The sequence below is a fragment of the Pelecanus crispus genome, chromosome 3 (assembly GCF_030463565.1).
Source record: "Pelecanus crispus isolate bPelCri1 chromosome 3, bPelCri1.pri, whole genome shotgun sequence".
NCBI lineage: Eukaryota > Metazoa > Chordata > Aves > Pelecaniformes > Pelecanidae > Pelecanus > Pelecanus crispus.
This window is the reverse complement of record NC_134645.1, coordinates 114782136-114899636: the sequence shown is the minus strand read 5'-3', so window position 1 is coordinate 114899636 and position 117501 is coordinate 114782136. Positions and strand designations below refer to the sequence as shown.

Sequence of the window (117501 nt, the reverse complement as noted above, 5' to 3'; positions counted from 1 at the left end):
AGAACTGTTTTACAAAAAATTGGTTTTAATACTTAAAGTTGTTTTGACATTTCAGGCGTACAGTAGTTAGTTGATGACGCTTTCAGTATAAATTGGCAAAATTACCTTGAGCTCTAGCGCACAAGTAATCAAACATGCAAATACTATCATAACCAGTTTCTGTATGCTTGATAATTGATGGCCCTTTATCCAAAGAAGTATATGAATTTGATGAAAAGCCTTTGCTTCAAATTAGAATTTTAGATCCAAAATTCACACCATATTTGTGGGTAACATAATGAAAGAAAGAAATCCTTCTGACTGACTGAATTATGGAAGTGTGTCAAGGGAATAATACAGTGATTATATCTATTCCAGACCATTTATTGTGATGATGGTCCCTGCCAGAGTACTACTGTTAAAGGGCTACATTTTAATTGCTTATATTCTGTATTTTCTTAATTTTTGTAAGTAAACACAAACTGTTCATCCACATAGGGTTTTTTTAGCTTTAAAACTGACACAAAATACTACTGGAGAAAAATAATGCAGCTTGTTGATTAATAACCTACAAAAGAATGAGAAAAATTTTGTTGTAGTATTTTGAACCTTAAATTTTTGTTCAAACATCTGGCACTAGTGGGGTGAATATTCTTAGTACCAGAAGTGCAATGATAGCCCTCAGCTTTAGGGATACTACCATGCAAAAATAGTCACAATGCTTCTGGCTTACTCTCTAAACAACCACATCCTACATCAGGTCAGAGTTGTTTCCTTGCTGTGATAGTTCTGTGTCTGGCCTTTGGCTCCTTGCCTAAAACTCCAGGAGGATGACGTACCTTTTCCCTATACATAGGTTAGCACTAATTAACCTACACAGTTAGAAAGGGGGAACTAAATATTAAATGAGAGTGGATGAGTCTGTTTAGATGAGTAGGGGGATGTTCATTGTTTCAGTGACAGCTGTATTATCTTTACAAGAAAATAATCTGATTTCTAAATCCTTACTTTGATTATCCATGTAGACCTCCCCTCACATGGGGTTGCGGTGGTTGTATGCCTCTTTGAAATGGCATTATGGTTTTTTCTGTTGTTTATAAGCAAGGGCACACTAGTTTCTTTATGTTTGATTATCCTTATTAGATACAGAATCAGGAAAGACATTTTTCTACTTTCTGTTCTTGAAGGGACGCTTAACATAAAATAACAAATAGAACTGAACATTTCTGGGTGGGTGAGTAGAATTAAGGTTGATTCTTTCAGCATTTGTTGCTGTTGAACTTGATTTCATCTTGTTGGTGCAGTCTACATATCTACCTAAACAAGCACTTTTGGATGCTAATACAACATTTAATGTGCCATTTTTCCCATTAAAGTTCTGGTAGTCTTGTTTTCTTGTTCTGGGATGCATGCCCATATGTGCAATGGAGGCTTATTAATTCTTCATTAGGAGATATGAAAACAGTTCTAAGCACTCCCGGAAAATAAGTAGGTTTAAGATAGCAAAGGCTGATACTTCTGTGTGAGTGAATTCACAGGTACAGTTTTGTTCAGAACTTTTGTATGTGGGGAAGTTAAAACAGCTAAGAAAATAGGTACATGCTTTAGTTGGGCACAAATGGCAAGATATGGGTTTCAAAATTGGATGCAACTGGTGTCTGCATGCAATACAATTTTTTCTTTGTGATCTGAACCCCTTAAATAATTGCAACACAAGAAAATTACGACAATTAATTAGTTCTGCACAGAATTTATTTTTAAGTGTAGTGTCCTAGAATTTGCCCTTTAAATGTCGTTGCTGAATATAAAAGTACTTTGAACCAAAATCTGCTCTTCATGCAAATGAATTATCTTGGGGACTACAGAAAGAGGTTTTTTGTTTCAATGGCAGCACGCTGATTTTAGTCAAACTGGGGTTTGCTGTTGTTGCTTTCCCTCTGCTTTACTAGTTTTCTGCCTTGCTATCGCACTGGATCCTTTTTATCCATTCAGTCAGAAAGTCAAGAGCAGGCAGCCCCTATGTTTTAGATAATTTTTAGGTTTTACACAAATCACTTTATAATACTGAATTTGAAAGGATGGTGGTGATTTACTGTTGTTTTTGCTGAGAAAAATAGTAGAAAGTAAATTTCCTAGAATGTCTTGGGCATGAAGGAAACATGGTTTTAAGTATTCTTTCACTTAATAACTGATGTATATCCAAAAGGTAAAAGTGTTTTCTGTATTGCAGATCAGCACACTATGAAAAGTAAATACAACATATCATTCATAATTTTATGGTGCTTTGCAGGTATTTGCCTATTGTGAACAATTCATTCAGGCACTTAATGAGTTAACGTTAGTTAGTAAGCGTAGTCACCCTGATAGTAACTATTTGCTTGCTTAACCTTTTTTTAACCTTTATGATTCTGTATTAATGAGAGATATATATTATATATTTAAATAATACTTTCAGTGGTGCCTACTACTGTTGTAATCGGGAAGGCTTTGTTAGCTTTACAGTTACAGATATGCCCTTATTCAGGAAACTTATTCTTCCATGGCCATTCATTAAGTTGACATGTAGACAAGATTTCAGTAATGGGTGACATTTTAAAATATATTACCATGTAAAAATATTTGTATGCATTTCAATATGCTCTTGATAACAAATCATACTTTAGTGAGAAGACTTTACGAAGAGATCTTTGTATATTCCCTGCTCGATGCTGACTTGTGGTATGAGTTGTACCAGTATAGTATATTATTTATTTGAATTTTACACTTAAATAACTTGTTCTGTTTCCCCTATGGGAATAAGTAATATGAATATAAATGCTATGCTTGTATGACAGGATGCACACGAGGTAGTTGTGCCTCTATTGATGGCATTGATTTGGTTAGGGTAAAATGTCCTCTGATGCAGAGGAGACCTTTATGAGATCCTCACCTCCTGTCAAATTCAGATCAAAAGTAATTTTAACAGAGTCTGGATTTTTCTCTCAGAAGTTTTGCAAACAAATTGTTGACAATTTGTTTAAATACATGGTCAAATGTGTCCTCACATTTGCCTGCAAATGTGTCACTGTTGCTTACATGTAAACTTTCACATGCTCAACTTTATAAGTTGGCCTTGAATGATAAAGAAATTTAAAAGCACAAGTTACAATTATTTAGGCTTTCCTTTCCCTTATCATTAAGTCTTTCACTTTGTAATTCTTACTGAATTCTGAAATCAGGTTTGAGAATTTTTCCCTTTCAATGAAAATTTGGAAATATTGCCATTTATGTTGAAAAGTGATCAGTGTTAGAAAAATAGATGGAAATAAATTTAAGGATTTTAATGATGCAGACTCTACATATGAATAATATACATTGGTTCTGTGCTGATTCATCACAGCATTTCATTACATGATTAGCCTTTATGTATTTATTTAGGTCCAGTAATACTCAGAAGAGCACTTCAGAGTCTAATTTTTAAATTTCCTGTTAAAAAATCAATTGGCTGTCAGTACTTAAAGTTAAACAAGTATTTAAACACTATGCTGAACAAGTATCTAAGCAGATACTCCAGTGAGTTGAGCGTATGCTCGTTAGATTACCAGATCTGTCTGGATTTAAGCTAGTTGGCACTGTTGGTCTTGATCCTCTTCACAGTCATGGTGGAAAAGCTGGCTGTGAAGAAGTCTCTGGTAAGAACATGTCCTGACAGTGGCCGGGAGGGTTTGCCACAGAGTTCTTGGGGGGAGCTAACCCTACATGCAGAGCTTGACAGAGGGTCTACTTGCTTGTGACCCAGGCTGCAGCTGCTCTATGTTAGATCTACCTGGATTTTTGATGTGTTGGCTGTCTTAACCTAGACATTTTGCAAACACCATGAAATCCAGGCATCCACAAAGTCACCCTGCAAGGCTGCAACTGCAAATATTGCAGCAGTCGCTTATATGGTCACAACTACGTGAAAAAAAAAAAAATTAATTTCTCAAAATCTTGGTTTGAGATGAGCTCTTTGTATGTTTTTATAAAACCTAACCATCGACTGTAACAATTTTTATCCCATTAAATATTTAAAATAAATTTTGCTCACTGTAGGTATACAAATGTGCAAAAGCAAATTTTGCCACTTCATCTCTGTGCATTAGCTGTGTGTCTAGTGACTTAGGCCTGGGTTTGGTTTCAGGTGTTTTTAGATTGTCTAAATCCATGTGCATATCCATATAAACATCGTGTAAACTTTACTAATTGACAAACTGTAGTTACATGTAGTGTGCATAAATATACTTAAAATAGGCCATATCAATATTTACATGAGACTAGTGTTGAGCCCTCCGGTTGTACACACTACCTGTGCTGAAGGCTGTTGGGCTCCCTTCTCAGAGTACTAAGCTTTCTGCTTCCTAAAGTGAAAATAGAATCTGTTGGTTACACTTTAAGTGGAAAGTTAAAGGGCTTCTTTCACTCTGTTGCAAAACCAACCCTTACAGGATATTCTGCTGCAGGCTATGAATACAAAATTTGACTTCAGATATATGACTGAAATCTGAGTTAGGGCCACTTTTGGAGGAAGGTTTTAATAGTGATTCAGTCTAGCACCTTATTCCAAATGAACCTCTTGGCAAGAGACCTCTGCACAATCTCCTTCCTTCCTTTCGTTCTTTGAAGGAGGAATACCCCAAGCTGGAATTCCCATTTAGATTTCACCACAATATGTCATATAGACAGATAGCTGTGGTCCATGCTCTAGTCGGATCAGGCTTCCAAACTGTGACGATGTAATCTGAAATAAAACAATAGAGAAACAGGGTGCCTAGAGACCGATAATCACAATAGCGCAACACTACGTATTAAAGGTGCAACAATCTTTCGTCACAATAAGTTAAGGAGTATTTGCCTACGCATATTTTGCCTTTCTATGTGTTTATCAGTTCTCTTTACATAACTTTTCTTTGTACCTTCTTTTGTCCAGTGGTGTTGACTATTTCTATGAAGAATCTTCTGATGTGTCTTTACTGTGACAAAGGTGTCAAAATGATACAATAGTAATTAGGTAGTTATTCTTAAATCCCAGACCTCGGATGTGTTCTAGATCAGTTAGAAGAGAACATTCAAAATGTATTGAATGAAAAATAGTGTAAGATGGGTAAATATAGCATTATTCAAAGATGTTGTAATAAGTTATTCAATTTAAGAATTTAAAATATGGAATTTTGTTCTTTCCTGCCTTGGCTACTCATTCAAGGGAATAGTTTTACCTCAATGCAGAAGTTGTTATGCCTCCAACTACCCATATGTTAAGGTGAGAAAACACTCCTAGAAGTGGATAGCTACAGTATTCCTAAATTTGCCTTTCCTGGTTCAGATTATAATGCATTGTCAGTGAATTTCATTTTTATTATTCCAAAATATATATTTTTTAAAAAGTGTTATTTTTCAACAGATCCATAAACTAAGTGTTGGTGTATGGTAAAATTAAAATACCACTGTTAGTTACACTGTGATTGTGATATTTTAATAATTACTTATTTCTAATTTGTCTCAGCAGTGCTGCAGAAGCAGCATGCTGTTATGTTTTAAAGGTGTTTTTAACTTGCCTATAAATGTTTTTTTCTAATTTGTGTCTTTAAATCTGATTAAACTGTAGTTTAAAAAAAGTGAACTTGTTTTTCTAAATTCTTTGGTGTCTGTCATTAATGAGTGCTAAAGAACAAAGTTATTTTCATGTATTTTCTCCTTTTAGATTACTAAACAGTGTCCTGCTTAAAAATTGCTTTTATTTCATTTGTTTTCTAGAGCTTATATACAAATACATGCATATAATTATTTTCCAGTAGAGCTGGCAAATAGTTTCAAGCCTCTTGTTACTTGAGAAAGGTACTTATGCAATTTTAAACCCTCCATCTCAAAGCATCTTGCTACCTCATGTGCACTACTTCTGAACATGACGACTCCAGTATTTTTAGCTTGAGAAATGGAAACCTTATAACTAACAAATCAAAATCAATGTTTTGAACAAGCTGCTGCTTTAATTGATGATTCCAAAGAAGCGGGACTAAACGTGTACCATACATGTGCATTTTCTTCCTTTTTGAAACTTGACTGCTAGGACTCCGCTATGATAGTTTCTGTTGGCTGGTGACAGTATGTTAAAGCAGGCTGAGACTCCTTCACCTAAAGGTTCTCTACCATGTGCCTTTAGATTGTTACAGAAAAGAAGGGACATTATGTGTCACTACTAAACAAGGGCTGTTTCCATCACTTCCTGTCTCCTGCTGAATCGTCTTCTCTCTTCTCTTGATCTGGTATTAATTCTGCTTCAGTACAAACCCTGTAAAGCCAATGTAACTTTGTGAAGACATCTTTACAAAGATCTGTTTCTGCAAGTGGTCCCACCCTAGAGGAATACTGGAATGTGTGTGTTGGCCCCTTGAAAGGCCCTACTGTAGTAAAGATATTTTTAAGCTTTGTGTGTTCAGAATTCTCTTTTAGCAAGCTGTATCGTGGGAGATGAAAATACTTGCCATTTCAACACAAAGGACTACAGATGCAATTTTAGAAGCTCTGGTGATTTTTGTCATTTCAACCAGAAGTTAGAGACTGCCATGGAAATTGCCTTCTCAAATACGCATTCACGATGGAATCGGTCAGGAGTATGAAAAGTATATTCACAAACTAAACATTTATTACTGCCTTTAGTGAAAAACTCATTTGAACCAATTAAGATAAAACACAGCTTTCTGCTACTACTTCAGGATGCTAAGACTTGTGGGTGAATCTGATTATTCTTACGATGGAAATTTTTAATCCTGCTCTTTTAAGGTACTGAACAGAAAGTGTCCTGATTAAGAACATCCTGGAGCCAGCAGATATTTTCCTGTGCCTATAATTAACTTAATTCCATCTGAGTAACTTCCTGATAACATGCAGGACGTTTTGGTATAGAATACAGAGGTAGTTTTAGGAGAAGATGTCTTCAGCCTACTTACTAGATTAGAGATGGAGACCTGTACCCTCAGCAAGGTTTGCCAGTACATCTTAACAGATCTTCCTAGGATGGTCATCTATAGTAGCAAAAGAGTTAATTCTCTGTGGGGGTTACTCATTATCTTTCCAAACTAAATAAATGATGACAGTAAAAGGACTCTCCACACTCTTATTGTAGTTATTCTGCTGTCATAAGAAAAACATTTAAATACACATCAAGCATGAGGTAAAACCCAAAACACTCCTGTATTCCACATGCTTAATGTTTTCCCAGTGATTTCCTGATGGGATACCTAAATTACTTGATTGATAATAAATAACTTCTTTCATGGGGGAGAATTCCATGCCAGCTTTCCTTTTGTTTGAAGTATGTTGGTCTTTGTGCCAAATCCTCCTGGTTTGTCCTCCATTGCCTGCTTTACTGTTTGGGTTGTTGTACAATGAGTAAACATGGCTGCCGCCTTCTCTACCCCGTAACAGCCTCTTCCCATATTAATGCTTTTGTTGGGTGGCAAAAATATGCATGTTACGAGGTCATGATTTTGATCAATTTAAGTTGAGGAAATTGGAGGAAGGAAAGAAAACAGTTTTAAGTATTACAGTAATTATAATCAGAATAATAAGCTTCTTAATTATTAAAGCACAGCAATAATTGTTAATTTATATTTGTATTGGGTAGAGGTTGAAATCTGAAATAGTGGGGCAATTCTGTGCCTGAGAGAAGCTTGGTTACTGTGACAGTTAAACTTTTCAGTTGTTTAAAAATGGAAAGATTAAAAATCATACATTTATTATGAGGGAGGCTAAACAAAAAGGTTAATAATTACTTGAAAAATGCACATAATGTTCTTTTTTGGGGGGGGGGGGGGTAAGTCTTGCTAAATTTTATCCATGATTTTAGAGTATTGAATACCAACTAATCCTGGAAACAACTTGCAGACACTTGAAGGACAAGAAGGTGATTGGAAATAGTCAGCGTGCATTCACCAAGTGGAAGTCACATTTGACCAACTTGATAAACTTCTACTGTGAAAGAACTGTCTTGGTAGACGAGGGGAGAGCAGTGACTACTGGCTGCCTGGACTTCAGTAAGGCTTTTGACACTGCCACCTGTAAGATCCTCATAGAGAACCTGTTGACGTGTGGGCTGGATGAGCAGACAGTGGGGTGGATTGAAAACAGGCTGAAAGGCCAGGAGCAGAGCGTGGTGATCAGTGGCATGAAGTTGAGTTGGAGGCCAGTAACTAGCACCGTACCTCAGGGGCTGATAGTGGGTGCGATCCTCTTTAGCGTCTTTTGCCGATGATCTGGATGATGGGGCAAGTTTGCTGATGGCACTAAGCTGGGAGGAGTGGCTGATATGCCAGAGGGCCATGAGGTTACCCAGAGGGACCTCAGTGGGCTGGAGGAATAGGCTGACAGGAACCTCATGAAGTTCAGTAAGGAGAAATGCAAAGTCCTGCAACTGGGGAGGGGTAACACCACACACCAGTACGTGCTGGTGGCCACCCAGCCGGAAAGCAGCTTTGCAGAGAAGGATGTGGGGGTCCTGGTGGTCACCAAGTTGAACATGAGCTGGCAACATGCCCTTGATGCAAAGAGGGGACATGCAGAGATCCCTTCCAACCTCATGCATTCTGTGATTCTGTGAAATCCTATAGGAGATGGAAAAGCTGGAAAGAGAAAATTGCTTGGAAGAATTTTTTTTTTTTTATAGGATTATATGCTGTACTGCAGCAGCTTACAAACGTCAACATTTATTACTTTTTTAAAAAGCATAATAAGAATCAAGTATTCTTACACTTTACAGATTCTGGAAAATTTCTACTCTGAGTTAAGTGTCACTTAAACTATATTAATGATATGACAAAAGTTTTTGGGGATGACTGTTAAGAGATTATTTATATGCCTTGCCAACCAGAAAAAAAAAAAAAAGTAGTATTTGATGAGAAGTGGAATACTTTGTGTGAAATCCTAGCTCTACTAGATTCCAGTTTTGACCCTTCGGTAGGACCATGTTTCATTGAATACGTTAATTAATCACTGGTGGGAAAAATCTCATTACTGTGTAAGGGTAGGGTGCAAGCAGAAGGGCACAAGACACTGTCTTGCCTTTCCCTGAGATCAGATGGCACAAGGATGTCAGGAGTTGGACTGATTAGTACGAAAAGGGGAAGAAAGTGAAGAAGCATACAGAAAGCTGTGCCTTCCCTGCCTCCATGCTCCCACTGCGTGTACAGTTCCCTCATACACAGGAGCGAAGGAGCTACTCTCTCTGCCTGATAAATTTGCAGCTGTGGGGTGAGAACACAGCTAACACCGGATGGGTGGAAAGCTATGATACTGGAATAAGGATTTGGGTGATGAGGACATTGTGAAGTGAGAGATTAATATACATTTTGGTATAAACTCTGAAACTAATATTTTGAAAACATTTGAAAATCCATAAATCTCAGGAGGCTAACATAAGCAGTGTCCTATCAGACTGCAGTTTCTCTTATGTTCATAAGAATATATGGATGTTGGAACCATCAGGACCACTCATCCTTGAGTAGTGGCCCGTATGCATATGTTCAAGTAGCACAGAGCGAGCACTTTTCAGCTCAGCAGTAACTGCAGGGATTCATTCATCTTCCATCTGTTCACATTGCATTTCTGTTGCGTAAATAAGAATGTGCTTTATGCCTTAATTTCTCCTAGTCTTTCAGCTGAATCAGTGTTTTGGTGCAAGATCTAAGTGGATTTAGCTTTTGATTTTCATAGCTTGCTCTTCTGCCTTGTATTAAGAATTTTTGTGCATGTAAGGGAGTTTGTTATCTGTCTGTGAAGAATTTCTTAAGGTAATAGGAGAAATCATGCTTAAAAAGGTGAGCAAAAGCACTTGTACCACACATTCTGGTTTTATAAGTATTTGGGATATACAGGAAGCTCTGTCAGATGTTTAAGATAACAGTGATGGCTCTTCAGAGAGATGGAAGATCTCAGTGTTGTAAAGATTTTAAATCAATGCTTTGGCCCCTGGGAATCAGTAACCTTAGAAATAAGTAGGAATATGGGGCCTGTACTCCTTTTCCTTTCTGCTTTGTTGCTGTTTGCCATCCTTTGATGCAGCCTGGCTTTAAGGTAAGTTCCGTGATCTCTCGGGAAGATGTTATTGCTGTAGTCATTAGAGATCATCTCTCATCCAGTTGTCCAAATGAATTAAATAAAGAAGCATCCGTTATCGCAGCTTTGGACTGTGCTGAAGATGGAAGTGACCTTTTAAGAGCCACCGGATGCATTTTGCCATCGCGGAACGTACGGACTGAAGAATTGCCGTCGGCGTGGTGGCCAGCGCTTCGGAGATGGCCTAGGAAGCCCACAGAAGCCCACAGCCACGCGTGCCGCCTGTGCCACGGGGGGGGGCTGGGAGAAGCTGGCGGGCATCAAGGCTTGTGGTGAGGTGAGGCGTTTTTTGGTTTTTCTTCCATGTTTACCAGCGGCAGTCCTCGCCGTCGTGTTGAGAACTTTCGTTGCCTTACCTATCAGACGGCAATCGTTAACAGCAGCTTGCTTTCTTTCCCCCACCCCCGCTTCTCTTTCAGAAAGCAGTCCGGGGCTGGAGGCCGAGGCGGTCGCTGTGCTGCGGCGGTGCCTCCTCTGGGGCCGCCCGGAGCGCGGAGCTGGGCTCCGGCCCGGTCCCTCCGCGCCTGTTACCGCCGGGCCGGGGAGCGCGGGGCCTCGCTGCCCTCGGGGCTCCCGGGCAGGGCGCTTGTGGACCCCGTTATTCCTGGGGCTCCCGCAGGGCCGCCCGCAGCCGCCGCTGCCGCCGCCTCCGGGCCGCGCCGCGGGCGGGCGGTGCCGCCCCCCCCCCCCCCCCCCACGTGACCGTCCCGCGGCGGGGGGCGGGCAGAGGGAGGTAAGATGGCCGCCGCTGGCGGGGGCCGGTGAGGAGCGCTCGGGGCCGCCGCCTCCCGTCAGTCTCCGGCTGGGCGCGGGGAGCCGCCCGCAGGGGCCGAGTCCCTCCGGCTGTGGGGTGAGTGGCGAGAGGAAGGGGGAGAGCGGGGCCGGGCGCGGAAGGGCGCGGGGAGGGGGCGCTCCCGGCTGCCAGACAAAGGGCGCGGCGGGGCCCCCCCCCTCGCCGCCGCGCCCGGCGCCGCCTCGCAGCGGCGGGGCCGCAGGGGACCGGCTGGGGAGGGGGACTGACGGCCGCGGGGTGCGGCGTGGGCCCGGCCCCTCCCGCCCCGCAGGGCCCGGAGCGGCGGCGGCGGCGCCTGGGCCGCTCCGCCCCGGGCAGCCCCTGGGGCTGCGGCAGCGCTGTGTGCGGCGGGCGGCCGCGGGCCCTCACCGGAGACAAACCGGCCCCGGGGTGCCGCGGGCACGGGCGGGTGTCGCCGCCAGCTCCGCCCCCGCCTCTTGCACCGTTTTTCTCTCCTTTTGTTGACTCGGGAGGATAGATGGGAGCCCGGGCTGTCACCTGATTTCCGAGGTAGGGTCACAGAGTGGTTGAGGTTGGGGGCACTCCCCCTCCGCAGGGCGCCTGGCCCACCCCCCCGGTTGCCCCGGGCCGTCTCCAGCCGGCTTTTGTGTCCCTGCGAGGGTGCGGGCTCCACCGTGTCCCAGGGCAACCAGAGCCAGCCAGGGTGCCAGGGCGCGCCCCCCCCCCTCCGGTAACGGAGCGACCCCCGGTGCTCAGGCGGCGCCTCCCGTGTTCCAGCCGCGCCCGTCGCCGCCGGCCCTGTGGCTGGGCACCGCTGGGGAAGCTGAGTAGCAAAATCTCCTAAGGGTAGGGCTTTGCCGCTTCCCATGTATGCTTCAGATTGGTTGGGAAAAGCGATTTGCCGTCTGTAACTTTTGACAAAGGATTGATGGGGGGAATAACGCAGTAATATGTCTTTAACTGGGAAAATGTTTGAATCATGGGATTAATTTTGACACCCCCCCCCCCCCAGTCAAATAGTAAAGAAATGGAAAGATAAAAAGGACGGTTTTTATCAGATCAGGATGTGTAAGAAAACCCATGTATTTGTCTATTGGATAGGCATTTATTCTTTGTTCTGCAACGGTGGTTATTTAAAGTTACTAGGTTATTAAGAAATTCAGATCTGCTTGAAATCCTGTGCGACCACAGCTCATCAAACAAGGCCATATTAATTTAAAAATATTTTTAACAGAAAGATCTCAATCCTACAACCGACTTTTTCCTTAGGTGAAAGTACTGTAAAAGTTAGATTTTTGTCATAGAACTTGTGTCTCTGACAAACAAACCCTTAAATTTATGATACAGAGAAATGTGTTGGCTTTAATGTTACAGACTTTCTTGCTGCACTTGTGTGTGTTTTATATGGGTCTTGACAGAATGGATTTATATTGATTATACAGTGTTTTGTAGGACTAAGCATTTTGTATTTTGTACAGGAATTGAATTGTCTCTTAGAATTCAGATGTTCTTAGCAATACCTTATTGTTCATTGACCATATTTAAATTCTGTCTTAAAGGTAGAGTAGTTTCTCTGATAAGGTTTAAATCCCATTATCAGATACTTCACAAACCCTTTCTTTTAACTGATCTTTTTAACCAGGATAGAACTTAGACATATCTGATAGTTGCTATCAGATGATAATGGTGACTTCTTGTTTACATACGTATTTGCATCTTTCCAGTCTTTTGGATGTAATCCCCAGTCTCGATTGTTTTATTTAAAAAAATTCATCACTACAATATTTGGAAATGGCCATTGCCTTGAGTGCCTAAGGTGGAAAAGAATGACTTGCATATCTCCAGTTTCCTGTGTTTCTTACTGTGTACTGTAATAATGGTTATAACCATAGGGACCTCCTTTTGTGCAAACTTTTTTTAGTTCTGTTGGTTATGGGCTTCAAAATAAGAAGGTCTGCATCTCTAGTTATCTTTTTGTGTCTTTTAATATCTTGTAATTCCACTATTTGTTCTTTGATTTCAAGTAAAAATAAGGTAATCTATTTAAAATATTTCTCATCTGGATAACATCTCATGTGGCTAAGAGAAGTAGAGTAAATGTTCCCAGATAAATAAGGAAAAGCTGAAAATCAACATAAGGTCATTAGTCATACTGGAACTTCAGGCGTTGGAGAAGAGGTGTGGGTGTAGATTACTTGTGGAAACTTAGATTTGTTATTTCTTTCCGCCTCTGAATACCAGAAATTAATATTTTTAGAGACTCATTTTTGAAAATTTGTTCTTTAAACAGAATCCTGGTTGACTCAGTCCGTATAGAAAGAATAGTTAAAAATATTTACCGCTTCATGTGATGCCTGACTTGTGATCTCTTAATGTTTATGAAGTATGTCTATTTAGCAAGTGATTACAGTAAGGTGTCATAAAGGATGGGTAATGCTTGTATTAGCAAGATTCTCTGCGGCATGAGTAAAGGTGATGTTCCAACATGTTTTTCATTTTTTTATGCCATCATAAGGTATAAAAATGCGTGAGAATATGAAACTGATTTACGTTAGTCTTTTGTAATAAATTTTATATGTACAATGTATTCCACGTTTCTTTGAATTCTTATTTGGAAAGATGGCATTTCCCGTTCCTAAGGACGAAATACTGCATGTTTCCATATCAGATTTGTAGATGCCCAGGTTTCAGCAGCACTGTAATTATTTCCTTTTACAGTTAAACGGAAAGAACTGTGACAGTCTTGCATGTTGGGAAGGTAGCTTTTGTATCTGGAAGTGGAAAGAAATGTTAAAAAGAAGGCAACAATTTTTTTCATTGTACGATGAAAAGTATGAATTTTATGTAAGTCACTACGATCTTTACCTATTGAAAACAAAACAAAAAGAAAGTCTTCTCAATAATGCTAGTGTTTGTTGACCAATTTTGATATTTATTCATAAATGATCACAGCTCACACAATAAAAATATGGGGGAGAGCTATGAAAAAGGTTGTGATATTTGGAAAATTTAGTATGTAATGATATTTTTTTATGTAGTTAGAAACTAATACAAGGTTCTGAGACTACATTAGATATCTGCAGATTTAAGTTATCAGGACCTCTGCAGTCAGTATTGGTGCAGTTGAAAGAAACTAAACTTTTGTAAATCAGCAAATTTTTGCAGTCTTTCCAAAACAGTGATAACGTCTGCTTCAGCTCAGGATGCGAGAGCCTTACAAAAACAGGTTAATCCTTGTGCAAACATTACCTTCACCTGAGCGTTTGTGCTCTTAATATATTTTTTTATAGTTCTTGGTGTGTTGTTAGTTTTATAAAATACCAGGATTTGCTGCCTGAGGGCATTGTGAGATTTCCAAGCTTGGAAGTTTGGATTGTCAATGAAGAGCTAGTTTGTGGGCTGGGAATTGGCTTGCTTTGGTGGGAAAAAAAAGTAACAGCATTAATTCTTATTGGAAAGGGGATCAATTTCCACATGGTCTCCTGGTTTTAATTGAAAGTTTTGTTACAGGTTACGGAAATACTTTTGCTGTGTCAAAGAACAAAGTAAATGCTGTTAATTGAGCAATTAAGGACCGTATGTGTGTTGGATGCTCTTGAATGGTACTGGTTTTCCACTAGATTTATGAAATTTGGCAGGGATTAAGTTCTCATCCTTTATTTTGGTAAAGGATAAGCTGTTGAGGTTTTTTTTTTGTTCCAGGGTTGTTTGTTTTGAAAAGTGTATGAATATGTATTTCAGGAGTTTTTTCCATTGGAGGGGCTGGAATAGAGTTCCTTATCTAGCCAGAGGCTGTACCTCAGAATCTTGGTTCAAAGCATTTATGATAATTTAAAAGAAATCTTAAGCAGTGGAAGAAATCACACCTTAGTGTCCAGCACCCATATGGACTTTGAATACAGTGCTTAATTTTTGTAACATAATAATATAAATCTTATTTAACGAAAAGGTGGACTGTGTCTGTGCTCAATTTATATTGACTTACTTTCATGAGTGAAAATATGGACAAACTTCAGCCTAATTTCAGGCACGTTTACTGTTCTTGGGGGGAAAAAAAGAATAAAATAAAGCTTCCAAAAATCTTAACACTAACCTTTTTTATGAATGTTTGTTGGCAGGGTGGTGGTTTTGTTTTGGTTTGTTTGTTTGTTTTTTCTGCTTTATTTTGCTGGGTTTATTTAAGAATGAGAAGAATACTAATGCCTAGATTAACCTGGTGAATTCAGGCTGCATTTTAAATGGAAATTTCTGTTACTGACTTCCTAAACAGTGCTTTCCTACAGCCTTCCAGTGATGTTAATCTTTTGGATGCTCTAAGAAGCTTGCCTGAAAAGGGGCAAATGAAGGCATGAGGATATAAAATTCATAATTATAATACTTGATTTTGTTGTTCTTGTTTTTTATAAAATAGTCTGTTATTAATTCTAAGCAGGGGATATTGCATGACAGTAAAGTATAGGTGACAAAGAATATTAATATACTTGGCGATGGTTCACCCCTACAAAGCTTTTGTCATTTTAAAAAAGTAATATGAACGTGGAGTTTGTAAATGCAGCTCTAGATGTGTTCTTTAGCATCAGGTATTTTGCTGTTAGTCAAAGGTCTAAGTTGCCTCTAAGGATTCAGATCCACATTAAGGCAGAAGCTGCGCTGTCTCGATAACTGGAGTTCAAGTAATGATTTCTGAAGCAGGATACTTATCTACAGTGCAGCAGTGCTGCCTTTGCCTTTTTGAAATATGACAGTAGGGAGCATCAAGGGAAGAATCTTACTTTGAGGAGGAAGCAATGCTGAATACTTTTTTCCTTTTCACACTAGCTAAGAATTAATTGGTGAAATTTTGATAGCAACTGTAGAGTATAATTCACTTGGTGTGACATTGTAGTCATGTTTTGCTGATGACTTTTAATATAATTTTCAATTTAGTATCTAGTATGGAAAATAGCATGGGGATTTAAGGTACAGCCACAGGAGAGAAGCCGGGAAATCAGAAAATGTCTGTGGTAGCAGTGGAGCTAGTGGCAAGTCACGTTACATGGACTTCTGTTGAAATACATAAAAAATGATGGGAGGAATTCAGGTGCCTGCATGTGGATATCTAATGTCATTTTAGGTTCCCCAGAATATCTGAGACATCTGCACAGGGCTGTAAGGTACTGGAGCAGGCCGTAAGGGAGGCGGGCAGTTCTGGACTGGCAGCTGGATGCCAGGCAAGACGCTGACTTTTCTGGTATTTGTGTGTGTGGAATGGCAGTAGGAGCCTGTGTGTGGGCACTGACTCACTATAATCGCTGTTTCTTTTCATCATTTCATTTTTGGTGTGGTTTAGGTTTTTTTAAGTTTGCAACCTCTCAATTAGCTCTTTCTCCTACTGAAAAAAATAAAGACAATTATATGACACCACTGTTGTACTGCTCACCCCCCTTTGTATGATGGTACTTCAACTGTATGGTAAACATGACAGACCTTTTCTGTTCTTAGTTTATTTATAACTTTCTTGTGGGAGAGACTGGGTATTTGTGCAGTGCCTAGTAAAACTGTTGCTGGGCTTTGTATGTAAAATCTAGACTTTTTTTTTTAACTGATTTTAGATTTTGGTTTTAAATAATGTCTGAATGATATGATTTAATTTGTGTATTTTTACATGGTATGTGGACATTTGGAGTATGGAGAGTTCAGATGCCTAAATCCTCTTTGGAATTTGTCCCTTTAAATTGCAACCAAGATTTTAAGCCTGAATTTAACAGTGGGAGTCACAGTTCCTCCTTTCCTCTCTTCTCCCTCTCATGTTCTTAGGCTTGCATACCTAAAATGTATGTAGTTTATAGTTTCTTTTGTCACTAGACATGTACCCAGAGCTGCTGTCATCTTAACTGAACTGGGTGTGTTGGCTTCTTTGCTGGCATTTTTATGAACAAGGCATTTATATACGTGGGTCATCTGATGGCTGTGGTGCTGTAGGTGAGCTCGGGTCGTGTCTAACGTGTCCTGATAACAGTGTGTTTGTCTATATATAGTTACTTGCTAAAGGAGAAAGGGTGGTGTGATATTGTTACGGTCTATGTAAGCAATTTAAAGCGGAGCTAGATTGTTTGATTTAAATCTCTAAATCTAAACTAACTTGTAAGTGCGAAGTGTCATGAAGTTCCTGCTGGCTTCCTCTCATCTCTTGGCTAATGTTCCACTTCAGTTGGGAGTAGAGAAAAATTCACTGGCTGCTTTTATGTGAGAATAAAAGTTAGAACATTTGCCTGAGAAAGCTACTGGTCTTTGGCTTCTGCCTGGTAGAGCATAGCCTAACCAGTAAGCTTTAGCTAACACTAAACTGGAGTTTTTTTTCCTCTACTATCATGCAAGAAAAAGCCAGAGAGCAATCATGTCATCCGCTGGTGAGGAGAAAGGTGGTGGGGGTTGCGTGGAGTCTTGTGTTTAGCCCTGCGACTTGTTCTGCATCCAGTGAAACTTAATTTAGGTGCAATGAATAATTCAGCTTCTGGAGCTGTATGCGTATAAATTTGGCACAGTAATAGTACTGGTTCTCTGAACTTACTGGCCCACAGCTTTTTAGGAAGTCTTGAACGGTTCTTAGTAGTCTGCCTTAACCAAGAAAAACTGTCTTACGTATTAGAGGTTAAAACGCATAATCAGTCAACAGAAGCTATGTTAAGTTTGACTAGCAAGTTAACAACATGCCGTCACATGCAGGCATGTCAGGATACAGTTGGTGATAACTGATTTAATAAATGGTGTTTCTCAGGTTCTGTGTGGCTGCAATTTAGATATTATTGCTGTATTTTGTAATACTGAATAGTCTCAATGTTCTGCTTATGTACATAAAAGATAAGGTTTATATTGTAAATAACTAGCATACATAAAGTACGTAACATATGCAAGTATTCCTATAACGTTATATATGCAGAAAAATTTATGCAAATGAAAGACTACTATGCATGCCATTCAAAACACATATTTAGACAATACCTAAAAATTAGAATTATTTATGCAATTTTCTAAGAACTAGAAAGATTAAGCGATTGACTTTTCATGGAAATGTAGTGCATTTCAATGCATGTGTCTCAACAGCATTTTGTTGAGAAGGATGGTAGGTATTCATACCCAACCAATAACTTATTGGCATGTACAGTTCATGCTTTGTAATGTCAGAGTTAACTCTCATAGCCTTTACTTATAGTTTGCTTTTTTTTTCCCCTTCTTGAAACACAGATAAGCTTTGTTATAGAAGCATTTTAAATACTGTGCGAAGATGGCAAGTCTGATGAGTCAGAGTCTGTTGACCTACGTAGAAGAAGGAAATGTTCCTGCTCTGAAAGCACTTCTTGAGAAATGCAGGGATGTAGATGAGAGAAATGAGGTAAGATGATTTTTTTGAAGGGTCAGTTTCATATTGCAGTTTATTGGTTATGGAATGAATAATTAGTGAGATCATGCTGGTTATTTAATATACAAATTTCAATTTTATTTTTAAGTGATTGCTTACTGTTGCACAGACTGAACACACAGTATTCAGTCTGTGCCAGCACCTCAGCTTCTTTCATTGTATTTGTTTTCTGAGCGTTCTTCTGAGCTGGAAAATGCAGCTTCATCCTTACTTTGTGAATGGAGATTATACCTGTATTTCTGCGGCTAGGAATTGTTTCTTAGTTCACAGATCCAGCTGCATGTGCACTCTTGCCCTGTCCATTTTGGGGTGAAACCTGGGATGATGATAACTCTTCCCCCACAGCCTGGTTTCCAGGCAAGAGAAACTTTGTTATATGATCCAAATAGGAGCATAAATTGCAATTTAATCTGAGCAGATGCTCATCTGGATGAAGACATATGTATCCAAAAGGTAAGTCAGTCTAGATGTAATGAGGAGGATTAAATGACTTTACCAGGATTGCAGGAAGTCTTGATACACAGTAGGGAGTTTAAATGTGGATTATTCAGAATCCTGGGATAGTGTGATAATTGTTAGCTTCTGCTTTGTCATCTGATTTAGTCTGATTTGAACATACCACCACAAGCGATTTAAGCAAATGTGCTGCGGTTTCATTATACTGCACTAAAGATTCCTGAGAGTTTCTTGGGAGGTTTGATTCATGCAAATGTCTGTTGCTAGTGACTGTTTACATTGTTTTGCACGATGTTTAAGATTCAGGTTATCTTGATGCACTATTAAGTCTTCTGTGTATTTTACAAATAAGTTTAGATGATTTGACTAATTTATTTCATCTCTGTAGTAGATTTTCTGGTTTGTAAGTGTCTGGACTTTTATTTCATCTCTATGTACAGCTTGTATCATCAATTTTTATTTTAGTTCTGATTTCCTAAACTGTGTTGTAGAATTGGAACCTTGTTGACTTATGTGGCATATTCAGAGAATCGGATTCGTAGAAAAATTTGGGATAGAAGGGGCCTCTAGAGGTCATTAGATTCAATCTCCTCCTAATTGTAGGACTAACTTTATTATTACATTAAGTTGCTCGGGGCATTAAGCAAAATTTGAAAGTCCTCAAAAGGGTGGAGAACTTGCAGCTTCTCTGGGCAATGCTCCAGTGCTTAACCAGTCTTTGTTTAAAAACATTTTTCTTATGTTGTATTGGAATATCCTTTGCTGCATCTTGTGACTACTGCTTCTTCTCTTGTTATTGTGTGTCTCTGAGAAGAATCTGCCTCTCTCTTCTAATATTTCTCTTCTGTCTAGGTAGTGTAAGACTGATGTTGATGCACCCTTACTCTCTGTTTTCCAGACTGAGCAAATCCAGCTCTCAGCTTCTGCTTGCATGTCTTATGCTCCAGTCTCATAACCGTCTGAGTGACCCCATTGCTGGACTCTGCAGTTTGTTGATCTTTCTGTGGCTGGGAGTCTCTCTCGGGAGCCCAAAATGGGGCATTATGTTCTGAATTCAGCCTCACCAGTGTTGCGTAGAGAGCTAGCTGTGCTCTCATTAATGCAGCCCAGTATTTGATTTGCTGTCGTTGCTGTAGGGGTGCACTGCTGACTTGTGTCCCTCTTGCCCGTCGGGACCCCATGCCCGTTTCTGCAGCACGGCCCCCCAGGCAGGCCGTCCCTTGCCAGTAGTGTTGCATGGGCTCAGTCTGTTCCAGTCTCTGCGTTTGCCTTTGTTGAACTGCAGGGGGGTTGTCAGCCCATTTCTCCAGCCTGTTGAATTTCCTCTGAACAGCATCCCCACCTTCTGGCATATTGGCTGCTCTCCATAGCTTGGGGCAGTCCATAAACTTGCTGAGAGCACTTTCTGTTTCATGGTTCTGGGTGTTGATAAAGATGCTACAATGTTAGCCCCAAATCAGACTCTCCCAACTGGGCACCAGTTACTGTGAACAGTTGACCACTACCCATTGAGTCTAACGGTCCAGGCAGTTACTTTACTCACATTGTAGTGTATGGGAGACTGGCTTTCCAATGATATCTTCTTTTTCTCTTTTTTTTTTTTTTTTTTCTTTCCCTTTTTAAGTAAGTCTTGGAAAATGCATGTTCTGTGGCATTATTTTTTTAAGCCTGCATAAGATGGAAAGAATATTTTTGGAAAGAAGTGGAATGGCATATATTACTCAAAGCTAAAAAGCATCATGCAAATGTGAGAACAATGTACAGAATCTGGTTTCAGTTAAGACAGTTTTCTTTCATTGTTGGTGCATTCATTTTGTGCTGTGTATGCATATACGCTGAGGTATTTGAGATGGGAGAATTTTTAAGTTTCAGAGCATACACATGAACCTCACCACCTGGCATGCTGTGTATCTGAAAAGAGGAATAGTCTGTTCCCTCTGCTTGTAATTCCTCTCAACAACATGGCTGAAATCAGACAGATAGTCTGTGTTGACTTTATCACAGTGTCACTGCCTTCACCTTCTTTTCTAAATTTTTCTTTTCTTGATGGGACTAAGTGCGCTCCTGGGTTTCAGTAACTGCCTTTTTTTCAGAGATCATTTCCCTGATACCTCATTTGTTCAGTCTTCTGATACATTGCATTGGAGAAAGTAATTTCTGGAGACATGTATGGTTTGCATCAGTTTTAAACCCATGAGGGTCGGGGGGTGCTGTTCATGTGTATCGATGACGGGAGTTTTGTGGAAGTGCTTGCTCTTAATTGGAATTCAGTGGCACTGAGTGCAATTCTGTTTCCAGTTTTGGACATGCCAAGTCGTTCTTTCTTCTTGGGTAAAAACAAAATACCAAAACAGGAATGCCAGTGGAGTACGTCTAAAAAAGATTGCTGGCAAGCCAAGGTTTGCTAGTGCCAGGACCTCCCAGGCTGCAGTGACTTGTCCAATGGTAAGATCACCCACACTGTTACCAACGCTTTATATCCTGAGTGTGATCAGTTGCCAGAAAAACTGGGATGTTCCAGTCAGTTTGCATGTGGATGGTTTTGTTGGATTAACATCAGCCGTTTCAGCTAAGCGGAGCAAAGTCTCAGTCTCTCTGCCTTTTCCCTGCATGTCCTTTCCCCTGTGCGCATTCTCCTCTCTCATACCAGATACATTGATTACTTAACAGCTGATGGTAGATGCTTGCCTTGTGTGACGCACTTTGATCCCAACAGCCTCCAGTTTCCTTTGATGTGCCTTTCTTTCTGCACTTCTGCTCTTGATACTGAAGTACCTTCTGCATCTTCAATTCTGAATCTTCTGTTCTCTCACAGACTGTGAGAGCATGCTAATCTGTAAGGTAACAACCACTGAATGATTTCCCTAAAAAGATACAGGTGTGCCCCTTTGTAATTTGGATATTCCAATACGTAGACTTAGCTGTGGTGTACACATATGCAGTACTTGATGTGCTTGTGAGAAATATGAACATTTAGTAGTTGTGGAGTGTCTAGACTCTTGGGCAACTTTTGAGAATTAATCTGGATGTCACAGGTGTAGTAATTATCTTTTGTTTCTGTGTTGGTGAAATCTTCATGATTTGCTAAAACATTGCACCTATATTTGAGAATCTCCGAGCAAAAAGGGAAGGATATTTTCAGTACCCTTATAGAAAAGTTTTACATCTGTGAATGAATTCCTTGTTTTGCTTTGCTTGCGTGCTCAACTTTTGCTTTATCTATTAAACTGTCTTTATCTCAACCCATGAGTTTTCTCACTTTCACTCTTCTGATTCTCTCCCCCTTCCCACCAGGGGGGAGTGAGTGAGCGGCTGTGTGGGGCTCAGTTTTCGGCTGGGGTTAAACCACGACAGAATACCAGAGCCAGTCTACAACTGTATGAGACCTCTTATAGGAGGGGATTGTTTTCCCATCCACAACCTCCTCTTGCCCAGAGATACTTTTGTTCAATTTGTGTTATCCTTTTGTGTTATCTGGCTGTGGAAGATGATCACAGGGATAACAATAGTAACTGTTCAGAAGGAGGTAAGAAGAATGCTCATGCTAAAATAGGGGGTTTTGTATGTATTGCTAAAGTACTGCTTGGAAGGGACCTCTGGAGATCATCTAGTCCTGTGTCCAGAGGTGGGTTGGTTGGAGCCAGCTAGAATTGGCTGTGTCTGGTACAGGGCAGTCCCAGCCTCTCTTCACAGAGACCCCATGCAGCTCCCCCGACACCAAAACCTGGACACCCACACTCAGTACAGTGAGGTGTCTGTCTGCCCATTTCTCCAGCCTGTCAAAGTCCCTCTGGATGGCAGCACACCATCTGGTGCATCAGCCGCTCCTCCCAACTTTGTACTGGCTGCGAAGGTGCCGAGAGTGCACTCTGGACCATTGCCCAGGTCCTTAACGAAGGGGTTAAACAGGACCCAGTATTGACCCCTGCACTAGTGACTGGCCTCCAGCTGGATGGTATGCCGCTATCACAACCCTCTGAGCCCAGCAGTTCAGCCCCTTTCAGTCCACCACTTATCTAGTCCATACTTCTTTAGTTTGTCTCTGTGGATGTTGTGGGAGACAGTGTCTAAATCCTTGCTAGAGATGGGATAAACAGCGTCTTGGCTCTTCATCCACCGAGCCAATGATGTCATCACAGAAGGCAGTCACATAGGCCGGGCATGATTTCCCAGATCACTTGGCACGTGTATTCCCAAAATAATTAACTTGTATATAAACAACTCATCTTAAAGAGCAAAAGTTATGACTGTTCTCTCCTCAGAGAGGACTGTTCTTTTCTAGAAAGTAGTATTTTCCTCCTTCTTGATTTTTTTGAGCTTTTTAATTTTTTTTTTTAAATGACCAGACCTAAATACTACTTGCTTGTTGATGCAAAATACACTTTAGGATCTAAAAGCAAAGGTATCATTCTGAATGTATACAACATATAGTTATAATAGCACAAACTTACAAGAAAGCATAATTTCTCCCTGTGAAAAATTGTACTGTTAGATATTACATTATATCCTCTCACGAGTAATAATGTTGGTTATCCATAATGTCATGGGGAAGGTTGTACGAAGACTAGTTAGGGAATAGCTGATGGACCAGAAAGCTTTTTTGAAAGAATTGGTGCATTTCTGTGATTTTTTTTTTTTTTTTTTTGTTGGTACATAAAGAGCAGAAAGAACTCATCAAATTTCTTTATTAATCTTACTGTTAACTGTTTTACTAATGAAGATTAGTGGTCTTACTGTATTCTGATTCTGCATTGATTTCTGTTCTTTTCAGGGAAATTGCTGGTGTGTTACTTCTAACGTAGTTTTTGCATTATTTAGAGACTAGATAATTTGAGTTTTCTATATGATACAGAGAAAAGACAGAAGAGGGGTCAGGAAAAATTCTCTTTGTTTGTTAAGCTTGTTGAAATTAACAAATTTACCATCAAATTTAGTAAGTTTTACTTTTCATCATGCAGAGCAGTTGTGTCTCAGAAGTTTGCTGACACAGAAATAGGCTGATGGAAGGGTGATAGATTTGTAACTGACTTTTAAAACATCCTTGAAGGCAAATAAACCAGCTCTTACTATCTTTCATCTTCCCTGAGATGAGGCTATCTGTTGAAAACCTGTGTTGCACAGGACAGGAATGATGCCTGTATTTGGTATGCTGTCAGAGAAAAGTGTGGTATATAACTTGACTATTTTTTTGAACAGCGAGGAATCTTACTGTTACTCTGAATCAGCTTGCATGTTTTAATGGCCACTGTGGTTCCGAGGCTAAATTGATTTATTTATTCATTTCTAAACAATGTGACTGAGTTATTTCAAGATGTAAAGATGTAACAGGCTGGGTTAGAGATGTCTTCAGTAGTCAAATAATTCAGAAAGATAGATATTTAACACTGTAACTTTTTTTGGTAGCTATTTTTAATGCCTGAAATGCTTGGTTTTTTGGTTTGGTTTGGGTTTTTTTTAATCTCCTGTGGGACAGGGTTTAATATCATGTTCTCAATTTTTATTGCAAGTTTACTGCATGGTTTGAAAACCAGTCCTTCTCACTGGCAATTAAAAACTGGAAGCAACTTAATGTTCCTCTGTAGTTTTTGGCCTCTTATTGTTGCCGTATGTATGTCATTTGCATCACTTCCCAATGCATCACTTTTCCTGTCATTTTGATTTCAGAACGGCCAGACTCCACTCATGTTGGCTGCTGAGCAAGGCAATTTAGAAATTGTCCAGGAGCTTCTCAAGAAGGGAGCTAATTGCAACTTGGAAGATGCGGTAAGTATTAGTACTTTATATGATGGTACCTAACAGTAGAGGAAGAAGAAATTTCAAGAGGCAGGCAAAGAAAAGGAATTTAGGTTCGTGTTGGGGGGAAGGAGGGGGGGGGGGAGGGGAAGGTGGAAAATGATGACATATAAGAGAAATTTTATGCAAAATTGCTTGGCGCTCTATTCTTCTGATTTGATTCCTCATAAAGAATAGGGATATTTAAGGTGTTTGAGGGACTCTGCTGAATGCTGCTGCGGTTTCTTCTGGGAAATTAGTACTAGGGAGCTATAATAATAGGATTGGCAGTAGTTGACATAAAAAGATAGGCAGAATAGAGAAAAATGGCATCAAAGATGAGGTCCAAGTGATTTTGCTCATCTCAGTGATGTTGTGGTATGTTGGGATGGTTTTTTCCCCCCCTCTTGGTTTTGGTGTTTTTCAGTAAATACTGAGGGAGAATCTAGGTTAAAGGATTATTTCAGGTGAAAGCCAGAACAGTGGCAGAGAAGGGTTTCAAATTTATGAATTGTCTTCCCGCCTTTGCAGAAGAGGTTGACTCTAGATGAAAGATGCCCAGAAAGGGTGAGTAGGATAGAGATGGTGGTAAAAAGTTCTGAAAGGTCTGTATATTCCAATGAAGAGCAATAAACAGGAAAAGGACGTTGCTTGTGTTTTTTTTTCTTCTGCACTTAGTTTAATTGTAGCAGTGTAGACATTCAGGAAAGGTCTGGTATGAAACCTGTCATTTGAAAAAAAACCAGTCTCTATTTTTGGAGACATTTTATTACATTTGCTGTAGTGTTACAGTTCCTATACTTACAGGAAGAGCAGTTACCATATAAGCTGTTGCTATATTTATATGTGTATAGCACATAAAACGGTAGTCCACACCTGGACATGGTTTGAGCAGTGGATGGAAGAGACGTATAATGCAAGAGGAAATGTATCTTCTGAAGTGGTCATAAAGCTAAGAAGCTGTGGTCCAAATTCGCCTGCATATTAGCCCCTTGGGTGCCATCACCCACTGTATCTGGAGACAGACCACCACCATTTTCTGTTGTCTTGGTTGCCGTCTTATCCCCACCCAGCAGTTCTCAATATCTTGACCTTGTTCTCTAATCCTTTGTAGGTGTTGCTTCCTCCATAAAATTTTTAAGAAATTAACCTGCAGTGAATTGAGGATGGAGAGTGATGGGTATTGGGTAGGAGAGGAGATAACTGGAGGGGAGATTTGGAGTAGTTGTTGGTCTGTATTTTCATGTGTATAACTGGCAGGTAGTCTATGAGTTTATTACTTTTTTTGTTTTAAGGACAGCTTTTTTTAAGGGGTTGTGGATTTCCTATTGTGGGTTAAACACTTGAAAAACAATGTAATTGTACTGAAATATTGAATATAACTTAAAAATGTTTTTTCCTTTTTTTAGGATAACTGGACAGCTCTTATTTCCGCAGCTAAAGAAGGACATGCAGCTATTGTAGAGGAGCTACTCAATTATAATGTCAGTTTGGAGCATCGGGATTTGGTATGTGTTGTCCTAATGTAAAAATAAAATAATTTTTAGTAAGAAGAACAATTTTGGGAGTTGGAGATTTTCAGTTCTGTAAAGCAAATTGAAGGTCTTTTATTCTTAAATTATGTACTCAGTGCTGTTAAAAAGGAAAAATATATATTTAAATACTGGTTTTACAGCTGTAAAATAGTTGCTTTAGTGTTAGTAAAGGCAACTTGTTTTCTAGGGCTGTTTTTTTCCTCTTAATTTGCTTTGGAAAAAAGCTAAACTGAAGAACAGTTTGGGTTTTGGGTGTGTTTTGTGTGGGTGGGTTTTTTTGGGGGGGAGGGGTTGGTTTGTTGGGGTTTTTTTGGTGGTGGCGGCTTTTTTTAAAGTATTGTGGTACAATAAATGTTATCTTTTCCCAGAAGATACCTGTCCATATTTACTTTTTCTCTGGACAATCATGATTATTCATATAGCAGTCCTTGTTCTCAATATCCTGGAATTTGTTTTCATTCATCTTGCCAAATTTTTTGTATGGGAAAGTGGGCACTGTAGTCCAGTCCACCTAAAGAATTACGGAAGCTGCTTACATGACTAGGAGGTTAGATGCCTCTGAGGAGCTATAGCCTTGTCTCCATTGATGGGATTGGGAATTAGGTACCTGCAAGGACTAATTTTGTTCTGCTTAAGGTACAGTATGGAAAACTACTACGGGGAGAGTTCAGGTGCTTCCTTTGATTGAAGTTCTGCTCTGTCTGAAGGCTGAGGCATCTTGCCATGTCCTGCTAATCTATTTTTTTCATAAGCGTAACGTTAAGCACATCCACATGGCCAGTGGTTGATTTCTAGGCCTGTGTCCATCTGAGAGGGATCTTCTACCGCCCCAGAAGTGTATTATAAAGAAATAAATAAATATTGTGTTTACAGTTATCAGAGGCATACTGTTATTTTAAAATTAATTTTGGTTACCTGACCTGTCAAATGCCTTTAGGGAGTCAAACCTTGTTGTCTCCTGCTTTACAAACTTAAATGAACACACCAATGCAGTTTGAAATTAGTTGCTCTTATTACTCCCTTAAGAGGACATGATTTGCTTCTTTTTCATGAAGCAGCAAATCATTACATAGTTACTTTATGAAGTAAAGCTGTCTGTTACACAAATCAAAAGTAAACCCTCCATGTGAGTTGATTTGGATTCTAGACTTTTGTTTTAAGATAGTGCTTTCTTTTTGGATTGTTTATCCAGTCATCAGATTTGTATGCACTTCAAGTCTGAATTGAGTATTTACAGCAAATTCAGGAACATTTAGGGCACAGTATTCTTCCAAGTTTTGCATATAGCAGGCAATTAGTACTTCTATGCATGTGCTTATTATTTATCCTACGTAAGTAGGATTACAAGGTTGTGTAGTCAATCCTTACTATGTTTTGGACTTGCAAAACAGTCTTAGGACAAATACAAAATGAAATAAAAGTCACTAATTAGGTTTCTAAAGAGTGTTTTTCAGTTTTTACATTTCTTTGAATTGTGCTTGCCAGGGAGGATGGACTGCCCTGATGTGGGCATCATATAAGGGCCGTACCGAAGTAGCTAAACTGCTGCTTGAGAAAGGAGCAAATCCAAACATCACAGGAATGGTAAGTTTTAGTCTTAAACACCCCCTCTCCCAGTGCTTCAAGTCCTGAATTGTACACTCATATTGATTAAACATTTTGCATTTTTTGCAACATAACATTAATCACTATATTTATAAGGGGTTTGCTTTAATAATCTGTATGACAGCCGCTGTTTTTTTAATGAATTTTAATTTTTTTTAATTATAGCAAATGAATGTATAGGTCTTAGTAAGATTCAAATTAGCAGGAGAGGAAATAATAGAGAAGATAAGTAGTGTATCTAATGCTACTTGTATGACAATTGTCATTTTTCTGCGTCTGTAGAAGTTAATGGAGTAACTAATATGTGCAATTTAAAAACAATAATTTGTTTTAATTGTTTCATAATAGTTGCCAAATGGGCTAGGTTATACAAATATGTACCATACATGTGAGAGAGAATTGAAGAACTAAGATTTTGAGATTTATTTCATTTTATAAGCATTTTCTATACAAGTATAGGCATGTTGAAATTTGAATGAACAATTTGTTTATACTGTCAGCTCTCTGGTGTTTGAGGCAACAGTGAATGACCAAGGAAGAACACTGGTGACTTACCTTTCTGATTGTCGATTTCATCTGCTTTGCACAGGCAGCTTCTGCATGCGTGACATGACTGATCTGCAGGCCTGATTGACCAGGGGTATTGCATAGCTGTCTGTTGCTTCTCTCTTACATTACAAATGTTTATATTAAGATGAGGATGGATGTGAATTTTTAAACCTTGTATAAGGAGTTACAAAACAAAATTGATTCAAAACAATAGACATCTTCCTAGATATCACCTAGACAATGTACTAGGCAACAGTTACTGATATGTAGTTAGGCTTACTTCTGTCTGTTCCTTCTTCTGTGGGTTTGTTTGTTGTTACTGTGATCAATATTGCTTATGAAAAATAATTAAGACTATGATTTTATTTCCTCTTTTTAATTCTAAGCAATACAGTGTTTATCCAATTATTTGGGCAGCAGGACGGGGCCACTCAGATATAGTACATCTCTTACTGCAACATGGTGCTAAAGTGAACTGCTCTGACAAAGTAAGTTATATAATATTTAATTTCTTTAACGCTCGATACATGTTTTGTAAAAGTAAGTTTTATTAACAAAATACAAATCTGTGAGTTTTTGATTGGAAAAACACCCGCTGTTGTATTTTGCCCATGAGATTAGCATTAGTGTGCTAGAGTAAGTCATTAGACTTGCAAGAGGTTTTTCCGTAGTATGCTGAAGATCGTTGTGAACATTTATTTCAGTGGAGTGTATTTCTGTTTTCTAAGCTATTAGAAACTTTGCTATCCTAGGTTGCATAGAAAAACAATTCTTATAGCTATCATTTACAAAGAAGTTGTTAAAATGGATATTCAAATGCTTGTGTTAATTCACAAGACCAAATTATATCTTTGTGAAAAATAAAGCAATAAAGTATAGGATGAATACTAGATTGTAGGGGTTACGAAATACAGAGAGCAATATGATAAAATGTTAAAAATGTTTTTGCAGTATGGAACCACCCCACTGGTTTGGGCAGCGAGGAAAGGTCATTTGGAGTGTGTGAAATACTTGCTGCAGATGGGAGCCGATGTTGATCAAGAAGGAGCTGTAAGTAACTGTTCATTTTCTGGTGATAAGGTGTGGGTACATACATCTGTGTGTCCTGTTTTATTTTGTAATACAAATACCAAGAAATACATGAAACAAGATGAAATGTTGATGTTGGAGTGTACTACTTTCCAGCTATTTGCAAACTACATGTGAGGATTATTTAAACTTCTTTGTGCCTTTTAATAAAAATATTATGTAACTAGGGAGTCGTGTTGAGAATTGACATGCTGTTATGTGCAGTGTAAATTCTAATGAACATAAATGAATTTAGGTTATTGTTCTCTGAAGGTTAACACTATCAAAATTCATTCTGTACCCAAGCCTGATATGTCAGACAACTTACTCCTCAGTGCTATTTGAAAAGTGAATCAAACGCAAAGCATCTTTTGAAAATAATAATGGCTGTTGTGTCCTTTCAGAAGTTGGAAATTTTTTAGTTTTCAGCTGCATATTGTTTTGAAATAAAACAGATTTTAATTTTTTGTTGTACAAGACACTTAAAAAGCTTGTCAAAATAAAAAAAAAAAATAGTAAAAGTGGGAAATTAGGACAACTTTTGGTATTCGTATGATTATTTCTGAAGTTCTTCAAAAAAACCTCTTTGTGAGTGGTACTGGCAGACCTGGGTGCTCTGATAATACTATGTTCCATATGACAAGAAAATTATTTTACCATGCATGTGACATTCAGGAGTTAGAATAAACTGATCTGAGTTTCACTCTTTGCATTTGAAGTGTTCTCTACTATAGTACTTAGTTTACTTCTTTTTCTTTAAAAAAGCATAGCAAGTGCACTTTAAAACATAAAACTGAAGTAACATTTGGATGCTTAAGAAAGTAATGTCAGTCAGTGTTCTTTTGTTAATTAAACTGATATAATGGTGATTTCTGTATCCACTGTACAATAAAATCTGTTGTTTTTTGTTTAAAGAATTCTATGACTGCACTTATTGTGGCAGTGAAGGGTGGCTATACTGATTCAGTAAAAGAAATACTGAAAAGGAACCCAAATGTAAACTTAACAGATAAAGATGGAAATACAGCGTTGATGATTGCATCAAAGGAGGGACATACTGAAATTGTGCAGGATCTTCTTGATGCTGGAACTTATGTGAACATTCCCGATAGAGTGAGTAAATTGTCATCATAATTGTGGGGTTTTTATATATATAATGATAATAATAATATATAGTTAAATGCCAGTGTATGCAAATTTGTGGGTACATGATTTTTCTGGCTTTCTGATTTTTCTGCCACCTAGGGGTATTTTTATGTATTGCTGTTTTGCAAGTATGTTGTGGCAAATATTGCTGTGTGAAGCTAAAGGATAAACTACAGAAACTACTCTTTTTCTTTGAGGTTTTTGAACTGTGAGTTTCCATAGGGCATGGAAATGATTTATGGTTGTCTATTTATCGTATCTGTAACATAAGACTAATACTGAACTAACTTGCAGGTTTGGGGTGAGGTTTTTGTGTATTAATACATGTGGTAGTGCTGTTAAAATTGTAAAACAATGGATATTGTAAAAGAGAATATGTATTTAATTCATTGTCTACCTTTATCTTTTCCAATGAAACTTTTTACTAGGAAACTTGCGTATATTAGAGGAATACCTCAGCTCTGTGGTTAAGACACGTAAATGTAACTGTTGAAAGGTGCACTGTGTACCTGAGCTGCGCTGCGTTGCTCAGCAGAGGCGTGCAGTATGGGCAGTGACCAGAGTGTGAATCTGCTTGCTAGCCACTCAGGGATTTTTTTGGTTGCTTATATAGGTGCCTTGGACTGTCTGTAGTGCCCTCTTGATAGCCAGGTTTTTCTGAAGTGTCAGAGGGAGGCCAAGCACTGCACCCTTGGGGCTGTAGGTGGTTAGATACCTAAATTTCGGTGCCTGTGTCAAGATCAGTGCTTTAGTTCAGAGCAGTAATACAATTTTGAGGTTGAATTCCCAGCCCCTAAATTGAATTGCTTGGGGTTGCAGAGAAGAGAGGAAAATCTCCTAATATTTGCCTCATAATTTTAGAAGGATTTTTGGATGCATTTTCCTATATTTCAAGTGTCAGCTTAGTGCATTTCTTAGATGGTTACGTACTAAGCTGCAGCATTGCATGTGACAACAAATTTGATCTCAGGTGCGTGTCAAAGCAAAACTTTAAATATTTAAGAAAATACATTGCAATCTCCCTTCCCACCTCTTCCGTCACAAAATTCTACAACTGCCTGCATTTCCTGTGCTTTTAGGAAGGATAAATTACAGCTTTCAGTACAGCTGACTGTATTCCAAAAATACATCAAACAATGAGTAGTCTTAGTGTCAGATGTTAGAGTAGGTTTTGATACGGAAAATTTCTTGGTTTGCAGCCAGGTGCGTAATGACTGTGATTGATAGGGGATCTGCTGCTACTGAACTTTCTAACTGAATTCCATACCTGTGATTCAGCTGTACTTTTATTTATCCTGTTTCATCATAAAAGAAGTATTGGGTAATTTCAGGATTTCATTTTCTGAAATTCTGACATATCCTTAAGTGTGTTCAAATCAGAAGCCTGAAGCAGAATTGTAACTTTGGTTTACATATATACAGCTCTGTTTACCACAGCAAAATATGTTTTTCTTCTGACCGTTTTGAGATAAAATCAGCCTTTTGCTTCTTTTCTTTGTAACAGCATAGTGTATGTAAACAGGATAGCAGTCAAATCTGCACCAAAAAAAAAAGGATAAAATTCTTTAAAATTCTTGAAGATCTTTTGTCAGCTGTGAAACATCTAAAGGAGACAGCCAATATTCTTGTTTGATTGTAAAGAGGTTATTACTGTGAGTGGTTGGCCTTCCTATGAATGTAGGGAACAGCTGGATTTTTTTGTACTCACTATTAATTTGTGCTGTTATTTTTTAGGATAATGCGTTAAGCTGGACCTATTTTGGGGGTGTTTGTTTTGCCATAAATACACAGTATTTCATCTTTTTGCAGAAAAATATAAAAATGGAGTCCAGAATTTTTTCTTCTATATACCACTTTTTTGGAGAGATAGAACTTTTTTTGTATTTTTCTTTAAAATGAGTGCAGATCTGTTAACGTAAATAGGCATAATGTGTATTTTGAGGCTATAATTTATTCTGTGTTGCATTTCTTTTTGATAAATAGTATTAATTCATCTTCGATATTCTCTCACAATTTTTTTTAGAGTGGAGATACAGTGCTGATTGGGGCTGTTAGAGGAGGTCATGTTGAAATTGTGAGGGCCCTCCTCCATAAATACGCTGATATAGATATCAGAGGTCAGGTAAGTACAACAGTGTAAATGTTAGAGTAGTTCTTAAATAGGATGTGAATTTGAATACCAAACAATTATACCGTGTTTCTACAAACAGGGCTTTAAAAACTTGTTCAGTCTATTCTGTAGGAAACTCAGATTCCCATCAAACCTTAAAAATACATCGTGTTGCTGTGCAGTTTTTAAGATCTAAGACAATACATAATTGTAATTACTTGTGTTAAGCAGCATTTTTTCAGTTAATTTGTATAATGGTTGAAAGCAAAAGATGTAAATTGAACTTACTTTGTCTGCACTGCTGAACAGATTTGAAATAATGAAATACTTTAAAACCCCCTTAATACTATTATTTTAATACTTAATAGTTTAAATTTAATATCAATACACTAAAATATGATACACCTTAGATTATATCTGTTGTCAGTGCAGTTTTGTCACTACGCTTGGTTGGTTCTTGTCTCCTTCACTAACTACCTTTCTCCTGTTAAGCAGTGTTGTCAGTGATTTCCATGTTTTCTACCTACCCCTTCTTCCTTTTTCTGTACTTTGATTAAGGTATTGTTTTTGTTCTTCTACCAAAGGCTCTCTTACTCTGCACGGTACTTGTTTTTATTGTTACATTCAACTTGCTTTCTTTTGCTTGAAGCTATTCAAATCACTCTGCTCGCAGGCACATATGGTCTGCCAAGTTTGAATACAAAACTAACTAGTCACTGAGAGCTGCAAAGATTCAGTGCCTGTTATTGACACAGAGCCTCTTTGAGATGCCAAGAAGCTTTTAGTTTGGAGAAAAAGTAGTGTTTGGATCTTTTCCTCTAACGTGCCATTGGAAACCTGGAATTGTGTGTCTCAGCTTCTTGCTGACATGGGTCTGGAAATCTGGAGCTTTTCAACATCTTGATACGACCAAGGCAATACAGAAGCAGTAAGAGGACCCAGCCTCCTCCGGGGCAGGGAAGCGTGTGACTTGTGGCAATGTGAGAGTGCCTGTATAGCCATGTGCAGCGGTTAATCTAGGGAATTACATTTGTGGCCTTGTTGACGCAGCAGGAGTACCATCAGAGGAAGACTCTGGCTGCGCGCTTCAGATCTTCACATTAGGACCAGCAGTATCGAAATCGGTGACGAGCACTAGTGTTTAGCAACTCCCCTGCTGTTAGGCATGGCAGAACCTGTCTGCCAGCCAGACCTGTTCTGGCGAGATTTGCTGCCTGCCGAAATCTGTGATGTGCCAGAAAGATTGCTGAGTCTTGCCCAGCCTTCCAGCGTTTGTGTTCCTTGCTGCTCATTCATTCATAAGGACACTAGTCAGAGGAGACCTTGAGCAGAAAAAATGTGACTATAAGGCTCTGGGAGCGAGTGTTGGGGCAGTGGGGAGGCTCAGGTGGTGTTCTCCTCAGCCCGTTCTGGTAAGGGCATAGGACCCAGCTGGGAGCACCTGGCAAACCAGTACCTGGCTGTGCAGCTGACGTTGCTAGCGAGGAGTCAGCTTCCTCAGGCTGGTGTCTTGTTGGAGGTGGAGGACATGAAACCCAGGTGACCAGAGAGGAGAGAAATCTTAGTGACCAGGCTTGTTAAACTGTCAAGAAAGGCTTTGCACTCAGTTTGCTGTGAAGCACACAGGTGGGAGAGGAAGAGCTGCAAATGAAAGAAGGAAGCAAGGGAGAAGGCTGCAAGGGGGACTTTGACATTCCTGCTTAGAAGCAGGTATGCGTTCAGAGGCTTTTCTTAAATGTCTCTACACAAGCGTGCATCAAACGGAAAGAGGTGTGGTGCAGTCACTAGGCTACAAAAAGATTGCAGGCATGGAGACTTCCTGGGATAGCACGCATTGCTGGGAAAGAAAAAAAAGATGACGCAAGCAGATTTGCAACTATGAACCATTCCCCCTGGTTCAGTGATACAATGTATGGCTGATCTGCATTCTGGTACTTTGTGTTGACTTTCATGCCCATCTGCTTTTACAGCTTTCCAGCTTGCATGACCTGTTTTTAGGCCAGCCAACCAGTTCAGCAGTTTTATTAGGCTATACTGTAAAATTGAGAACAAAATGGACATTTTCTTAAAAGGTCTGGAAGTGGTTAGCACTTCTGGTTCTGATAGGAAGGAAATCTTTTTAAAAAGAAAAAACATGCTTCAGAGAAACATGACTTACATAATAGGGGTAAAAAAGACAACACTCTGGAAAGAGTTGTTTTATTTCATTAGAAAACTTGTATATTTGAGTTACAACTGAATACCCATATATAATTTTGGAAACTGTTTCAAGACAGGTTGAATCTGCTTGGATTGTTAAAGCTCTTAATATATTTTGCACAGATTTTTAAAATAGGTTTGTGTTCTCTAGCCAGATTTCCATTCCCCCCCAAAGTTCTACTGGTGTACCAATTAGATTTGGTGGCATTTCCATTTGCCCTGAGCTGTGCTAAGATTTTCTGTATTATGTGCTATTTTAAACATAGTGGTTATACTTCATATACAGTTTTTGAAATTAATCCAACTGAATGAAAGTACTGTTAACATTTAATACTCTCTTTTTTCAGGATAATAAAACTGCTTTATATTGGGCAGTTGAGAAAGGAAATGCTACAATGGTGAGGGATATCTTGCAATGCAACCCTGATACTGAAACATGTACAAAGGTAACGATTAGAATTTTTAATATAATTGCTTTGTTTGGCATCTGTTCTTTTCTCAACTCCTATGTGACGTTAGGATCGTAATACCAAATTCAGATTTTGTGAAGTGTTGGTACCTTGCATGCTGTTACAAAAAAAAAAAAAATCTTCTAAATATGGAATTTATTTTCAACAATGGTAGTGTCCCCTTTGTTGATAAACATCATTTACTACTAAAACTCAATAGCAGGGAAAGTGTGGATACTTTACCTCAGCATCGTTGACATGACAAGCAATAAGGAGTAGAGAGCAAGTGCTACTGGAAACAGAGGAAGGAGATTTCTGATACTGTTAAACATCAAAGTTCAGACCGCTGTTTATTGCTTGTGCAGGAATAGAAAAAATCGAGGAAGTAGTATGTACAGCAATGAACTACTTCCATGAGTCTTTTTTCAAATATCTTGTATTATGTCTGAATCTCGTCTTTCTCTGTTTGACACTGTTATTAACAGAAGTGTATTTTGTTCTGTGATTCTGATCAATCTAGAATACAGGGTCCGTGATACTTTTTCAGTAACACATGTGCTGAAGTGTTGTTACTTGTACAGTAACATATTTAATTGAAAAAATTCCTTAAAAATTTGGGATTTAACTTGTTACGCCATCACTAGTTTTTGCTTGGTTTTGAGTATACAGAGAAGATTTTTATTAGGCCTACTTTTCCCTTTTAGGATGGAGAAACACCGCTTATAAAGGCAACCAAGATGAGAAATATTGAAATAGTAGAGCTTCTTCTGGATAAAGGAGCTAAGGTCTCTGCTGTAGACAAGGTAAAGAATATTTGTTTGTTTACTTTAGTATATTTAATCATTTTAGTTTTGCAGCAGAATTTTGTAGTGAGCTGTCAAGGCTAATACAGGAAGAGAACTTCCCATATACTTAATAATTAAATAGACCATAATACTTAAATGCTTATTCTCCCGTATGCTTAATAATGAAATAGATCAGAATACTTAAATACAAATTAATTCCCACCATTAATAGATTGATTTTTTGTTTGTATTAGGTTACTTTTAGTAATATGAAAAGAAAAAATTCCAGGTCAGGAATAAAAATTTCACAGATAAGAATACTAATTCTTAATACACTTGAAAAAGAGCATAGAGAATGGTTGTTATTTGTCACTGAAGTTTGGTTTTGATTAATAGACATTGAACTAAACACTGCCAAGGACAAATACAATGGTTTGTTGCTGTCCTCTTATGCATTACCTATTTTGACTGTAAACCTTTTAAATACAGCAACATTTATTTGATACTTTTTAACCTCTTAGGATTATGGTTAGGGCAAATAAGTAATAATATTGATTTGATGTAATAAGGCAACTTTTGCCAGAAAGCTTTTTGGAGAAGTCTGAGTAGACATTGAAATAATTCAAACAAGCAGTATCTCTTGTTCCAAAGAAGTCTCTGAATTTGCTAGTAGATACTTGTTTCTAAATAAGAGTTTCTAAACAGCGACTACAGTTTTCATGAACCTTAAGATATTGTTATAAAAGTTTAAGAAAGAAGATAGTGCCTTGGATTTAGCATTATAAGAACTGCCTTCTCACATGTCTTTTCTGAAACCTTTGTAATGCTTTTTGAGGGGAAAAAATGCTTGCTGTAAGGCGTTAATGTTGTTGAGAATACTTTAAGATGTATTTCAAGTAAATAACGCATCTGAAACTATGTGGAACATATGGTCTGTTCATAATCTTAGGAATTTGTGTTAGATATTACTAGTTTTTCACTTAATTGCAGAAAGGAGATACTCCACTTCATATTGCCATTCGTGGAAGAAGCCGTAAACTTGCTGAATTACTCTTAAGAAATCCAAAAGATGGTAGATTGCTTTATAGACCCAACAAAACAGGAGAAACGCCTTACAATATTGACTGTAGCCACCAGAAGAGTATTTTAACACAGATATTTGGAGCCAGTAAGTATAAGTATTTAATTTTATTTTTTTTAATCACTTATATATTGAGAATCCAGTTTATTCAATTCTGTATTGAAAAGTGGTAACCATTTACTTCTTTTCATGTTGCAACTAAGGGGAGAGCTATAAAAAAATCAGTTGGCAAAAAAAATTCTTGATTCCAAGAGCGTAACAAAGGTCAAATGTACCTTTTTGGTTTTGACTTTTGACATTGGATACTGTGCGACTTCTGTTGATAGTTTTGTTTTTACTTAGATCTTGCTTGTGTAGGAATTATTTTCTTTGACTTGCTGTGATTTGGGATTTTGTTTGAGTCTTTTGTGGTAAGATCTAATGGTTTTGATAATAATATAACGTTTATGTGGATATTTAAAATTCTTTTGAACAAGAATGTACCAATAATACCAGCTATTATGTGGGAGGAGTGTATATGCAAATATAGGCAAACCTGTCGTGATTTTATGGATTAAAATTGTCATATTAAAGAGGTGTCTTAAAGCAAAGTTTTGTTACATAGTATTTGTATTACAGGACACTTGTCTCCCACGGAATCTGATGGTGACATGCTGGGTTACGATCTGTACAGCAGTGCTTTGGCTGATATTCTGAGTGAACCAACCATGCAGCCACCTATCTGTGTAGGCTTATATGCACAGTGGGGAAGTGGAAAATCTTTCCTGCTCAAGAAACTGGAAGGTAAAAGTTCATTTAGCCTTTTCTGTAGGTTCAAATCTATCTGTGAAAAGCATCATATGGGAGTTACTAGTTTTCGCGACAGCCATTGGTCCATGTAATGTTGTATCCAGTCTCCGTTTCTGTAATGAAAGGATTTAAATTTTAGTCTGGTCAGTTCATCCATAGGTTGCTTTGTTCACTTATACAATCTCAAGACAGTCTTTAAGTGTTGCTGTCTATTGTCCTGTGGGTTTCCTGCAGCAGTGAATCTACTCTTTAGGTACTGTTGAAAGTATGGCTGCTGAAATATGCCTTGCTGGGGGTGTTTGCGTGTCAAATCAGGTTCAGACCTCTTTTGCTGCAGTATTTCTTTATTGTGTCTCCTATGTGTCATCTTATGGGGTTTTCTTAAGTTTAAAAACAAGTACCAGGCTATTAATATTTTTTCTCTGTAGCATATTTTCTCTGCATCTAGTTTTCTTCCCCTTCCCCTTATTTACTTTGAGCTTTTTGAACTTTCTGAAATGACAGAGGAAGGCAAATGCAGTATTATGAAGAGAGTCAATATTTTTCACAGTGGAAATAGGCATCTTATTTACAGTGTTAGCTTTTTCTAACAAAGGATGTTTTTCTGAGATGTTTCAGTATAATTCAAAATACTTTTACCAGTCTTGATTTTTCTTACTTTCTGCGATTTCTATGTTTTTAAAAGCTTCTATATTAGTGAAAATGGGGTCTGTGCATTCACTTTGTTCACCTCATGTCCCATGTCATAAACAAAAAGTGGTGTGCATTTTTGACTGTAATGTTTATTGTTGATGAGCTCTTACATTTTTAAAATGCTTTTACAGTATTTTCTTCCTGTTCCTCACTCATCTTTTTATTTTGGATTGTGTATTTAATGTTTCTTATTCAATAGCTCCTAAATGAGTTTCTTCAGGAATTCCTGTTTCATTAAATACGAATCGACAAACAGAAATAAATACTGAAGTCTTGACGTTGTACTGTTATATCTGACTATTTGAGGAACATGGTCCAGATTTCAATGATGGAGATTTTGGGGTTTGAGGGTTTTTTGGCAGATACGGTGGATTTATTTTTCTTGGTTTCATAAAAAATATGTTTTAAACTTTTGAAGGAGGATAGAAAATGGCATGGCTTTTAATACGCCTTTAAAAGTAGAAAATCTGCAGCAAACAATGCAAGTATTATGTATTTAAATGGTTTTATTCATTGCATGGATGAAAACTTACGGGTCTGCACTAACGTTTGAAGAAGAATTCAAGCATCATTGTCTTTTTTTGGATCAATAATAGGGAAAAGTTACACAGTCTAGTGAAAAAGTGTTTCTTTTCAAAGATGATCATTATAATACCTTTTTTGCTTTTTGTTCTAGAATGATTTAACATGTTAACTGGTCTTTTTCTTTGTTTAGATGAAATGAAGACTTTCGCAGGACAGCAGATTGAACCTCTGTTTCAGTTCTCCTGGCTTATTGTATTCCTCACACTTTTGCTGTGCGGAGGTTTGGGTTTGTTGCTTGCTTTCACAGTGGATGCAAAGCTTGGAATAGCAGTGTCACTCAGCCTATTAGCAGTTCTCTACATTTTCTTTAGTAAGTCTTATTTTATATGATGTTTGTGAAGGTTTTTGTCTATTTTTGGAATTCAGAATTGTTTTGCAGACATGCTTTGTGATTCAGAAAAAGTGCTAACTAAATGTTTTTGTAGAAAATAGGACCCCTTTGGACCCTTTCCTTGCATTTTGCATGTAATTTGTGAGAGGGCATTCTTAAAGAAGAATTTTGTATATTAGCTTCATTGTGTTACTCTTACCATTCTCATTTTTAGCCATAACTGTTAGAAATCCATTCAACTCCTTTTATGTAACTCCATGCCTTATCTGTTCAAACTTCATGGTTCTTTCAGTTGTGAGCGCTGACTAAAATATAGCCATAACATCTTTTATGATTTTTAATATTTCAGCTGTAATTTACTTTGGTGGCCGAAGAGAAGGTGAGAGCTGGAACTGGGCCTGGGTGTTAAGTGCAAGGCTGGCGAGACATATTGGATATTTAGAGTTGCTTCTCAAACTCATGTTTGTGAACCCGCCAGAATTACCAGAGCAAACCACTAAAGCTTTACCTGTCAGGTTAGTTATTTCATTTATTTACTCTTGAATGAATAATTCAGGTTAACTCTGATACTTTTCAAACTATGTGCGTTAATGTGCATGTTTATCTTCCTATGAAAAGCTGTTGAGATTCCTGTTGGAAAAACAGTAGCCCTAGAAGATCATGTAGCTAAATTTTTCAGTGTGAGGAAGATAGTAACGTTTTCAACAAAAACTCTGGTTCAAAGTTGGTGAAAGTTACTGCTTTTTACCATTTAGGGTTTTGACTATCATACTAATCAAAATTTGCAACAGACAAAGTAAGAATTTGGTTTTCTGGTATAGCTTACGGTGTATTACATTTAATGCTTGTTTCACTGATTACTTCTGTTAAGGTCTTTTTTTTTTTGTTTTTTTTCTTCTTCTTCCCCCCTGTAAGTAGAGTATCAGACTGCTCAAAGCTTCCAGTTTACCTGAAAGCAAGAAAATTTATGCCATGTGATTTATAGTTTTGTTTACTTGTGTTGTTTAGAGACTTAGAATCATACAATCGTTTAGGTTGGAAAAGACCTTTAAGATCATCCAGTCCAACCATTAACCTAACATTACCAAGTCCAAGAATTGTATTTTAGCCTCATGGTGCTTTTATGTGATCTTGTTCTTCTGTATTTTTTTTTAATCCTCCATAAATATTTGAAAATAGCTCAGAATGCATTTTCAAAAATACTTGTCAATACTATGTTTTGGCATCATAAAGATATTTTTATGGTTTTACTGCCATCTGAGGTGCCGTTAGTGATGTGATCATTTTTTTCCTCTTTAAGAAATCCAATTTTAGAATAGGAATTGGGGCACCTGATAACAGGTGAAGGAACAGAGAAATAAATACTTAAAGTCCCTGTACAGTTTAAAAAAAAATAAGTATTTAAGTATTTTACATTTTGTGCCACTTGAAAAAACTTTTAGCTGCAGAGGTGTAGGAAGATTTTTGTTTTGGTTGCCAGAAAATATTTAAAGCTTTCTAAAGTAGACAAAATACATGTTTTTTCTCTTTCAGATTTTTGTTTACGGACTACAATAGACTATCCAGTGTAGGTGGAGAAACTTCATTGGCTGAGATGATTGCTACCCTCTCTGATGCATGTGAAAGGGAATTTGGTTTCTTAGCAACAAGGCTATTTCGAGTTTTCAAGACAGAAGATACACAAGGTTTTTATTACTTGAACGACATTTCTGATTATTCCATTTCAATGCACTGTTATCAGAGGTTCTGTTTTTTGCATCATAAGCTCTTTTTAGAAAGCGTTGTAGCCATGCAGAAATTCATACAGAAGGGGAAACTCTTTGTGGTGTTTTGGAGAGAAAAACGCCCTGCTTTGTTTGCTCATCTTGATTTTATTAATATCATAAAGGAGTATCTTCTGTGAAGTATAGTTTTCAGAAGTGTCAATGGAAATGTACATATATATATTACATCCTTTTAGATGCAGCATGGTATTTTTCCATAGCAAGTCATTGTGTTTGAGTCAGATAAAGGGGAAAGTATACTTTTGAAAGTATACTATTGCTAAGAGAAGTTTCTGTTTAGTTTATTAGATTTTAATTCAGACCTTTTATGAGTGACCACTAATTATTCTTGGAAATAATAAAGATATAGAACATGTTGGTCCAAAGCTGTAAATTGCTGTGATCAGTGCTGGTAAGATGGGATGAAATATTGCTACTTGATCCAAACGGAGCAAACTTTTTTCTTCTGTCCCATCTGTAGATTTCTGACAAAAATACACAGTACGGAGTGATATTATGAAGAAAGGGAGTCCTTGAGGGTAACTTTCAATTCATAGAGGACTGACTTCTGCTTTGAGTTCAGTTTCAGTCAGTTCCTTCTCATTTCATTTTGGCCTTGACCACAAATTGAGGAACCTGTTAGATGCTGTCTCCTCTCACAAAGCGAAATGTTTAGATTCTCCTGTCTTGCAGAGGGTAGAAGAAAACATGCGATGTGCGGAACACAACTTACTCTTCATTGTTCTTTCTCAAATTCACTGAACGTTCTTTATGAAAGTGATACATGGAGTTTTTCACCCTTATTTCCATGTTAGACATTCTGCGGTTCTTCTCCTTAACCTCAGTGAAACAGCTTTCATGATACTGTAGCTTCTCCTGAAATTGACTTGAGAGTGGCAGTGTAGTGCTGGCTTCTTGTGGTTATTTGCAGTCATCATCAAGGGAAAACCCTTTCATTTGTAATCTTACATTTCTCTTGTATTCCTTGGCTGTTGCCTTCCTGTGCCCTTCCTAATTATCTAATTGATTTTTTTTTTAATCTATTTGGTGATCTTGCACATCTTCTCCTTGTCAGACGTTTGTAGGTCTAGGGTCATAGGTTTCTTGTCTCTAGATGTTCACTGAAATTCCATATGGGTTTCTTTTTAGTCTCCTGTATCTTTAATTTTTGTTATGTCTGTAAACTCACAGACAAGCCTGTTCAATTGCTGTTTCATTGTTGATGATTCCTAAGTCTCTAATCCAGTTCTGTCTTTTTCTAGCTAGAGGAAGCTTGCCTCCTACTTCAAAATGTCTAGAACTGAATGTAATTATAACTGAGCTGTTACTCTTCTCTTCTTGCCCCTCACTCCTGTCATTATTCGTTTCTGTTGCTTTGTCCTGCATCACAATCCTATCTGTCACATATGTCAGTAATGTGAAAGGCCTTTCCAGCTCATACCCCAGTCTAGAATATCATACATGGGCCATGTCTAAACCTTGGATATTCTTTCCACGTAGCGTATTTAAAATTGGATTTTTTCCATTCCAGTTCAAATACTGATTTTTAGCTGCCATCATTTTGCATGAGATTATTACTATGTTCTGTTCTTTGTTATCAACAAATGTGTACAGAAGATGTGAATCTTCTAGATGTGTATGCCACTAGATGTGTACAGATCCTAAAGGCAGAGGCTGCTACTTTGGGAAAAAGCTGTTTCTTTGATCACTCCTTTAGCTGTGCTAACCTCCAACTGCAATATTTCTTTGTCTCTTCCTTACCAATCCAATTGAAGTCAGGAGGTCTATATTCTCTTCTGAGGCCCTTGTGATCTGTACAAACCTTACATACTGCAGTCCTCCCTTGTTTGTGTATGTTTTAGCATGCAAGAAAGGATAGTCTCATGTTGTAGCTTGCAATTTTAATTTAGTTCTCCAGTGGCACCATTACTATTAGATTATGTAAGTATCATGTTCCTGTTTAAAACTGACTAGTTAGCATAGGGTTTTCCTAGGATTTACTTGCATAAACACACTTTACTGAGAGATGTCACAAAAGGGATGATACCACTGGTATGAAATCTATTTAATAAAGATCATTTCAATCCAGCGTGGATTTCTTGAAACAATGGAAATAAACTGAAGGTTAAAGGAATATCCCCTCTTCATAATTTCCAAGAATTTTAGCAAATTTAGACTATTTTCTTTCATGTTTGTGACTGAATGGTAACACTGCAGTAACCTTTTGTGCAACTTAGTGTTTTATGAGAAGTATGCAAGTTAATAGATTTTGTGCTCACTTGTAATTACATTTTACATTCATTTTAACAGCAAATAACTTGTTTCCTAGGTAAAAAGAAATGGAAGAAAACTTGCTGCCTCCCATCCTTTGTGATTTTCCTGTTCATATTGTCTTGCGTTGTTTCTGCGATTGCCCTGCTGGCAATTTTTAATGTAGAACCAGGCAACATGACAGTGAATGTTATTCTTATATCAGTTACCTGTGTTGTTGGTTTGGCCTTTATCTTGAATTGTCGCACATGGTGGCAAGTCATGGATTCAGTTTTGAATTCTCAAAGAAAACGTCTTCACAATGCTGCCTCCAAGCTGCACAAGTTGAAAAGCGAGGGGTTCATGAAGGTAAGCATTTATATGAATTGGCCATTAAAAGAATTGAAACAAAACCCCAAACCTGTAGCCTTCTTAAGATGGGGTGCCATTTATTTGATCAGGCCAAGTCTCGCAACATTAGAATGAGCCTTCATGAGTTTTTTACTGAAGGGAACGCTTCTGTTCTACTAGTAATTATGCTTAGTGTAGGAGATCTGTCTGCTCAACCAGGAATGTTAAATTTGGATTAAGTTTTCAGTTTCTAATTTTATTTTTGCTGGGAGGAAGGTATTAGGAAAACAACTGGTCTAAATGATCAGTGTTTGGTAAAAGCTTACTTTAGAACATAAGATTAGAAAGAATAACTTTTTAAATTTTCTAAAGGTGGAAAACCAAGCCTAACTTTGGCTGTCTGCAAGAGCTCTTTACTAAGAAAGAAATGATAGCACTGAAAGAACTTTCCAAAACAGTTCACGTATGCCATGAAAAAAAATACAGAAAATACTATTGTTTTGCTGGGTTGTGTCTAAACTGATAAAAAATGTACCCATCAGGCTGTCATCAAATATCCTATATGCTCCTATTTGAAAATAAACTTTAGCATCATGATGGTTACCTCCGTAGATTACAGCTAATACATTGTATAACAATATGTTGTGCAAATATTTTTGTAGCACAGAAGACCATGTCTGTGTCTTGCTACTGTGTTTCTTGACAATTGTTTTCTGAGCGGTATTTATCTGGCATAACTTCAGCCATTTAGGAGTTAGGTTCACCCTTTGCATTCAAAGGAGAGAAGTGGGTATTTCCAGAGAGTTATTCATACGACTTACATCATCTTAGTGTGCACATTCAAGGTTAATCTAGTGCTGAATAGATCAGATTTTAATGTCTACCTGTTAGTTGCTGAAATTAGGACAGGTGAATTCCACCTTTGTTTCTATATTAAGGGTAGTTGTAAAATGCATAACTCAATGTTGAAAAACTTAAAAAAATCTTCATATTGCATATCCTGAATAGGAATGACAGCATTAGAGTAATAGCATAATTTGCTTGGCTGGAAGGCAGATAGAAAATTTTAGTGTACATTTTATGCAAAGCAATTCTTGAGGATTAGCTGAAGCTACAAATACTCTTGTTTACTCATGAAATACTGATTTACAGTGCATAAATATTACTTTCTTCTTAAATAACATTGTAATGGAATTTAAATAAGGATAGTTTGTTACATTAAAGTGAAATATGCAGTTCTGCTGTACATTTTTGTGCAAATAGGAAATTAAATTTTGGAAGTGACATTTTAGGACTTTCACTTTAGGTATTTATAAGTGCTCCTTGTCCCAAAAATACTTCAATAAGATTACAAAAATAAACAATCTCCAAAAGGAATTATATGCATTTTTGTGAATTTTACATATTAGAGATGTCTCTTCCTTCTTTGCTTTTCATTTTTATAGGTTTTGAAGTGTGAAGTGGAACTGATGGCCAAAATGGCAAAAACCATTGACAGCTTCACTCAGAACCAGACAAGGCTTGTTGTAATTATTGATGGACTGGATGCTTGTGAACAGGACAAAGTTTTACAGATGCTTGATACTGTGAGTTGGATCATTTTATAAAGATGATTTCTGGATCAGCTGGATGATCTGCTCCATAGATGAGCTCAGATACATACAGTTATTGTGTATTTTCTATAGAAAGAAGGCTTGTATACAGAGTCTGTGTATTGTAGTCTTTTAACATTTGTGTACATTGGCATAACTGTAATACTACGAGTGATGGGTTTTAAAAGTTGAAAATTAAATCCCAGTAGGACTGTGCATGTTGATACTTGTGAAAAGTTTTTAAATAATCAGATGTAAATTACTGAAAATCAATATGCTGTTGAAACAAACTTAAAATGCTTGGAGAGTTTTTCTACTTACTTTTGAAGTACTTTAGATGAAAAATACTTAAATGCTAAATAATTGGGGGGGCTACGACATTACTGCATGATACCTTCTTGGTGATGACTTCCACTGTAACTACTACTGCTAATTTGTCAAGTATGCTTATTTCTAATTGTGGGTAAGTTCCTAACATTAGCTATCCCATGTTGAAGAAACTGACATTTCTATACATCTCTTGTCCTCTCAAATTTATAACTTGTACAGAATGAATATAGAATGTTGAGTCAGACGTTCAAAAGATCCACAGTAACTATTATTCATTAATTATTATTAACAAGGTGTACTGTCTACTTTTTTACAGGTGCGAGTCTTGTTTTCAAAAGGCCCATTTATTGCTATTTTTGCAAGTGACCCACACATTATTATAAAGGCTATTAATCAGAATCTCAACAGTGTTCTACGTGATTCAAACATAAATGGACATGATTACATGAGAAACATAGTCCATTTGCCTGTTTTTCTGAATAGCCGAGGGCTTAGTAATGCAAAAAAACTGATGGTAGCTTCGACAACCAATGGGGATATTCCTTATACAGATAATGCAGGTAAGGTTATGCAGATGGATGATGTGAAAGTTACAAAACCAATGTTCCAAAAATCTGTTTTTTGGAACAAACTATTTAAATAATTGGCAGATCATTAGTGTTATTTTATAGATCAGTCAAATGTACATGAATGGAGAAAATGCCTGCCTTCTGTTTTCCCTTCCATAGGACTGCATGAAGAGGTTGACAGGAGAGTTTCTCAGAACAGTCTTGGAGACATGACCAAGCTTGGTAGCAAAACTGCTCTCAATAGGCGGGTGAGAAAGATTTTTAGACTAAATGGAGATACTGGTAAAACCTTTTTTCTTTTCTTTTTTTTTTTCCACATTTTTAATGATGTCAGCTTGGAAGACTTATATCAAACCATTCTTAATGAAATTAATATAAATGATCCATGTAGGAAAAGTACATTCTTAAATCAGTAGACTGATGCTCTATCAAAAAGGAAGAAGTTTGCTTGCTCTTGTGGTTTAACCTGGCAGGCAGCTAAACGCCACAGCCATTCGCTACCCCCCACCAGTGGGATGGGGGAGAGAATTGGGGGGAAAAAAAAGTAAGATTCGTGGGTTGAGATAAAGACAGTTTAATAGGACAGAAAATAATAATAATAATGACGATGATGATAAAAGAATATACAAAATAAATTTTGCACGATGCAGTTGCTCAGCACCTGCCAACTGATGCCCAGCTGGTTCCTGAGCAGCCACCCCCTGGCCAATTCCCCACAGCTTATATACTGAGCATGACATCATATGGTTTAGAATATCCCTTTTGCCAGCTTGGGTCAGCTGTCCTGGCTGTGCACCCTCCCAGCTTCTTGTGCACCTGGCAGAGCACGAGAAGCTGAAAAGTCCTTGACTAGTGTAAGCACTGCTCAGCAACAACTAAAACATCAGTGTGTTATCACCATTATTCTCATACTAAATCCAAACCACAGCAATGTGCCAGCTACTAGGAAGAAAATTAACTCTATCCTAGCTGAAACCAGGATAATGCTCACCAAAGTGTTCTTTTCCACAAATACTTAAATTCAGCTCTCTGTGAATGCTGAGATAATACAGCATACTGGTAGTAGCTATGGTCTATGTATGTATGTATAATTCAGATTTTTGTGTGCAAGCCTGGTATCGCTTGATCACAGGATGTTGCAATAAGGGTCAGTAATTGAGCAAATCAAGGAATTTAGAGTATTATAGTACTAGACTTTCACTGCAACATGTCCACCACACTTTCTTTCCTGCTTTCTGGCAATGCTGAAATTAGTAACCTTTTTACAAAATATGTCACTGTGTCACTATTTTGCCCTCTAAGAATTGGCATGGAAGTAAAATGTGTAACTCTTAGCAGTTCTTGGCTTATATGGGTATCACGCTCAACTGTTACATAGGTAAATCAGAATTAAATTCCAGTAAATATTTTTATGGTATTTCATGTCTCACAGACACATATTCACAAAGGTTCTAACTTTATAATCAAGTAAAACTGAAGTATTTCAAATACATAAAAGTTTTTGATACTAGTAAGTATTCCTTGCTGTTTTGTATCATTATCAGGATACTTACCGAAGACGCCAGATGCAACGTACCATTACCCGCCAAATGTCTTTTGATTTGACCAAGCTGCTGGTTACAGAGGATTGGTTCAGCGATATCAGTCCTCAGACCATGAGAAGATTGCTAAATATTGTTTCAGTGACAGGTAAGTGTGGCATGTTTCTGTACAGTAAACAGTATTGTGTTTTGGTTGCTGGTAGTTACACTCAGACTTTTTAGTGTGTAAACTAAATTTAACAAGTCAGTCCATGTGTTGATTGTGAAAATCCTTCTGAAGCAAACTCTTATAGAGTGCAAGCAAAGATTATAGACTATTCTATGTAGAATTAAAAAAAAAATAAATAATACTTGTTTGTTGTTTCATTGACTTCAGTTGGGAGGCAAATGATTCTAGTCTACATCTTTAGGAAGCTTTATATTTTTTAATTTTGAAGTGGGATAATAAAATACATTTTTTGATTTCGTAATACTCTAATGTGAACAAAGCTCGTAGTGCTGGTATCTTAAAAGGTAAACTGCGAGGCAAAACCAGGTATGTATCCTTTACATTTTGCCATGGATATTTGGAGTCCTTTTTCCCTAAATGTTTGTCTGGGCCTGATAAAAGCATTTTATGACCTGTTTTCCTTCAACAAAACACAATCAATACATTGGTATCTTTGAGGTTTATAAACTGGAAACAACTGGAAAAGGACTTATTGAAGTCTAATAAAATCATGTTTCATGTCGTAAGTGAATGGGGAATGATTATTTACTGTCCTTTCTATTACAGACCCTAAAAGGCACTGAGTAGCCTTACCGCTAACTGGTTCAGAACAAACAAACAGAGTTACTTTTCACATTGTATATAGTCAAGTGCATAACTCTGCAACAGTATCATATGGATGCGAGAAGCTTACATGGATTCAGAAACAATTAAATAGCTGAAAAGTAAAACTCATCAAGCGCTAACAGAAAGCAAGCAATGAACCACAAATCACCAGGGGCTGGAATAACAAAAGAGAATATTATTTTTCCTCAGATTCTGAAGCTTTTACATAAGCATTTGCTGTTGTACAGTATGAGGCTTCTGGGCAGCTTGGACCTTTACTCAGAATTGGCTTGCTCTTTAACCAGAAAAAAATATCCCGGCAAAAGCTTGAGCTTAGTTTCAGTATCCTTAACTCATTTTTGCATTGATGTGAAAGCCAATACCAGCTTTTTCAAAAGGATCAAATTTAATGTTTTCTCTCTTTCAGGCTTTGTATTCTGAATGTTTATGATTAGGATGTAGACCCTTGTAGAAAACTGCTGTTATTCACCAGGTGCCAGTGAAACACTTTTTTTACTATGAGGGTGACTAAGCACTGGCACAGGTTGCCCAGGGAGGTCACGGAGTCTCCATCCTTGGAGATATTCAGAAGCTGTCAGGAACATGGTCCTGGGCAGCTGGCTCTAGGGAGCCCTGCTTGAGCAGAGGGGTTGGACCAGATGACCTGCGGAGGTCCCTCCCAACCTCAACCATTCCGTGATTCTGTGAAACAAATAATATTAACAGTTTCTAGGACTAACTGGAAAATGTAAGGGATTCACAGATACATCAAATGTATTGTCTTTAATACTTAAAAATATTTTAGTACTATTTAGCATGCATATTTAGTATATTAGGTTAGGTTCATTAGATAAGAGAGGATGCAAACAGAAAGGTTAATTCAGGAGAACTTCTTGCCGCTCGTAAGCGAGGTTATTGGTTCATAAAGTAATGAGAGCGTAATGATTGAAGAGACAGTAAAGAGTTATTCTTCTACCTATGGCTGAGTTTAGGAAAGGGCAAATAGTGCTTTTAAAATTTGAAATAGCTAGTTGAAAAAAGTTACATTTACTATACATATATTTCTGCTTTTGTTTTGTTTCTTTTCTTTATATCTAATCTTGCATACAATTATAACTTTCTTGCTAACTCATTAGGTATCAGTGGTGTCTTTAAGAAGTGGTGCACCTTTGAGCTCTTTCCTAATAAATTTGTCCTAGTTGCAGCTTCCTACACTACACGTTAAGGAGAGTCTTGGAAGATGACATTAATCCTATTCTCTACAGCTCCTGTGCTGTAGAACTCTTCCCCTGAATAAAACGGATTGCTTGTTTTTATGCTACTTAAACTTTTTTAATCTAAGTTTGTGGGTTTACGATAAAGGATCTCACTAAATGACGAGTAGTACTACGCAGTACGAATGGAGAACGAAGTGATTACTGTGTTTTGAAAGAAAAGAGTTCTGCTCTTGTTTTCTAGCTATTTCAATATTAATCTAATTATCACAAGCTCTGCATTATGTTAATGAAAGCAGAATCTCTAAAACTTCTGATTTCAGTAAGCCTAATAAAATTGGATTGGTAGGAAGGCTACAGTACAATTCTGCCAGTAATACTAGCAGTAAAAGATTATGTTAAATGACCTTTGTCATTTCTAGAAATATGATCTGTGTCTTTCTACGATAACACTTAATGCTTCAGTAGAAAATTCTCTTAGTTTTCAAATGAGAGCTGACTCATTTGAGAGGGAGAATTTTAGGAATAAAACTTTCACAGGTACAGAAATATTGCAGTTGCCTGCAGGCATATGGAGGATGGGTTCAACAGATTCAGCATTAAGTTCCGCATCAGGTGATTGTAGCCACATTGCCCACACTGGGTGCAGTTCAGAAATCACCCTGTCTGTGTCGCACAGCATATAGCTGGAGCGAAGAAACCTGGTGCGGCCATCTTGGGTCTCGCTTAGGGTGTTTGCTTTACCAATAGATGCACAGAGTAGTAATACAGACCAAAACTGGACTGATTTCTGCTGATCCATTTGGTTGCAGAACCCTGCTACAGCAATATCAATGCTGTATCCACTGCCCAACTTCACATTGTATTTGGGAGAACTTATTTCCAGCGTGTCACAAAGTAGGTGGAACTGGTTCAGGTCTGGTACAGTGCCGAGGTGATGATCTCAGTAGAAGTATGATACAAGGACACAGTTGTGTGTCTCTGAGCTGAGGTTCAGCTCTGTCAAACCAACCTGGGTAACACAGAGGGGTTGGCTGTCTCTCCAGTTCCATTTCCAGTGCTTGCATAGTTTGGATTGTCCTAATTTACCTTCTCTCAGGTTATGAAGAATTAAATGTAAATGCTGTTCTAAATAAAGTAAAATAAACCATGGCTTATTTTCTATTCCATTAATTTAGTGCTAGTATAATTAATAGAAGAGTGTTACTATGTAATTTTCCCCATTTTCCCCTGCTTTTTCCCTTTTTTAGTGATCATTCATATGTGACAACAGACCTAAAATTCCGAGCTAATCTTTTAAATAAATGAACAGTCTCTTAGCATGGTTATTACAGTTTGTAGCATGAAGTGTCTGGTTTTGGCAAATTATAGCAGAGATGTGAAAGTATAACAAAATCACAAACTGTTTGTTGTAAAAACAAGCAAAGAAAAAAAAGCCCTGCAAGAACACTTTTAGTGTATTATAATCTGTGGTTGTATATGATGATTTCATGAGCAGAGCCTTAAGGGTGTAAGTTATACATCGTCACCAATATTAATAATGCAAGTCTAGAAAACTTGCTATAACCTGAAGTGCATAAAATGTAGCATTAACTTTTTTTTGTTTTTAAAATTAACTTTATTTGTAATTCATACCTTGCCTTATTAACTTAAAGCAGTCTTTTGTTTATAGCTTTGAATTTTACTTTATTGGCTACTGAAGATGACAGTTGTATGCTTAACTTGTTTTGACCATATATTCATACGCCAATGCACAGAAGATCTTTCACAGTGTTAGCATGATTTTTGTGTTTGGATTGAGAAATTAATGCTGTGTGACATCCTCTATTGAATTTTGTTAAAATAACTTGATTCATCTGTAACAGGATGATAGTAAATAGTGTTTAAGCTGGAGCTGAAGTTGACGGTTTTGGAGAGTCTCATGTTCTGACCAGTATATTTGCAAGTATTGTTATTAAGTTGTCAAATTATATTTTTAGATGCGACTTGATGATTTTGAACTTACTGAGCTAAAAATATAACACCAGAAAATTCACAGATCAGGTTAAAGGACTTACATAGCTGTTACTTTGAGGGGAAAAAAAGGTATCTTTCAAAAGGGAAAAAACTCCCCTGTGTTTCTTCCCTCCTTCCCTGTTATATTAGGTCGTTTATTGAGAGCTAATCAGATCACATTCAGCTGGGATAGACTGGCTAGTTGGATCAATCTCACAGAGCAGTGGCCGTATAGAACATCGTGGCTCATACTGCACCTTGAAGAGACTGAAGGTGTTCCGGATCAGCTGACTTTAAAAACCATCTATGAAAGGTAGGTGTTATTCTGGTAATGGTATGCACTTCCAATGATTGAAATAGTGATAATTATTAATTATTATTAGAATAACAAGGCTTTCAAACAGCTACCAAGTTGTAGTCTAAAATTCCCCCAATCTTACTCTCTTCTATTAACTTCTGGAAACTTTAAAATGACTTGTATTGCTGTTTAATGCACCACGTACAAATGTGTGCTTTGTATTAAAAATAAAGAGAATTACACTGCAATTCATTCACAGATAGCTAGCTGTCCTTTTGTCTCTTGATACAATTTTCATCTCTAGCTTGGCCAAGCTACAAGTTGGTTTTTTTCCCCTAGTTAGAAATCTGAACTAAGCTCTACAAAACCTGCCCTTACTGGTAACGATCTCTGAAGGTTTGGTACTTAGCAAGTGTGCTTGAGGCTATGGCCTTGTGCTGCAGTTAAGGAATACAAAAGTGAAGCATGACTTTCTCCATTGCTGATACAAGTTGCTGTCCAACAGAGCTGTCCAGGTATTAAAGCTGAGAGCAAATGGTCCTTCTGTTGCCCATGAACATGTCTCCCCAGAACCTGGCTGCTTGTAAGAAAGGACTTGTGGATTGTGACAAGTGACCTGATGACAGTGGGAGGAATGGAAGAGAAAGAATGTGACTGGGAGTTGGGCCTGTAGGAGCAAAGCAGAATCTGAGAATGAAAGCCAGTGAGAGGAAAGAAGGGTTTGACTTGTGTAAGAAATAACTGAGATCAGATGAAAAGAACAGCTGAGGTAAAGAGGGAAGACTGATATTGATTGAACAAGTTGCCAGAAAATCTAGAGACTTTGCAGGGACCAGGGAAAGAATGGAGAGGAGAAAAAACTTGGACAGAAAATTTTGGGAAGGTGCCCTGCACTAAGAGTCAAGGAATGGGAGAAGATGAACTGGATAAGGATCTGGGATGGGCTGGAAATGGTTGAAGTGTTGAGAATGCAATCAGGATTGATTGGGAAAGACAGCTGGAGGGGGTGGTATTAGGAAAGGAAAGCTGAAGTGGGGTTAAGATCTGAACACAGAGAACCCAGAAGGTAGAGGGGCAAGGGTGGACTGGGCATGTTGATCTGCATGAGGGTAGGAAGGCTCTACAGAGGAATCTGGACAGGCTGGATCAATGGGCTGAAGCCAGTTGTATGAGGTTCAACAAGGCTAAGCGTCAGGCCCTGCATTTGGGTCACAACAACCCTATGCAATGCTACAGGCTTGGGGAAGAGTGGCTGGAAAGCTGCCTGGCCGAAAAGGACCTGAGGGTGTTGGTAGACAGCCGGCTGAACATGAGCCAGCAGTGTGCCCAGGTGGCCAAGAAGGCCAAAAGCATCCTGGTTCATATTAGAAATAGTGCAGCCAGCAGGACTAGAGAAGCGATCATCCCCCTCTACTCTGTACTGGTGAGGCTGCACCTCAAGTACTGCATTCACTACAAGAAAGACATTGAGGTGCTGGAGCGTGTCCAGAGAAGGGCAATGGAGCTGGTGAAGGGTCTGGAGCACAAGTCCTATGAGGAGTGGCTGAGGGAACTGGGGTTGTTTAGCCTGGAGAAGAGGAGGCTGAGGGGAGACCTTATCGCTCTCTACAACTGCCTGGAAGGAGGTTATAGTGAGGTGGGTGTCGGTCTCTTTTCCTGAGTAACAAGTAATAGGACAAGAGGAAACAGCCTGAAGTTGCACCAGGGGAGGTTTAGGTTAGATATTAGGAGAAATTTCTTCACTGAAAGTGTTACCAAGCATTGGAACAGGCTGCCCAGGGAAGTGGTTGAGTCCCCATCCCTGGAGGTATTTAAAAGATGTGTACATGTAATGCTTAGGGATGTGGTCTAGTGGTGGACTTGGTAGTGTTAGCTTAATGGTTGGACTGGATGATCATAAAGGTCTTTTCCAACCTAAACGATTCTATGGTTCTGTGACGAGGCTGAGGATTGAAGATAGACAAAGAGGGCAAGTAGTAGACTGGAGTGGCTTCAAGTTGCGGGTTGTTGCTGGAATATGAAACTTCAGAGGTAAATAAGTGCATGAATAAAAACCACTTTCGTCTAGAGAACGGATCCAGTTTCTGGGTTTTGCATTTCCTCTTTGAGTGTAAGATACCTATGACATCAAAGATAAAGTAATGGGAACCCACCTCTCCATTGTGGGTTCATGCGGCTAGTGTCAGAAATGTTTATGTAATCAAGTAAGTACAATAATTCAGAATCACCAGGGATTCCCTCTTGTGTCGTGCTTTCCAGTACTCTTGCTGTAGATATTTCTAGCTTATGTTTATTTAGATTTGCTGTATGGCATGTTTCATAATTTTATGTTTTCAGTATTTATCCAACAGACTTGTTACAGTCTTTTGATTATTAGCATTGACAGTAATAAATTGCTTTGGGGTGACATAACAGTGTTTATGTTTTCTGATAAACATAAGGATAAAATAAAGTTGGTATTAGAGACCTGAATTGTTCTCATAAATGGGTACTAGTAATTCCAGAATAAACTAATGTTGAATCTGTAGTAAACCAACGTGAGGAGAAGGAAAGGACAGTCACAGTTGAATGTGAATGACTTACTTGGGTTCTGGATTATTTGCTGTTAGTACAGATACTTGAACTGTTGATATTCAGTGCCAACTGAAGTGTGTCAGGGTTTATTAGTTCAGGTGTGGAGGAGATTCATGACTTCTGCTATGCTGGTTTGCCTCTTGATATGCTGGTTGTGTTTGGAAGTAATATAGCCACCTAAGTAGAGTGCCAATTCATAATTGATGGTTATAAATGTATAAATAAATTTATAGTGTATAAAACTAGGATCTGTAATGTGAAGAAACAGTGAAGAACCCTGTACCATATATTGGAAAAGGAAAGGTGATGATCTTCTTTTAAGTAAAGCTGTTTGTATTCTACCTGCAATACCAGGAAAACAAGGAAAAGGGAAAGAGGACCAACATTCAGGATTCTCTATTTAGCAAAAAATACCAAGGTGATTATTTGCTATGAAAATGATAAAGCTACAAGACTGAGTTTCTTTTTACTACTTAACCATTAAAAAAAAAAAAAAGGTTCATAATAATAACATTGGCATATGCTCAGGAAGAGAGTTGATGTCTATCTCAGCCACTTCCGTTGAACCTCTGTAAGGAACTAAATATATAACTCTACTGATGTAGTGACAAAGCTGAGATCTCATCTCTGGTGATTTGGGTGGTCATCTTTACCTTATGCTGAATATGAAAAGGCTGGTGAACTTTTCTCTGGGATTATCTAATGGTCTAAAATTTCTGTTTTATCCAAAATAATTCTTTCTGTGTCATTGTTATTCTTTTTATCTACAACTGTTTGAAGCCACTTGGCCTGAATATCTGTTTCTGTATCAGTTCAAAGTACAGTGTTTACTTTAGTTCTTCTTTTAAAACTTCAGTTTCTGTTTTCTAAGGTTTTCTAGTTTATAAAGCAGCTTTTCAATTTGGAGTGTCATGAATAGATACCAGATTTTGATACTTTTATAGCTTCTGTTCCTGTACTGAGTTTGTGTTACTTCTTCCCTGCCTTTTATTCTGCAAGGATTTTTTTTTTATTTTTATTAGTATTTTGGTACTTTAGAACAGGAGCAAGACTATAATTTTTCTAGTATCGAATAGTTTGTGTCAAAGTACTTTTTATTGTGACAGTCCAAATTCTTCTTTGGTTTTGCTGTATTTCTGAACTCTAGGTGTGTGGGGAGAGGGGTGTGCTTGGACATCTCCCTCGGATGAAAAGAAATTTTGTAGGTTCTGTGTTAAGTGTAGGAGTTCCACACCTGATCACATTCTCCATATAAGGAGAATGCTTTGATATTCTAGTTACTTTTCCAACTTTCAAAATAGCATGTGTTAAAAAGCTTGTGAATCACCAGGATTCCGTTGCAGTGAGAATGCTCCATTGCCTTCCTCTTAGCTGCTGACTGTGCGGGACAGAGGGTTAACACAGCGGATTGACCTGTTACAGGTACCTTCAGCTGAGGAGTTAGATAATTTGTGTGTGCACCGAAGGTATGACAAGTGGTAATAACACCTACGTTGTTTTATTGCTCTATCTTTGAAGGCAGATTATAACCATCTCTTTACTGTGAGTACAGTTGATGCTGTAGGAAGTGTGATTCAGTGCAAGTTAAACACGGTACCTGTGTGTGTCGTGGTGCTGTGCCGGCAGGTGGCACTCGCAGAACGACTGTCTGTCTGTCCGTCCGGCGTAGCTCTGACAGCTGCTGTTCGCTTGTTTGTCTTAGCATGTTCTGTATTCATATTTAACCTTAGTGATCTTTTTCACTACATGTTTTGTTTTTCGGTATCTCAAAGAATAAGCAATGCTTTCACAACATACAAAAAATATAGTAAAATTAAAAGAATCAAGTAGTCAAGCATTAAGAAATGAAAGAATAAAAATAGTCTGCAGTTAATTCCCCTCTGTGTATGCATTATGATATATGATTTATATGATCGTATGCTATTTTGCCCCCATAAGATTCCTGTCTTGTCCAGAATTTAGTTTTGCAAACTGTATAGACAGTCTGTGTAGTAAAGGGGAGGGCCATTTTCCGTCGCATCTCAGTGCTATCTGTTGTAGTTGAAAACAACGCAATAGGAAAACTAAACTAAGACAACTGAAAGCTTCTCTCTAACTGTTCATCAGGGTTTGTGTGATGCTGGACTAGTCACCTCTTATCATACCTTTCACTTGGACAGTGTTTGTGCCTCTGGGAGGTGGTATACAGCTTATGGTTCTGAAGGCTGATATTAGTAAGTGCTCAGTGTTCAGAGCTATATGTGAAGCTAGTGGGACCTCTGCTTTCAGTGGGTGGAGTACATAGAAAAAAACCCGGATATTTCAATTTGGTTACTAAATAAATATACCTATATCTCTGCTTCAATTGTTATTAAAACCAAAAAAAGCTAATATATTCTTATCGTGAAGGATTGTTGGTGAAAGTAAATTTGCGAGTGCTTTTCTGTAGATACTATGATGAATATGGAGACTATATTGATGAGTATGAAACCAGTTTTGTCAGGAGTAGTGTATCTTTACTGTATCATACTATGCAGAGATGGGAAAACCTATTGAATGCTATATTGGCAACATTTTCCCAGGGTCTTAAAAAAAAAAAAAAAACACCACCAAAATTAGGCTTCGGTTTGTGGCACAGGCCACACCTCTGTGAACAATATGGATTGCAGTCACTTAGACTTGTCTCTTAGTAACAGGTAGAGATGCTATGCTGTAATTCTTTCATAGAGGAGAACAAGTCCATGCTTTGTAATTCTGTCAAATTTTTAAAATAAATGCTGAGTCTGCATTGTTGGCTTTTGGTCCAGATTCTGGAGAAAAATGTCTTTACTCTTTTTACTTCCTTAAACTGACTTGCTGTATCATCTCACTGATATCTTCTCACTTCCAGCCTCTCTCTTTGCTGGTCTGGATCTTTGCTTGGTTTAGCTTTCCAGCTGGTATATTTATTAGTACCAGTATTTGCTCCTTTGGGTTTATATGTTGCCTCTTCAAGTCATCTCTCATTATCAGGATTTTCATGTAGTCTCTCTCCTTGCGAGATTAACCTCCTTATTCTGATTTCTTGTCTATTGTGTTCTCCTTCCCCTTTCATTTTTAGGTTGTTCTATGGTCAAGCCCACTATTGGTGTTATCCACCCCTCCATCAAGGTCTACTTTAACTATTTTTACCATTCTATTTATAATTGTGACATGCAGTTAATATTCCTCTACATTTATGTTGTGCTGCATTCTCCTCCGTGTTGCTGTAAAGAGTCTTTCTAATGTCAGTTTTGTGTAGTGCCAAAATGTTTTGCAGAAGTTGCAAAAAGCAAATTTTTAAAGCCCTGAAGTGGAATAAAATACGTGGGCTTTCTGTAAATGAAGTTGTAAAAGAATTAAGTTGTCAGATTAAAGCAAGTTTCTGTTGAATATTTGCAACTCACACTTCTCAGACTTGTAAATTAGCCAGCTATGGGAATGTGCTCTCTTGTGAAGACTAAAGGAAATATCCATAACACCAGAATGAATGCCAGTGCCAGATCTAAATAAATGGTATACTGGGAAAAGTCACTGTGGCTTTTGTAGAGAGATGTGTTTCAAGAAACTGAATTCTCAGCAGAGTCAAAGAACATTGAAGAAAGCAATGTAATGTTTTGAAATTTAAGAAATTTTAAGCAAGATCTTGATAAGAACATTTAAATGTATTAAAATTTAAGGTAATAACAGGCAAGATTGCCTCAGTAAAAAAAAAAGAAGAAAGTGAAAGATAGCAATTAGGGTCTCGTGAAAAACTTGCACGTAAAGTTTCCAAAGATAATATTTGTGCTCTTTGACATACCTGTAAATGGTCTGTCAGAGGGAGAAGATGCAGTGTGGGGATATAACCAGGACAGCTGTTTCACAGAGGGCTGTGGAAGTAGCTATGAGTAATTGCAGATCAAAGTCATTGTGGATGTAGGTATCATAACATACAGGGGAAAAAAAATCTCATCTATAATCCTGCTAACATAGTAATGGGCTGTAAATCTGCATTAAGGAAAGAAATTCACAAATCACTGCTGTTTTCTAAGAAAAAATACATTCACTGCTCAGCAGCAGTCAGAAAATGAAACAGTGTCTTTAGGAGTTACTAGCAAAGCAATGGAAAGAAGGAAGGTCTTGTATTACACAAATCTGTGACGTATCTAAATTCTAAACACTACAAGATTCTAGTCATCAACATTTCAAAAAGATTGTACCAAAGTAGAAAACATAGTAAAGAGGATGAGGAGACCCCTCATCTCACTTCAGATTTTCCTGTGAATATCATCACTGTCCTATTTCCTATGCAGTGAGGAGTCCCAGTTTTGCTTGACTACTTTCTCCTTTCTTTTTTGGATTCTCAAGTCTTCCTCAGTCTAAAACATTTGAGTCATTTATTTCTTTTCCCCCAAGGCCTTAGAGCCTCAAACTGAAATGAAAAACTGAGTTTTAGTCATCTTACTTTGTTTCTTGATATTTTCTACTGCTTAAGGCTGTAGATGGCAGTGATTTGATATTGCCACCTTTTTGATTAAAAACCATGCTATTAAAGCTGATTGTATGGGAGGGAATGTCTTCTCAGTCCCTTTCCTCATTAAGTTTACTCACTAAATGAGATAATCTGCTGAATAACACATTGTATCTGTTTATATTCTTCTTATCACGGCAGAAACCAAAGTCTGCAGTACTTTGTCTATTGGAAGATGTTCCTAGTCACTAAAGTAATTTTGTAACCCTCCTGTCTGTAGGCCTTTGTCCTTCTGAAATCTGAAGGTGTTAGGGAGAGTTTCTGCATCTATGAGCTAAGCAGTTCTCTTGTAGATATGGCAAATTTACGAGCCTGTCACTTGAAGCTGTTAGTAGCTGGACTATCTTTGCTAATAAAGTCTTTTCCATGTGTTAAGCTTTATACAGTTGAAAGTGAAACTTCAGGCATGTATATGCCTCTTGAGTTCAAGAATGCAATTCAGAAAATGACTGGCTAAACTTGTAAGCACCTGAAAAACTATGGATGTCTGAACTTTTACCCCTGAAGTTCCTGCAACATCTATGGTTCTGCTAGTATGAATGCCCAGAATTGCGAATGCCGAGGCTTAAGTTGAGTGTTGTGGTGCTTACCTTGCATCTAGAGCCTATTCAGGATCCTTGAGAGTCCGTAGCTGAAGCCCTTAAAAAGCCTGGCCAAATAAATGTGGTCGAGTGTGTTTACAGGAGGAGGAAAAGATTAGGTTTTGCACAAAACACAGCAGCAAAGGCTACTTTAATTCGAAGATAGATGTGTTTAAATTCAGTATACCAACTGCTGGGGTAGGCTGTATGACAAGTTGCAGGAACCTTCTGCTGCTGGTGAGCACGATGAGTTGTCCAGGCAGGCATGGGCACTGTAGTAAAGTTCCAGTTGGCCTTTGAAACAGAAGTGGCAGGGAACACACTGCAGGCTACCAGAACAATTTAATGACCTACCTGTTACAGAGGGCCCCTTGGAAAAAAAAGTCAGTATCAAGTGGATAATAATCCATGAGAATTTCCTCATGGTCATGTCTGGGTACCATTGGGGTAGAATTCACCCAGGAATTTGGTAGATCCATGGTAAGTATTGTCCTCTCTCTCATGGGGTTAGAATCTAGATTCCATATCTTTCTGAATATAATTCTAGCCATTACCTGGTGAAACTGTGAGAAATTTAAGGCTGGTGTATGTAGGGAGATAGTCCTAAGAGAGACCATGACTCACTGACTCAGTGCTTAAAGATACTCACTGGGCAGAGGACAGTGCTTGTCCCCAGAACTGAATTTACAATTTTTTTAATGATACAGAATTCAGGAATTCACACAACCTTCTGTTCAAGCACTTCCTACTGGTTGGTTTTAATGTTGCTCTGCTTGTTGTGCTTGATGTCATTGAAGGGCAGTCTTACCTGTCGTTCTTTGCCCTGGCTTTGCCCAAACTGAGGTATTAAGACAGGGCTTATCAATTCTTTGTGAGGATACCAGCAAATAGTTGCTGGTCCCTGAATTTCTGTGAAGTGGCTATTGTTACGTATTCATTGAAAATGTTAGAACATGAGAGCTTGGCTCAGGATAGAAGAAACTCTCGTGAGCTATCTGTTCAGATTAGGATCTCCACTTTACTTAATCTCCCCAAAAACATGCTTTTTGGGAAGCTGAAGGAAACTATGGGAATCAAGAACCTTAAGTCTTTGATTTTGAAAAAAGATGTATATCTTCCAGGATGAGAAAATGGTTGTGCTTTCCTCAGAGTTGCAAGTAAACATTATTTAAAACTTAGCAATATGTCATTCATCCATCACTTGGGCTTAATCTAACCTTTGCAGTAAAGTATTTGTGCACATACGTATGCATGCCTGTCTATGATGGATATCGTATTGGGTGGCAAAATGATGTGCCAAAGAACACACCAAATTTAGAAGAATAACATAATAGCTTTCTTTTATTCAGGATTCTTTTTTGTGGGGGGGACAAAAGGATCTAAGCCAGCAATAGCTTATTTATTACTTTTTTTTAAGGCTTTTGCAACTCTTACGCCATTCTAAGGAATAATTTGTGGAAGACATCTGCTCTGTCTGATTTATCAGTAATGGGAAGTGTTGGTGTTTCTTCATCTCTTCAGTTCTAGATGTTGTCTTTACAGTTTCAGCACTGGTATATGATTTTGCTTGCTTTTTTTCCAGTCTTTTTACTAATGTTACCCCTTTTTGGAAACAAGAAATAGTTATCTCTAGTAATGGTAACCAGAGAAATACTTAATTTCACGTCACGAGATAACTCATCCTCTGTTTCTCTTTTTTTTTTTTTTTTTCCCCCTTTTTTCTTCAGAATAAACTGGTAAAAACTAATTTAGTTCTAAGTGGAACAGCAGTTGATTACTGTAGGTTTGGAGTTCTATGGCATGGTTTCATTGGTGCTGTGTTTTACTGATAAGTTCAGATCTTTTGTGTGATATGTCCATGTGAATCAAATTAGGAAATCACTTAGGCAGGTTAAAACCTTTTTCTGTTTCACGTACAGTTGAATATTTGTACTTCATTGTTTACTACTTCAATTTAAGAAAGTGTATTTACAGCATATGAAAAATACCGCCAAGATATAAATGATATGACATTATTTTATTAAAGAAATTGATTTCATAAAAAATCAGAAAATAGTATTCTGTAGCACGAGTAGTAAAATTTATTTTTCCCCATATAAAGGCTCATTTATTTTTATAGCAATTTGATGACACATCTGCTTGCTTTATTCAGCTGAAAAGAAAATGTTGGTTCTTGGTGTTTTGTAAAATTGCTTTGTTAAATTATTTTCGAAATCGTTCAACTTTTAACAAATGACATTTGATACTAACATTGGAAAGCAATTTCAGCTAATTAAGTAGATCCTTCTATAAACCATTGGAACATTAAGATGACAAACTGTTCATTCAGGATTATTTTAATTGGTACAATTATTGTAATTTTGTTGCAATTATGTGTTGAGCTAAAAGCTTTTGTCTAAATCATTTGAGGGTTTTTTGTTAATATACATAAGTAAGAAGAAAAGAAGTAAAATAAAAACTGAAGATAAGCATTATCTGTCTACTTTTTCATTACAGTGCTTTAGACAAGTATCTATTAAAATATTCTTTTAAAAAAGTATGTTACGTGTTTTCAGAAAATCTCTAGCAGTGTTAAAATTGAGCAAGATCATTTGAAATGTAACTTTTCCGGAAGGTTATTATGTTAATTTCAGTTTTGACACTGTTTAAATACTTTTTAATAAAAAGGGTGAAATTAACTTTTGAGGGATTTGCAAGTTGTATAAAATCTATTGATGCATTAATTTAAGAAGTGTAGCTTTTTAGTGATTATACAAATTAAAAATGAAAAAGCTATGGAAGGTGCCACATTCATCACTCTGGTTGTAATGTTCTCTGCAATCATCTTTTGCCCAGGCCAGGTTTAAATAAATCGGTTCCTTTAAGCAGACAATGCAGTATTCTTGTAGATGTCACAGTGAGGCATTACTTCTAAATATTTAACCTGCTTTTTGTTTTTCAGTTTCCTTTTGTTGCCTCCTACTTAAAACGCAGGGCACATAAAGTTGTTATTTTTCTTAATGTGCTAATAACGTGGTCTCAGTGTTAAAAGGCAACATACCAGATGAGTAGTAGGTGGTTGTTGCCCAAACTGTCTACTAAATAGACCTACATGAGGCAAGGTACAAAAGAGAAGTGAGTACCAGAGGACGTGACAAGTAAGAAGGAAGTTCAGATGAAAAGGTAGTAAGGAGAGAAAAAGGATTGGAGCAAAAGGTAATCAGAACAAGACAGAGGAGTATTTTTAGCTTTTTTTTTTTTTTAACCTTTGTGAAATAGAGTAATAAGCCATATTTCTAAAATACTTTCCAGATAATTTTAAATGCTTACAGTATAGTTAATGTGCATTAATGATGTCTCTCAAAAATGCTCCTTTGTATATTTTTAATCCCTCCAAGCACCACTGATTGATACTAGTTTAGGGTAGAACACAGAAGCCTTAGTTTTAGCAACACTGTGAAGAATTTCAGGAAAGAAAACTTTTATTTTTCACCCATGTAAGTCAATTCATGAGACTTCTGTACTTTTGGAGGAATTTTTGAAGTTGGGAAATAAAATTGGAGATGACGGCTTTTTGTGTCGTCATTTTTGTCAAAAGTAGAATATTTAGTCAGAACTTGAGAACATGGGAAAACGTTGTGAGGTCAAATGATAAGCTGGAAATGCATCTGTTAGCCACATACAGCTAGTGGCCCATATCCTGGCTCTTACCCCACAATAAATGTGATGTAATTTATCTCTCAGGAGAAAAAAGGAGATAAAGTACTTTCTTCATATTCAGGAAAGACTCGCATCTCATATTGCTGTAAAAGCCTACCACTGAGTAGTAGCGTGGAATATCTAGTTCTTTGCAAGCTGATGCTCTAGTATTCCTTGCAACAACTCGCTCATATGCCCATACAATAAATTTGCCTCGTTACTCTGTTGTAAGAAGCTGTTTCAGAAGGGCAAGATAAGGAACAGATCAGGTAATCCAAATGCTGTATAAAGGAAAATACAGGTCTTTGCTCCTGGTTGACTTGAATTTTGGTTATTAAGCTGTTGATGTAGGTTGCACCTTTTTGCCTTCCATTTCTGGGTAGCATTTGCAACAGATTGATGGATTAGTCTTTGACTTACTCTGACAAGTGGAACTCATGCTTCTGTGAGTGAATTTTTGCCATGGACTTTTGGCAGAGGAGTGTCCTTTTGCCTGGTCCTGAGATTTAACTGTATGCCATAACATAGCCCCAGAAAAGAATCTTGTGCTGAACACTAGCATGAACCATGGCCATTTCTAATATTAGAGGACCTGCAAATATTTGCTGAATTTCTGAAGTCCTGCAGGTGGAGGTATTGAATAAAAGAATCCCTACATAAAGCCATAAAGTAGCTTTGTAACTGATGGTCTGTAATGAAAATACGAAACCAGATTAATACAGTATTCTTGTATTTCACTCGTGTGAGTGATCTTGTTGGACTTATCAGTTAGTGAGACATAATTTTTTGTTTACAGAGCAGCTTTGAGCCGTCTTAGATTCTTCTGGGCTACTTTGTTTCACTGCTTTTCCATCTGTGTAATAAATATATTGATTTTTTTTTAAATTCTTTTGCCTTCTGTAATTCGAATAGCACTGCAAAGCTGTGAATGAATCCAGGCATTTGTAACTGTAATAAGACTTTTTTTAATTATAAAGAACGCCAGTGTAGGGTGTATTCTGGAAAGTTGTATTAAAAATAGATCTTCTTAATATGGCTCAGTGACAGTGCATCATACTGGATGTGGGAGATTAGCTTAATAAATATCAGTCTTTAAGGATCAAAATGTTTTTTCTTTCTGAAATGATCAAGAGCAGGAACACTCAGAAGAGGTGCTTTATCTTCTGTTACTTGAATTGGATAGTTAGAGTTGGTTTTGCAAAGCAAGCTTTCCTGCATACCTATGGTAATAGGAGTTTTTAAATAGCTATTGCATCTGTTCAGTGAAGTCTCTGTACTGCTTAATATGCACTGAGGGGTTTATAATTTTTGTCTAGATAGATATATCAAACTATAGCTTTCTTTTTTTTAGTCTTTATTAAGATAAAACATTGATTCCCTTATGCTTTAGTATTGAGCGTGTGAGGACTTTTTATTGCTGCCTTTATACAAGTGTGCATATGAACAAATGCTGGTTTTCAATGTCCAAATGACCTGTTGCAAATTTCAGTTTGAAGCAGTATTTGCGGCACTACCCTTGATATGTGGATAGTACTGCAAATTTTCTGCAGCGTTTTGTGTGAGAGTTTGTAATCCAGAAAAAATGCGCCCTTAGGCATGAAGATACACTGTCACTGTACTGACCAGACATGAGAAGAATAGGAGAAATAACTTCAGAGCAAAGCATTATATTATTAGTATTTGATTATGAGGTATTAGAGATCAGACGTCTAATTAGCAGGCTGTTAAGCATCAAAATTTCACATTGCATTCCAAAGTGCCCCAGATTTTCTAGTTTTCTGTTTCTCAGTGTCAAACCTTTAGAAAAAATATTTTTGTGTCATTTTTAATGAGAAGTTATTTCATTATTTTAACCAACATTTTTGTCTTAAACTGTATTGAGAGAAAAATTTAAAAGGCACGTGATAGATAAAGGATGATATGCCTTCATGCTCATGCCTTCTGTTGCTCTATTTATTATTTAATAACAATTCATTAGGTCTGTTACTTTTTATGGAGTGCAAAAGTTAAATGACTCTTGTCCATGTAGTTGCTTTCTCCTTTAAAATATGTGACAAAAAAAACAATTTAGGTGTGCAAAGAGTAACTTGCAGAATTTCTTTGTTTTCACCTTCAAGGAGAGAGGTTTGGAAAGAGCAGGGAGAATGGCCCTTCAGGGTACGAGGGCTTGCAGAGAAGTCAACCTTCCACCTGTCCGGGAGGAGCAGGGCAAGCTGCTCCACGAGAGAAGGCAAGCTGGGAGCTGGGGAGGACAGCAAGGCAGGCAGGGCGTTCTCCTTGTGAGCAAGGGGTGCAGTCCCACAGTAGCCAAACAGGAAGATGAGAGCAGGTTCGGTGGCAGTCACCAGGAGCAGCCGGCAGCCCAGTGGTCTGTAGCCACAAGGCACGCTTTAGGTCGAGCCAGGAAGTCAAGTCAGCGAGTCAAGGTCAAGACCAGTCAGGTATGTAGATGTAGCTCAGGCAAGGCTCAAGGGCAAAGGCCTGAGCTTGAAGGCAGTTCTTGAACTGCATGAGAGCAGACTCCAGTGAGGCTTCTTGCAGCTCTTACCACAGCAGTCTGATCCCAGGTTACTCAACTATGCTGCACCAGAGCAGGCCTTGAGCACAGGCAGTGAAACCCCTGGCCAGGGATGGTGGGGAGAGGCGGTAGAGCCTGCTGGCGTACTCCGGGGCCTGACATAACCAACCAAACGGGGAATGTGGGCACACCACATCCTCAGTGTGGATGAAGGTAGTTGATGCTGCTGCCATTTTGTCACCTCCTGGTTGGGTGGAGAAGGACCACATCCTGCGGTGGCAACCATCTCCTGCGGTAGGTGGTGAATAGGTAGGCTGTGTCATGTATAGCCCAACAGCCTAGCGTCGAAGCTATGCTGGCAACATTCAGTGCTGGACCCACTGTTGGACCATGGTGGTTATCTTCCAAGTCAAGTCATGGAAGTGCATGGTGAACATAAACTAGAAAAAATTCGGAGCAAATTCAGTCTCTTGAATGGAAGATAAGATGACATACCTATATGTACTTGTAGTAAATTATTTTTGTTTGAGGAAAAAGCCAGAAATAATCCATCATTGTTGGAATATAACTTAATCCACACTGAAAGCAGTTTTTAATTTTAGCTGTGCATGGAAAGGACACGTGTGGAATAGTGGAATGAATTTTTAAGGTTCTCTTCTGTCAGTGTAACGTTCTGGTTTGGGCTCATTCCTTTTAAATTCAAGTAGTTTCTCCTGGAAACAGACACTCTGTAACACTGACAGGTTTTGATGTTTCTGATTTAAAGAATAATTCTTCTGCCCCAGGAAAATCTAGCCCCAAATTGAGAATAGGGTGTTCACAGTGCTTTATTCTTAGATCTGTGTGCTTCTATTTTAGAAAAAGTAACTCCTAAAGTGCTTTACATGCTAACCTTTTATTTTTTATCTGAGAAGTACAGGCACATGCGATTTTTGTGGCTCTTTGCCAAAAGATTATCATTTACATAAATATTTCTTTCAAAGGCGTAGTTTAAGACATTGAGCTCAGGAGGTTAGAATAGAGACTTCAATCTGCACACCAGCAGTGGGCTATTGGCTTCTGAACAGTAGCTTTGTTCATCGTATTCAGAACACTGTTCGCATTCAGAGTTAAGTAGAGCTGGCATTAAAATTCAGCTAATTTGTTTCATGTGATTCATCAGCTGTGTGTTTTATTTAAATCTATGTCACATTCTCTTTTGGCTTTTTATTTTGTAGATTTAAGTGTTGAAGTAGGCCACTGTTTAACTCTTCAGTCCCTGACTTAAAAAGTGACTTAATATTCATTTTGCCAGTGTTGTAGGATACTCACAGTAAATATATATAACTAAAGTATGCGTTAGTGGTTTTGGTTTTTTTACATTTCTGATGTTTGACTAAAAATATACACATTTACAGTTAGTTTAGTCGTAGTTTTATATAAGGCAAAATAGAAGAACCTAAGTAGTAGCTAAATATTAGTGTAAAATACACACTTGGATTCTGTTGAGTATACAAGTTTTACTTTGATACTGCCAATGTTCTTATTTTTTTTTCTTTTGACCTCTCACTCCTTGAGGTGAGGACCACTTTTAGCTCCTATTAGGTTTCTTTAAACACTGTTGGAGAATGAACTGTTTCCATTTTTTGAAACTGTAACTTACTTCCGGGTGTGAAATTTCTCTTCTTACAGAAGCACCGCCTTTTATTCTCTTAAGGCTGGAGCCTGTGGAGCCTTACATGCATTGAACTTCCCTAAAGTGGATAATCCCACTGCCCTCCAGACGACTGCTCGTAATGATTTACAGGATCAGACCCTTTGCTAGAATAGGCTACACTTGCTTTTATGCTTTATATTTGTTACATTTTCCTATGCTGTAGAAGTAACATCTCACTGTGAATAGTTATTCGTAGATACTGACTGCCTTATGACAGCATGGTATGGCAGTATCTTCCATCTGTTAGGTACATGGTCCATTCAGATGTTTTCTGGCAAAATTCATAGGAATTTATTAATTCTACTTTTAGTATAGGGCAAGACTGTCCTAAAAGATCAGATTGAAAGATTAACACACAGTTAAAATAAATTTTTAATGTAAAAGACTTGCACTTATTTCAAGCATCTAGCATTGATCCTCAATTCTTTTATTCCTCTTAACATTAAATGCTAAATATTCTGTGTAAATCTGCTGCTGTTGTCTCTGGAATAATCCCATGGTACAGAAAATTCTGCTTTGTATGGAGGATCTAAAAATAAAAGAAGATCATTGCTTTTAAAAAGCTAACAGATTGTGAAATAAGTTAAGATTGTTCAGCTCATGATAGATTTAGTTCATTAGCTGTATTAAAAATACAATTCAGTTACAACCAGATTTTTTTTTAGAGTGTTATGTTCTTTTCTCTTCATAGAAACATGAGTGTGTATTTATTTAATGTAAGAGATTCTTGGTTGCATTTTGATAGGTTACTGAGTGTACATGATTGCTCCCTCTTCCCTTTCCATCCCTGCCTCAGTGCACTCCTTTCCCCCACAACACCACTGGCAGTTGCCTTAGCCTCTTTAATTGTCCAGCAATCAGAGAAGACTATTACGCTTTCTTTGTGATACGCTAACTTCTTTTTAGGAAGTTACAGCAGCTCACAGAGCAGTCAATATGTCTATGCTAAGTCATCGCTTTTCATGGAACTGCGAACATAATATGTCTTTGGAAAAAGCCATTAACTAGTCAGGTGCCTCATTCAGTTTTATATTTATATAAAGTTGGGGTTTTTTTTTTCCCCTCATAACTTTTTTCTATTTTTCCTTTAAATACAGCGTGGTTACTTCACTGGTATCCATATAGAGTGCTGCCACTTTATAGTCATTACTATAGCCATGTCAGCCATTCTCAGTGCATTCTTTTACTGTTTCCATTTTTATTATACTGGCTGTGGGAAACATTTTTTCATTTCAGTAATCTTTAATTTATATAATAATTTCTCATTTGGTATCAGATGAGATACCAGTCATGGTACTATAAGATGAGATGTCAAATAAGATAGGTCCATCTGACCCATCATGTCAGCCTCCATCACTTGCCTGCATTTGGTAGGAGCTTTTCATAAACTTCCACAAGGCTAACATTTAATCCTTCTCCTTGTTCCTTCCTTCCTAAAACTGTCCTTTATACCAGTGCTTATAAAAAATCCCCACCATTGCTTGACAATAGTCATAATGCATCAAGAGTCCCTTATATTGATCATGTCTCATTGTTTTGTTGTTATCTTCTGTTTGTGGCTTCTTGTTTTACAAGGTGAATTACTTGAAAGCAGGCAGTTGTTTTTCCACTTTTTACCATGAAATCATGCACAGTTGGGTTTTGATCAATGTCTAAGATGCCTGAGTGTTCCTGTTACAAGAAATGTTAGTTTAAAAATGAGATTTTTAACCACAGAATTTCTGGTTGGGGTATCGGAATTTGAATGGATGTTTGAGGTTAATGTTGACAAATGTTAACTTCCCCTTACTTTGGATTTGATGCTACTGATCTATAAATTCCTGATCTGATTTTAGTCTTCTGTATGGCTTCTTTAAGATTTCTCTGAAGCATACAATTAAATCAGATTACTTAGCAGTTTGAGATTTTTTGCATATTAGAAAATGTTAAATTGTTCTTTCTGCAGACACTGCAGCTCTTTATGGGTTCTCTTCATTTTCCAGAGAACAGGGAGAACGGATGCAAGTGTACCAGTATTTCACCCTAGAATATAACTGTGCAAATGGAAGTCATACTGTAATAAACATTTTTTTTCCCCCAGAATTTCAAAGAATATTCCTACAACTAAAGATGTTGAACCTCTACTTGAAATTGATGGAGATATACGGAACTTCGAAGTATTTTTATCTTCACGAACACCTGTTCTTGTTGCACGTGATGTAAGAACCTTTTTGCCATGTACTGTAAACTTAGATCCCAAGCTACGAGAAATTATTGCAGGTGAGTATGCTTTCAAATAAATGGAAAATGACAACTGTATTATTTCTTTTCATTTTAGGTAGGGCTACTTTGCATGTTATGGAGAATCCTGGTTTGTTCATAAAATCAGACCTTCAGATTGTCTGATTTGACTTCAGTAACAGGCCATTCAGTTTCACTTACTAGCTTTGCTGCAAAGGCCAGATCATACTAGAATAAAGCATCTCTTTCGGAGGGGGGAATCCACTGTTCTTGCTTTGAAGACTGCTTTAGCAGATGTTGGAAACCAATACACACAATGATATTTTAGTAGTAGAGATGCAAGTTGACTTTGTTAACAATTTTGAACAGTGTCAGTAAGATCCTGTAGAACTGCAGCCAGTGAAACAAAGTGGAATGTCTCCATTTGATGTATACCTCACTAGATACCTGTGCAGTTGGTACCTATGAGTTACTTTTTAGTCTGCTATAGTAGGATATTTAAATTCATCCTAGGGCAAGTGTTGTTTATTGTGCAGTGGTTGTTAAGCAGTTATCTTTACTTCCTTGTAGTCTCAAAAAATGCAGTCAGGTTCAGGTATGTTCTGTTCTGCAAAAACACTCCACTCAGCATTAAATGTTCTGACTGCTCACTGCTGCTGTGGATTGATGTGACGCATGGTAGGGCACTTCTTGTCCACTCTTAGGGATTGCTACTTGCTCTGGAGTAAGGCTAAAGCATCCTGACATTTCTACCTGTTAAAGACATGCTAAAGCTTCAATGAAAACCAGAACTTTAAATTTAAAATAGGATCCTTATGAGTCTTTGGTATAACAGTCAGTATTCTAGGTGGGAATTGAATTCAGGTATTAATAGTTCTCTTTGCTTGTCTCTCTTCTGTCATGACACTTTTCTCACTTTTCTTTCAGTTGTCAGCTGGCTTTTTTTTTTTTTTTTTTTTTTACTTTTTTCCAACTTCCTTCTCTGCACTTGGTGGCTGTAGTGGGATGGCCTAACTTCGTTCACAAGCTCTGTCTCATTAATCTCTTCAGAAACAGTACAGGTCTGACTATCACATCAGACATACTTAACATCAGAGACATGCTTGGCATGATGTATTCCTGCATTTCTTCCCATTTGAGTTGGGATTTGTAACTTGTTCTCTCTGAGAGAGAATGTTTAGAGGCATTTAGTATGCTATGTAAATTTATGCAATAAATTGTCCTAACTCTCCTAAAGACTCCTGTGTATATGTGATCCTCAAGAGAAATCAACCAAATGCAGCTGAAAGTGACGCTTGATGTTCTACTTGATGAGTTCTGATTGGAGTTAAATACACAAAAATGTACTGTAATGAATTGGCAAACAAATCAAAACATTTTCAAATATTTCAAGCAAAATCTCATTCTTTTTTACCTTTTTATTTTTCAGATGTTCGTGCTGCAAGAGATCAAATGAATATTGGAGGACTTCCTTATCCCACATTGCCTTTACATGAGGCACCTGCTAGAGCAACATCTCTGTTCAGTCAGCCTTCATCAGCTTGCTCTTCTACAGCCTCTTTCAACGGACCTTTCAATAGCGGAGTTTTATCACCGCAACCTCATAGCAGTTACTATAGTGGTATGACAGGACCTCAGCATCCGTTTTACAATCGGGTAAATAATCGAGAGCCAATTCACATTATTCTGATTTAATCTGGTAATATTGCAGATGTCATCTATACAATATTAAAAGTCCCATGCAGGTTTTATTTAGGGATGGTGAAAAGTCCTAAAGTTGGTAAATTCCACAGTAATGTTCAGTCACTGTGGTCTGGGGGAGAAATGTGCTAAATTGCATCAGAAAAACAAATTACACAAGGGGAAAAAATGTTCAAATCATTTTGAGACACTGCTCAATCGTAGGATATTGGAAGGTTTTTTTTATTTTTGTGGGGTAAACTGTGCTCAATGATTCACATACTTGCTCACAGACATCGGAAGGGATCCTGGCTTTTTCGTGGTGACTTTGGTTAAAACATACAGAAACACAATTGGGGAGCCATAGCACAAGAGTGTATGTCTGTCTTCCCTTTTGTCTCTTTTTAAAGTTATTCCGGGATGTTACACTAGTTTAAAGGAATTAACATAAACTGCATAAAACATACATTTTTGAGCTATTTGTGGGCCTCAGAAAACATAGTCCTGGGCATGGCTCACTTGAAAATTGAATCAAGTACTTTATAGTTGGATCAAGTCTAAACTTACTATTTTTGTGGGATGTATTCAGTATTTTAAGCTTTATTTTTTACTTTTTTTTCTGCAGTACTACTATTGGGGGAAAAAAAGTAGAAAGCTGATCTAAGTAATAGCTTACTTCTATATATAGGAAATGGCCTCAAATTTAAGTAGATTTGACCGTAGGTGAATGTTTAAGCTCATAAACTGGAAATGAGTTATTCCTAAATTGGTGTTTGTTAACCAAGGCAGAAAAGAGTACATGTAGCACAGAATTTTTTAAGTTATCTGTTCTAAAATTGTTCTTATATCCCCTCAATACAGTGACAATATACTGTTTTGTTGAAAATAACTTAAAATGACATATATATTGAAGTCGTCCAACACTGATAAATGCTTGTCACCTGAATCTTTGTGCTGATACTAGCGCAGCTTTGTTAAAGTGGGTGTTTAATTGGAAGCCCTGTTTTTGTGTCTGTGTTACTGTACATGACAAGGTTTAAAGTATGGAGTGACACACAGTTGAAAGTTGTGTGGTTTTTAGCTCTAATAAGCATTACAAAAGCAATTATTGGTGAGTCATAAGGTGTTCTTACAATCAGTTTATTTGTTCATTTGCATTAAGTGCATACACAGTCTTACAGGCATGCTTACTTTTTTGCCTGCTGAAGACTAAAATACTTCTGTTTTGGCCTTTCTTTCTGGAATTTTATACTGCCCTTCTAAGGTATAATTGTTTTTAGCATTTCACACTTTCAAGTATTGACAAAGAGCTATGTTCATTACTTTAGAGTAAGGTACTGTCATGAGCACCACATACTGAGATAAGTGATGAGAACCTTATACTAGTAGAAAATTTAGACTGAGAGCCTGTTGCCTTCAGCATTTTCAATCATATTTCACTTCTCAGGTTTTCCTAAGAATGGTATTTAAAAAAAGAACAGCAACTGAAGAATAGGCTCTCCCCAGTAGAAGCTGCTGAGAGAGGTCTTGGATACCTGTATGGCACAACACAGTGTGGGTTCAAATACTTCTGTGAAAATACCTGAATTTCATGCAAAAACCCCCTAAATTCTGGGGATAGATGCCTTATTCTGATCAACAAATGGTTCCTGTTGTGTTGTCTTTAAGCATTCATTTGTGCTTAAGAAAAAAGCCTTTGAGCTGCTGGGGGAAAAAAACTCTTGTTTATTTTTAGGTTATACAATTTTTTTATTATGTTTCTGCTTTGTTCTTTAGATGCTCCTGTGTTATGGACCTTGAACTTCCAGTGACATAATCGATTCATTTTTGGTTTTAAAACCCTATTCTCCCTCTATATAGCTGTAAAGGAAAGAATATAGTCCCGTGTAGTAGCTCTTTGACTTGGAGCTTTGGCTCTCAGTATAGGACTATGCTGGACATGTACATTTTATTACTGTCTAATGGCCTGGCTTTGTTGGATTCATGTTCAGCTTCTCAAAATCACTGCCATAATGGATCATTGCGGATATCATGTTCCTTATAGAACCACAGAATCGTTTAGGTTGGAAAAGACCTTGAAGATCATCCAGTCCAACCATTAACCTAACACTACCAAGTCCACCACTAAACCAATTAAGGGTAGAGTAGTAATTTCATGTTTCCTGGCTTGCTGGCTGGATTATTTTTTAATGAAAGTAAAAACTAGGAATCATGAAGGTTGGAATGGGGACGGTCAAAGCAGTAGGCAAGTCTAATTGGGATTTCCTGGGTGGGAACTAGAAATTATGGTATGTAAAGACTTTTTCTTTTCTTTTCTTTTCTTTTCTTTTTTTTTTTTTTTTTTTTTTTTTTTGGGCAAAAGAGGAGCAGATTCTTTTGATCTTGGAAAAATCATAACCACCATACTTACACTTTATAGGCTATCTGCAAACTTGGAGAACAGCTCTACACTATTTTATGCCCAACATGTTTTTACGTTGATCTCATGTTTTCATGATACCTGCTTTCAAATGAAGATTGAGTCTGTAGAGTTCAAGCCTATAATGGAGAATTAATCCCACGGCTGGGAAGCAGTGGAGTAGCTGAAGTGGGCTCAAGGCATAATTAGAAATTATGAAAGAATTGTGGGATAATTGCCTTATTGGACAAATTTTTTTCATTGCTTTGTAGTTTGATGACTTGCAACCAACAAACAGGTGCTCACTCTGTGTTTCAGAGGATAGTCGTTGCAGTGAGAGCTAGGCACTTGAATGCAGTATGATCATTAAGCATTTTATGCTTGGGGGTTTTCCACGTGGTTTAAGCTGTTAGTGGAAAGCTGAGCCATTTAATTATTATAGAAACGATATGAACTTTTTTTGGAGAGAGTTTCATTTCCAGATAATACCATAGAATCTGTGCCTTATGACAGTGAAATAGTTTTAAATCAATGAATTTTCTGATTCTTCCAAACTAACCAATAAATGTAAGGCAAAGGCTAGGTATTGGTTCTCCTACCTATTTAAAACAAAACAAAACAAACTTCCACATCTAGACTAATGGTTACAATGCATATCATGTCACTTCATATGTTGCAAAAGCATATGAACTTTTTGCGGTAATCATGTGAAATAGTGTGCAAAGACTACCTCCAGCAGCGAAGATTATGGAACCATTTGTATTTTCCAGAAATTACTGAAAGTTGTAGCGTATGCCATCTAAGTAGTTGACGTACGCAGGAATTAACCTTTAATATCTCAGCTCATTTACAGCTGCTTCTGAATGCAGTTTTTTTAGTCCTTATAGACAAATCCAAGGTGGAATACTTCAACAGATTTTACTCTTCCCTCATATATTGGCCATCGAATCATAAAATTATTTACTCTATGCTGAATTTGGTACACTAGACTTCTCAGAATCTTGTCATGTGCAGAAACACAAACCAAATAGTGTGTTCTGTTTTGTTAAATAGCTGGGTAATACAATTTTTTAAATACTGTGTATAGAAGCATCAGAAATCTGTAATACAGCCATTATTTTGAGATTTCTGGTTTGTTTTTTTTTTTTTTTTTTTAAGAACTGGATAATGAATTGAAAGCAATGAGCACTAATTCTGCTTTCCTAAAATCTAAAGGCTCTATTGCTTTCCATTACATTGCCTTAAAAGAGAATTGATAAGGAGATGAAAATCTCTATTTCAAAATCTAACTCAGATTCACAGATATGTCAGAACAGAATTCCACAATATTAGAGAAGCAGTTTGTACCTCCTAACTGCATTGCCAGTTGTAAGGTTCATAACTCTTAAGTGTGCGCTTGGGCATACACAACACACACAGGTTTTGTTGCATGCCAGTGGGTAGCATGTGAATTTCAGGGAAAAAGTTTTTACAGTTTATTTTAAAACTTGAAAGATTGGAGCATATGGGATCCTCTGTTGGAAGTATATATGTAATTTTAAGATCTCTTTATCTTCTAGAAGTGACTTTATTAAAAGCCTGAGTTCTCATGTGGACCCTTTACACTGTGCTGATGAGATTTTTGGAAACTGGATAGTGTTTATTTTCTTGAAATTTGTTAGTAAAAAGGGATAAAAAGGAACCCAGTTACAAAAACCGTGATAAGAGTTAACTGATACTTGTGGAGGGGAAAAAGAAGTATTTCTCTTTTTAAAAAATGTTTCTGATATTTGTTTTATGATAATTAACATTGTCTTTTAAAATGGTATTTGTATTGAACAACATGCATTGACGTATTTTGACCAAAACAAAGCTCAAATATTGTCTGCTATAAAAATCTATTTATACATTATTAAAATATAGTATTTGTGGAAGCCTTCAGATTGGTTGCCACAAATACAGGAAGTTCTAGTGATGCTATTATGCATCACATTTTTTTTCTTTTGGTACAGTTGTCTTCAGTATTATGAAACATTGGAAGTTTTACTGAGCATCTAATTTTGGGTTTAGCAGGTCTGAGAGAGTGAAATTATCAGAATTAGCCTTAAATGATCCTATTCCCATACACAGAACAGATGTTAGAGTGTAGCTACCAAAATCACTCCAAATCTGTTCCTCTGGAATACCATGCCAGAGTACCTATTGGCGCTGAGGGATTTTGAAGAACTCCAGAGCTTTTGACTGAATTCTGTTCAATGCAAAAAGTAAAGAAAGCTAGTAGTAATTGCTATTTTTCACTTTATTAAACTCAACTAGAGGATGTGTTTTGCTGAAATAAGTTTTATTTTATTATTACATTTTGATTTGTGTAATTGTTTGTCCCTTTTTTGTTACATTTTTTTTTTTCCATAGCCATTCTTTGCCCCATATCTTTACATGCCAAGGTATTACCCTGGCAGTTCTCATCTCATCTCACGTCCACCACTAAAAACGAGTTTGTCCAGAGATCAGAACAATGGCCTAGTAAGTATTTTGAAGGATAATTCAAATACTAACCTAGACAATAAATATAGTGAGTAATGAAAATGAAGGTTATTAATGATGATTCACTGTTAGACAGGTACAAGCTCTATATTACAAATAGTTTAAGCAAAGTTGTTATTAACATGTAATGTAAAATGTATTTTGTTTTAACTTCAGAAATTACTCAGAGAGGAAAACCAATTCTAACATCCAGGTATCCAGATTAGAGGAGTATAACCTGTAATATTGGCAGGAAAATATTTTAATGAAAATGCCAGCTGTACTACAGTAAAGAAATTGATGTAGTGTAATATTGTAAGAAAAAGAGCACTACGTCTAAATTTATATTCAAATTTTATAAGATAAAATTATATCCTTTAATGTTGTAGAGAATACTGGAAATTGGAAGGTCAAACTAAAAAGTTAAAAGGGATGTTTTAAATATTTAAGTAAAACAAAATACATTTTATCTTAAGTATGCATTAGTTGTACCTTGGTTTTGTAAGTACATATAATTCAACTTTACCCATTGAAAAGGAAAAACGAGCAGACTTTTCTAGCTTCCTGTAGAACAATAAAATTCCTATTTAACAGTATTTATTTTACTGACAGATGGCGGTTCAAACGGAATTAAGAACTAAGGAAAGCTAAAAAGTAAAAGCCTCACTTGTCAATCAGTTTATTTCTAGGATATTGATACAATGAGCAAAGCTATTAAAAGGTGGTAAAATCTTTAATCACTTAAGGAAGACAAATGTATTTCTGTTGAATTATGTATTACTACGAGATCATTCTCATTCACTGTTTATTTCATATTTTTTGTTGAGCCCTTGATCATTTTACCCAAACCATAATATTTTGTTGTTGTTAGGATGTTATCAAGGAGGATGCTGATGAGGGGCTTCCTTCACCCACAGACCCCTCAATGGTAAATGAGTAGTCATGTGGTGTGGAAATTTTAGCATCTCATTGCTTTTTCAGCAGTAATGAGTCTGCATTAATCATAACTGCAGTTCACTAACACTGCATCAGCGGCTTTGGTGGGCAAATAGAGTAGTTGAAAACTAATGTAGTTCGTGAATGAATTTAAGAGCTAATATTTCACTTATAAAATGTATTATATTTTTCCCCTGTAGTTTTCCCCTTGCCTTTCTCAGTAGCTATGGTGAGCTTTCAGTAAAAAGTGTTGTGATAGCTAAACAGAGTGAAGAATGACAGCTGGTCATTCGGTACTTAGATTTTAGAATGAAGTTAACTGTGTTTTTTCCACTTTAGTCAGCGCTCTCACCTGATCCATACTACTTTAGTTGGTGACATAAAGCTATTGCCGTTAACATGGTATAAAGCAACTTTTGCTAGAAATTTTAAAAAAGAAATTGCTGGTCATAAGCTTATTCTTGAGTCAGAATGCTCATGACTTGCTGTTTTCCATGACTTGCTGTTGTTTTAGCCTAAGTATTCATGCAAAGATGTCTTCTTTATGGGTATCTGTTTTAACTCTGTGGGAATCAATAGAAAATCAGGATCTATCACCAAAGCAAAGAGGTTAATATGATTGTTGTCATTCTCTTAATACTTGCTGCCAATAGTTGTTGGCAACAGTAATAGTTTGGTCTTGGTTATTTTTTCTTCTAGTGAATCATTGCAAAAACGTCTTTCCATTGTTGGGCAGTGAAAAAAAGCCCACACAAATTCCGGAACTGTATTTAACTGCACATAACCTTCACTGAGCACCCATGTTTGGGTGATGCAATGGAAAGTGTACCTTAAAGTTCTCTCTTCCAGGTCATTAACTACCTTGTGTGAAGGGATAACTTTGGAGTAAGTTTTTCTGGTAGTGTATTTGTGGAGATGCTGATGCCTTCCCTGTGTTTCATTCCTTATCTCAGTATCCCATTCTCTTCCCAGTCCTTTGCAGCTTGTCAGTGCAAGGAGGAAAAGTAAGGACTTTTGAGAAAGTGGTAGAGTGATGGCTGAAGTATGTGTGTATCTGTGAGTGTGAGAAGGGACACAGGGGCTGGAAAAGCAGGGTTTAGTCTCAGGGAAAAGTAGTGAATGAGCTCCAGCAGCAGACCTGGACCTGGTTGCTCTTTTGCTTGCTGCCCTGAGTGTGTACCTTAAGCACACATAGGCTGCAGTTTCAAGCAGCAATTTAAAAGACTCATGTAAGTTATATAGTCTATTGGCTGTAGGTAAGAAAACGCGGGAGTTAGAACATTAAGAGGAAACTGTTTGAAATAAAGATAATGGAGGATTTTAGTAGATCTGTTTTTGAGTTTAATTTATACTACTGTGAATCTGTGTAGTACAGCACATCAGAACATGCACTTTTCTAAGACTTAGCAATATTTAACTTACAGTGTAAATCTAAAATTTTGGATTTTTTAAAATCTCTTGGGTAGTTTGTGAGAATGTTGTTAGTCAGGGTATGGTGTTAGAGGAGAATGGAACAGAATAGACTATTTCAGTTGGAAGGGACCTACAACGATCATCTAGTCCAACTGCCTGACCACTTCAGGGCTGACCGAAAGTTAAAGCACGTTGTTAAAGGCATTGTTCAAATGCCTCTTAAACACTGACAGGCTTGGGGCATTGACCACCTCTCTAGGGAGCCTATTCCAGTGTTCGACCATCCTCTTGCTAAAGAAGAACGTGTGCCTGACAGGATACCTCATCAGGGTTTCATCGATTCCAAAAACACTTCTTCTGTAGACTTTATTGAAATTTCTTTGAAAGGAGACAGTATTATACTTGTTTCAGGTACTGCAGTTACCCAGAGGTGATGGGTACAATAATTTCATCCAGCTATTTAGGTAGCTCTTAATTGATGGGTCATTGCCACTATATAAATGATACAGCTTTTACTTATTAAATGGATTGGTGCATGCGAAGTAATGAAATAAACTGAAAAACTGTACAAAGTAGTTAATGAATACCAAGATGTATAACTGGTTTGATGATTGAAAACAAGAGGAGCGTGTAGAATCAAAATTGTCTTTCATGCAAATCTGGCAAGGAGCCAGAAATGTTGTAATTTTACATCTATGTAAAACAGAGAATAATCATTCCTTTGTATGTTCTAAGTGTTACAGGGCCAAAACCAGTTTCTTTGGGAGTATCGGGGTTTTTTTTACACAGATCATCATTGCTACTCATTGCATGAGTTGGCAGAGCTGCGTTGAGGATGTTACGTGATCTAGTTAAGGCCCTGCCGTTGTTGGCAGTCTGACACTGGAATTGACCAAGTTCTGAAATTTCAGATCCTAATCATTAGTCTTGTAAAATCAGTGTAAGTCTAGGTTAGCTTAGTGGAAATGAGAAATACTTTGAGCGCAGTCATCCTGTATCAATAATTTGACTTCTGCGACCTTCTACGTTTGGATTCTGTTGCTGATGATAAAATTGTCTATCTCAGACTGTAGTTTACTGTTCTTTACTGAATGGATCAAAGCTGGATGTCAAACCGGTAAGTTTACCAATACCATCTATGTAGTTGTATCGACATGAAGGTGCATTCCGAATTTTAGGGTATCGGCTTAAATCACTAATGAAAGTAGGCTTGACTGAAGATGTCAACCTGTGCACATCTGTGATGGAAGCAAACATGCATTTCTGCTGACTTTACAAATGGTCATTTCTGACAGGAACTGCAAAAACTTCTAGAGTGCTCTTCTGAAGAGTTGATCACTGGATTGTAGTGTTACCTATATCTGTTCACAGTATCCCCTATTATGTTAGAAATCAAACTAGCATTAGCAGTGGTTATCTGTCATAAACTTAATCATGTGCCTTTGTTTGCATTATTAATTATGACTTGTTATGATGCAGCTTGTTGCAATATAATTACTTTGTTTAAATACATTTTTCCTACTGCACTGAATATATAATACCTTACGATGTAGTATGTGTGCTTTGAATGAGAACTAGCATGGCCCAAAGCATGTAGTGTAGATAAACATACAATACTCACTAAGAAACTGGAAGTGCTTTTCGAAAGTTTGAGCATGAAAGAAAGTGTGTGGCATGGCAGTTTTCTTATATGGATTTTCCAGGTGCTTTTATGTAGCATTTTTGTGCTTTGAACATTTGCTCTTAAAGGAAGTACCTTTTCAGTTCTGTGAGTGGTGGTGGTTTGCCTTTTTTTTTTTTTTGCGGGGAGAGGGGGGCAGTTGCTTAGATACATGGTTTCAGAGTTATTTGAGATGCATTGGTGGTATAATGTGATCTTGAAATGGCAGGAGAATGTTTGGTTAAAAGCAGGGTTTTCCATCAGAAACATAATGTAAAACCTCTATGCAGACAAAATACAGCAAGTGTTGCTTTTTTACAAGTGCAAAACTTCCCTGCTCATAGGAAAATAGTATTTGTATAGCATATACAAAATGTATATTCTGAAAGTCTATCTTAAAAGTTTCATCACACTGTGAAAATATCCCGTTTCTGGCCTAACACTGATTTCCTCTGTTTACTTCAAAGCATGTCATCTGTATGTTCAACCTTTCTGATGTTGCTTTAAGTTGTTTCTCTTCATTCTGTTTTGTCCTTTTCTCAAAGCCGTGTAAGTCTGGGTTAAACAAAAACAGACAGGTACAGCCACTTTCTGTGAATTATCATCCACTTATTTCAGAGTCATTTCAGAAGCTATCATACTGGCGCTTCATGCTGGGCTGTCTGTAAACTAATGCTCATTACTAGCCTTGAGGTTTGTTTTGACAAGCTGCTTTTAGCTTTTGCATGGCAAATACTTTTCAGACTAATGTTCTCTAAGCATCTCTAACAAAACCACTAAGGCTGAAAAATGTGTCGGTTTAAGTACAGTTTTAATTCACTTACATGATGACAGTATCCCTAAAGCTATTACATTACTTATTCTTCAGAGACTGCTTTTTATAAAGAATGATTTGGATTAATGTGCATCTATTTCAAACAGTTCACACTTTAACAAAAATAGTCTAAATATTTTAGCGCTGTTCTGTATCTTTTTATACACAGAAAGAGAGTTTCTAAACTAACTCTTAATGCATGCAGAAAGAATGCCTTGTTCTTGATAAAAAAATATTTTGATCTGAAGGAGACCTGTTAAATTAGAAGTGTTTAAAACTTTTCTTCATTTACTTGTAGATGTATGATAGATAACGCATTTAATAAATTCAGAGAACATAATACCTTCTCTTTATTGGTGTATTACCTAACTCATACCAATAGTAAATAGTGTGTTTATGGGGAAATAATAGACAAATCTGGTATTCTGAAGAAAAACTCAAAGTAATTTTTTAAAGAGGAAAAACAGAGATGTATATAAAGAAGTATATTATAAATAGTTTGTGGATGAAACTTCTTCCTGTCCTCTTCATCAGTTTGATGATTGGCTTACACCCTTAACATGATAAAGATTTTAGCTATGCTAAGAATCAAACTAGATTAAGACCTAAATTTCCTCCTTTAGATGCCTAATATGATAACTCATTAAGTATTGTAGGCACCTAATTAGGTGAATCTGAAAAGTAACTGTCTTGTCCTCAGAAGGAATACCAAGCTCCTAAGTTAGGTGCCTAGACTGTAGTGGAAGTATAACACTTAATTTTTATGTAATAATTTAGGTAGACTACCTACGTGGAAAATGGGGTATATCTGTTGTTTGTTTAGTGTCCAGTTGACATCACATTTAAAAAAAAAAAAAAAAAAGATCAAAGGAACAAAGATACAAAGATTAGTGCCCCAGCTCTGTTTTCAGGCAAGTGTGCAAACTGCTAGGCTTAGATTCCCCACAACCTCCTGTAACGTTCTTGAATGAAGTGGATAGGTTGCCAGTTTTAAGTCCATTTCAAGCACATCTGGCAGAGAACTTAGGGGGAATTACATGTAATAGCATCTAAACTTTGAAACTTGGAATAGCTTAGGTGGGGGGCATGCCTGCCTCCCCAGATCAGGATATCTCCAATAACAATAAGTTAGAAATAACTGAGGTTAAATGGTAGTAGATAATGCATTTTTGGATTATTGCTGCTTTGGAATTAATAGTTGAATAAATTCTTAAATATCCTGGTTTAGGTAATTCAGATATGGTTAATGCCATTCTCTGTGATAATCCTTGGTTTTCATAACCAGTATATTTGCATCTATTCATTTATATTAATTCTGAAATATTAAATAACTTTGAATGAATTAAATAAAAATGGAAAAGTATTGCAACTATAAAAACAGTCTTCATTGGTGATTAGAGGAATATAGTCAAACTTGACTAACTCAACTCTGGATAGTCAAAATGCACTTTTACGTCCCAGGGTTTATGCATGTGATGATGAGCTTTGAAGATTTAGAAGCTCTTTTGCATCCTCCCAAAATGAGCTTCATTTGGTGCATGGTCTACAGTGCTGAAACCAAAACTTCCCATTCCGAAAAAGGGGAGGGTGCAACCTCCCTCGCAGGAGGAGGGCGTACAAGTATTTCATAGCTGATAGAACTGTTTCTGATTATGCTTTTAGTAATTTGGGATCACTAGTGTAACTGTTTAGAGCTTTGCACTTTGCTCCTACTTAATGCACAGGTTCCCATCCGGGCAGAATGTGGGGTTTTTTGAAGAACATACTGTCTTAGTATACTGACTACCTGCAGATAGATTTGTTTTGTTTTTCCACGCTTTCTTTGAAATTCCCAGAAGCTTGCAACACTAACAGGACAACCTCTATGTTACAGATCTGAGTTGTGAATAATTTCTACCTAAATCTTGCCAAAGTTTGAGATACATGAAGCATCCTCATAGTATCTTGGGGGGCAGTGGCAGCGCTGCTCTGTGTTTCTGTACAGTGGTATACAGACCCTTGGCTGATCTTGAACGAATGGAGCTGAAGGAACCTCTGGAAAATGGACAGATGTTGCTAAAATTACAGAGTGAATCCAAGTAATTAAGGAATCATAGAATCATAGACTCGTTTAGGTTGGAAAAGACCTTTAAGATCATCCAGTCCAACCATTAACCCACACTACCAAGTCTACTCTAAGCCAATCAAGGGTAGAGTTATGTTTTAGGTCATCTTTGTCTGACACTAAACCAGGAGTTTTTAAGACAGGAAAATCTAAGTTGTCTGCATTATTTGGAAAAAAAACAAACCAAAACCAAACCCCAAACCAAACTAACTACTAAAATCAGGGGGAAACTCTGAGTAAAGGTGCATTTGAAATTGATTAACCCTTACTTAATATTTCTTATTTTTATGTTGCTTTTCTTAAATAACATTGAGTTAATTTCTCACGTAGGCAGGAGTCAAGATGCTGTGTTTTTCCTCATATAAATTCCGATAATAAATGTTTCCCAATATATAGGTATTCTGATAGTAATTAAAAATGCCTGTGCATTCTTATTAAAATGTAGTTGAACACATTTTGATTTGCGTTAGGGTATATTGTGAAATTCTGGGTGTACTGAGTATTTGAACAAATCTTACATGCACATTTTCTCACTTCTTACAGGGAGCAGGAGCGGGCACAGGATCAACCACAGGAGTATCACATGTGTCTCTGAGCACAATGAGTGTGGAAGCTGTGTGTGAGAAGCTAAAGCAGATAGATGGTCTGGACCAGAACATGCTGCCTCAGTACTCTGCAACTATAAGAAAGGTATCAGCTGAATTTCATTAATGTATTTAGTACCTAAACATGGAGATACACAAGGAAAAGGAAATGTTTAGTTGCCTCTTTTCTCGAAAATGTTTATTGAAACACACCAAAAGTCAAAACAACATCCGAACTTCTATGTGTGCTAAGTTTGGAGGACATTTTAATACAAGCATATATATTTCAGAGAAAATGCTCTCTCTCAAAAAGGAAAAATGGACTCAGAAATATAAATGCTGATGACACTGATTATTCTGAAAAAAGAAGCAAGAAGAATGTTTTCAAAATTGCCATGTGTAGATAAATAGGGTTGCAAATGTGTTCTATATCCAGGTAGCCACATCCCTCTCCCCCCCCAAGAAACTGGCACATCTCTTCTGTTATAAACAAGTGGTGAAGATGGTTCCATTTCTCTCTTAACACATTCCACATCTATTTGCTTCAGAAAAAGGCAACTGTGCGTTTTTCTGTTACTGCTCTTTTCTTTGAGACATTAGCACAGAATCATTTTTGTCTTTTACTTTTTTTTCACTGTTCTGTGTGCTCCATTTACAAAGAAAGAAGGGAAAAATATGAAGGTTGTCATTAGTGAGTGTTTTTGCTGAGCTTGCTTTGTCGTGGTACCTATCATATCTTAAAAAATACAGGGAGGATGTTGATTCAAGGATTAAGAGACAGGTTTATCATATGAAGCTTCAGTGATGTTGCTTAAAGCAAGAAGTAGGATGTCAGACTGCAACTCATTAAGTGTATTTGCAAAAAATTCCAGTTGCTTCAGTGGCTCTGGAGTGCTAAAAGAATGTGCTCATCGGGTATCTCCAGTGAGGTTCCTCTTATTTATATTCTTGCATTTCTTACTACAAGTGGTATCATGTAAAAAGGAAGAATGAAAATGTCTCAGTCTGGTCTTGATTAAGACCATCTGCTGGAATTTGGGAACAAAACCACTGGGATCCCTCAGACTGAGCAGAGCTCTCAACTTGGGTCTTCCATTTTGTGGCTACTCTCCTCAGACATGCTTCCTCTTTTATGTTCTGTCCATCCACTGATACATGGTATAAAGAGAAATACCTCTCATTGTTATGTAACAAAAATAGTTCTGTATTGAATTTGGTGCTGGTGGAAGTTAAGCACTATATAAACATGCCTAACATAAGGAATCACCTTTCTGGAATATAGATGGTGTTCAGACACTTCTGTGTTGATCTCTGAATGATGATGAAAATTAGGGAGAAGTCTGATCTTCTGTCCCTGGGTATTTCTGGTGATGGGAGGAATGTAAGCCTGTATTTATGCAGGGAGGGAACTTCATGGAGGTAATACTTGATCTTGGATGCCTCAAGCCAAGGGTCAGATGATGCCTGGGACTTAATTATCTGATTATCTTCAGATACTTGGGCATCTGCAGTCCATTTGTGTTCTGAGTCTGAGAAATCTAGGCAGATGAATGTGGTTTATTGTCTGTGAAATTTTCTGCCACTGATGTGTTGTTTCCTTATGTCTGTTTCTAGAACACAATCATACTGCCTTTCATATACACATTTTTATGGGTTTAGCATTTTCTTTTTTTTTCATGACAGATTCTTCTTGTCCATCAGCAATCATCAATAAATATTCTTTTATAAATTTTTTAATTGCTTTTTATATAGAATTGGACTTAAGAGTGATGTTGGGGAATTTCACTAGTAGTCCCCATCAATATATCCGATTTTAATTACCTTTTTAGTCTGTTACTGCCATGCCATTAGTCTTGTATCGGTAATTTACGTTATTTAGTTTTATTGTTTTAGGCAAATATAAATGGCCGTGTCTTGGCTCAGTGCAACATTGATGAACTGAAAAAAGAAATGAATATGAATTTTGGTGACTGGCACCTGTTCAGGAGCATGGTAAGACTTTCTCTTCAGTATTTCAGGTCATCATAAATTAGTCTTTTTCATTATGAACCTTATCTTTTTTCTTTCCTGTTGCTTTCTTGTTGTCATCATCTTGAAGATGACAAGCATCGTCTTAAAACATGCATGCATTTATTATTTTGTTACTTGGTCTTTTTGTCTTGAGCATTTTAATGAAGAACTGGTTGCCTCTGGATTTGCATCTTAATTGATTGTGAACTCTGAAGTTTTGCCTCCTCTTTTTGTAAGATCTGTTTTTCCTGTATGGGTTCCCTTTTCCCTTTTTAAATTTGCCTATTTTAATGAAATTGTCAGAACTTAATTCTCTGAAGCCTCTGTCCTTCTGTTAAAACTCAGGGAGTTCAAAGTATATTAATGTGAGGAAGTGGACAGCCAGGCACCTAGAGAAACATGGCACACAATTGCACAAAAATCAAGCCAATGAGATAAATGTACAGCATTCAATTGACACATACTTGTATAATGCAAGAATGCTGCATTGCATACTATTATTGAAGCATATATATAGATATCTAATTTCCCCCATTTCCCTCCTCCTGGTTTGAAAGTAAATGACAGTTTTACAGTGAGGGTTATGCATCACAGAGAACTGTGTTTTCTCTTAAGTATTTTTAGTATATTGCCAGTTTTCTTTCTGAAAATAACAGTATGTGTCTCAACTGCTAAATCGATCTTGAAAACACTGAGAATTACAAGATGAGATTTCTTGTTAGATTCAGGTTGATTAAGCTATAAAACAGAAGAGTTTTGGTTTTGCTTCTAAATTTGTAATTTATCACTTGTAATTTATCTAGTTTTACAAGAATTTAAGTGTTTTGGGGCATATGAGTTCTTTTAAGGGTCTGAGCAATAAGAATAATTTGTAAATACAAAAAAAAATATCTTAAATATTAAAATGTGATTTGCAGTAAAGACAATGAATGCACTAAATCTGTGAACAGATTTTTCTTCATACTTTTCCATGATCACAACCACGTATGCAAATACACTTTTACAGTTGTGAATTCCTTGTTCCTATTTTTAATAGAATTCTTCTTTAACGACTTTGAGGACTTCCTCTATTTATATAATTACATTTATACTCTCTCTTTTTGTGTGTTAAGATACTTGAAATGAGAAATTCAGAAAATCAGGCTGTTCAAGAAGATCCTCGTGGAACAACTGAGCATGTTACCACTGCGATTCCTCATAGTGAACTTATTCGTCGTCCTGGGCATAACACTGAGTTGCCTCACACTGAACTTACAGGTCTTTCTGGTCAAGCTCCCTACACACTTAACTTCAGCTTTGAAGAACTCAACACAATTGGTCTTGATGAAGCTCCTCCACGCCATAGTAACTTAAGTTGGCAGGTATTTAATAGAGAAATGCATTCTGCTTGCTTACCTGTATAGTAAAGGGTTTTTTCCATTCTTGGGTACCGACAGGTCAAGAAATAAGTCTACTGTGACAGTTCAGGTACTTGCAGTTCTGAGTCTTGGCAAAGACCATTTTTGCAGAGATGTAAACTTGAACCACACTCTCTGAGTCAAAGTCTTTAGTCTTTGCCATCTGAAAACTATTTATCTGTTCCAGTAATCACTCTTTAAGAGAAAACACAAAGCTGTTGTACTTTTCTCATCTAGCTTAGGGCAGCATCCTGCAAGATTTCTGTTTATCATAATATTCAGACTTTGCCTGTAAAATATTTTAGCTATGTGCTAGCCAGATGTTATGCTATCCAAAGGTTTACAGATATATTTATTGGGGTTTGTTTAAACAGACAACTACAGCACTCCGTGACATCAGAGCCTTGTCCTGACAATGCATAATCTATTCATAGACTGCAGAGCTGACATCCTTCTCTAGCTATGGTTTGTGCCATAGGTTATGGTCAATTTTCTAACATATCTTACAAAATTGCCCAAAGTGTATGATTTTCTTTTGTCCTTTTTAAGAAATAAGAAAATCGGTTGGTATCTAAATAGGGATTAGAATTAAAAAACAAAACAACAAAAAAATCCAAACCCAAACGTTTGGCAGCTTTTTCATCGCTGTATGTCTAAATTAGAAAATCTTGAAGGTGCATCAAAATAGGAAGACACCCCAAATGTTTTTAATATTCAAAATTGTCATGGAAAAGAGGTTTGGGATATATATCCAAGAGAGAGATTTCTATCCCAGATACCTCTGTGTGTGTGCGCGTGTGCACTTGTGTGTGTCTGTAGGATCCTGATTACCCTTACTGCCCGTTTCCAGTATTAATGTATGTTTTTCCAAACATACATTGTTTGGAAAATGTTTTTCCGAACTATGTGGTGTGACTCATGTTTGTTACATTGGTTTTGTGTCAAAAGCACCGAAAGAAGTACAAGAAAATCCTTTTTTAAAGCACTCTTAAAAATGCAAGTTTAAATAAATAGTGCTTCTGATGCTCATATAGTTGTTTGAAGTTGAATCAAAAGAATGAGAAAGGTAGTTTGTCCTTAAGAAAACATTAGAATTTGCCTGTTGGAATTTTTAGTCGATACTGATCAAAAAAGAATATTGCTGCTTCTTTGTAAAAAGAAGGAGTACTGCTGGAAATGCACAACAAAATCAAATATTTCTCTCTTTGGTGAGGAACCATACCTGCTGTGAGTATGGATAAATAGTAGTGAATATACATAAATAATCAAATGTTAGTATTTCTGAGATTCTTGCATTTTGCTTTGGGCATTGAATTGCTTAGGAGTCATGGCAGATAGAAGTAATTTAACCACTATTTTCCTTTAGTTAACCATGTTTAGCTGTTCCCCAATATTCTAGTGTATATACAACATTATTGAACTTATGAAAAGCTGTCAGTAATACTTGTTTAGTAATATAGAGGAAATAATGGAATGGTAACCTGCATATCTCATGTATGTTGCCTGCTGGAGAGATTATGTGAGCATCTTCTGAGAAGGAAAGAAACATGTTGGTTTGCATTGCATTCCAGTGCAGAACAAGAAAAAGGAAATTATGATGAACAGAAACAAGAAAGATAAGGATGCATATAAGAGCAGGAAAGAGGTGGGGGGAAGGAGAAAAGAAAAACAGGGTGGGAAAGAGAAGGATGGACTAAGAGGGTATATCTATGTGACTAAGCAATTCTGTTCTAAATCTTCAATTCATTCACAGTGTTTGAATCCACACATTAATTTTCCTGTTTCATTTAGCTTGTTAAAATTACCCAAACCCTTTTAGGTTTTTTTTCATAGTGTTTTCTAGTAGAAGGTAGGTTTTTGAAACGTGGTTTGTTTTCAGTGTTGCCCCAAGTAAGACATCATACCTCAACACTCTTTCAGAATCTCATCTCTTGTGCACTGCAAAGTTGAGTAGGTTTCCTAAAGTCTCAGCTCCAGTGCACTGGGCACCATACATCTTTTACTTGGTGGTAGTGAGCAGCCTGTTATATGCATGACACAAAGCTGTGTGTTCAGCCACAGTCCACTCCTTTACTTTGTTCAGCTCTGCGCTAGACCTTGGTTCTAGCATTTAATAGATGGCCTAGCATCTTATGCCTATGGAGTTCTCTGTGTGCACGCTAAAAGAGAGCAGAGATGGGGCCAAAGAGGAATACGTTTGTCCAAGAACTGATTTTTCTGAGATCAGTTGTGTGCAATGGAATTTTGCCAGGATATGTTGAAGTATGTAGGATGGAGGTCTTTTAAAAATGTTTTTGAGAGATATTCGGCATTTAGATGAATTCTTGCTGTCTTTCTAATATAAAATGCTAATTTTGTAGATGTACAAAAATGTATTAGAAAAGCCCATCTTGACATACAAATTCAATTGTTATAATTATATACTCAAAAGAGTTAGCCTCAAATGCACTGGATAAAATGCTTGTTTTGTGAAAGTCTTCTGTTATGGGGACCAACAATAAGGATACTTTGTGAGTTTAGTGAATGTGTGTGTGATTGCATATATATGATTATAGTAAGCATATTTTAATTATAGCATTGACAATTTCACTTGCATAATCTGTTCACAGCAACAATCATTTAAGCACATACTTGATGCTTTGAGTTATTTAATTTTTAAAAGATCAGTAAAAGTAAATATAAATAGTTCATTTAACTGTTATCTCTCTCTTTTCTTTCTTTTTTTTTTTCCAGTCACAAACTCGTAGAACTCCAAGTCTTTCAAGTCTTAACTCTCAAGATTCTAGTATTGAAATATCAAAGCTTACTGACAAGGTACAGGCAGAATACAGAGATGCATATAGAGAGTATATCGCTCAAATGTCACAGTTAGAAGGAGGCGCCAATTCTACTACAGTAAGTGGTAGGTCCTCCCCTCATAGCTCAAGTGCTTTCTATATGGGGCAGAGTACTTCAGGGGGTTCCTTGCATTCCAGTGCAGAACAGGAAAAAGGAAAAGATGGTGAACAGAAACAAGATGATGGAAGAAAGTCCTTCTTACTGAAGAGGAATGACGTTGATTACAGTACTTCGGGTGTCTCTACTAATGATGCATCTCCTTTGGATCCTATTACTGAAGAAGATGAAAAATCTGATCAGTCTGGTTCCAAGCTTCTCCCAGGGAAGAAGTCTTCGGAAAGAACAAGTATTTTCCAGGCTGCAGATTTAAAGCTTAAGGGAGTTACTCTCCGGTATCAGAAACTTCCAAGTGATGAAGATGAGTCAGGAACTGAGGAATCAGATAATACTCCACTTCTTAAGGAAGGTAAAGATAAGAAAACAGAAGGTAAAATAGAGAAGCAGCCCAAATCTCCAGAACATGGATCTGAAACTATTAGAACCTTCATCAAAGCAAAGGAGTATTTGACAGATGCTCTTTTGGATAAAAAAGATTCGTCTGACTCTGGTGTAAGATCCAATGAAAGTTCTCCAAATCATTCCCTCCATAATGAAGGAGCAGATGATTCACAGCTTGAAAAGGCAAATCTCATCGAGCTTGAAGATGACAGTCACAGTGGAAAGAGAGGAATTCCACACAGCCTTAGTGGCCTTCAAGATCCAGCTGTGGTTCGCATGTCTATTTGCTCAGAAGATAAGAAAAGCCCTTCTGAAAGCAGCTTGATAGCAAGTAGCCCAGAAGAGAACTGGCCAGCTTGCCAGAAAGTCTATAATTTAAATAGAACCCCTAGTACAGTAACCTTAAATAATAACAGTGCTCCAAACAATCGACCTAATCAAAATTTTGAAGAAATACAAGGTATCAGAGATTCACCTCAAATTATCCTGCACCCTGGCTCAGGTTCTAACTCAACTGCGGTTCAGAATGAGAACCTGAAGGGCGTTGCTCACAAGCGGAGTCAGCGCTCAAGTTATACCAGGCTTTCAAAAGATTCATCAGAGCTTCACACTGTTGCAGCCTCAGAAGGGGCTGGTTTTGGAGAAGAAAGAGAGAGTATCCTGTAAAAAGCAGCCAGGTTAAAACAGAGTATGCCCATGAGTTGTAGCTTGCTTGGAATTCTTTGTCGGTGTGTGGTTACATTAAGCTCTGTAGTTTAAGCTTTCAGTATTGTAATAGAAGGTCTAGATTATTTTTGGTCATTTTCTTGGAGAGAAGAAGTAATTTTTACAAGCAGCAAATTACTTCAGACCTTCCCCACGTATAAAAGCAGTACTTGTCAGCATGGGAAACCAGTTCTTTGTTAAGACACTGTGCAAAGGTTTGGTCAGGGGCAGATGTTACAGAAGTAAGTATGGTTTAATTATTAAAATTATTATGTGATTTTACTTTTCTGTTGGGATATGTATTACTTATCCCTTCTAAACATTCCAGTTAAGTCTACATACTTGCAAGTAAAGCTAAGACTGTGCATCATTGCCATTTGATGTAAGAGATGCCAGAAGATTAAATACCACAACCTGTGACACCCTTGTTAAACTTTGTGTTAATTAGTGGATTAATGTGTGCAACGTATATTACATATGTTGGAATTTGAATGTTAAGATACCTGTTTGGCTATATGTACACTTTTACACTCTGTATGTTCAGTAATTGCTGTTGACTTTGTGAACTTTGGGTAGAGCGGTGATAAGGTTTGTAAGGAACATTGTCTTGATGTGTCATTTTGGCGGTTATTTATAAGGTAATACCTTATCATTGATTTAGTGGATCCATTATTTATTATGGGTACGTAATTTTGCAGTCACTGGTCTAAATAGATGCAACCACCTGAGCTACATTAAAATATTTTAAGGATAAAGTATGAATGCAATGTCTGAACTTAAGGAGCATCTGTTGCTGAGTGTGATCTTTCCTTGGTACGGTGTTTACCATTTGGTTATGAAAAGGAAAATAAGCAGTGTTTGCCATTTTAAAAATAATGCATACTTTTTGGAATCTCGTCGGAGCTGTATGCCAGCTTCTTTATTTCTGAAGTACAGTGTTTGAAGATTTTTTTATGTCATCTAAGTAATGTACCTGAATGTTGTTGTAGCAAATACTTGTACTGTCCAGTGAATTCTGCATGGTTTTGAGGAAGAATTGTTCAAACTAGACTCTGGTAGTACAAAGAGAATAAAAAATAAATTGGCATGTTGGGTTTGTGTCCAAATTTCTATTTATTGCAGTATTTTGTTTCTTCACTTGATAAAAATGTTACATGCATGTTGCTTTGGTTAAAGTACTTCACAGACTTAATTAAAAAGAATGCATTAAAACAATATTGTTATTAATACAATACTAGATAAGCATCAAGTATAAAAATACATTTGATAAATGGAATTGCCAAAGCAGACGTTTCTGAAGTGCGTGCTGTGAGCTGCAGAGATGTGGCCACCTCCCGCTAGTCCAAAGCAGTAATCCTGCTGTGTGTGGCAGTTAACATGTGCTGGTAGTTCTGCGCGGCTTTATTTCTGTCCTAGTGCATCTCCAACCAGATGCCTCCAGCAGGACGTGTGGTCGTGGCCTTTGTTATCCAAATCAAGAGGATGCTTTTCTGTGCCAGAGTCAACAGAGAAAAACTGGCTTTATCTAGGCCCTTTGTTTTTTCATTCCGTGGATGTCTTGTACTTACAGGACTGGGGATGTGATCTGTACATTTTTGGATTCTGTTAAACTGAGCGTTATTTGATTGACTTCAGATTTACTCACCGGAGTGGAATCTTGTGTGGACATATCTTTGTCTATTAGAAAGATTATTAGTTTAACCAAAAAGCTTCCCAAAACAAGATAAGAAGCCCCCAAAGCCTGTGTAGCTTCATGATATTTTGCCGAATCTTTGGAAACAGTTTTTTGGTTTAGGTTCTTCCTATATAAAAAAAAAAAAATAGTAGTACATCACTACTTTCTGAAATTTTTGGGATATAAAAGCTTTTTACAGAAAGGTACTTCTAAGCATTGTTTTGTAAGAGAGGACAAGAAGTGTAACCTTCATTTAGACATATTCACAGTATTGATGAAAGATACCAATTATTTCAAGTAATTTTGTCTGTCAAACTCCTCAAATAATCCAAATGGATGAGTTTTAAATTTTCATGTGGGTTTGAGATCTTTTTCTTCCTGAAAGTTTTATTCCTCAAGTCTTAATAAAATACCAAAATTGGGATGAAATAGGTAGCTGAGTGGAAGACAGTGAAATAGGTAGCTGAGTGGAAAACTTTTCAGTGTTTCTATCTTGTATTCATTAATACCAGTGTAATTGCTTGCCATCACTAACAATAGTTACAAGCAAAGTGTCTGTGTAAGATTGTACAGGACTTAAGGTGATATTCTCTTTGGGTATGTAGATGCATGCCCTGCATGGGACATGGGTAAATAAATCATGTCAGTTCCAAACAGTGGTTCAGTCCTGCTTCCTCTAACTGCATTATATAGTGTTGCATGCTGTAGTTTATATAATCAGATGTGTTCATAGGCTTTTTATTTAACACCTTCCTAGCGAAGTTCCTAGAATCAGCAAAATGAGAGTGCTTCATAGCCAATTCAAGGACAGTATGCTACAAAAGCTGTTTGTTAATAGGACAGTAAATATAACTGACACTTAGAATCTACTTGCATAAAAATAACTAGACAGAGTACGTTTTTCTTCTCCGTTGAAGCATCTTTTTAATTTTTTTTTATACAGGTGTTCATAAGCAAACAGAAGAAAGTGTAGTACTCTGATAAAGGGAGAGAGGAAAAGAGAAGAGAGAAATGGAGTACTTAATACAGCACAGTAGTAAGAAGTGTCTTTTAGTACATAATAGATATCTGCATTAGTTACTGTACATGTTTAATGAGTTTTTCACATGTAGAATATGAAAGAATAGCATTTGCAAGAATTAAAAATACACTGCAGTTTCATAGCTGAAACTTGTTTTTTCCCTGCCAGAGTTGCTATGGTTACTAGCTTGCTTAGTTTGTTGCACAGTTCTTGGAGTTAAGAAACCATAAACAATTTCCAGTGTTGAAATATTAAATGTTAGCTCTGTGACTTGTGGGAATCATGGAACCCCAGAGTTCCATGGAGAATGGAAATGAATGAAGAGGATAAAACAGTAAGACAACTGCAAACTTATGTCTGGTACTCACCACTTTCCAGAACTCTTGTAGTGATAGTTTATGTATCCACTCTGAACACTACAGGAACTTGAAACCATGACTTCTTTGCCTAACTGAATCTGAAGAGCAGTTTGGCTTGTCCTCTTGTTCTGATGCGTGGATATGTTTGCATAGTAGGGTGAAAATAAATTGGTTCTGAGAGTAAAAATTGGATGCAAGTAATGTTCCAGGATTTATGTGAGACTCTTATGGCTACTTGCCAGCTTTTTCCAGGGTTGCAATTTATGAGGAAGAGCAAGAGGGAAATTCTTACATCCCACTTGTAAAACTTGCATCAGTAATGATCTAGTAAAATTCTTCAAGATTCTGGAAAAAGGTTTCCATTTTGTGCCTGTCCTGGTCAGTCTGGGATATCTGATCACCCTGTTTGACTTTGCCAGTGCAGCAGAATATATATGTGGTTGTATGTAAGTTTTCAGTCCTTAGCTTTCGTAAGTTTTCTTTTCAAACACTGTTAATTTTTTTGTTTCTTCTCTTCTTTTTTCTTTATATAATCTTTGGGAAACTTTCCTGGGACACTTAACATGGGTTTATACAGTGTGCTGAAAATAGGTGGTTTCTCTTGTGGTCTGGGGTTCAGCTGTTCACTGCTATCCACAGAATCCTTGAAGCCTGTTTTTTTGCCTCTGCAACTCTCGTGGGGAGCTTTCTGAGCCTCACGGTAAGAATATGGGAAGTTCTTTGTACGGCCATGAGACACACAGGCAGAGGATCCCAGTAGCATCTGTTGTCCATAGTCCAGCACGTTGCATCCGGTGGCCTTGATGCTAGATAGCTTTACCATCTGTGACAGGTTTATTTAAGTTTCTAAATACATTGCTAGGAAATTGCCAAAGAAAGTAGTACTTGGATATTTGAGGTCTCTTAACTGAAAGCCACAGTTGTGGTAAAACAGAAGCGCTAATACCTAGTAGTGAATTTTCAGACATGAGAGAAATACAACGTGCTAATTAGCGTAAGATAAAGCCTGCTCTTAGGATTTTGGTCTTTTCTGTGCCAAATAATAGCTGTCGTGGGGAGAACTTGGAGTAAAATTCAAATTCCAGTTAAGCAGAAAAGACTGGAAAGACTGCGCTAACCTCACACGCTGTTTTCTGTTAGCCTTGTGCATTATGTTTAGATTTCGGTTATCTTTATTACAGCCCATTTCATCAGTGTAAGGGCGGGGTGGGAGTAATTTTACTTAGAGTCTTTCTCCATGGGAATAGAGAACAGTTTCATGAGTTTGACATCTTCTCACAGGTTTCTGAATTTCAACAGAGAGGAGAAAAAAATAGGGAACTGCATGCTCAAAAATTTTAATAATAAAGTATAAATAATATCAAACCATGTTTCCAACAGCTACCATTTTCTGAAAACTGATTGGCACGTGGAGACCTATCAAACAGTGTTAAAAAGTTTATTTTAGCTATTTAACATCCAGATAACTTTTTCATTATCATGCAAGCTGAGTATGCAGTATGTTCTGCCCTTTGGTTAACAAATGGAAGTAGGTTATAGAAGTCAAAATGCAATTTAAAGCTGATGAAAAGCTGATTTTTTTGCCTGTGGTGTGTTTCTTGTTTTATTTCACTGATCTTATGCTTAGGTAGCTTAAGATTGCTTTGTTAAAGTCTTCACATGGAAGTGTGTAAGAGAGGTGTGTGTTCATTGCAGCTTAGTGCAGCTTCTGGCACTGTAATGATTCAGTTCTTTTGTGGTAGAATGTAAGAGTAATGATAGAGGACGTTTTCTTCTTTTATTGAGCTTTGAGTCTAACATTTGTATTTTCATTTGTAGGTCTGAGTCCTGTGATGCACTTAGTATCTCAGTTAAGTTTTGGTTTAGAAATCTATGCCCCGTCTTCCAGAAGGACTCATAGCTACAGGATTTTTAGCAATGTTTTCTCAGTCATAAGTGATTGTAGTTCCTTAAGACAACTGACACTCATAACACCAAATGTTTGGGCCTTAAAAAGCATTAAAAGGTGGTTTTTTTTCCCTAAAGCCTGTTTTTGTTATGACAGTGACACTGGATAAACTTCTAAAAAGCTGTTGGCTGATTTCCTTCTCTTAGTTTATCATATCTTAGGGTCAGCTTCTTCTGAAGTGGAAGAAAAGATGACCATAGAATATTTTAGAACATGGTCTTTTGGAGGGGAAAAAAAATAGTAGGTGAGAGGTTTTATGTAACAAAAGATTTTATTTGAGAGTTAGTGTATATTTCTTTTAAAGATGGGATTCTAGCAACGGAGCATATTTTTTGTTATGTGAATTCTTAGTGTTGCCATTACATCGTACAGTGTACAGGGTTCGTTCTTGTTTCAAGTCATCTTTCTGAGTACTGATACCACGTATCTTTGTTGCTTTTTACAGAAGTAACCTGGATTGGAGAATTATCTTTTTAAGTAAGCCAAACAGTGTCTGTGTATCGTTACTTGAGTACAACGTGTTTATGAAAGAGAAGGTGGGGGGAGGAATAATAGTGGTCCATTATAAGATTTTACTTGTGTCCAGGATTTCTCATGATAGAAAACAAAAGAACAAAGTTTGAATGGTTTGTATGTGTCCCTGGAACCTAGAAATAAACACACAGGCATAAAATACTGGCTGTGGGGAACAGTAAAACTAAAATGGAAATTCTGTGATGCCTTACTGCCTTTCCTCACTAATTAAACTACAGGGAAGCAATCAGCAGAGATTTAACTTTTTTGGTTTTTAATATTTCTCTCTTCTGAAATAATGCGATGGTTTGTGCCTGGCTAAAGCCAATACGTATTCTTGAATCTGTTCACATATCCCAGCACCTTCAAATCTTTCTGAATTTGTCATAGTACTTTTGAGAGGCAGCAAAATTTTACTAGCCTCATTTTAGACACCAGAAAAATCCCTTCCGACCTCATCAATGGTAGAATACAGTTACACGTATTTTCTAGGAGAGTCAAGAATTGAGTCCTGAGATTTCATCTGCCAGTCAAATTGGACTTTTATTGATATCAGAGGCCTGCTTTATTTTATGTTAATTTAAACCATGAGAAGTCCTGAAATCTAAACTGAAGATTACTATTAAGTTAGCTTTCTGTCATCACTCAGCATTTTTTTTCCATCCTCCTGACGTTTCCTCTTTGACTGTAAACCTTGCAGCCTGTTTCTGGTCCTCTGTCTTTTTGGCAAAGAGTTAAGATGCTAACTTGGAATGTCTTTGGCATGTCAGCCATTTGGGGCTAAGTAAATTTGCTTTCCCTTGTTCTTACTGGACCTGCTTATGTCCTGTCTTACCCCCACTCTCCATGTTCAGTGCATGAGTACATTGTGTAGAACACTTGCAACTGTTTGAGTTCTGCCTCACCATCTGACTGGTAGTTGGGACTTTGGTTGCTGACAGTGTAACTTACCTTCTCTTCAACTTCATCATAACCTCAGAACTGCTGTGCACTGCAATTTTTCCCACTTCAGCAATGGTGGAAAATCCTGTTTTACTGCAGTGGTGGTGGTGGTTTTTGCTTGGATGGGTGGGTTGGTTTGGTTTTTACCCTAGGAAGGTTTTACAACCTAGGTAGGGTCTAGGTTCTACAATCAATTTTTTCCTCACTTCTGTCCATCCTCTTCCTCGTGTCCTGGGAAATTCACAGGATATAAATATCCACAGTCCACAAAACTGGTTTTAAAGTATGTTTTATCTGATATCTTTGTCGTGGGCGGTAATGGACGCATCAAAAAAAAGTGCGCTAGTTTATATCTGCCAATGGAAAGAACCTTCAAACTTCATGAAGTGTGGGAAAAATCTGCTTCTTGATTTCCTTACAACTATTCCTGATAAATAATCAGGTAATGCTTGCTCATAAGATAAGCACAGTTGTAAGCAGTCTGTTAAGATTCTAAAAGAACTTCAGGGTTGCACTCAGGAAGGGATAATTTTCCTCATGGACCTCTGTAAGTTATGCTTGATGCTGCAGGTCTGAATGGCACTGCAAATAATGTAATGTACAGGACATTTTAGCTCTTGCTTTGAAGTAATCCAAAGAAAGATAAACTTTAAAGACTTCTGTGCATGAGTGTTGATCTAGTATGCCAGGATTTATGAGGTTCTACATTTGTTTAAAGACTCAGGAGCCAACCTTTGTTGTTCAGGTATTTTTACTCTGAAAGATAAAAAGAAATCTTGATTTTTTCATTTTCTATAAAAGACAAATCCTCAAACCATAAGCCTATTTAACATATTTACACCTTTGGAATATAAAGGAGGGTTTAGAGATTTTGTTGTTCCTGAGTGCCTTCTGGTCTTAATTTTCAACATCATCTTTTCAGTAGCTCCTTTCAAGGTGTGGCGAGGAACCATGAATAATTTCCTCTGTCTTCACCATCTGTGCTACCTTCTGCCTCTCTTCCTTCTGATGACAGACTAGCTCAGCTTCATCAGATCTTTTTATATGCTAATATGAACTGAAGTCTTTAATTTTGTAGTCCATGACTATAGTGTTCAGTATTTTTTTTTTTTTGTCCCATAGTCTTCACATCAACTTTGAGGGCTCTCTGTACAGTAATTTCTTTAAGCACCTGGTAGATTCTTTGCAATACTGGGACCCATAGAACTCATTTTTCTGCATTTACAGTACACACTTTACTACAAAGCAGAAAGTACAATGGTGATTCATCCTAGATTTGCAAGAGAAGGCATTTATGCTTCAAATTCAGGAAAGTAGTCCCACTTCTGTTATTTTCCAGTATATGAAGGGGACTGTTATTTTATTCTTGTCCTTGAAAATATTTGGACTTTCAGAAAAAAATGCGAATTACTTTTGTTTGGACTAGTTGTCTTTTAGCAAAGACCTGACAGTGATGATGGCTCATCTGAGATGGACCAGGACTCCTTTGTGGCTTCTGAAAACATACTACGTGAGCAGTTTGCTCAAGTTCTATAAACTACTTCATGGTTCTTCGATTTTTATTTTTTTTTTTAATTTTAAGGGCCAGTAGACAAAAAAAAAATCACCTGTATTTAAATGGCACCTGGAGTTCAAGGGAGGGTGAGGATGGTAGAAATCTGTCAGAGTTCTTTCTCCTCAGGATTCATTTCAGGCTGTGAAAAGTTGGATAAAGTAGTTGGACACTCATCCTCCTACTATGATGAGCTCCTTTCTAGTCTTTCTTAATACCTGGACAAAACAATGTTAGGGCTTTTTTGTTTTGTTTTGTATCTATCAGCACCTATTCTGAGATCTAGCTGTGAACCGTGTAATCCCATAGCATACTTCTAGAAGTTGAGAAATCAACTCACTTTATGAAAAAAGATGTCTCTTTCTACGTATTTTTATTACAAGACCATAACATACCACTTCTCAGAGACATGCTCAGACTGAAGAGGAGGAAATTCTGCTCATCAATGTCTCAAAACTTGTCTCTCAAACACATGCTAGGCATTTCTCTTTCACATTCAGAGATGGCATGTTCAGGTGACAACTGATGACACCGAAGTATATCAATGTGTAGTGTGGTACAATGCCTGTTCCTCAGAGTCCCGAAGTCCTTGGTTTTGATACATTAAGCACCATATTTATCTGCCCATTATTCTCTTGAGTGCTTTAAATATGTGGTGGATTACTTGAGGCATGATTGGGAACAGGATCCTAATTTCTTTGTCCTGATTTTGTGTGCATGTATATGTACCTCCTGATATTTTTTTATACGTATTTTTTGTCTTTAATGTAAGAAGCAGAGTTTTCTGTTCCTAAGGTGTCCTTAACTTTAATCCCTGTTCAGTATGTTCCAGGTCTATGATCAGAAATTCAGTATGCACATTTCTGGGATTTCTCACATCACATTGTCAAAATTTTTTGTTCTGTCAGTAACAAGTCTCAAACTAGCATCTCCTTCTAATCTGATGAAAAATTCTTTATCTATTCTAGTCCACTCAACCTTCCTATTTCTATGTGAATGCTGTATGTCTGTCAGTATTAGAGTACTGGTGTTCCTGTGCTAGGGAGAGATCCCTATTAAGAGCAGAAAGGGCTCTGAGAGAGTTATCTATGAAGCCTTCTGTCTGTTCTCTCTCTTAGCTGAAGGTCCAGTCTTTGGACTTTCTGTTGGAGCTAAAGAAGCTCAGCCATCCCATAGTTAGCTCCACATTCACTTGACAAAGTTATCTTGGTGCACCAGCTGCACTGTTCACTTGGTATTCTCAAAGGTTCTCTAGGTTTAATTAAATTGTTTGCATTGTAGAAGACCAACAGAAACAAACTGGGTAATGATAGGGACTGCAGGACAGAACCTCAGTGGGGTTACAACATTGCCTTTCATGATTATGTTTCTTTTCAGGTTATAACATTGTTCAGGAGAGCAGGTGAAATCCACAGTTAAGGCGCTCTCTGCCACTTCCACTTTTTTGGATGAAGCATCCGTGAAGTCCTACAGCTTCCCCTCTTCCATAGTGATTCTACTTTAACTAGGGAATGTAATTTTCATGTAGCCTCCCATACTTAGGCCATTCTTCCATGACCAGGATGTTAAGAGGGGATGTTTTTGTCTTCACAGGATCACATCAGGGTCATGTTAATAGCTGAGCAAAGCTATCCAAAAAGGCTGCTGAACAGGATAATGATGTATGACATGTCTACGGTGGAACCTGCTCAGTCATAGTGGCACACTTCATCAGAACTCTGGCAGCCCTTGAGGAGAGTCTCCACTGTAGATAGTTGTGAAGCTCTTCTCTGCTTAGAGCAGAGCCAACAGACTTTGAGCCGACATTCAGCAAGAGTTACACCATCACACAGCTATCTAGGAGTTAACACTAAGCTTGTAAGATTGATCTGTGAGTCTTAATATGAGGACTTGGACACCCCTTTCCAGGTCACTGAGAGTAATGCATGGAGATGTGTAAATACACGTTTAAAAATGGAGAAGAAAACTATTTGTAGGTTACCCTGAAGGGTAAGTCTTTCTGGGAACTCTGGAATTCTGTAGTGGAGCCAGGACTGAGATGACACAGCACCTATACCTCAACTATTTGCTGAGGATGTGGTGTGAACACATGCCGTGGATAGTGCAAAGGTTGAAAATTCTTAACTGCCTGGGAACATGTGCAATTACAATATAAATATGTAAATGAAAAACACTTCTAAGAGAGCAAATCACTGCTGAAGAAAAGAGATTTCAGAAAAAAAATTACTGAAGGTAGTCATTAAAATCTTCCAAATTGATGCAATGTAGCACTGAAATTTATTCGATTCAGATGTCTTAGAATTATTTGGATTTGAAAATACTCTTAAGAAAACATCATCAAAATGCATTCATGTTTAGCTATTGTAAGGTTTTCTGTTTAATGCACTCTGAAGAAAACCAGGCAGAAACAGAAAAATAATTCAAAATAAGTTGACTCCACATAAACGTTTGCCTTGTTTTAAGAGCAGCACTGGGAGGTTACCTTTGAAAATATTTTTCTTTTCTTCAGTTATCTTGCAAAGCTAAATTATGCAGGAGAATTGTGTAATCCAAAGAAATGAATAATTACTAAAAAAAGAAAACTTCTGAGATCAGAAACAGGAGGTTCTGGACACTTAGACCTGTCCAGCATACCAACAGTTTTTTGTCCAGATAGTAATTTAAGTGTATTTATTTTTCTTTCAATGACTGGCTCAAGTCAGTATGGCCTAGCTCTGCTTCCTGTTGAAGCTGGGGATCCAGTCAAAACAATGTATAAACCATGATCAGTTTTCTTGGAGAAAAGGAGAGACAGCTGTATCATGGTGATATAGCTATTAGAAGGTAGGAGAGGACTACCTGGAACCATATTTAAGGGAAAAAGGGAGGGTGTAGGTAATTACAAGTCATCTTCACTTTGATATCTGCAAGAACTTTATTCAAGCTTTTATTGTTCATCAGGTGTTTAAACTCCCAAGTATGAAAGTCAATATGGAGTTTTCAGGAATGACCCTTATCAAATTACTCTCATTTCCTCCTTTGGCTGAGTAACCAGCCTGCAGAAGATGGATACAGCAGATGTGATGTGTTTGAATTCAGTAAGACTTTTACCATCGAAGCTTAAGCAAATCATGCAGTCAAATGAAAGCAGACCGCTTGAAAAGGTAGACTTGGAGTAATTATCAATTATCTCATGTCAAAATAGGGTCACATGATGGGGTGTGTCTGTTGGGTCCATTTTTATTCAGTGTTTTTATTTACCAACCGTATTGGTGGAATTTCGAAGTTTACTCTTGTCTGAACCTGCCTGATCCTGAAGGACAGAACTAGTTGATACATAGAGGACTGTAAATTAACATGATGTCATTCAGTAAAGGCAAGTATAAAGTATTGCACTTACGAAAGTGAAATCAAATGCATAAATATAAAATGGAGTATAACCCACTGAAATACTGCAGAAGACAATGGGGTTTTAGTGTGGCTAGTAAGCCAGTACTAAGCTAACAAGATAGGTAATACTTTTGAAGGTAGAGGCGAGAAAAGGAAATCTCTGAGGGTTGTATTAATAGGAGTATCGTACAATCCAGGAGAGGCATGCCCTGCTGCTGAAGGTGTGCTGTGTCCAGACCTGAGCACCTTTACTAAGCAAGTGGAGGAGAATGGCAAGAACATTTAGAAAACATGACTTACAGGTATGTAATATCGTAAGAGTTGGATTTGTTGAGTTTAAAAAAAGGAAGGCTGAATGGAGATAACTTCTTGATATGTAAAATCTTGTTACGGAAAGATCATAAGAAGCCCCATCAGTGGAGCACAAAACAGTCAGCTTCTAATTTGTGGTGGAAAAAAACAATGTCCTGAAAATAAAAGCTTTCTAATAAAGTAATATCAGTGTTACCTAGGGAAGTTGTGGAATTTCATTCACTGGGAGCACTTGAGAGTAATACAGGTGAACGAGAAGAATCATAAGACGACCTCCTGCCACTCTGGTTTGCACTTTTTGGTTTTATATCGCAAAATGCACAGAAATTTGTTTCAACCAGCAGCTGTCACTGCTTTCACCACCGAGGGGACTCCCAAAGGAAAAACAGCATGTGCCAAACCATTTGTTTTCCTGGGAAATTCACTGATGGAGTACGCCTGGGTGTAAATACCCATGAAAGAGCAAGAGTTGCAAAATTCCCCCTCAGAAGGGCAGAAATAGAAGTTGAAATGCAAAAGGTCACAATTTAAATCTATACTGTGAAACAGAAAGTGCCAGGGGACACAAAGCTGGTTGGAGGCAAAGAGGCAGTGGCAACAATAACAGGGGAAACCCCAGACCATTCCAGTTGTATGGGGTACAGTGGTTGCCAGCTTGAACAGAGGAGCAAACCAGTATATTTTGCATATCAGATTAATAGCTTCTTGTTCATGCCCTTGATGGCCAGGCTTCCAGTCACAAGTGTCATTCCTGTGTTTTGCCCAGTGACCTTACACCAGCCTATCTTCATGTTGGGTTTTTGCTTCCATGTTACAGTGTTATTAACATGGATATTTAAATGTATTGCATCTTCGAAGAATCCAAGTAAAATGGTTTGCTGTTTACTACTTAGCTTCTTAAGAAATTTTGTGCTTCAGTGCCCTGTCTCTCCTTTGTCACAGTATCATTCAGGCTTCTGTTTTAATTGTCTCTTCACTGTTTGCATTATGTTGTTCACTACCTCAAGGGTCTGCTAAATTTAAATCATCTTTATGCTGTTATAGGATGGTAAGAAGAGAGAGAGAACCTGTATCTAACGTGCTTGCTTAAGCAAAATGCAATCTACATAAAATCATGTTACCTGATCTACATTCAGGCCCAAAGAAACAGCTTTTACCTTACAGAGATATGTGGGTGCCCAGTGCTTATGCTTTCTCCCTGGCTTTTTTTTACTTTGTAACATAAGCAAAAGTAGGGTTTGAATCTACATTAGCTTTTCCAACAGGATAAGGACCATTCTTTGGCCCATTGCGATGGAATCTCTCCTATTGATATTAATACTCTCTCTTTAAAACATAATACTAAAAGCAGTGGCTACTCTGGGAGGGCTTCTAGGCCATGCAACTCCCAAGTTGTGACCGGCACTTGTTTGAGTGTGTGGCAGGTATAATTTCACAGCATAAATGACAAATTTTAATGCCCAAGAATGTTGCTGCCATTGTTTAGCATTACAAAGGTAGCCCAGTATCATACCATTTTGGACATGCAGGTTCATAAGAATTCCTGAGAGAGAGAACTAAATTTCTGATTTTTACAGATGCACAGAAACATGAAGGAGTGAAATGACTTGCAGAGGTCACATACAAAGCCTGTGGGAAATTGGGGCTAAGAGCTATGTCTCATAACTCCCAGTTCAAAGTCTTAGCCACGAGATCATTATTTTCCCTCACATCAGTGAAGCCCTGTTTCATCACCTTCAACAGCTGATAAATTACTTGTTTGAGCTGCTTAAAGACCAGAACTTTGAAGGAAAAGGTAAGAAGTGTTTGTAGCTTTTAAGTGTTTTCATGGACACCTTAATTCGTTCCCCAACTTTATAGGCATCAAATGAAACGGACTTTCTTTCCTGACTTGTAATTAAGTGCTTAAGAAATGTGTGAAAGCTGTCAGTTGATCAAAAAACTTAAAAAATGCATTTCAGCAATAGTTCAGAGACTAAGAGATAGTAAACTAGTGCTTTTGAAACTTGAAATTGATTACATTTATAAAGCTTTTTTTTTTTTCTCTCCGGGAACCAAGACTGTATAAATGCCTGCTTGGTGAAATACTCGGTTACCTAAAGAGGCGTCTCTATCTGAAGGTCTCTTTGCAAATGTTCTTTTTTGAGACCTTTTTTTCTGTTACGAATTACATCAAATTGCCACACACTTACCTTACATTTACCTTCAGGTCCTACATTTCAGTGTGACATTGTCTCAAAGATAAGGACAGATATCCAGTAATTAATTATGTGAAGTATAATAGTTCCAAGTACACCTCCACTGAAGCCCTCCGGCATTTGCTTTTGGGTATGTCTGTGCTGTAGTCTGACGGTGTTAGGTCAGCTCACACAGATGAGTGTGACTGAACCAGCTGTCTGAAGCATCAGGACCAGTCAGGTTGCGAACATTTAGATGTCAGTACAGCCTTGTATGTTTTCTGTGGCTGTCTCCTACATTGAAGACTGTACTGGACAATCTTCTCTGGTGTTGGTACCCAACCTAACAGGATGAAAGCTTGCTTAGGCTCATCTTCACATACTGCAGTTATGCTTCCCAGTTGTACTACAGCTGTATCCTTTTTCAGGTTTGGAAAAATGCTGCATCTTCACATCCACTCCCTCTCTAACCTTTGGGTTGCTGCCTGAATTAATGCCCCCCAAAAAAGCATTTATAGAGTTGGTTTTCCTTTGTAAACCTGAAAATTGTATGTGAAAAGAACCTGCTGTTATTGTTTCTTAGTGAATGACTTTCACTGGCAAATCTGATTGATAAGAGAAATTCAGATCACAGAACTCTTGGGTTTAGTGTCAGTCCTCCTTTCCTCTGTCATTTACTGAACTCTGCTCTTTATGTCTTATTATTTTTGATATAATAATAGTCCTTTTTATCCTTTGCTGCATATAGAGCTGAAAGAAAAAAAAAAAAACACTTTTTATTCCTTATGTAAACAAACAAACAAAAAATCTCCTGATTACTTACTTATATACACATTTATTGGTAAACTCCTGAAATCATATGTGAGGTCATGGATGTTACAAATAGGTAGGATTTCATCAGAAATAACACCATTCAATGAACCTGACTGTGGAATCTAAAAAGTTAAGTTGTCAAAGTTGACCTATTTTTTTTCCTCTCCCTGTTTGAAGTGAATTACATGCTTCCTATGGTAATATCTTCTTGTTACAGTATGCTTGGCAGGGTTGAGTTACTGAAGATGATGCATAATTTTCCTAGCAAATGAACCTGCAAAAGGAAGTTTTTAAGAAATACATTTACAGGTAATTATCTTATTTTTCCTTAAAAATATATTAAATTTGGTCGATTATGACAGGCATAAGAATCAAGAGCTAAAATCCCAGTTTATCTTCCATAGGTGTGAATAAACTACAAAGCAGAAAAAAAAAAAATCATTTACATTCTGACTGAGGTTCAAGGCCAGCTGGAACTAGCATTTTATATTTGTAAATACTGTGGAATTACAATAGGTTTTTTAGCTCTTTGTTTCAGTGAGACTGGATGATAGATCTGTCCTTCCCCTTCCTTAGCTTATAGACAAGTACGTTTTCCATACCTTTATTCTAATATCTCTGATTTTTTTTTTTCTTGTAGAATTTGTAACTGCCCTCACTTTCTACACTGTACAAATACTTTCTTCTGTTCTGCCTCTTTCTTACCTGGATGGTTCTTCTTTGTCTCATTCATTGTATTTTCCACTTTTTCATTACTTGTGATTCTTTGCGTAAAACCTGCTTTTCTTCCCTTCCCCTGGCAGAATCATGGTGATTTTCTTGGGGGTTGGGGAATACAGTATCACTCATTCTTGTATCCCTCTTGTCTCATTCTTCTACTTTTAGTCATATTTTCATTGTTTTGTGACAGGTTGTTGCTACTTCACATTTTCCAGTGGAATGCCAGTAAAACTTCAAGTACCTGCTTTATTTTTTCACTCTGGTGCCTGGCTTCTGAGTTTCTTTTCCAATTTGAAAAATTTCAGTTATTTTTTTAGGCTTATAACTCACAAATCTGCTTTACTCCAGGTCTGTCATAGTCCAGGTATATGTTTCTGCCTTTGGATATCTCTCCATAAGTGCGCCCTTTCCCCTGGCAAATCCTGCTCATCCACCTTTTTTTCATCTTTTTGGACAATATTGCTGACTTCAGAGCAGCAATTTTATTGCTAATAGTAATAAAAATAATAGTAAGTACTCAAAACTGCCAAAAAATAACACACTCTTCAATATTAGTGACAATCTGTTTCAGATTTTCAGTTTATGAGAATTTTCGTCATGCTGTCAATAAACTGCTAATTGCATGTTGGATGTGGTGTGTACGTTACATACACAGGTTTTATGTATATATTTATTACAAAGGTCCAAAGTTCTAAAAATTAAGCTTTTTTTACCCTCTAAGCATGGCTTTTTTTCTAAATTAGACTTAGATTGGAAGGATAGAAAGATTCTTAGGTAGGTGCATGAATCAAACGAATTCAGTCAAAAAGTTCAATCTCCAAGGAACTCTTAAAATTTTTGAATGACTAAAGAAGCAGATTTACAATGGAATTTAGAAATTTAATTTTATAGGTACTGTGAAGTTTAAGCACTTGCAGGATGAGGTCCAAACAACACTTCCAGCTTTTTCTGTAGGAGTGGTAAGAGCAATGATGGGCTAATCTGAGCAAAATGGGAATCAGTAAGGATTAGTAAACAGCATGTGTCCACATGTGTAGCACCTTACTCCACCTTACACCCACTGTTGGGTGGAAACATCCATGTGCAGTAAACGAGCTTTTTAACAGGAGCTAGACTGAGTTTATAGGTTTGGCATGTAATTTACTCAGCCTTCTAACTGTTACACCTTTTGAAAAGTACTAATGGGAGGTTTACATAATCTGTTTTACACAAACTTTTTAATTAAAAAAAGTAATCCCCTAGCAGCGGCACAGTTCTTTCATATACTTACGAGCAGAAATACAAAAGCACAAGCAGGATACTTTTCCAAGAGGTTGTGAAATGTAGCTTAACCAGTTTTTCTGAAATAGCCTTCCCATCACTTTATTCCTGTATATTAACTCATGTTGACACTGTCTCTGAACTTAAAAAAATACTTACATTTTCATATTCTTGGTCTTTTTTTGCATACTCTTGCTCTGGGAGCGGATCTCTCCCACCCTTAACAAATGGAAGATAGGTATCTTCTGTCATCTTCCACATCTCTTGTAGCTAACCTCCTGCATAACAATGTCTGTGAGTTAACATTTTCTCCGATTTCCAATGAGGTAAGTTGCTGAGCCTTTCTGATGCTCTACGAGTCTGTGTGCATTAATGTGTTACAGCTGGGTATGAAGCTACTGGTCTGAACATGGCAGAAACCTCTGCAGCAGCGTCTGTTGCGAGCACAAGCTCTCTTGCATTTTCTGCTCTCTGCATTGGTTTCCAGTAGACAGTAATCACATTCCTTCTCTTCAAGTACTGCACAGATTTCTAAAAGATCACATGGAGATTGTGGATGAGCATGAGGTTTGCAGAAAATATGGCTGAAGGACACTTCCAGAGGTTGTCTAGTACATTGCATTTCCCTGGGGTGCTGGTATCGGACGTAGCTAAACCAGCTCAGTTCTGTGGGGCATAAGAAAATTTCTGCTTGAGTGAGATGGTCAGTCTGGGCAGTCCAGGTGGAAGAAACTTGTACAAGACTGAAAACAACTCAAACTTCAACCTCAATGCTTTTTTTAAGGCAAGATATGCTGCTTTGATCTTGCCCAGTCTCATATGTGGGAGATATTCTCTCCTCCCCTTTTTTTCCTGCCCTCTCCCTCCCCCTTCAGAGCACTACACCCCTTCTCAGAATGAGAAAAAAATGACAGGTGTAACTCAGGTAGGATATTCAAGTTCTGTATTGATGAACAGTACAACAAAGTGAATCTACATGCCAAAAATACCAGGAATGCTGTTCTCGGAGAACATGAGATGCTGTGAGTACATGGAGGAGGTGTCACCTAACGCTGGCCTTATGCTCTTTCCTAGGCATCGGCTACCGCAGCTGTCGGCGAGAGGGCTGCACGAGGTGGGCTTCGGTGAGGCAACACTGCTGGAACTGTGTCTGGTCACATGCAAGATGCTAAGTATCAAAATAATTCATTCTCTTCTAAGTGAAAGAGAAATTCAGCAGATTTACAGTCCAGTTCTGTTTAAAAAAAAAAAAAAAAAGAGCTTTGTGTGAGCTTTTGAAGTTCTGCCATCAGCAGTAAAATTTAAGAGCTGGCTCAAGCTCTTAGTTTTAAGTAGAAATACCTGATCTATTCATAAAACTGTTTGCCATAGACAAGGTGTAATTTGTGGGGATATTTACTGGAAATCATAATGACGTACTCTTTCTGGCAAGTAATGTAGTTAGTTTAATTGTTCCAAATCTGGACAGGTAACTTCATATAATGTCGTATTACCTAGTCAATTCATCACATTCTTCGGAGGATAGACAGCAAGTAAAGGGCTGTCTTCTAGGGCAGCTAGCAGCAGTTAAGTCCACTGCAGCACTTTCTGTGCAATTCATTTTTCGTAGTTTGGCCCTATTTACAGTCTTTACCCCGTGTCCCCTCGTTTTGAATGTTTTTTCAAGGCAAGCAACCAGCTGAAATACAAATTCCTCTCAGTTACTGTGATTGACTCCAAAAGTAATTGCATTTGTTTGTTTCCTCTTTTGTTTCCTCCTTCGATTTACTTTAGCAAGTGGCTCACACAATCAGTGACTATTGCTGTGCAATATAAGCTTTGTTTCATTGAAATAGTGTTTGCATTTGGCTCTTACACTTTAGAATTATGGTAACTTAGACGGCTGTTCCAGAGAAGAAAATGGTAATGTGGATAAAACAAATTGGATTTCGAAGATCAAACATTTTCATGTATCTGTAGAATCAGAAAATACCAATCCTTTTACAAAACAGTAGTTTTAAAGAGTACGTTTGTCAAAACCTTTTTCTGGACAAAATTCAATACCAGCGTTTATGCAGTTTGCTCAGTCTTTTGTCACGCGACAGTTGCATTCTGTTATCCCTCTTCCTTACAGCTTCCAGTAAAAGCTGTGTAAATCGTTTCTTGTTGCGTGTAAGCAAGCAAGGACAGTGGTAAACAGGAGGAGATGCTTACTCACAAATAGGATAATTCTCATTAGTAAATTATTTTATATGTTTTCCGCATGGCATGAATTGATCCAGGCTGCAAACTGTTGCATAGGAAAATCCTTGACACATACAAGATTGGTTAGAGAATGTTTTTTACTTTGCAGAGTCAAATGCAAACTAGTGCTAATCAAATGGTGCTCTTGCCAGAGCAGTAGAAGCGGAGTATTTATTATTTTGATGCAACTTTTTCCTCAGATTTTTACCACCCTCTTCACTTCTCGGGAGTGAAATTCCCAGCTAGCAGAGCTGAATTAGCTGAAGCAGCATTTCCCAGGTGCAGCTATAAACGTGATGGGACATAATCCGTGGAAGACGCGTGCCCTGTGAGTCGGAACACGCGGGGGCCGGCGCGGCCGGCCCCACGCACGGCCCCCCAGGACTAGCACGGTCCTGTGGGTCGGAGCAGGTGGGGGCCGGAGCGGCCGGCCCCACGCACAGCCCCCCAGGACTAGCACGGCCCCTCGCACAGCCTGCCTGCCGTGCCCCATGCACAGCCCCCCAGGACTAGCACGGCCCTGTGAGTCGGAGCAGGTGGGGGCTGGAGCGGCCGACCCCACGCGCTGTGCCCATGCACAGCCCCCCAGGACTAGCACAGCCCCCCAGGACTAGCACGGCCCCACGCACAGCCCCCCAGGACTAGCACGGCCCCTCGCACAGCCCCCCAGGACTAGCACGGCCCCCCAGGACTAGCACGGCCCCTCGCACAGCCCGCCCGCTGTGCCCCACACACAGCCCCCCAGGACTAGCACGGCCCTGTGGGTTGGAGCAGGTGGGGGCCGGAGCGGCCGGCCCCACGCACTGTGCCCACATACAGCCCCCCAGGACTAGCACGGCCCCACGCACAGCCCCCCAGGACTAGCACAGCCTCCTAGGACTAGCACAGCCCCCCCAGGACTAGCAGGGCCCCCCAGGACTAGCACGGTCCCTCGCACAGCCCCCCCAGGACTAGCACGGCCCCACGCACAGCCCCCCAGGACTAGCACGGCCCCCCAGGACTAGCACGGCCCTGTGGGTCGGAGCAGGTGGGGGCCGGAGCGGCCGGCCCCACGCACTGTGCCCACGCACAGCCCCCCAGGACTAGCACGGCCCCCCAGGACTAGCACGGCCCCACGCACAGCCCCCCAGGACTAGCACAGCCTCCTAGGACTAGCACAGCCCCCCCAGGACTAGCACGGCCCCCCAGGACTAGCACGGTCCCTCACACAGCCCCCCAGGACTAGCACAGCCCTGTGGGTCAGAGCAGGCGGGGGGGCCGGAGCGGCCGGCCCCATGCACTGTGCCCACGCACAGCCCCCCAGGACTAGCACGGCCCCACGCACAGCCCCCCAGGACTAGCACGGCCCCCCAGGACTAGCACGGCCCCACGCACAGCCCCCCAGGACTAGCACGGCCCCCCAGGACTAGCACGGCCCCACGCACAGCCCCCCGGGACTAGCACGGCCCCCCAGGACTAGCACAGCCCCCCGGGACTAGCACGGCCCCCCAGGACTGGCACAGCCCCCCAGGACTAGCACGGCCCCACGCACAGCCCCCCAGGACTAGCACGGCCCCCCAGGACTAGCACGGCCCCACGCACAGCCCCCCAGGACTAGCACAGCCCCCCGGGACTAGCACGGCCCCCCAGGACTGGCACAGCCCCCCAGGACTAGCACGGCCCCACGCACAGCCCCCAGGACTAGCACGGCCCTGTGGGTCGGAGCAGGCGCGGACCGGAGCGGCCGACCCCACGCACTGTGCCCACGCACAGCCCCCCAGGACTAGCACAGCCCCCCAGGACTAGCACGGCCCCTCGCACAGCCCCCCAGGACTAGCACGGCCCCCCAGGACTAGCACGGCCCCACGCACAGCCCCCCAGGACTAGCACGGCCCCCCAGGACTAGCACGGCCCCTCGCACAGCCCCCCAGGACTAGCACGGCCCCCCAGGACTAGCACGGCCCCACGCACAGCCCCCCAGGACTAGCACGGCCCCCCAGGACTAGCACGGCCCCTCGCACAGCCCCCCAGGACTAGCACGGCCCCACGCACAGCCCCCCAGGACTAGCACGGCCCCTCGCACAGCCCCCCAGGACTAGCACGGCCCCCCAGGACTAGCACGGCCCCACGCACAGCCCCCCAGGACTAGCACGGCCCCCCGGGACTAGCACGGCCCCACGCACAGCCCCCCAGGACTAGCACGGCCCCCCGGGACTAGCACAGCCCCCCAGGACTAGCACGGCCCCTCGCACAGCCCCCCAGGACTAGCACGGCCCCCCAGGACTAGCACGGCCCCACGCACAGCCCCCCAGGACTAGCACGGCCCCCCGGGACTAGCACAGCCCCCAGGACTAGCACGGCCCCACGCACAGCCCCCCAGGACTAGCACGGCCCCCCGGGACTAGCACAGCCCCCCAGGACTAGCACGGCCCCACGCACAGCCCCCAGGACTAGCACGGCCCCACGCACAGCCCCCCAGGACTAGCACAGCCCCCAGGACTAGCACGGCCCCACGCACAGCCCCCCAGGACTAGCACAGCCCCCCAGGACTAGCACGGCCCCCCGGGACTAGCACGGCCCTGTGGGTCGGAGCAGGCGCGGCGCGTGGGAGCCGCCTGCTGTCCCCGCGCGGGCCGGCGGGTGGCACTGGGCCTCCACGCACCGCCCGCCGCGCTCGGAGCCGGGGCGAGCTCTGCCGGAGCACCGGCGCCGGTTCTTCGGGTGCCTTAGGAGCGTTGTCGGCGCGACGGAGCCGCTGCCGCTTTCCCGGGCGGGAGTAACCGCGAGCCAGGCGGCCGCCCTCTGCCCTTCCCTCACCTGGCCGTGGGCTGGAGGGGCTCCGGCCGCCCCGCCCGCGAGCCGGAGCATTTCGGAAGCGCTGGGGCACCTCGCCAGCGCTGCGTTACGTGCCCCGGAGCGCGCAGGTGTTCCCTGAACATCCAAGTGAGACGTTTCAGTGCACACTCGCGGCGTGGGCTGGTCCGTGTGTTGCTAAGGGCAATGCACGAGCAGACCCGGCTTTGGAAACCTCTCTTCCAGAGAGGAAAATCCTCTTCAAGTCTCTTGCTGGATCCTTTTTTTTTTTTTTTCTTTCTCCTCCCTGTGGGGAAGCATCTATAGGTGCATTTGCAACTTCCGTGCATGGCCTGCTTGAAAGGCTTTTACAGTTTTAAGTGTGATTTCAGGGGAGGTTTAGGTTGGAAATTAGGAAAAATTTCTTTACGGAAAGACTTATCAAGCATTGGAACAGGCTGCCCAGAGAGGTGGGGGAGTCACCATCCCTGGAAGTGTTCAAAAAACGGGTAGATGTGGCACTTGGGGACATGGTTTAGTCCAGTCTACCCTTGATTGGCTTAGAGTAGACTTGGTAGTGTAGGTTAATGGTTGGACTGGATGATCTTAAAGGTCTTTTCCAACCTAAACGGTTCTATGATTGTTGCCAAAACTATTTTGCTATTGCATAGTTGAGCGTGGGTCCTCTCGATCTACAGTATTCAGCTAGTCAGTCAACGGGACTGTTGGCAGCGACTGTAGTCAGGGACAGAGTAAATGGGCCAGGGAAAGTGGTGAAAATTTCACAAATTTTTCTGATGTATTCTGGAGGGACAATGACAATGCTATAGAATAAAGAAATCCCACATCTTCAAGGAAACTTCAAGAATTAAGGCATTGGGCACGCAGCTTTGACCTTGCTGTTTATCTTTGAAAGACAAAATCTTAAGAACAAAACCGAAGAGTGGATCTCTAAGTAGAACACCTAGCTTAAGCCTCTAGTTCTGATCATAGGAATGCATTGTCAAGACGATGAATAGTTAATCCCGAAGGAGGAAAAAAATCTTTTCTTTTCTTAATTTACATTTTTAAAAACATGTTTGTTTGTTTTCCTGCTCAGCTCCCCACGCCTTGTAAATTGTGAATTTCTCTTTTGGCTATGCATCATAAGGAAATTGGTTTAATTCTACAAGTGCATTAAATCGTCCTGTCGCTTAAAAGTATCAAAGCGCAAATGCCTTAGTTTCGAAAGGGGTTGATCTTAAAAAAATTACAATGATCTGTCGCAGCTCTTTATTTTCATAAACTGAACTGTGGGTTTAAAGTGACGCTTACTGCGGTCTCACCCCGAAATGAACAATAGGGTGAAAAATTAGTTTTGAGGGAGAAATTGGGTGGCGATTACATTAGACTGTAACTGGTTTGGAAGGATGAAGATCTCAATACTGTGATTAAAACCCCAAATCTGCCACTGTGCAGAGCTAGGTAAAAATATACATGAAAAGGAGTATTTTAGGGACTGAGGCGTGCTGATTTGCGGCGATGAAATATTTTACTACTGGGCTGTCGGGGTTAAACGTTCATTGCACAAAGTTGGAACAAACCCTGCGCTCTGGGTGTTGAGACAGTAGCGAGGTTTGGCCAGAGGAGGCACAGCCAGCGTGTGCTGCGTGGGGAGATTTCCTTAATCTCTTCGGGGGGGGGGGGGGGGGGGGCACGCCGAGCTGCAGCAGGTCAGCTCTGTCCTGCCTGGCCCCCCCTTCCCCGTCCCAGCTTTTGCTAACCCTTCTTGTCTTCTGATTGCATTGATCCTCTGAGACGGTGCGCTTCTGCTGGGGCAGGGCAGCTTCTGTATTAAGAGATCAGAGCTGGCTTTCTCCCAGCCTCTGAGAATGCATTTGGTGTCAAGGGCAGGGAAAGGCAGCTGCTGCTGCCCCAGAGCACCACCCACCCACCCACCCACCTGTTTGGTGGTGAAAGTGTTACTGGCCCCAGGTGAGCCTCCTGCCTTTCACTGAGAGTCCCCAGAGCGCAGAAACCTAAACGTGCTCCCTCGGGCCCAAAGCCTAGCGCCTGCCGGAGAGCCGTACTTACCCAAAGCATCAGTGAAGTTTTGTTCATTCCTATTGCAAGCGATTCTCTTCAACTCATATGTCAGACTCAAAAAACTCCACTTCCCATTTCAGGCCAGTTTATAAGTGAGCTTAAATTAGAATGTCATCTGATAAGGCACAGTTCCTGCATCCACTGTCTTATGACAACTAAACAAATCTGATGCATAGTGATGGTTATAGTGGATTCACAGGGTACAGTTAAATGTCCCTTCAATAACTAAGAGATCTTGCACAGCTTCCGAGGGTGAAAGAGAAAAAAAAAATAGTAGTAAACTGTTACTGGCTTTCAGGAATTTAGACTCCCATTTCAAACTTAATTTAGTTCTTATGGAGAAAAGAGTCCCTTTAGGAGCAGCCAAAGTTTAATCAGTAACACAACAGCGATTCAGCTCAATTCTCAGTATCTTAGTCATACAGAGAAGCTGCTGTAACTGATTAGAAACCCCATTTCATTGAAATATTGCATGGAAGCATGAAAATTCCAGTGCGGAAAGGCAACAGTCACTTCATCATTCTAGATCCCATGTTAACACATCACCAACTCTCACATTCAAAGCCTCATAGTTGGGGGGACTAATAACCACCCACAACCCTTAATTCTGAGTGATTATTCTAAACACAAATTAACAGATCTGAGCCATTACTACTGAGAACTGAATCATCCATAGGGGTGGGGGTGGGGGAAGAAGAGAGGCAATAGTCCATGGGAATGTCTCAGGATTAACTGCTTTTGTATGTTCCCAAACACTTTGTCAATAGCATCCCCTCTGTAATAAATTCCTTTTCTAGTTCCTTTCACACTGTTTACAGGCAGATCACTTAGAAGTTTGGAATATACACTCAAATAAGATTTTCCAAGTTACAAGAATTATTAGTCACTTCAGGTAATTTTATTCTTTATATTCTCTACATACTTGAATTTTTACTTGGTAAAGTCATAACAGAATGTATAAGTATTTAAAAAAAAAAACCACAAAAACACAAATCAAAGCCAGCAAACAGTTGGTCCCCAAAGAATAAAGCAAGCAATCAGTTCAATAAACACACTTGATTTATTTTGTATAAAAAGGGTTAAGTTTACAACTAAACTTTTATAAAAAGTTTAGCATGATTAAGTACATCATTACACTTTTTGCAGAAACGTAAGTTTCTGCCACTATACAAGAAAACTCTAATTAAAGAGTTCACAAGGTTTCACTCATATATATATATTTATATATAAATATATACACAGCATTCAGTCCTAGGTTTGTGTCAAAAAGGTAATTTCTGACCACAGACTTCCCTAAAAAACCGAACACTGGATCCTTCTGGTACTCACGCTCCACCTTTGGAAAAAAAAGGCAAAGTCTGCTTTAAAATGGGCAACTCCTTGTGAGATTTTTGTTTCGCTCCCCACGTTGGGAATAGTATATAAAGGAAGCCTTCCAACTAGGGAAAGGGTATTTAAGAGTCTCTTCATAAATAACTAGGTTCAGTCCAAGTTGAAGAATGGGGTGGGGATAAAGATCAATCTTGATTTTTATTTCTTCTTTATTAATTTTAAAAGGTCCTTTTAGTTAGATGTGGATTTTCCCCTCCAGATACAGCTGAAAAATAAATTCAGCACCTCAAAAAAAAAATCCTGTAGACATTTTCTTGTGCAAAAAAAAAAAATCTCATCAGTGGAACACCTGCAAGAGATTGAAAAGAGGCATATTTAGGAGAATGCTAACAGGGCAGAGATCCGGACAGACTGGCGCCAGAGAGGAAGCCACAGTTTGAACATTTAACCAAACACTCAGAGATTGGGCAAACCCTGGCGTCCAGATGCAACACATACACGCTCACACACTCGCTCTCAAGAGCACAAATTGAACACTAAAATAACACGCACTCAAGGGAAGGGGCAGAAAGAGGATTCTCAGTCCAATCTCTGTTTAGATCTCTGTAAATGAAGTGCTCAGAGGCGCCAGTCTGCCTCTTACAGCAATTATTTGATTAAAAGCAGTCACTCATTTAAGCGATAGCGCAGACAATCCCACATCAGAGAGTTGAGGAATTGTGCCAAGATTCCCAACTTCAGCAGTCACTTCGGCCCAGGAAGCTGAGGCTCCAAGAGCAGATACCGAGGGAAGCTGCATTTAGCGTCGAGCAGCCTGGGCTGCCCCACGCACCTTAGCGACAGATCGCCCTTCGGACGGCAGGACGCGGCTCCTAGTCCAGTTTCTTAGCCATTGTAAGGGCATCTCTTAAGCAAGCTTTAGGACCGATTTCCGTGCGTAACCATCCCGCCTCCCGTTCCCCGGGGCGGCACGTTATACCTGGAG

The 117501-nt window shown here is 38.5% G+C and overlaps 2 protein-coding genes across 4 annotated transcripts in view; one reads left to right on the top strand and one right to left on the bottom strand.

Moving 5' to 3' along the window:
• The first annotated feature begins 10915 nt into the window (after positions 1-10915).
• On the top strand, positions 10916-92524 carry KIDINS220 (kinase D interacting substrate 220). 3 transcript variants are annotated; one of them, XM_075707097.1, is made up of 31 exons: positions 10916-10954; positions 18083-18230; positions 24378-24476; positions 25895-25993; positions 27506-27604; positions 28561-28662; positions 29126-29224; positions 30158-30355; positions 32412-32510; positions 35045-35143; positions 35851-35949; positions 36922-37099; positions 37631-37795; positions 39210-39389; positions 39760-39925; positions 40944-41095; positions 43503-43792; positions 45220-45360; positions 46013-46256; positions 46425-46513; positions 47810-47954; positions 51980-52142; positions 69765-69943; positions 71334-71560; positions 76374-76484; positions 77356-77412; positions 81039-81071; positions 83955-84101; positions 85889-85987; positions 87118-87366; positions 90136-92524. In XM_075707097.1, exons 2-31 carry the CDS (start codon positions 18123-18125, stop codon positions 91402-91404), a joined length of 5385 nt encoding a protein of 1794 aa, XP_075563212.1. In that variant the 5' UTR covers positions 10916-10954; positions 18083-18122; the 3' UTR covers positions 91405-92524. The 3 variants fall into 3 exon arrangements, with proteins under 3 accessions (XP_075563212.1, XP_075563213.1, XP_075563214.1); XM_075707098.1 differs by lacking the exons at positions 77356-77412; positions 81039-81071; XM_075707099.1 differs by lacking the exons at positions 76374-76484; positions 77356-77412; positions 81039-81071.
• A 23724-nt stretch (positions 92525-116248) lies between these two features.
• The window catches only part of ID2 (inhibitor of DNA binding 2), a 1860-nt gene continuing 607 nt past the window's right edge, over positions 116249-117501 (bottom strand). The window contains exon 3 of the mRNA XM_075707773.1: positions 116249-116865. The gene's annotated coding sequence lies outside the window, so the exon portion shown is untranslated. The remainder of the gene's footprint in view (positions 116866-117501) is intronic.

Excerpts from the sequence above, each read along its gene's own strand:
- KIDINS220 (XM_075707097.1), top strand. The coding sequence starts at position 18,123 with ATGGCAAGTCTGATGAGTCAGAGTCTGTTGACCTACGTAGAAGAAGGA. Across the intron at positions 37,796-39,209 it reads CCTGCTCAAGAAACTGGAAG|ATGAAATGAAGACTTTCGCA; the intron begins GTAAAAGTTCAT and ends TTCTTTGTTTAG. Across the intron at positions 77,413-81,038 it reads CACCCACAGACCCCTCAATG|CCGTGTAAGTCTGGGTTAAA; the intron begins GTAAATGAGTAG and ends CTTTTCTCAAAG.